The following is a 139,847-nucleotide window of genomic DNA, read 5'->3' as shown; positions in this document are numbered from 1 at the left end:
CCGTGCCTTCCGTTTTCTTCTCTCTTCCATCCGCCGCTTCTGGCTCCTCCTCCTTCCTTGTGGCGTTCCCCTCTGGACCTGAACTCTGGTCATGAGGCGTGCTTCCTTCCCCTCCTCTTCTTCCCCCACCCCCCGCTCCTGCTCCCCCCCCCCCCAGCCGCAGACGCATATGACCTCTGACGGGCCGGGCACCCAACGCCACAGGTGTGCTGACGAGCCACACCCATGGCACTTCTTAGGCTTGTCACAATCTCTCGCCTCGTGATCCTCAGATGCACAAAATCTGCATTTTCGTGTACTGCACGAGGCGAATATGTGATCATAGGCCATACAGCGCCTGCAAAATGGGGGCTGGCGTGCATAAAACAACGTCCCCTTGTCAGCCCCTAGGGAGAACATAGCAGGAGTATGGAGGTAGCCACCATGTCCCTTTGGGTCCTCTCTGAGGAGTGCCTGGAAGCCTCTCCTCCCATTCCAAAACCCAAGGGAGTCTTTGAGGTGCCTTGCTAAGGAGACGTTATCCATGTATCTCCCCAGAAAAGCCCTCACCTCTTCGTCCTTAACGTAAGGGTTGTAAATGTTGAAAGTTACAACCCTAAAGTTATTCTTCGCCAGGCTTGTTATATCGTAGTGGCACATCGGCCTCTCACCTCCCACTGCTCTTGCCCTTCTCAGGATATCATCGTGTTTTTCCTCTGTATATAGTGCCACGTCGTATGCTCCCTCCAGCGAGTTGCCTTGGAAACAAAACACGTCCTTCACCGTCAGCTTTAGAATCCCCATCAATATTATCCTTCCAAAAGATTCCTGTCCTAAAGGCTCCATCTCCTTTTCCTTCCAAGCAAACCGAATCGTGTTGGCCAGCCCAATCCCAGGGACCGACCGTGTAGATGTATTTAGCACCATCTCCGCAAGGAGAATGGCGCTCGTTCTCTTCTTCCAAAACAAGTAAAAAGAAAAACCAAAGTGACCGAGCCTATCTGGTGAAACGACAGAGACAGGAACAATCACCCACGAAACACTCAAGTAATAAGTCTGCCTAAATATGGTTCCCAATCAGAGACAACGATAAACACCTGCCTCTGATTGAGAACCACTTCAGGCAACCATAGACTTCTCTAGAAAACCCCACTATACCACAATCCCAATACATACAAAAAAAACAAGACTAAACACATCACATAATAAACCCATGTCACACCCTGGCCTGACCAAAATAATAAAGAAAACACTAAATACTTAGACCAGGGCGTGACAAATATTCTTAGGATGTCTGGTGTGAACCGCTCTTGAGTTCATGCTACAGCATTTTAAATCGGGTTGAGGTCAGGACTCTGGCTTCTGTTGAAGCCATTCTGTTGTTGATTTACTTCTGTGTGTTGGGTCATTGTCCTGTTGCCTCACCCAACTTCTATTGAGTTTCAATTGGCGGACATTCTCCTGCAAAAATGTCTTGATAATATTGGGAATTCATTTTTCTGTCGATGATAGCAAGCTTTCCAGGCCCTGAGGCAGCAAAGCAGCCCCAAACCATGATGCTCCCTCCACCATACTTTACAGTTGGGATGAGGTTTTAATGTTGGTGTGCTGTGCATTTTTTGTTCCACACATAATGTTGTGTGTTCCTTCCAAACAACTCAACTTTAGTTTAATCTGTCCACGGAATATTTTACCAGAAGAACTGTGGAACATCCAGGTGCTCTTTTGTGAACTTCAGACGTGCGACAATGTTTTTTAATGGACAGCAGTAGCTTCTTCCGTCGTGTCCTCCCATGAACACGTTCTTGTTTAGTGTTTTACTTATCGTAGACTCTTCAACAGAGATGTTAGCATGTTCCAGAGATTTCTGTAAGTCTTTAGCTGACACTCAAGGATTCTTCTTAACCTCATTGAGCGTTCTTCACTGTGCTCTTGTAGTCATCTTTGTAGGACGGCCACTCCTATGGAGAGTAGCAACAGTGCTGAACTTTCTCTATTTGTAGACAATTTATCTTATCGTAAACTGATGAACATCAACGGCTTTTAGAGATACGTTTGAAACCCAGCTTTATGCAAGTCAACAGTTCTTAATCTTAGGTTTTCTGAGATCTATTTTGTTTGAGGCATGGTTCACATCAGGCAATGCTTCTTGTGAATAGCAAACTCAAATTGTGTGTGTTTCTTATAGGGCAGGGCAGCTCTAACCAACATCTCCATCTCGTCTCATTGATTGGACTCCAGGTTAGCGGACTCCTGACTCCAATTAGCTTTTGGAAAAGTCATTAGTGTCATGCAGGTGAAAGAGGACCCAAAAGCGACTTGGCGAAAACAGAGTCTTTAATCCAGTAAAGTAAATACAATCAAAAAACACAACTTTCACTCGAAATGACGAGGACAAACTGGAGACTCGATCTTGAACAGCAGGTGAACAGCAGGTTGCCTCGGGAAGGCACTTGAACCAAACAGACTCAGACACCTGCTCACCACGCAGCATCTGAGGAAAACACGACACGACAGGGCGATACACAAACACAGCACGGTGAATTCTAGACAAGGAACCGACAGGGCAGAAACGAATAACAAGGAGAGAAATAGGGACTCTAATCAGGGAAAAGGATCGGGAACAGGTGTGGGAAGACTAAATGATTGATTAGGGGAATAGGAACAGCTGGGAGCAGGAACGGAACGATAGAGAGAAGAGAGAGCGGGAGAGTGAGAGAGGGAGGGGGAGAGAGAGGGATAGAAAGAGGGAAAGAACCTAATAAGACCAGCAGAGGGAAACGAATAGAAGGAGAAGAACAGGGACAAGGCATGATAATCAATGACAAAACATGACAGTACCCCCCACTCACCGAGCGCCTCCTGGCGCACTCGAGGAGGAATCCTGGCGGCAACGGAGGAAATCATCAATGAGTGAACGGTCCAGCACGTCCCGAGACGGAACCCAACTCCTCTCCTCAGGACCGTAACCCTCCCAATCCACTAAGTATTGGTGACCCCGTCCCCGAGAACGCATGTCCATGATCTTATGTACCTTGTAAATAGGTGCGCTCGACAAGGACGGGAGGGGGGGAGGGAAGACGAACGGGAGTGCGAAGAAAGGGCTTGACACAGGAGACATGGAAGACAGGATGGACGCGACGAAGATGTCGCGGAAGAAGCAGTCGCACAGCGACAGGATTGACGACCTGGGAGACACGGAACGGACCAATGAACCGCGGAGTCAACTTACGAGAAGCTGTCGTAAGAGGAAGGTTGCGAGTGGAAAGCCACACTCTCTGGCCGCAACAATACCTTGGACTCTTAATCCTGCGTTTATTGGCGGCTCTCACAGTCTGTGCCCTGTAACGGCAAAGTGCAGACCTCACCCTCCTCCAGGTGCGCTCACAACGTTGGACAAACGCTTGAGCGGAGGGAACGCTGGACTCGGCAAGCTGGGATGAGAACAGAGGAGGCTGGTAACCCAGACTACTCTGAAACGGAGATAACCCGGTAGCAGACGAAGGAAGCGAATTGTGAGCGTATTCTGCCCAGGGGAGCTGTTCTGCCCAAGACGCAGGGTTTCTGAAAGAAAGGCTGCGTAGTATGCGACCAATCGTCTGATTGGCCCTCTCTGCTTGACCGTTAGACTGGGGATGAAACCCGGAAGAGAGACTGACGGACGCACCAATCAAACGACAGAACTCCCTCCAAAACTGTGACGTGAATTGCGGGCCTCTGTCTGAAACGGCGTCTAACGGGAGGCCATGAATTCTGAATACATTCTCGATAATGATTTGTGCCGTCTCCTTAGCGGAAGGAAGTTTAGCGAGGGGAATGAAATGTGCCGCCTTAGAGAACCTATCGACAACCGTAAGAATCACAGTCTTCCCCGCAGACAAAGGCAGACCGGTAATGAAGTCTAGGGCGATGTGAGACCATGGTCGAGAAGGAATGGGGAGCGGTCTGAGACGACCGGCAGGAGGAGAGTTACCCGACTTAGTCTGCGCGCAGTCCGAACAAGCAGCCACGAAACGGCGCGTGTCACGCTCCTGAGTCGGCCACCAAAAGCGCTGGCGAATAGACGCAAGAGTGCCTCGAACACCGGGATGACCAGCTAACTTGGCAGAGTGAGCCCACTGAAGAACAGCCAGACGAGTGGAAACAGGAACGAAAAGGAGGTTACTAGGACAAGCGCGCGGTGACGCAGTGTGCGTGAGTGCTTGCTTAACCTGTCTTTCAATTCCCCAGACTGTTAACCCGACAACACGCCCATAAGGAAGAATCCCCTCGGGATCAGTAGAAGCCACAGAAGAACTAAACAGACGGGATAAGGCATCAGGCTTGGTGTTCTTGCTACCCGGACGGTAAGAAATCACAAACTCGAAACGAGCGAAAAACAACGCCCAACGAGCTTGACGGGCATTAAGTCGTTTGGCAGAACGGATGTACTCAAGGTTCTTATGGTCTGTCCAAACGACAAAGGAACGGTCGCCCCCTCCAACCACTGTCGCCATTCGCCTAGGGCTAAGCGGATGGCGAGCAGTTCACGGTTACCCACATCATAGTTGCGCTCAGATGGCGACAGGCGATGAGAAAAATAAGCGCAAGGATGAACCTTATCGTCAGACTGGAAGCGCTGGGATAGAATGGCTCCCACGCCTACCTCTGAAGCGTCAACCTCGACAATGAATTGTCTAGTGACGTCAGGAGTAACGAGGATAGGAGCGGACGTAAAACGTTCTTTTAGAAGATCAAAAGCTCCCTGGGCGGAACCGGACCACTTAAAACACGTCTTGACAGAAGTAAGAGCTGTGAGAGGGGCAGCAACTTGACCGAAATTACGAATGAAACGCCGATAGAAATTAGCGAAACCTAAAAAGCGCTGCAACTCGACACGTGACCTTGGAACGGGCCAATCACTGACAGCTTGGACCTTAGCGGAATCCATCTGAATGCCTTCAGCGGAAATAACGGAACCGAGAAAAGTAACGGAGGAGACATGAAAAGAGCACTTCTCAGCCTTTACGTAGAGACAATTCTCTAAAAGGCGCTGTAGAACACGTCGAACGTGCTGAACATGAATCTCGAGTGACGGAGAAAAAATCAGGATATCGTCAAGATAGACAAAAACAAAGATGTTCAGCATGTCTCTCAGAACATCATTAACTAATGCCTGAAAAACAGCTGGCGCATTGGCGAGACCAAACGGCAGAACCCGGTACTCAAAATGCCCTAACGGAGTGTTAAACGCCGTTTTCCACTCGTCCCCCTCTCTGATGCGCACGAGATGGTAAGCGTTACGAAGGTCCAACTTAGTAAAGCACCTGGCTCCCTGCAGAATCTCGAAGGCTGATGACATAAGGGGAAGCGGATAACGATTCTTAACCGTTATGTCATTCAGCCCTCGATAATCCACGCAGGGGCGCAGAGTACCGTCCTTCTTCTTAACAAAAAAGAACCCCGCCCCGGCTGGAGAGGAAGAAGGCACTATGGTACCGGCGTCAAGAGACACAGACAAATAATCCTCGAGAGCCTTACGTTCGGGAGCCGACAGAGAGTATAGTCTACCCCGAGGAGGAGTGGTCCCCGGAAGGAGATCAATACTACAATCATACGACCGGTGAGGAGGAAGGGAGTTGGCTCGGGACCGACTGAAGACCGTGCGCAGATCATGATATTCCTCCGGCACTCCTGTCAAATCGCCAGGTTCCTCCTGAGAAGTAGGGACAGAAGAAACGGGAGGGATGGCAGACATTAAACACTTCACATGACAAGAAACGTTCCAGGATAGGATAGAATTACTAGACCAATTAATAGAAGGATTATGACATACTAGCCAGGGATGACCCAAAACAACAGGTGTAAACGGTGAACGAAAAATCAAAAAAGAAATAGTCTCACTGTGGTTACCAGATACTGTGAGGGTTAAAGGTAGTGTCTCAAATCTGATACTGGGAAGATGACTACCATCTAAGGCGAACATGGGCGTAGGCTTCTCTAACTCTCTGAAAGGAATGTCATGTTTCCGAACCCATGCTTCGTCCATGAAACAACCCTCAGCCCCAGAGTCTATCAAGGCACTACATGTAGCACCCGAACCGGTCCAGCGTAGATGGACCGACAAAGTAGTACAGGATTTTGATGGAGAGACTTGAGTAGTTGCGCTCACCTGTAGCCCTCCGCTTACAGATGAGCTCTGGCTTTTACTGGACATGAATTAACAAAATGTCCAGCAACTCCGCAATAGAGGCACAGGCGGTTGGTGATCCTCCGTTCCCTCTCCTTAGTCGAGATGCGAATCCCTCCCAGCTGCATGGGCTCAGTCTCTGAGCCAGAGGAGGGAGATGGTTGCGATGCGGAGCAGGGAAACACCGTTGATGCGAGCTCTCTTCCACGAGCCCGGTGACGAAGATCTACCCGTCGTTCTATGCGGATGGCGAGAGCAATCAAAGAGTCCACATCTGAAGGAACCTCCCGGGAGAGAATCTCATCCCTAACCACTGCGTGGAGTCCCTCCAGAAAACGAGCGAGCAGCGCCGGCTCGTTCCACTCACTAGAGGCAGCAAGAGTGCGAAACTCAATAGAATAATCCGTTATGGACCGTTCACCTTGGCATAGGGAAGCCAGGGCCCTAGAAGCCTCCCTACCAAAAACTGAACGGTCAAAAACCCGAATCATCTCCTCTTTAAAGTTCTGGTACTTGTTAGAGCAATCAGCCCTTGCCTCCCAGATAGCTGTGCCCCATTCTCGAGCCCGGCCAGTAAGGAGTGAAATGACGTAAGCAACCCGAGCTCTCTCTCTAGAGTATGTGTTGGGTTGGAGAGAGAACACAATCTCACACTGCGTGAGAAAGGAGCGGCACTCAGTGGGCTGCCCGGAGTAGCAAGGTGGGTTATTAACCCTAGGTTCTGGAGGCTCGGCAGGCCCGGAAGTAACAGGTGGCACGAGACGAAGACTCTGGAACTGTCCAGAGAGGTCGGAAACCTGAGCGGCCAGGTTCTCCACGGCATGGCGAGCAGCAGACAATTCCTGCTCGTGTCTGCCGAGCATGGCTCCTTGGATCTCGACGGCAGTGTAACGAGCGTCTGAAGTCGCTGGGTCCATTCCTTGGTCGGTTCCTTCTGTCATGCAGGTGAAAGAGGACCCAAAAGCGACTTGGCGAAAACAGAGTCTTTAATCCAGTAAAGTAAATACAATCAAAAAACACAACTTTCACTCGAAATGACGAGGACAAACTGGAGACTCGATCTTGAACAGCAGGTGAACAGCAGGTTGCCTCGGGAAGGCACTTGAACCAAACAGACTCAGACACCTGCTCACCACGCAGCATCTGAGGAAAACACGACACGACAGGGCGATACACAAACACAGCACGGTGAATTCTAGACAAGGAACCGACAGGGCAGAAACGAATAACAAGGAGAGAAATAGGGACTCTAATCAGGGAAAAGGATCGGGAACAGGTGTGGGAAGACTAAATGATTGATTAGGGGAATAGGAACAGCTGGGAGCAGGAACGGAACGATAGAGAGAAGAGAGAGCGGGAGAGTGAGAGAGGGAGGGGGAGAGAGAGGGATAGAAAGAGGGAAAGAACCTAATAAGACCAGCAGAGGGAAACGAATAGAAGGAGAAGAACAGGGACAAGGCATGATAATCAATGACAAAACATGACAATTAGCCTACGGGTTCACATACTTTTTCCAACCTACACTGTGAATGTTTAAATTATGTATTCAATATAGAAAAGAAAAATACAATCATCTGTGTGTCATTTGTTTAAGCACTTTGTGTTTGTCTATTGTTGTGACTAAGATGAAGATCAGATCAAATGTTATGACTAATTTATGCAGAAATCCAGGTAATTCCAAAGGTTCCCATAGTTTTTCTTGCCACTGTAGCTGTGCTGCAATGCTCCCATCCAACCCAACATAGCTTGAGAGAAACTATAACGTAACAAAATGTGGAAAAGGTCAAGGGGTCTGAATACTTTCCAAATGCACTGTACATTTGTACAGATGGAACACAGGTTGGGGCTAAGGTTCACTCATGTTCCATTGAGGGAAATGTGTGTGTGTGTGTGTGTGTGTGTGTGTGTGTGTGTGTGTGTGTGTGTGTGTGTGTGTGTGTGTGTGTGTGTGTGTGTGTGTGTGTGTGTGTGTGTGTGTGTGTGTGTGTGTGTGTGTGTGTGTGTGTGTGTGTGTGTGTGTGTGTGTGTGTGTGTGTGAGCTCTCCTCTTTAGCCCATTAATTTCATAATTCATAATTTAATAGGCCTGATTGAGAGAGATACTATCGCTGGGGAGATTTCTCTTTCTTTTTAATCTCAGTCTCTTTCTGCCAAGCGGCTGTACTTACAGAGCCATTGTCCCCCTCAGTGAAGCCAGATTAAAATGTAATCAGTTTTACCACCTGCAGCCCTGTGTTTAGAACGGAGAGAGAGAGACATGGGCATGTGTCTTAATTCAGCCGCAAACCTGTCAGCATTACACACACACACAATATATAACGCTCATTCATGTGCCAACATTTATAGAACTTTTTCTCTACTTTAGCTCCTGTTCTCTACAGCAAAGCGCACTGTACATGTGCAGGCAACAATATATGCCATTTTTTATCCAAAGCGACTTACAGTCATGTGTGCATACATTCTACTGTGGTCTCGAACCCACTACCCTGGCGTTACAAGCGCCATGCTCTACCAACTGAGCTACACAGGACCAACAAGAAACCTGTTATTTGTTGTTGTTTGGTCTATTCTGCTGTTCATAACAATGTTACATAAATGCAGATATTTCAAGGCAGAATTGCTGCACTAGAAAACCCTGTCTGGGTGGTGTGTATGTAAATGATCCCCCTGATCAATGATTAACTGGAGTAAACTTTGCCTACTGAAGACCCCTGACACACCTGGTAAGTTATATAACAACATTAGATAATATGTTATTAATTCCACTTTGTTAGGGCATATTTACTCCATTTTAGGTCCCACAGGCTGCCCCAACAGATAATCATGACATGAAAGCATATTGTAATAGTCTAAGAGGTCCTTAGTTGACACTAAAAGGTGTCAACCCATTTAAAGAGAAAACGGTTATTCATTTGTTTGATAATTTACAGATTTTCTCAATCTGGCAACATTTCAATTATCAGGGGACCGCACATGGGGTACCGACCACAGGTCTGGTAACCAACGTCATAGATTATGTGGCATGCCCAACTTTAATGGATATTTTACTGATAGGAAATGTCTGAATGCAAAAGCCCTAAGTACGCCTTGTAAAACGGTTGTTTTGCTCACTAGGCCTACCTTATTTGATATTGTTTATTTCACTATTTGTATTACAATGCTTGTGTAGGTTATGTTGTGGGTAAATCTGTTTTTAGAAAGCTATGAGCCTAGTCCAAACGTCCAGTTGCTGACATAACAGGACATTGCATAAGCACGTGGGCGTGGGAGGTGGCGTTTTGTTTGGAGAGATTTGCGTCATTATGCTGTTTTTCCAACACGCGCACTGGCCTCTGATTAGATCAGAGGTGAGACCACACCCTCCCTCTACCCTTAAACCCGCCCTCTTCCTGGTTATTCATGAAAACTCTACTGTACAGATCAATCCATTGGCAGTTTGAATTAGGGGAATTCTTTGGGGAAGTTGCTTTAAATCTCTCAATATAATGCGGAATATGGTTTGATTACGGGTATCTTTAAACTAATAATTACTAAGGATATATTTGTATTGACAATATATTTTCCAGCCTCTGTATTTAGGATTTTGAAAACCTCCTTCTTCGTTATCCACCCTCGAAACTCTAGTTCAAAGAGCCTGTCAGAAATATGATGAAACATTTGCCGGCTACTTTGTTACTGATACAAACGTGAAAGAATGCCGCAGTGACCAACATTTTGTGTCCGTATAATGATATCTCTATTTTTATGCAAATAGTTATTATTTGACAGGACAATCGAGTGTTGGGACTGAAGTGAGGCTGTTAGGGTAGCTTCTCACCGCTCTCTTGTTCATTTGGCAACACTAGTTGTGACAGAACCGGCGCGAGACATGTATCCGGCTCGTCGGTGTTCGTTCCTTCACCGAGACTTGGCAGCGTTGTGTCTCTCCTCCCTGGGGCCGGCAGCTAAGAAACAGACACCTTCGAAGAAATTATCCCTCCCGGCTCCACGGCACTGTCACACCGGAGGAGAAGGCGGCAAGCAACAGGTGAAATCACGCGGCTCCTCGCCCGCGTCAGCAAGCTCTATACCAGGTAGGCATTTTCAGTGTTCAGGAGGCATCTTATAAAACCTTTCTCGTGTCTGTTTTTTTTTTTATTACAATTATATAATTTTATTGGATTATGTTTAAATAACATTCGGAACGATATAGCCTACGGTTGGGAGGGGTGTATTTCTCTTGTTTGGCCAAAATTATTATTCAAACCGATTAGGCCTATGTGAAGTCTCATGCGCTTCTACATCCTCAGACGTGGTAAATATGTAGTAGAGGCTGAATCATTACCAAATTGTGTGTGTGTGTGTGTGTGTGTGTGTGTGTGTGTGTGTGTGTGTGTGTGTGTGTGTGTGTGAGAACTGGTTTGTTTTTGGATTGTTTTTAGTTTGTTTGCCCCATGTCACTTAAATAAAAAAGTTAGTTCAAGATTTAATTTTTGGCACTTTTTATTTATTTTATTGATGTCCAAAGGTAGAATGGGGGCTAATAAACAGCGATGTTGTCGCGTCACTAAACCTTGGTCCGAATTAAGTCTCCTGTGCTTGAGTCCCTAAGGCTGAAGTCCTAGTGCTCAAGTCTGAGTCGTTGGCTCCACATTAACTCAAAATAAAGTTAGTGTAGTGGCAAGAGGAATTTAGTCAAAACATTTTAGCTATCCCTTTTTCTTTCTTTATGTGGCACCAAATGTTTGCATATAGGCTACTGGTAATGTTACTAGGATCACGACCAGTTGCAAACCATTCTTAATTAAACGTTGCAGATAGAAATCCCATGAGTAGAGCCAAAGTTATTCCTTATTCAACATGTCAGAGAGGCATGTTTGTTCTATGTAGCTTAAACCTGAATGTTACAAAACATTGCATCCTGCTGAATACGCCTCAGGTTGTTAGCTATAGTTATCTAATGAGGTAACATGGCTGAACAAGGTGTAGCCTAAACATGTTTAACGGTCCGGTCCGCAAGTAGCCTAGTTTTAAAATGGTCCGGGATAAATGTCAAATGCGGCACGCCAATTCACAACAGACAGAAAGAACGTAGCGCTAGTATTTTGGGTCGTATCTTTTGAACGGTAAGGAATCAAGGGAGAAAGGCCACAGGAAAGGAGACGCCGAAGAGGGTTGACTTCTTCGGCGTCTCCTTTCCTGTGGCCTTTCTCCAACACTCTTCCGCGTCTCCTTTCCTGTGGCCTTTCTCCCTCACGCTGCTTGTCCTGGACAGCTTGTTCACCGCTAAGGACTGGACCAGTAAAAACAGTCCGAGGGTATTCCATAGAAATAAAATGACATTTTGTATGGGTAGGCTATTTCCTCCTAGCGTACACGTTTGCCTCTGCCTCATTAATTTTGTATCACCTGTCTAGTATGTTTCAAGATACCATTGAGCAATTAGGGTTATGGTGATATGAGAGAAGGCCAAGAATGTGCAAAGCTGTCATCAAGGCAAATGGTGGCTACTTTGAGGAATATAAAATATATTTTGATTTGTTTAACAATTTTTTGGGTTACTACATGATTCCATATGTGTTCATAGTTTTGATCCCTTCACTATTATTCTACAGTGTAGAATCAGTTAATAACAAATCATTTTTTACAATGACGGCCTACCAAAAGGCCTCCTGTGGGGATGTGGACTAGGAATAAAAAATAAATTAAATAAAAATATAGGACAAAACGCACATCACGACAAGAGACAACACTACATAAAGAGAGACCTAAAATGACAACATAGCATGGCAGCAACACTTTACAACACAGCATGGTAGCAACACAACATGATAGCAACACAACATGGCAGCAGCACAAAACAGGGTACAAACATGGCAGCAGCACAAAAGGGCAAGAAGTTAGAGACAACAAAACATCAGGCAAAGCAGTCACAACTGTCAGTAAGAGTGTCCATGATTGAGTCTTTGAATGAAAAGATTGAGATAGTGTTTGTTTGTTGCAGCTCGTTCCAGTCGATAGCAGCAGCAAACTGAACAGATGAGCGACCCAGGGATGTGTATGCTTTGAGGACCTTCAACAGAATGTGACTGGCAGAACGGGTGTTGTATGTGGGAGGATGAGGGCTGCAGTAGATATCTCAGATAAGGGGAGTGAAGCATAAGAGGGTTTTCTAAATGAGCAACAAACAGTGGATCTTGCGATGGGTATACAGAGATGACCAGTTTACAGAAGAGTATAGAGTGCGGTGATGTGATCTAATAAGGAGCATTGGTGGCAAATCTGATGGCCGAAGGGTAAATAACATCTAGCCTGCTCGAGAGCACCCTTACCTGCTGCTCGAGAGTACCCTTACCTCCATAATCTAGGATGGTCATCTGAATTAGGGTTAGTTTATCAGCTGGGGTGATAGAGGAGCGATTACGATAGAGGAAACCAAGTCTAGATTTAACTTTAGCCTGCAGCTTTGATATGTGCTGAGAGAAGGACAGTTTACTGTCTAGCCATACTCTAAACCCTGAGAGGTAGTAGTTACACTTGTGGGGAGATGGAATTCTTCTTACCAAACCACATGACCTTTGTTTTGCAGGTGTTGAGAGCAAGGTTAAGGGCAGAGAAAGCTTTGTTGAAGAGCATTTAACACAAAATCCGGGGAGAGGCCAGTTGAGTATAAGACTGTATCATCTGCATATAAATGGATGAGAGAGAGCCTCCTACAGCCTGAGCTATGTTGTTGATGTAAATTGAGAAGAATGTGGGGCCTAGGATAGAGCCTTAGGGTACACCCTCGTGACAGGCAGTAGCTAAGACAGCAGATATTCGGACTTTGTACACTGCACTCTTTGAGAGAGGGAGTTAGAAAGCCAGGCCAAAGACCCCTCAGAGACACCAATATTCTTCAGCCGGCCCACAAGCATGGAATGGTCTACTGTATCAAGAGCTTTGGCCAAGTCAATAAAAATAGCAGCACAACATTGCTTAGAATCAAGGGAAATGATGACATCATTGAGGACCTTTTTAAGGTTGCAGTGAAACATCCATAACCTGAGTGGAAACCAGATTACATACCAGAGAGAATACTATAGACATCAAGAAAGCCAGTCAGTTGATTATTGACAAGTTTTTCCAAAACCTTTGATAAACAGGGCAAAATAGAAATATGCCTATAACAGTTAGGATCAGCTTGATCTCCCCCTTTAAATAAAGGGCTAACGGTGTCTGCCTTCCAAGCAATGGGAACCTCCCCAGAGAGGAGAGACATCCTTTGTGATTATATGGGCAGCAACCTTAAAGAAGAAAGGGTCTAAATCATCTGATCCCAATGTTTTTTGTAGTAGGGCAGGGGAAAAATAGGGAGGAGCATCAGGGCTTGTCGCATTAGAAGGGGTGGGAGATGAGGAAATGTTGGATGGGCAAGGAGGCATGGCTGAGCCAAATAGGAATCCTGACTTAATGAAGTGGTGATTTTAAAGAGCTCAGCCATGTCCTTCTTGTCAGTAACAACCACATCAACTTTAAGGGACATGGGCAGCTGTGAAGAGGAGTGTTTATTCTCCAGATCTTTAACCATTTTCCAGAACTTCTTGGTGCTAGACCCACAGAGAGAGAACTGCTCCTTAAAGTAACTAACTTTTGCCTTCCGGATAGCCTGAGTGCACATATTTCTCATTTGCCTGGACGAGAGCCAGTCTGCCTGAGTATGCATGTGCCAAGCCTTTCATCAAATGCAATTCTTGAGGTGGAGTAACTCTGCCAGACCACGATCGAACCAGGGGCTGAACCTGTTTTTAATTTAAAATGTATTTATGGGGCGTGTTTGTTAACAATATCACTGAAGATATCAAGCTAATTCTATACCAATTTACAAAGGTCATGAAGGAAGGCTTGCTTATGAAAGTTTCTTTAGCGAGTGTCTATGACAAATCAGGGCAGGACGTTTCACTGAGCAGCCATTACACAAACAGGCTGTAAAACAGTGATCACTAAGGTCATTACAGAAAACACCAGACTAGTTATACTCACAAATAATCATGATAGGTACATCGAGGAGAGTAGCATTTTCTGGGTGTTTGGAGTCACCTTGTGGGATTGGTAATAATCTGAGAAAGATTTAGGGAGTCCCATTGCTTTAGGACATGGTCAGGTAGTTTAATTAAGCATGTCCCAGTTTAGGTCACCTAGCAAGACAAATTCAGACTTAGTGTGTGGGGCCAGGAGAGAGCTTAGGGCAGGTAGGGTACAGGCCGGTGCTGATGAAGGATGATAACACCTCGCAACAGTCAACGAAGAGATAATGCTTAAAACCAGAAAATAAAATTGTTTGTGGACAGACTTGGTGGAGACAACCGAGCACTGATGGTGATCCTTGGTACCTTGATTACCCTACCGTGGGACAGACTTTTTAGCCAACTAGATATTAGCCAGCCTAGCCAACAATCACGGTTATGGTCGGCAAGCCAGGGCCCAATAACTGGAGACCAGCTAGAACACAACTAAAACATAACCACAGAACACAAGCAAAGAGAGTGTAGAGACGTACAGATTGTTGGTTGGGGCCCATCCAATAGTGAAAGAGGGCAGGCTGAGTTGGCTACCAAAGCCAGGGGAGGCAGGTGCTTCACCGGGCCGAGGGAGAGTCGGTGAGGGAAATCCAATAGCTATATAGTGAGAGAGAACCAAAATAGATAGATTCCAGATGTCAGTCAAATAGGGCACTAGCACTAAGCCAAGGTGGGAAAGGTTACATAACTCCCATAGCCTACTTCAAAGAGAACATGCCAAAAAGTTGACAAAACAAAATGGAGAAAAGACAAGGTACTACAAAATTAGCGCAAGAAGGCACAAGAGCCTGCCGTGCTAATGAGTTCCCACTAGATAACACAGCCACGAAGTCTGTGAAGCGCTTGAGCTAGCTACAGAGTTAGCATATGAACTCGGGAACACAGAGTAGATTCTCCATATGGTGTATAGTGCAAATTCATGCTTCCTACCCTTTTTAAGACTGTAAAATCACCAGGAAATCAGATCAGTGATTTTAATTTAGGAAATCTGTTCCCAATGTAAGCATGTTTGAAATCATTGTTTTTGTCATACTATATCTGTTTGGGCTACTTGCAGTCAACTTGCAGTGTACAAATGATTTATGATGTTCCGACCCTCCGCTCAAGACCCCCGGTCTAGCCTCTAACCATTTACTGTAGTATAAAAAATGTACTGTAGTATAAAAAAAGGTATGCTTCCTAGGCCATCTCTATTCAACCACTCCGCTAAATGGCTCCAACAAGACAAAAGGTTAAACCAAAAAATAAATGGCGACCTCATTACAGTTATGCAACACTAATCTCATTAAAACTGGCAGCACACGTTTTCCTACCCATGGTGACTGAGGAGGAGATCAGAAGGGTTGAGTTATTTTAGGTTCTGTCATGTCTGTAAAATCAGGTCATGGTGAGAGAAGCCCTTGTACCTCTCAGCTAATAGTACACTGATATATTAATGTCTAGTGTGGATGAGGGGGTTTCATCTAAATTAACCCACTATTCCTGAGGATTTAACATTAAATTATTTTATTGGTTTGACTCCACCAGTGGGTTAAACTTATCTAATGATGATGGGTATAAAGTATAAACCAAAATAGCTTAATATGGGTTCTCCCTTGGAGTGCTGCCTGTTTTAATGAGATTAGTGGTGCATAACTGTGTTACGTCTCGAGAGGTTTCCTTATTAAAGCTAGAATCCTAAGTTGCTGTATCCATTTTGGACTTTGGTTCTTGAAGATTTTAACTTAAATGTCTCATGAGCTTAGTTCAACTGTCGTACCTTATCAGAACCCAAAATATAAGATTGTTATACGCCAATATTTGTAAACAAAGTAAATGTAAACAAACACTGTTGCCTCCAAAACATGGTCAAAACTATAATTGTGATATCATAGATGGTCAGTTCTTGCATACATAGCTCTGACTTTGAATATTTCTCCAGGTTCATCCCTCAGCTGTTTACCGAAACACAGGCCGGTTGACCACTTTATTTCAATTAAGGAGTCCAGCTTTAAGAATGCACACAGTTAGTTTTCATTGTCTCATATTTCTTGTGTTTTCTTACCTATATTATTAGTTTTATTACGGCATTGATGGTAAAGAGCTTGCAAGTAAGCATTTCACTGTACTGTTTTACACCTGCTGTATCCTGTGCAAGTGACAATCTTTGAAACAAGCACACACTCAGACTCAGACGCACACGCTCAGAAACACTCTGAAAATGAGGGGGCCAGGCTATTTTGCTGTTCCCCTTACATCTCCCTCCTGTCCATGGACAGGAGTTCAAGGGGCATTGGGGGCCAGACCCCCTGCTTCCCAAATGTTTTAATTTTAGTCTACCTGGCTACCTAGCCTCTGTCATGCTCCCATCCTTCAATTGATAATTGCCTGGAGCAGTCATGTGACTGTCTCATTCAACGCTGATGTTTAAATGTAGGCCCGTAGATGGGCCTGGCCTGCTGTGCTGTCAATGCAGTATTTTTATGGAGAAGAACAGATTTTAGGTCTACAGTATAATTATACTGTAGGCCTAGATACCAATTATTGAAACGGTTTCCTTCGTCTCCTTTCTTTTAGCTTTTGTCCTCTAGGGAGATGGTAAGTAAAGTAAGTATAGCCAACTGAAAACACAGAAACAATCATGTTCTTTCTCAGTTGAGTCAGAAACATAATGTCCACTCCACCGGTGTTTCCAGCTATTTTTAATCTTATGTTTGGGAAACACCTAGTCTCTGATGCCACATACCGTATGTACATTCTACATAGTGTACATGTAGAATACTCGTGCTGAATGGGGCCCTGAAGCATTCCAGTGTATGTGCTCTATGAGCAGCATACTGAGTCAGCTTATTGAATCACATTCCACTCAGTTGAGTCTCTCCTCTATCACACAGATTAACTAAGGACAAGCCACACTAATCTCATTTAATTTGGTCATTTGTGGTGTTTGTGTGCCATATCTCTATGCGAGTGGTTGTATGCCATGTGTGTGACCCTCACGGGACAGTTATAATAAGCCATTGAGGCAGCCAAATGAGCAGTGTGGGGATGAAGAGAGGAGACTGGGTTTGACACTGGTCTATTCAGGAATGCTCGGTAGCTCGCAGAATCCCCATCTCTCGAAAACTCTCTCACACACACACACACACACACACAGAACAGTCCAGTCTCTTATACTCTCACACACACCGAGCAATCCAGTCACATCCGCGTGCTCCGGAACATTCTTTCACGTCAATACATCAGTTTCAGAAGAGTCCAATCTCTCTCAGGAGAAAGAACCCCTGGAGAAGGAGAGAGAAACAGAGGAGAGGTGAGCAAGTGCTCCATGGAGACAGCCTGGACACTGGGTCGAGCGTGAGTCAAAAAGCAAGATTTTAAAAAGAGGGCGTGTGTGATTCTTCTCCAACGACTCTACGTTTTCTGTGAGTAACTGTCTATCATCTCTCAACTCAATCGGAAAAACTGAGTGTTCGACTGAGAGTTTTCTGGACCATATTTAAGAGAGCTCTAAGAAATAGTTGTAAGATGTGAAGATATGTGTTCACATCTGAAAGGTGTCTGTAGGTTAAAAAAAATGTGTCAGATGAGAATAAGTAATACAACTGCAGCTAGAGGTCAGCAAATGGTGGCAAATAAATACTGTGCTCTTCCTCCCTGCTTTTCTCTCTCTCTCTCTCTCTCTCTCTCTCTCTCTGGAGAAGTTTATGGTGTGTAAACATGATCCTGCACTAGAACACTGTGTCCTGGGTATTGAGTAACTCTCCAACCCTTGCACCCCTGCACTCCAAACCTCTGTGTTTTCCAAGTATCCGGATACATCAGTCTGTCAGCTCCACCTGACATATGACAAGCCATGGTGATGACCTCATATCCTCCCCTCCCCCTTCCTTTCCTTTCTCTCCCTTGTCCTCCCATCAGTCTCACACAGACTGTGTATAGACAGTTACGCTGTCATTAGCTGGAATGTCCCACTGACACAGAAACAGAGGGAGGGACGGAGACAGAGGGGGAGAGAGATTGAGTACGACAAACTGAAAGCAGCAGACAACTAAAGTGGAAGCACACGGATTGTCCGAAAAACGACTGAGGGGGGAAAAAATGAGAAGAAACTGAAGTACAAGGAGGAGAAAGACAGTGAAGGAGTCATCAAAACAGCGAGAGTAATAGAGCTAGAGAGTAGTGCTGCTGTTCTCCGACACCGAGACAAAACAGTGGTGAGGATTTCACTAAACCACAGTGACTTACGTAGTCTAAGGATGGAGATGATCGGTTAGACCACAGTTCTATCAAGCTTATTTATGTATATCTCTCTTTAGATCCACTCTGTCCAACTATTCTTTTTCTAGCTGCTCTCGCTCACAAAATGGCTTCCAAGGAACGCAGAGGATGAGTCGGAGCCTAACTCACGAGGGAGTGTCTGCCTGTCTGTCGTCCTGTGAATGTGCTAGCCTTAATCTGTGGGCATTGTTTTGGTAAATGGAGCAAAATAATGTATCGCTGTTGACTCGTCCACCTAAGAGCATATTGCATGCCACATATACAAGTGGTGACAGATGATTTATTTAGTCTGATTCAGACATGGTCTTTCATGTGAGAGCCTGAGAGAGACTCTCTGCTGACTGCAGGGTAACATGACAGGACTCATGTTTTAGTGTGTGTGTGTGCGCGTGATTATGTGCGCACACTGTATGTGTGCAGTGTTTTGTATTTCTCTAATATGTTGCCTCCTTGTCCTCAGTGTGTCTGATGGGCAGCAGTAGCAGCAGCAGGCTGTTTGGTACCCTGGCCCAGACCCTGAACAGTGCTCCACTGGCCCAGCAGGACTACGACCCAGAGCACCAGGACTCAGACCAGGACCCGGAGGGCCTGGAGCAGGCCGACCCAGACCAGCTGCTCAGGGAGTGCGAGAAGATCCTCCAGAACCGGCCGGCCCGGCCACACAGGGACCTGGTCTACCCTGTAGACCCTAAACACCAGCACCAATACAGGAACAATGAGCAACAGCAAACACCATCTATACGGGTCATGACATGGAACATCCTAGCTCAAGGTACATAGATCTCTGATAGATGATAGAGTACTATAGAATACAGAAGACCACCAGAGCAGAACATGTACTGTATGAGCACCTTCCTAATATTGAGTTGCACCCCCCCCCCCATTTTGCCCTTAGAACAGCCCCAATTTGTTGGGGCATGGACTCTACAAGGTGTCAAGCGTTCCACAGGGATGCTGGCTCATGTTTGCTCCAATGCCTGCCACAGTTGACACGTTGTTTTGAGTTTGGCTGGATGTCCTTTGGGTGGTGGACAATTCTTGATACACATGGAAAACTGTTGAGTGTGAAAAACCCAGCAGCGTTGCAGTTCTTGACACAAACTGGTGTGCCTGGCACCTACTACCATACCCCGTTCAAAGGCACTTAAATATTTTGTCTTGCCCATTCACCCTCTGAATGACACGCATACACAAACCATGTCTCAATTGTCTCAAGACTTAAAAATCCTTCTTTAACTTGTCTCCTCCCCTTCATCTGCACTGATTTGAAGTGGATTTAACAAGTGGTGTCAATAAGGGCTTTCACCTGTATTCACCTTGTCAGTATGTCATGGAAAGAGCAGGTGTTCTTAATGTTTTGTACACTCTATGAATATCCAAGATTCTAGCTCTCAAGACTTCAGACCATGATACTGCTTAGTGCTCACAATGGCTTTCGATTAGAAATGGGGAGGAGTGTTCAACTCTATACAGTAATGTCTACTGCTAATGTCTGGTAACCGTCCTCTCTCCTCCTCTCAGCTCTAGGGGAGGGTAAGGATGGCTTTGTGCAATGTCCTCTGGATGCTCTGAACTGGGCTGAGAGGAAGTACCTGATCCTGGAAGAGATCCTCACCTACCGCCCTGACATCCTGTGTCTCCAGGAAGTGGACCACTACTACGACACCTTCCAGCCCATCTTGGCCAGCCTGGGCTACCACAGCACATTCCTTCCCAAGCCCTGGTCCCCCTGCCTGGAAGTGGCCAGCAACAACGGCCCTGATGGCTGTGCGCTCTTCTACCGCCGTGCCCGCTTCAGCCTCCTCCACACCTCCCACCTGCGCCTCTCTGCCATGATGCTGCCTACCAATCAGGTGGCCATCGTGCAGACGCTGCGTTGCCGGGAGACGGGCCAGAGGCTGTGCGTGGCTGTGACCCACCTGAAGGCGAGGAGTGGCTGGGAGAGGCTGAGGGGGGCCCAAGGGGCTGACCTGCTGCAGAGCCTAAAGGCTATCACCTCGAGGGCGGCTGGGTCAGACCCAGTCAGTAGGGGACCTGGGGGAGGGAGTGGGACAGAGGGGGTGCCTCTGCTAGTGTGTGGGGACTTTAACGCTGAGCCCTCAGAAGATGTGTACAGGCGTTTTATCTCCTCCCCCCTGGGTCTGGACTCCGCCTATAAGCTGCTGAGTGCAGATGGGCAGACGGAGCCGGCCTACACTACCTGGAAGATCCGTCCATCGGGGGAGAGCTGCAGTACCCTGGACTACATCTGGTACTCTCACGGTGCTTTCACTGTGGACACTCTGCTGGACATACCCACTGAGGAACAGATAGGACCTGACCGCCTGCCCTCATACCACTACCCCTCCGACCACCTCTCACTGCTCTGTGATGTCAGCTTCAGGGAGCCACGGGATCAACCTCATAGGCTGATGTAGGTTGCCTATCCGAGGCTTCGTGCAATAGGGTCCCAGTTCAGGACAGTCCTGGAAGAATCGACTGGATCAAACAACATGTGGGAATGTGATACTGGAGAAGTGAATGCTTATTTTACTTGAACTGGTGCTGAAATTTGATTCTGCAGACTTTACACCAGAGAGTAGTTATTTATTCTTTAAACCAGTACTTGTTTTCTGTCAAGTGAGATGTTATCCCTCATGATCGTTTTTCTTCATATGAGGTGTATAACTGGTTTAAAGTAATTGGAGAATAGGATCCTATAAATACTGTAACTGCTATTACTTTCAGTGCTGTGGCAACAAGAATGCCAATGAGCATGTCAAAATAAAATACTTACATTCTGACATGTTGTTTTTGTTCATGTCATGTTTACTTCTTTATTTTAGTGTTTTAATACTTTGGTTAGTTCTGTATGTTCATATTTAGTGATTGGGGGGGGGGTCGATACAGTTACATATATCAAATTATTTTTGGACGATATTAAATGCAATACTTTGACTTTTTTTTGTTAGCGCTGGTCTGCTTTCCCTGGGCCAAAACTCCGGTATTTTTCATCCTATAGCTTGTTCTCCATCTTAGAGCGTTGGGCTAGTAACCAAAAGATCGCTGATTCAAATACCCGAGCCAACAAGGTGAAAAATCTGATGTGCTCTTGAGCATGGCACTTTGACACTTAAGTCTAATTTGCTCCAGGGGTGCCGCGAGAGGGTTTATTCCGCCCAAGATCTGTCCACATTAGGCAGATCATTGATGGTTAAGTTATTGTATGCGGAGGCAATGTGAATTTAGTCAAAAATAAAAATGAATTTCTTATTTGATCTAATAGAAATGTTGCAATCCTTAGGTTGTTACGACTGTCCTGATAAATGTGATGCACATGACATCCCGGCAACACTTTATATCTAAGATGAAAATGTTTTAATTTGAGAGTCTATGCATATTCAGGAGGGTAGCGTAACTTCTCGCTCTCCATTGATTACAGGTAGTTGACGTCAAACAACCCTCATCAAATATTCAAATAAGATGTATCCACCAATCCAAAGAGAGGACTAGGCAGGCGTTTGACAGCCCACCATTCTGCTCTGTGGACAACGAATCCCGTTGTTAGGGCGGCGACACAAGCATCTGGTCATTATATCCAGTAGCTCTGCTATGGCTGACCCTTTGAAACAGTAAAATGTATGTGACCATTGTTTTTGCTTTGCTTATTTTTTTGTGAGCCAACATGTTTTCAGCACGTACTTCATGACTGATTTAAAACTCGTTTTGTCATGTCTCTCTGCAGCAGAGATATCATGAGCAATATGTTTGGAACATCAAATCGCAGTATAGAATCGCGAGAATATCAATACATATCGTATCGGTACCCAAGGATCGTGATGGTATCGTGAGGTCGCTGGAAATTCCCAGTCCTGTTAATATTGTTTGTGACAATGTCCTTGATGTCAAATTTGCCCAGTGTACTTACTAAATACTTAAGCACAAACTACAAACATTCAGAAAAATCTAACAGCTTGACAGCATACACTGAGTGTACCAAACATTAGGAACACCTTCCTAATATTGAATTGACATGCTAATTGAGTGACTGACGTAAGAAAATGCACATTTCGAAATTGCACCTTGTGTATTGTACTACTAACTCAACTGTAGGTTGAGACCTGACTGAATTCCTAAAAAAAAAAATAAGTATATATATATATATATATATATACATACACTACCGTTCAAAAGTTTGAGGTCACTTAGAAATGTTTTTGAAAGAAAAGCACATTTTCTTTGTCATTTAAAATAACAACTTGATCAGAAATACAGTGTAGACATTGTTAATGTTGTAAATGACTGTTGTAGCTGGAAACGTCAGATTGTTCCATGTTCCAATGGCACGTTGTGTTAGCTAATCCAAGTTTATAATTTAAAAGTCTAATTGATCACTAGAAAACCCTTGGGAGGCCCCGGTGCACAACTGAGCAAGAAGACAAGTACATTAGTGTCTAGTTTGAGAAACGGACGCCTCACAAGTCCTCAACTGGCAGCTTCATTAAATAGTACCCGCAAAACACCAGTCTCAATGTCAACAGTGAAGAGGTGACTCCGAGATGCTGGCCTAGGCAGAGTTGCAAAGAAAAAGCCATATCTCAGACTGGCCAATAAAAATAAAAGATTAAGATGGACAAAAGAACACACACTGGACAGAGGAATTCTGACTATATATACAGTGGGGAAAAAAAATATTTAGTCAGCCCCCAATTGTGCAAGTTCTCCCACTTAAAAAGATGAGAGAGGCCTGTAATTTTCATCATAGGTACACTTCAACTACGACAGAAAAAATGAGGGGAAAAAATCCAGAAAATCATATTGTAGGATTTTTAATGAATTTATTTGCAAATTATGGTGGAAAATAAATATTTGGTCACCTACAAACAAGCAATATTTCTGGCTCTCACAGACCTCTTCTTTAAGAGGCTCCTCTGTCCTCCACTCATTACCTGTATTAATGGCACCTGTTTGAACTTGTTATCAGTATAAAAGACACCTGTCCACAACCTCAAACAGTCACACTCCAAACTCTACTATGGCCAAGACCAAAGAGCTGTCAAAGGACACCAGAAACAAAATTGTAGACCTGCACCAGGCTGGGAAGACTGAATCTGCAATAGGTAAGCAGCTTGGTTTGAAGAAATCAACTATGGGAGCAATTATTAGGAAATGGAAGACATACAAGACCACTGATAATCTCCCTCGATCTGGGGCTCCACGCAAGATCTCACCCCGTGGGGTCAAAATGATCACAAGAACGGTGAGCAAAAATCCCAGAACCACATGGGGGGACCTAGTGAATGACCTGCAGAGAGCTGGGACCAAAGTAACAACGCCGTCAGGGACTCAAATCCTGCAGTGCCAGACGTGTCCCCCTGCTTAAGCCAGTACATGTCCAGCCCCGTCTGAAGTTTGCTAGAGAGCATTTGGATGATCCAGAAGAAGATTGGGAGAATGTCATATGGTCAGATGAAACCAAAATATAACTTTTTGGTAAAAACTCAACTTGTTGTGTTTGGAGGACAAAGAATGCTGAGTTGCATCCAAAGAACACCATACCTACTGTGAAGCATGGGGGTGGAAACATCATGCTTTGGGGCTGTTTTTCTGCAAAGGGACCAGGACGACTGATCCGTGTAAAGGAAACAATGAATGGGGCCATGTATCGTGAGATTTTGAGTGAAAACCTCCTTCCATCAGCAAGGGCATTGAAGATGAAACGTGGCTGGGTCTTTCAGCATGACACTGATCCCAAACACACCGCTCAGGCAACGAAGGAGTGGCTTCGTAAGAAGCATTTCAAGGTCCTGGAGTGACCTAGCCAGTCTCCAGATCTCAACCCCATAGAAAATCTTTGGAGGGGGTTGAAAGTCCGTGTTGCCCAGCAACAGCCCCAAAACATCACTGCTCTAGAGGAGATCTGCATGGAGGACCTTGTGAAGACTTACAGAAAACGTTTGACCTCTGTCATTGCCAACAAAGGGTATATAACAAAGTATTGAGATAAACTTTTATTATTGACCAAATACTTATTTTCCACCATAATTTGCAAATTAATTATTTAAAAATCCTACAATGTGATTTTCTGGATTTTTTTCTCATTTTGTCTGTCATAGTTGAAGTGTACCTATGATGAAAATTACAGGCCTCTCTAGTCTTTTTAAGTGGGAGAACTTGCACAATTGGGGGCTGACTAAATACTTTTTTGCCCCACTGTATATCTATATGTGTGTGTACAAAACATTAGGAACACCTTCCTAATATTGAGTTGTACCCCCCTTTTGCCCTCAAAACAACCTCAATTCATCGGGGCATGGACTCTGCAAGGTGTCAAAAGCGTTCCAACGGGATGCTGGCCCGTGTTGACTCCAATGCTTCCCACAGTTGTATCAAATTGGCTGAATATCCTTTGGGTGGTGGACAATTCTTGATACACACGGGAAACTGTTGAGCGTGAAAAACCCAGCAGCATTGCAGTTCTTGACACAAACCAGTGCACCTGGCACATACTACCAAACCCTGTTAAAAGGTACTTAAATATTTTGTCTTGCCCATTCAGCCTCTAATGGGCACACATACACAATCCATGTCTAAATTGTCTCAATGCTTAAAAATCATTATTTAGCCTGTCTCCCCTTTATCTACACTGATTGAAGTGGATTCAACAAGTGGCGTCAGTAAGTGATCATAGCTTTCACCTGGTCAGTGTAAGTCATGGAAATAGCAGGTGTTCTTAGTTTTGTACACTGTTCACAGGGATATTTGTCACTGTGTGAAACTGGGCACTTTGAGAGGTACTTGAGACCATCACAGCCCTCCAACCAGCACAACAGGGACTGGAGAAAGACCCCCACACCCTGCATAAGTAATCGGGTTTGTGTGGTACCTTTCCCTCTCCAAGTCTCCCCAGGTCAATGTTTCCGTTGGTGTCAGGCTGAGGTTGTGTCTTCGGCTTCCTTCCCCCTGTAAGGAAACCAACCAAATATAAGTTAGTACACTTCATATAATATACAACTTAATGTTTATTACAGACACACAGGGGCAGTGGACAACACAGAGATGGATAATAAAGAAAACATTTAGTTGCATCGGAGGCTGACCATAGGTAAGTGCGCGTGTGTGGAAATGACCCCTCAGCTGGTTAGCCCTTAAGTCTGCTGCCCTTGAGCATGACTCTGGACACAATGGTGAGTCAGAATAGGATGAGTGTGAGAGAATGGGTGGACAGGAAGTTACATGGGGCTTCTAACCCTGATCTCACCTGATCCCTTCCAATCCCATCAGGCCATACTGTGAGAGGACATACCACTGGGAAATAACAGATGACGGAGCCCAGCAGGTTAATTAATACCAAATAGCACAGTCTGCAGTGATCCAAGTCCTTAGCATTTCTCCTCCATCTGCAATGATGGGTATACGACTGCACAGAATGTCTGCACCAATTGGCTCATTCATCCCCCCCTCCTCTCCCTGTAACTATTCCCCAGGTCGTTGCTGTAAATTAGAATATTTTCTTAGTCAATTTACCTGGTCAAATAAAAAATGATCCTCGTAAATAGGCACTTTGACAGTAAATGTGATGTGACTGGATGGGTTATTACCAATATTGTGTGCATTACCATACCATTCATGTGTCAAGTAGTTTCAGATGTTCTTGAGGCCAGGATAGGACATGTACAGTGCATTCGGAAAGTATTCACACCACTTGACTTTTTCCACATGTTGTTACATTACAGCCTTATTCTAAAATGTATTCAATTGTTTATTTTTTCTCTTCAATCTACACACAATAAACCATAATGACAAAGTGAAAAGAGGTTTTTAGACATTTTGGAAAATAAAATCTGAAATATCACATTTACTTAAGCATTCAGACCCTTTACCTAGTACTTTGTTGAAGTACCTTTGGCAGTGATTACAGCCTAGAGTCTTCTTGAGTGTGACGCTACAAGCTTGGCACAACTATATTTGTTGAGTTTCTCCCATTCTTCTTTGCAGATCCTCTCAAGCTCTCAAGTTGGACGGGGAGCGTCCAAGCTATTTTCAGGTCTCTCCAGCGATGTTCGATCGGGTTCAAGTCCGGGCTCTGGCTGGGCCACTCAAGGACATTGAGACTTGTCCCGAAGCGACTCCTACGTTGTCTTTGCTGTGTGCTCAGGGTTGGTGTCCTGTTGGAAGGTGAACCTTCGACCCAGTCTGAGGTCCTGAGCGCTCTGAAGCAGGTTTTCATCAAGGATCTCTCTCTACTTTGCTCTGTTCATCTTTCCTTCAATCCTGACTTGTCTCCCAGTCCCTGCCGCTGAAAAACATCCATACAGCATGCCACCAGGCTTCACCGTAGGGATGGTGCCAGGTTTCCTTCAGATGTGATGCTTGGCATTCGGGCCAAAGCGTTCAATCTTGGTTTCATCAGACCAGAGAATCTCATTGTCAGAGTCCTTTAGTTGCCTTTTGACAAACTCCAAGGGGGCTGTCATGTGCCTTTTACTGAGGAGTGGCTTCCGTCTGGCCACTCTACCATAAAGGCCTGATTGGTGGAGTGCTGCAGAGATGGTTGTCCTTCTGGAAGTTTCTCCCATCTCCACAGAAGAACTCTGGATCTCTGTCAGACTGACCATCAGATTCCTGGTCACCTCCCTGAGAAATGCCCTTCTCCCACGATTGCTCAGTTTGGCCAGGCTGCCAATTCTGGGAAGAATCTTGGTGGTTCCAAACTTCTTCCATTAAAGAATGATGGTGGCCACTGTTTTATTGGAGACCTTCAATGCTGCAGATATTTTTGGTAACCTTACCTAGATCTGTGCCTTGACACAATCCTGTCTCAGAGCTCTCCGGACAATTCCTTCGACCTCATGGCTTGGTTTTGGACAGAATAATAGTGAAGACATCAAAACTATGAAATAACACATATGAAATCAAGTAGTAACAAAAAAGTGTTAAACAAATCAAAACATATTTTATATGTGAGATTCTTCAAAGTAGCCACCCTTTGCCTTGATGACAGCTTTGCACACACTTGGCATTCTCTCAACCAGCTTCACCTGGAATGCTTTTACAACAGTCTTGAAGGAGTTCCAACATATGCTGAGCACTTGGCTGCTTTTCCTTCACTCTGCAGTCCAACTCATCCCAAACCATCTCAATTTGGTTGAGGCCAGGTCATCTGATGCAGCACTCCATCACTCTCCTTCTTGGTAAATAGCCCTTACACAGCCTGGAGGTGTGTTGGGTTATTGTCCTGTTGAAAAACAAATGATAGTCCCACTAAGGGCAAACCAGATGGGATGGTGTATCGCTGCAGAATGCTGTGGTAGCCATGCAGGTTAAGTGTGCATTGAATTCTAAATAAATCACTGACAGTGTCACCAGCAAAGCACCCCCACACCATCACATCTCCTTCATGCTTCACGGTGGGAACCACACATGTGGAGATCATCTGTTCACCTACTGTCTCAGAAAGACATGACGGTTGGAACCAAAAATCTCATTTGGACTCATCAGACCTAAGTACAGATTTCCACCGGTCTAATGTCCATTGCTTGTGTTTCTTGGCCCAAGCAAGTCTCTCCTTATTTTGTGTCCTTTAGTGGTTTCTTTGCAGCAATTCAACCGCGAAGGCCTGATTCACGCAGTCTCCTCTAAACAGTTAATGTTGAGATGTCTTTACCTGAACTCTGGGCTGCAATCTGAGGTGCAGTTAACTCCAATGAACTTATTCCCTACAGCAGAGGTAACTCTGGGTCTTCCTTTCCAGTGGTGGTCCTCATGAGAGCCAGCTTCATCATAGCCCTTGATGATTTATGTGACTGCAAACATTTTTCAGATTGTCTGACCTACATGTCTTAAAGTAATGGCGGACTGTCATTTCTCTGTTTATTTGAGCTGTTCCATAATATGGACTTGTTCTTTTACCAAATAGGGATATCTTGTCAGTATACATTATTTTTGTAAACATTTCTAAAAAAACAGTTTTTGCTTATGGGGCATAGATTGACAAATGTTTTCTTTAATTTTAGAATAAGGATGTAATAACATGTGGAAAAAGGGAAGGCATCTGAATAGTTTAAATGCACTGTATATAGAATACAAGGCCATTGACAGTAAAAGGTATCCAGCTGAGTTTGAAGACCAATACAAACATCAGCTGTGGGTTACCATTCTACAGTGGTGTAAAGTAAAAATAATTGAAAGTACTACTTACGTAGTTTTTTGGGGTATCTGTACTTTACTTTTTATATTTTTGGCAACTTTTACTTCCTAAAGAAAATGTACTTTTTACTCCATACATTTTCCATGACAACCAAAAGTTACATTTTGAATGCTTAGCAAGACAGTCAAATTCAAGCACTTATCAAAAGAACAGGTGGTCATCCCTACTGACTCTGGCCTGGCGGACTCACTAAACATAAATGCATCTTTTGTAAATGTCTTAGCGCTGGAGTGTGCCCCTGGCTATCCATACACTTTAAAAACAAAACAAATGGTGCTGTCTGCTTTGCTTAATAAGGAATTTTAAATATATATGAGCAACTTTAATTACTTTTGATACATAAAACCAAATAATTTTAGACAAGTAGTATTTTACTGGCTGACTTTCACTTGAGTAAATTTCTATTAAAAAAGGTATTTATACTTTTACTCAAGTATGGCAATTGGGTACTTGAACACAGAACACCAGCTATCATTTTCTGATGATTTTACTTGGTGAAACGTCACCATTCATTCACACCCAGGTGATCTACCACACACGGTTTTGGTTTGCCTAATCCTTTGTTTTTCAACTCCGTCTGAAAGAGATTCAGTGCCAACAAGTATTGACCAAGACAAGATGTTTCAATTCATGTTTTTATATAATACATACTTCAGTAAAATCTACATCAATACACTTTGAGAGTACATGAAAATAGCATATGCTTCAAAATGTGGGAATATACCATCTGGATCTGTCTTTTCTTAACACAAACATCCTTTCGCTCCCTTTTCTGAACAGTAAAAAATATATATAATAACACAAAAAAAACATTGAGTGTGGGAGGGACAGTGATGTGGAGGACTAGACTACTTTCCATAGCCAGAAGATGGGAACCAACCAGTCAGAGGAAAACCCAAAGATTTCAACTACGAGACAAAAGAACTACACTTGCATTGAACTTAGAATACATCGTACGCAACCTGTGAAGAGTATCAAAAAGTTTACACAAATCTTTCAGGCTTCCTTTATTATGTTTTTGATTAAAAGAAGCATGTTCAATGTACAATCTAAGGCTTGCCCTAGAGATCCAAAGAGAGATCAAAGAGCTTCTAAAGCATGTACACACTCCCCTACATATTTATCTGGACAGTGAAGCTAAAACTTTATACTCCAGCATTTAAAATTAAATGTTTCATATGAGGGGACCGTTCAGAATGTCACCTGTTTTGAGGGTCTTTTCCTAAATAGCTGTTTTACCGTTAAATGAAAACAGTCCATTTGAAAGGTATCATAAGTATTTAATATACATAAGTTTAGTATTTGGTTCCATATTCCTGGCATGCAATGACTACATCAGCTTGTAACTCTACAAACTTGTTGGATGCATTTGCAGTTTGTTTTGGCTGTGTTTCAGACTATTTACCATTTCTGTTTGGCACAGAAAAAAGTCAAATTGAATATGGTTGTGAACACTTCTACATTAAATGTGGATGCTACCATAATTACTGAATCTTGCATGAACTGTGAATAATGATCAGCTAGAGGCACAAAGATCAGACCCCCAAGAAAGGCTAACCTCTCACCATCACTTTTTGGGGGGGTATGATATTTATGCCTCTAACTCACACTCTCTCACTTATTCACGATTATCCGTAATCTTGGTAGCATCCAGATTAAGGTATGTGTTCAGAAATGTTCTGTAATATTTAAATTAAAAATGACAATGCATTATTTACTATTAATTTCTATTGGACATAACATTCTGAAACACAGCCAAAGCAAAGTGCAAATGCAGAATCACAAGCTTGATGTCACTGCGTGCTAGGAATATGGGACCAAATACTAAACTTTTGACTACTTTAATACACATACTACTGAATTTGACCAAATATGTATAACACCTTCAAGTTGGGGGACTAGACACAAAGTGATTATATCTAAACGGTGAAAAAGATATGCATGAAAATACCGTCAAATAAAAAAGGTGACATTCTATACGGTCACCTCACATGAAATAATTAATCACATCCAAAATGCTGGAGTAGAGCGCCAAATTAAACATTTTAGCTTCACTGTCCAAATCAATACGTAGGAGACTGTAGCTATGTATTATGTATACAAAGTCCCTTTATCCTCATCTCTTTTCCTGGTTTTCTGATGTGGAGGGAGGGATGGCACTGCAGCTCCAGTTTGAAGACTAGCTCTCTGGTAACTAGGAGCTCCATAGCTGAGGTTCAGAGCTCTCCTCCTCTGTATGGTCCTACAGCTCCACTGCCCAGTGATTGGAGGATGGGAAGGGAAGACTCCACTTCAAAACACAGGGTCAATATGGAGTCAGTAGCTGTCGGGCCCCTTGGCCTCGAGTTCAAGATTCAGGGTCCACTGGGTTCTGTGCCGACTCCCGAGTCAGAGGGGTCTCCCGGGCTAGACTGGGGAAGCTCCGTGCTCATTGTAGGGGTGGACTCTGGAAGGGCTGTGTGGGGTGAGATGGCTTCTTTTTCAGGGTGTGTAGAGGGGGTAGCTACAGGGATTGTGATGGTGGTGGAGGGAGGGAGCTGTAGTTTACCTACAGGGGAGGCAGCAGGTGGCTGCTGGGTCACAGTCACAGGCTTTGCCAGTATGAGTGGAGGGGCTGGTTTAGCCTGCACCAGCTGGGTGACTGGTTTAGCCTGCACCAGCTGGGTGACTGGTTTAGCCTGCACCAGCTGGGTGACTGGTTTAGCCTGCACCAGCTGGGTGACTGGTTTAGCCTGCACCAGCTGGGTGACTGGTTTAGCCTGCACCAGCTGGGTGACTGGTTTAGCCTGTATGAGCTGAGCTAGCTGGCCTGAGAGCTGGGCTGAAAGGTTGCCCTGCGTTAGCTGAGCTAGCTGGGCCGCTGGGATGGTGATGATGGTGATCTTCTCTCCACTCTTGGCCCCGGCGGGCATCATGGCAGGCAGGGTCTGGATCACCAGCTTGGGCCCGCCAGCGTGGGCGTTGCCCAGGGTGATGGGAGCCTGGGTGGTGAAGACGGTAGAGGAGTTGAGGGTCATCTGACCCAGTGTCGTCGTCATGACCATGGGCATGGCCAAACGCATGGTCCTGTACATAAGATAGAAACAAAGTTGTAACTACTTCACAGTGCATTTGGATGAAAATGGACACTGACAGAATCACACATACAAGTTCTCTCTTATGTCTGCAGCCCCTAACACCTTTTCAAATAAATACCACAGATTCTCTTGGGGGGAAAAATTGCTACAATAATGTATTCATTATTTCATGACTTCTCCAATCATGCCTCACCTGTTGCCGGACGAGGTGGGTATGACGGTGACGTAGCTCTGCTGTGTCTGGGTGGAGGTGGCAGGGTCAATAATCAGTGTCTGGTGGTGCTCAGAGGGTTCCCCCTCTCCCTCCTCCTCCTCCCTGTCATCGTCAATCACCCTGATGTTCTTGGGCATGTCTTTAAACTGGTAGGCTAGCCTCTGGCCCGCCACCTTGGCTAGGATCCCCCTCTGGTAGTAATACCTGGACAGGAACAACCGTACTCTCAGTTTACCTAACCTAAGTGGCATACCGTTGCATGCATTTTAAGAGGGGAACTTAAAGGGTTAAATGCATGCATTTAAAAAATACAAATCAAAAATTGCATTACTCATTCCTTAGCATAAAAATAGAAAAAAGATATGTTGGGTCAACAGTAAGCCTTACACACTAACTATGGTGAGGAATTGGCTAGCCAATATAGTAGAATGGTATCCCATAGTTACCTGAGTGCCCTGCCCATGGTTTCATAGTTCATGTCAGGTTTGTTCTTGTGTTTGCCCCACAGCTTAGACACGGCCTTGGAGTCGACCAGCTTGAAGATGCCCTTGTCCCGCTGCATCCACTTGATGTACCTGGGACAGGTGTTCTTATCCTGGAGGAGATCCAACAGGAACTCCCATAGGTAGGTGGTGCTCCCTGGAGGACGGAGGGAGAGAGAAGACCAACGTCATTCATACAGAGGATGGCCCACACACCGGCTATCTACTGAAGGGATATGGCCCCATCTTGAGTTGCTTTACGTAGAGGAGAATCCCTTCATGGGCTTGACAAACCCTAGCCCTCGCTGTGTGTGGTACCTTTTCCCTCTCTGGGTCTCTGCCTGATCCCCAGGTCAATGTTGCCGTTGGTGTCAAGCTGAGGCTGTTGTGTCTTCGGCTTCCGTCCCCCTGCAAGGAAACCAACCAAACATAACTTTGTACATTTTATATAATATACAACTTAACTTTTAATACTGGGTTGCACACAGTGACCAACACAGAGACAGATGGCAAGAACGCATGTGGTTGTGTTTGAGACAGACCTTTCTTCTTCTTGGCAGACGGAGGCTCATAGTCGGGGGGTATAGGGAAGCTGTCCTCTTCTATGGGCTCACACTCTGTAGACACCTCCACCACCGTCTCCATCATCACGTCCTCCACTGAGACAGACAGACAATAGTTCATCATTACAGCCACAGAGCAGTGTGAAGATTCAACTCAGACTGCCAAATGGTAACTTTGTGGTAGAACGAATGTTGACACATTTTACCATCATATTTTTCAGCCCGATATCATGGCCCGCCACACACTTATAATGCCTGGCCCCCGGCAAGGCCAATGGAGGAGGGGTTGAGTTGTTACCTGTGTTGTTGCGGTCTCCATGGAAACTGCTGGGGGAGTCCATGTGAAGAAGGGCCTCGGCCGCCTCGAAGGTCTTATCAAAGCACACCATGCCCCCGTGTGACGACACCTCTACTATAACAACACATGAGACGGGGGCCAGGGGCGTAGGTTAAAGGAGTGTCGAAAATACATTTCATTTCAATGTAATGTTCGTTCAATTACTTTGTTTCAATGAGTATTCAACCGTATCTTCCTATGCCTGGGGCCCTACAGCAGTAGATACCACAGACGTTCACACTTGGAAGCAGTTAGCTGGGAAAGATGGATGTTTCCTTTCATTAAATAATGAGAGGTTAGGCTAAGTGAACCTGTACTTTTGGGACACTGATAGTAAACCGTGTAGCTTTTATCCTTGTGGCGTTGGAGAGAAGGAGTGACGTAGCCTGTACCAGCTATCACCCTATGTCTTCTATTTCGCCGCTCTTTATCTCACTCATTCACAACCCTCCCGCATTCGGTTGTGCATAGTAACCACTGCCTACAGAAGATCTATCTTGAGGATGGTCATTGGTCAACATCCTAAAAAGCTGTCCCCTCCCTCAAACCTCATGACTTCTGTCACTCTTCCAGTGGGCTCAGTTCATACACCACTAGATGTCCTTCTTGAGATGGTCCTAGAAGAAAATAATACTTGTGATATATTGGAAAGTCTAAAAGCCAATTTATGCTTGTTCAGGCAATGCGATCCAGAGGCTCTGTGTGACACAATTGCGGAGCTTCCGGAGGCCAACTCGAGCACCGCAACGCTGTGCACCTCCCAAATTTTGTAACAATGCAGAGGGCTCTGTATAGCTCCGCATGGACATGATTGGTTTGACGATAGGTGAGTGCGGGAGGGCCAGTACAGGGCTAGAGCCTTTTACACTCACACTCCTCTAAAGCAATCACTCAATCAAAAAAAAAACCACTATCCAAACCCTCTAACAGCAACAAAAAAATATTGCTGTCCAGTCCTGCACCACCCTCCCTCTCACCTGTCTCCACTACCTCGGTGACCACCTCCTGCTCGTCTCCCACGTCCTGCATCAGATAGGTCCCGTCATCGTAGACCAACACCTGGGCAGCGTAGCACTGCTCCAACTGGGCACTGGGCACCTCTTCCACCACCACAGCAGGATACTCCTCCCCATCCTCCCCTATTACAGTCTCCACTATCTCCTGCACTACCTCCCCCTCCTCACAGAGGTTCTCCTGACTCTGGAGAATGAACAGATACATTGAAGGAAGAGCAAGTTGAAACATACATCATGTGTTGTGTGTATTTGAACATTTGTTGAATCATTTATAATGTTGAGATAACAGAGATGCCAATATCACGAGAAAAACATGTTATTCATTGGTTCACTTCACAATATTATTCATGTCAATAATATATTTCTATCAGCCCTGACCCAGCTTTAAGCTTGGAATGGGATTGTGTGTGGCACTGGTATTGCAATTAAAACACCCTTTAAATGTTGCATAGGGAAGGTTAGGACCGGTTGTCTCTTACCTGCTCAGTCTCTTCCATGACAGTGACGTATTCCACCATATTCCCTCCACCGTCTGCCACCACAACAGAGGTCATCACTCATTCCTATGGAAATAAAACGGGTAATCAGAGCCAGCCTCTTCCCCAACCACAGTCCATCACACAGACTATGAACAGTTCTGTATTGGGCCCTGATTTCTGAAGTATGCATTAGCGTACTCATCACAGCTAACGGAGAAACGAAACTAGCTAGCTTACACTGCAACAGTAACAAGAACACAAACGTCAATTTGGCAAAAAAATTGACCATGTTCAGCAATAAGGCTGAAGAAACTCTACACTCTGTAGAACGCGATAGTTGCTTTTTGCGCATCACGTTCACAAGCACTTCACGTTCACAAGCGTGACCCCAATGTTTACATCATTTGTGCAGTATCTGTTGTAGCTTCATTAGCCAGCTAACTAGTAACGTTAGCGAACTAGCTAACTATAGGTTCTACATTGTAGCTTTAATGTACATTGATTGGTAGATAGGTGTGTTCCAAGTTGTGTTATCAGAGAGATGACACGTTAAGTTAACTTGCCGAACTAACTACTACACAGGAAATGCTTAATAATATTTTAGTTCGTTTGTTAGCGGCTAACATAGCTCGCTTGTTAGCTACATAGTTAGCAGCGCCAACTAGCTACGGTTGGCTGTCATATGGCCATCCTTGCCCGTTGAACTCCACAGATCCAATCATGTTATCAAGTCAAATTTGGCAAAATAACGTTCCTTACCTCTTATGTTGCTTGTCCTGCAGTCGATAACTACAAGATAGGTCTAGCTCTGTAAGCTAGCTGGCTAGCCAAATTGACCAGGCCGACGTCGACGCGCTCCTTAATTTGAATAATCTCAAGTGTTTGCAAGCTTGCTATAGCAAGCACAATATTTCAGCCAAATAGCTTGCTATGTGCTCTTATGTTGATTTTCACCGACAAAACAATACTGAAATTCCGTATATTGCATTTGTTTTAAGTTAGTCCTATTTCACAGGATGTTTCGATCTCACTACTTTCCTGCGCGCCGTCTCTTTGCTGGGGGAAGTCGGGCCAACCTTCTGTAGCCCGCTTGCGATGACACATTGGCCGCCATGACGTCAGAGCATCGCGCTACTGTCCCCTGGCAGTGGACCCATCCAAACTTGGCCCTAGCGTTACAAAAAGTAATGTATCGATAAATAAATGATTTCAGACACACTTCTGTAAATAGAAATTGCTGCATGAATACATCCTTTGTGATTGCTGGATAACTGCCTGAGTATTTCACCATTCTATATATATGGTAGCAATGAGGTTTTGGGGTTTACTACGACAACGATAGTGAATGCTCATATATAGGACATAATTTGTCATGGTGTATTTTCAATAGCAGAGAGGTTTCAAAGTTGACACACATACATACACAAAATAAAGCTGTAGACAAAACTGAAATATTTCTTTATTTCAGAAAAACAGCAATGTTTCAAATAGTCACAGTTTGTAGCCCATGCTAGGCCAGATGCACAGCGTGAAGCCATCCACTCACAGGACAAGCCACTATATAGCCCATTCAAAACCTGCCTGCAAACATTAGGACAGACACACTGAATTATCCCACTCCTTAATTAGGAATGATCCTACATTCACTTCTTATCAACGGTCTCGGAACCGTTTCAAATATGCTTAACATATCAAAAATGAAATATAATATGTGAGGAAAGTGAGAAGAGAACTAGTCCTACAACAAATATGTAGAGTATATCTACAGTGAAAGCCTTGTAGGGCCTGCAGGTTATTTGAACTGGTTCTGACAAATTTACGAACATGTATTTAGGAATCTAAACTAACTAGCAAATCATCTAATTTGAAAAGCTGAATGTATGCCACCACACAAGCCTGACTGCAGAGTAAAAAAAAAAATCTGCTTTCATATGATAACAAGCACAACACCCAACTGTTTATACCAGCCTAGGAAAACATGCTATACACTCAAATCATGGCTTTTCATATTTCAGATTCAGCTTTTCACCACATTAAGCTATAGTGGGTCACTTAAATAAATGGACTATCTAACAGCTGTGTACTCAATAGTCATGGTGCTGAGCAGAGAAAGGCTCTACAACAGAGGGGGAGGGAGAAAGTTAAAAGAGAGATGAAAATGTCTGCCTTATGAAATCTTGAAGAGCGACATCATGGACTACGCAATGGAGTCTAGCTTGAAGAGACATCGCCGACTGTAAAAACCTGACTGATTCGTTGTCATGCTCTTTTCCCAATATGAATCACTTGTCTGGCATGCAACTGCGAAGGTTTGTTCAACTGTAATACTGCATTAATAAAAGGTCTGTGGATCACAAGCTGGAGGAATACTGAGCTGGTAAGGTAGCCTAATTGATCTGGTCTCCCAAAAACAAGTCAGTGACACAAAGAGTTATTTTTTTGATTTGATTTGCAAAAGCAGTCTGATCGCATTCCCTTTGAGTTAAATACTTGTGATGTTCACATTGGAATCAGCCCAAAGAGTTCAAACATGAGGGTAGTTGAAGAATGCTGGTCACATTCCTACCCGGCCATGAGGCAATTGCTGGCTGAGCATCGGATGTGTAGTATTGCCTTGGATGGTGAGAATCAGAAAACACCATTGGAGTGAGTCTAGTGTGAGGTTTCATGGGTGAAGTAAACTATGACATACTATGCTGTGAGAGTATCCTTAGCCTTCACAGCTGCAACCATACTGAATACTAAGAAAATAACTCCCATTGAGAGAAAGACAGTCTACGTTCAAAGGTTGTGCAGATGAACCAGTAGTAAACTCACAGTTGTTTTGTGACTGTGCGCATCTAAAAAGGTGAGAAGAGTAATGCATTGTACTATATGGCTGACTATCTGCCGTGTCACAGGTTCGGTTGTGAAGCCTACATAGATGGACCATTTCTAAACGTCTCCAATGTGATACAAGAGGAAGATGTACCTCTTCTTGGAACTGGTGGAGTACATCAGAATAATATATCAGATGTTTGTTTCCATAAAGCAGGCATTATCTGAACATATACACAGACAATTCCCTGATGTAAGACAGGGAGAAAAGTTTATACTACAGATAGAAATCAAGGGTAGACTGTCAGGGGTTAAGGGTCAAAGTGCATGGAAGGGTTCAAGTGTGGGGGAAGGCACATCCCTTGTCTTCCTCAGAGTAGATATTTCATCCAGGGGCTCCAAGTGCTTACTGTGAAGAATAGAATGAGAAGAAAAGTTAAATAAAAACACATGGTATCAAGACTGGTGCATGACAGACCAGACAGAAAAAGTCAAACAAGTATGCATCTAATCACCAAGGGAAAACACTATCGTTTTAGGTTACACTATGTCCAAAAAGTAAAATGTTCCTTGTGTATTGTAATCTAACCTAAACCTGTGTAGTGTTTTCCCCTGGTGAATAGATGCCTACTTAGAGAAGTGACTACAGAAGTTCAATACCTGTCAGTTGGTTCAACTGCATCTGTATCCTAAGCAGCCGTCGCTTGCCCTGAAGACCAACGTGGTGAGATCACATTAGATCACATTAGATCACAATACTCTGACTAACACTGAAATAGCAGTAGCCTGTTAATCTAGGTTTCAGATACAGGATCTTAAATTTGATACAGGATCACCTGGTTTGTTGCAGGACAAAAATGCAATCGTGTAGTCTATTAATAGGCTTAAAAAAGGAGTCTGAAGTTTGTAATTTATTTTTTAACATTTCAGACTTAATTTGCCCCAACTAAAAATGTATCAACCCCTACCAAAAACATCCATGAATTATAATCCAGATTTCCGTTTGCTGTGGGATTATTTTCCTGCTGTGAGAAACGGGTCAAATTAAGATCCTACCTCTGTACAACTACGTGTACCAGTATGACTGGTCGCATCATCGGTTACTTTTTTTTTACACCTTTATTTAACTAGGTAAATCAGTTAAGAACAAATTCTTATTTTCAATGACGGCATAGGAACAGTGGGTTAACTGCCTTCTTCAGGGGCAGAATGACAGATTTTTACCTTGTCAGCTCGGGGATTCCATCTTCCAACCTTTCAGTTCCTAGTCCAATGCTCTAACCACTAGGCTACCTGCTGCTAGGCTAGGTTACCTGATCAGTTGCATCCTGTTAATTTGTCAAATTACCTGTTACCTCAGCAGCAGGGGCCTCGTCTTCGTCTGGGATAATCCTGCCGGTCATGGGGCCAATCCCCAGGACTTTGGGCCTCTTGTCTGACTTGCCCGCTCCGTCCAGCACCACGACAATGTACTCCTTAGCAGCTGGCGTCTCTTCCACCACAGGTGCCGCGTCTTCCTCCACAGGTGCCGCGTCTTCCTCCACAGGTGCCGCGTCTGCCACCACAGGTGCCGCGTCTGCCACCACAGGTGCCGCGTCTGCCTCCACAGGAGCAGCGTCTGCCTCCACAGGAGCAGCGTCTGCCTCCACAGGAGCAGCGTCTGCCTCCACAGGAGCAGCGTCTGCCTCCACAGGAGCAGCGTCTGCCTCCACAGGAGCAGCGTCTGCCTCCACAGGAGCAGCGTCTTCCTCCACAGGTGCCGCGTCTTCCTCCACAGGTGCCGCGTCTGCCACCACAGGTGCCGCGTCTGCCACCACAGGTGCCGCGTCTGCCACCACAGGTGCCGCGTCTGCCTCCACAGGTGCCGCGTCTGCCTCCACAGGTGCCGCGTCTGCCTCCACAGGTGCCGCGTCTGCCTCCACAGGTGCCGCGTCTGCCTCCACAGGAGCAGCGTCTGCCTCCACAGGAGCAGCGTCTGCCTCCACAGGAGCAGCGTCTGCCTCCACAGGAGCAGCGTCTGCCTCCACAGGAGCAGCGTCTGCCTCCACAGGAGCAGCGTCTGCCTCCACAGGAGCAGCGTCTGCCTCCACAATCTCTGCTGTGGCAGCCTCAATTGGAGCTTCTTCTATGGGTGCGGCCTCGACTGGAGCGGCTTCTTCTGCAGCTGGGACCTCTACAGGGGCAGCCTCCTTGACTTCTAAAACTACTTCAGCGACTGTTGTCACCGCCAAAGCAGAGGCTGCAGCCATAACGACTGGTGCCACTGAAAAATAAAACCAAGCGCCGATACATCACTCACGCTAATGTTACAAAAAGACTCAATATCTCCAACTCAATCAACATACAGTGCATTCGGAAAGTATTCAGACCGCTCAAATTTTTCCACATTGTTACGTTACAGCCGAATTCCAAAATGGATTAAATAAATAAAACACCTCAATCAACACACACAATGACAAAGCGAAGACAGGTTTTTTTTTAAATGAGCAAATATATTAAAAATACAAAACATAACTATTTGAGCTATGAGACTCGAAATTGAGCTCAGGTGCATCCTTTTTTAAATCGATCTTCCTTGAGGTGTTTCTACAACTTGGTGGTCCACCTGTGGTAAATTAAATTGATTGGACATGATTTGGAAAGGTACACACCTGTCTATATAAAAGGTCCCACAGTTGACAGTACATGTCAGAGCAAAAACCAAGCCATGAGGTCAAAGGAATTGTCTGTAGAGCTCCGAGACAGGATTCTGTCGAGGCAGAGATCTGGGGAAGGGTACCAAAACATTTCTGCAGCATTAAAGGTCCCCAAGAACACAGAGGCCTTCATCATTCTTAAATGTAAGAAGTTTGGAACCACCAAGGCTCTCCCTAGAGCTGGCCGCCTGGCCAAACTGAGCATTCGGGGGAGAAGGGCCTTGGTCAGGGAGGGGACCAAGAACCTGATGGTCACTCTGACAGAACTCCAGAGTTCCTCTGTGGCGATGGGAGAACCTTCCAGAAGGACAACCATCTCTGCAGCACTTCACCAATCAGGCCTTTATGGTAGAGTGGCCAGACGGAAGCCACTAATCAAGAAAAGGCACGAGGAATTTGCCACAAACACCTAAAAGACTCTCAGACCATGAGAAACAAGATTCTCTGGTCAAAAGTAACCAAGATTGAACTCTTTGGCCTGAATGTCAAGCGTCACATCTAGAGGAAACCAGGCACCGCTCATCACCTGGCCAATACCATTCCTATAGTGAAGCATGGTGGCAGCATCATGTTGTGGGGATGTTTTTCAGTGGCAGGGACTGGGAGACTAGTCAGGATCGAGGGAAAGATGAACGGTGTAAAGTACAGAGAGATCCTTGATGAAAACCTGCCCCAAAGCGCTCAGACCGGGGCAAAGGAACACCTTCCAACAGGACAACGACCTTAAGCAAAAAGCTAAGACAACACTGGAGTGGCTTCAGGACAAGTCTCTGATTGTCCTCGAGTGGCCCAGCCAGAGTCGGGACTTGAACATCTCTGGAAAGACCTGAAAATAGCTTGCAGCGACACAACCCATCTAACCTGACAGAGCTTTAGAGGATCTTCAGAGAAGAATGGGAGAAACTCCCCAAATACAGTTGTCTTATTCTCTGTAATACAGAGTACATTGTTGTGGTGCTGGAGGGAGCGTGCAAGTCAGACAAGAGGTCCAAAGTCCTGGGGGTTGGCCCCATAACCGGCAGTTGTAGCGTCATACCCAACAAGACAAGGCTATAATCGCTGCCAAAGGTGCTTCAACAAAGTACTGAGTCAAGGGTCTAACTACTTACAGTACCAGTCAAACATTTGGACACACCTAATCATTTCAGGTTCTTTATTTTTACTATTTTCTACATTGTAGAATAATAGTGAAGACATCAAAACTATGAAATAACATATGGCATCATGTAGTTACCAAAAAAGTTCAATCAAAATATATTTTATATTTCAGATTCTTCAAAGTAGCCAACCTTTGCCTTGCACACTCTTGCCAGCTTTACACACTCTTGGCATTATCTCAACCAGCTTCATGAGGAATGCAACAGTCTGGAAGGAGTTCCCACATATGCTGAGCACTTGTTGGCTGCTTTTCCTTCACTCTGTGGTCCAATTCATCACAAACCATTCCAATTGGGTTGAAGTCAGATGATTGTGGAGGCCAGGTCATCTAGTGCAGCACTCCATCACTCTCCATGGTAAAATAGCCCTTACATAGCCTGGAGGTGTATTTTGGGTCATTGTCCTGTTGCAAAACAAATGATAAGTGCAAACCAGATGGGATGGCTTATCGCTGCAGAATGCTGTGGTAGCCATGCTGGTTACTATTGTCACCAGTAAAGCACCCCCACACCGCCTCCTCCATGCTTTACGGTGGGAACTACACATAAGATCATCCGTTCACCTACTCTGCGTCTCACAAAGACACAGCGGTTGGAACCAAAAATCTCAAATTTGGACTCATCAGACCAAAGAACAGATTTCCACTGGTCTAATGCCCATTGCTTGTGTTTCTTGGACCAAGCAAGTCACTTCTTCGTAGTGGTTTCTTTGCAGCAATTTGACCATGAAGGCTTGATTCACACAGTCTCCCTGAACATATGATATTGAGATGTGTCTGTTACTTGAACTGTGTGAAGCATTTATTTGTGCTGCAATATGAGGTGCAGTCAACTCTAATGAACTTATCCTCTGCAGCAGAGGTAACTCTGGATTTCCTTTTCCTGTGGCGGTCCTGGTGAGAGCCAGATTCATCATAGCGCTTGACGGGTATTGTGACTGCTCTTGAAGTCTTGAAAGGTTCCGGATTGACTGAAATTCATGTCTTAAAGTAATTGATGGACTGTCCTTTCTCTTTTCTTATTTGACCATTTAAGAAATTCCACAGATTGACATTTAACTAGGCACACCTGTTAATTGAAATGCATTCCAGGTGACTACCTCATGAAGCTAGTTGAGAGAATTCCAAAAGTGTGCAAAGCTGTCTTCGAGGCAAAGGGTGGCTACTTTGAAGAATCTCAAATCTATTTTGATTGTTTCATACTTGTTGGGTTACTACATGATTTCATAGTTGATGTCTTCACTATTATTCTACAATGTAGGAAAAATAAAGAAAACCCCTGGAATGAGTAAGTGCATCCAAACTTTTGACTGGTACTGTATGTAAATGTGATATTTCAGTTTATTTTTTAATACATTTGCAAACATTTCTAAACCTGTTTTTAATCATGGGGTAGTGTCTAGATTTAACTTTTCATTTTTTTAAATCCATTTCAGAATAAGACTAACATAACAAAATGTGGAATAAGTCACTGTACCACACTCACCCAAAGTGATGTGTAAAAAGGCGACCGAGAAAAACAGAAGCAGTTAGCCAAGCCAACATGGAAGTTGTAGTATTTTGTGTACAAATCCCAAGAGATGGTGACACATTCTTGTTTGAAAAGTGCAGTTTAACCAGAAACGTTACAATCACTTGACTTCATGGGTTAGGGAGAATACGAGCAAGTGCAGACAAACACCCCTTAGCCATCAGCCAGACAGAAGTTGATGACTTACAGGGAAGCCATTCTAGTTGAAAGACTCAGTGAGACTAATCCAAAAAAGGTAGCTTGAGTTGTACAAATAAAGAAAAAAAATCTTTGCAAAGATGAAAGACAAGACAGGCGTTAGCTAGAGCTTCTACAAGGAGAAAAAGGCAATCCGAATGGGTTGAGACTATTTCTTGCATTTACATCAATATTGTCCAGTTGGAGGTGAATATAGACCTTCACCATGCATTGTGGCATTGACCTCTATTGCATTCATCTCGTTTTCCAAAATTCCCACATTTCAACTAAGACATGTACATTTTTGGTGAATAATGCAAAGCAGAAATGCATTTGACCAATGCAGGCTAGCAGACAATGGAAAGAATGTACCCACCAGAGCACTGAGTGACCGCAGGAGAATGGGTGGTATTGAGTGGGTTAGGATGGAGCCTACAGGTGCAGAATTTCAAACCCTACACAGTGGAGGCTGGTGGGAGGAGCTATAGGACAGGCTCATTTTAAGGTCCGAATGGCATGAATGGAATGGTTTCAAACATATGGAAACCACGTTTGACTCCATTCCATTGAGCCAGTCCTGCTATAGCACCTCCAACCAGCAGTGGCATGTGTGCAGATAGCAGGCATAGCAAAGAAAGGCATTGCCGTGTACCACTACATTGTTCCATTGAGCAGATGAGGGTACAGAAAGTGATGAAGTTAGTGTCTGGAATAGCATTTAACTGAGCATAAAAATTCCACATTGTGCATGTACGCAGCACAAAATGCCTTGTAAGAATAGAAGTATGACTGAGTCATTTCTAAATGTGAATACAGACATTAAAATAAGTGTATCAGAATATACATGTAAAGACCATCATTTTGCATGTTGCCAACCACCCTTTATAAAAAGAGGCCACCTCAAATAAAATGCCTTCCTGCCAAATATCACAAAGGCACACACACACACACACACACACGGGATAATGGTTTAATTTGAAATACATTGTTCTTGACAAATTTTCACAACTAGGGAGATTCGGATTTGTGTGCTGCTCTAAAGTAAATCATTTGTCGACTCGTGGGGCAACAGGGCAGAGATGAATTAACTCGTGTCAGTGTGGTGGATTTATCCCCAGGTCCTAAATGGTAAAACTATAGTATATTATATCAAAATATATTAGAACGTTTGGTTAAAGGTGTTTTGATATTTACGCAATTATCACATTTCTAACATTCTGAAGGCAGATTGTCTTGTCATTTGACCTTGTGATGGAAACCATTGTTTTGGAAAGACACATGTTTTCTGCAGCCGAAAGCCCTACAAGCGTAGCGTATTAGCGCAAGCAAACCAAATCCAGACAAATTAAACACGGGAGGGGATCTTTCCAGTCTCAATACTTTTATTGTTTGGCTCGATGAAATCCCATTACACAACTACTCACTGCGTTGAACCAGTTTTTTTTTTTAAAGAGCAAAATCTGAATGACCACATGGTTGAGTTCATCAAGTGAACCTTACAAGGTCATTCCCTCAAAGTTCCAACTTTACAGTGGAGAATAAAACACACGGCAACAGTTTGTTGTGTTACAGTCACAGAGCGTGCACAGGTAGGGTTGTCTGTACTAGCAGAAGCTATCACACGGCTGCACGAGATGTTTAACCTAACCCACTGCACAAAGCTTTCATCATTACGTCGGCATGTACCAATTCCGTGATATCTGGCAGAGAAGCATATTAAAAGAGGCTTAAAAAAGTACAGTAAATGTAATATCTCCCAAATAAACCCTGAGTAGTAGTGATTGGTTAGTCGTGGACTGGGCGTACACATTACAAACAAAATAATCAAATGGCTCATTTGAGGCGTTTTTCCTGTTTGTGGTTGCATGCGGCGGCAGGCCTCTGAGGCAAGGCAGGTGAGAGGTTAAAGATTGTTGATACGCTAGGTCAGTGGAGATCATAAACAGAATTGTGAAAGATGAGTGGGCCATGGTTGAGAGGAAGGGAGAAGGGTGAAAAGGTAGTTTGGGGGGAGAAGTGATTTGCAGCTGTGTTTTTATCCTTACTGTAATGACACAAGGTTGAAACCATTGCATCCTTAACTGTGCAAGAGATAGCATTGATGACATCACTGCCACTTTCTAAAGGGTCTCACTGTGGTGATCTGCTGTTCTGTTTGGATTGGGAATTCAGGAAAACACAGCCTCAGCAATGAAAGCTTTTTAGTGCTTTTACCATCTCCAGGAATCACAACAACTATACTGTACACAGCCAGGAGAGACTGAACTACATAAAGTAATCAAACCCCACAAAGTCTGGAAGCTTCTACTGTGAAGGGGGGGAAATAACAATATTCTACTCAGTCTTCTCACTTTAACTTAATCAGTCATATCATTAAATTACACCTCTGCCATCTATATAAACTCTAATAAATAAAATGTGTTCTTTCCAGAGAAGAACCTTTACATCTCAGGAGTCAAGCTCTAAAGTGGTTTTTGGAAAAGGTGGGATCAGTTTTAGGTGGTACTGTATTATATGGTGTGGGTAAATAGTGCACACCTAACCTTCCTCTAGTTGCTTGTCTATCAGTGTGTATGCGTGTTGGGCTGGTGGTGAAGGACAGTGTACACGCCCGTTACACCGCAGTAACAGAAGCCTCGGGGGCTACCTCCTCCTGTGCGGCCGTACCATTGCTCTCTGGCTCTACCACAGCAACTGCTTCCTCTGGGAAGGCAGGCACGGCAATGGCCTCTGCAGCATCCTCCACGGCCTCAGCCACTATGACCACTTCCTCTGCTGCCGCCTCTACTTCCTTGGCCACCTCAACAACCTCTTCAGCAACCTCGGCGATGACTTCAGCAGCCTCGGCGACAGCCTCTGCGACCTCCTCCACCACAGTCTCTGCTTCTACTACAGCCACTTCCTCTACTGCTGCCTCCACAGCAGGTTCTTCAGAGACTGCCTCGGTCTCTTCAGCAAGTTCTGCTACGTTTTCCGCCTCTACAGCCTCTTCAGCTGCAGGCTCCTCTCCAGCCGCCGCCTCCTCCTCTCCATCAGCTACTGCTTCCTCACCTAAAACAGGAGGGAGGGAAAAATGTATAAATCAGTAAAGATGGCATCGATCTTTGAAGGGCACCAACACCACACTGCCCGAGTAAGCCATGCTCTACAACACAATACTCAAAGAAATAAGTGGATTTACAGAGCATGTGAATTACCCTACATAACACCTACAATAACAGACTATTCACATAAAGTCCTTTTTCTAAGTCATATCTGATCATGTACAGCTCTGATCTAGTTCTGTATCCTGAGCTGCCGTGTGCACAACTACACACTCAATCATACACCACGTCACACATGCCCATGCCACTCCTCTTACCACACCTCCGGCTCATACCACACTCCACCTAGAAGGGGAAAACCCCAGCAAAGCAAGTCACTGCAGAGGAGAATTCACGACAGAACCACATGCAAACCCAAAGACAGAAAGGGAGGGAAAGAAGAATTAAAAAACAACAGAGGGAGGCAGGCAAAATTAAAGTGACATAGTGAAGGTAGACAGGGTCAGGTCAGAGGGTAGAGGGTGAGAGGATAAAGATGGCAAATCTTACCATCCAATCAAAGCTACCAGTACCTGGAAATTCCAACAATAAACACAGAGACAACCAAGGTGGTTTGTGCACATTTAATTTTAAAATGTACCCATTAACATTAATCCATCCTGGAAGAGGCCACACATACAAGAGTTCATCAAATCAAAAATGGGGAAATAAGAGAAGGGAGCATCCAGAGAAACTTTCAGAAACAGACAATAGTTGAATGTATGGGACGGAGCAGGAAAGTAGAAGAGATTTCCCCCTTTTCAGATTCATCCAAACAGTCCAGTAGGCTATAAAGTCCCCTGACGTGTAGGCAATTTACTTTTACACTGAAAAGAGTAAAAATAGGAGCGTTAGCGGAAAGGGAGGAAGAGAACCTTTAACCAAAATAACTTTCAAATCAGAAAAATTTCACCATTATTGAAAATTCAAGTTCAACATCCAAGAATATGATAATCAATTCCCTACGTGATTCTCTTGCTTGTGCAATGCACTGATAATGCTACCAGTGCGTTAGCATTCTAGGTGCATAACCGACTTGAGGGCGCACTAAGATAACATCACCTGTTGTCTCTGTTTGGTAGCGAATAAAGAGCCTCTAATAAAGAGGTACAGGTTTTAAAGAGGTAAGGGGAGACAGAGGATTAAAAGTGAAAGAGAAGGGGGACACATGTTTTGGGATGGATTGTCCAATAGGAAAGGAGTAGTGTCAACGAGGGGGACCCCTGTTCTGATTAACAGGTATTTCAGACAAAAGGATAGGTTAGGGTCAGATAGGAGAAGCTGGGTGGGATCAGATAGGAAAAAAACTACTTTCCTTTCAGAATCCAAAGGACCACCAGTAAAATCATCAACAGCATTAGTCTTAAGTTAACCATCTTGAGAAACCTAAATATTTTGTGCAGGCAAACTCATTCCCGAACAGGTCCTTCCAAATATTACCATCAACAGTAGGTTTTACACCAACCAGATGCTTATGGTCCCCTAACAATCTTTCTGGCATTAACCAGGTTTCCAGTCAACCCTTTTATGCACGTTAAGTACATGTCAGAATTAGTTTGACAGGCCTGAATGAAACAGCAAGTCTAAACTTCCCAAATGTGGACAAAACACGCTAGACAAGGTGGGATCTTTGTGTGTCTGTACAATTAATTAGAGAAATGGTGATGAAAATACTTTTTATGAGCAAATATTGATATAATAACCATCATATTGGAAGTAAACTTGGGAGTCACGCGATGACATGCATTCTACAGTGCCCCGAAACCTGCTCCTTTTACATACTAGACGACCAGTTCTTATAGCCTTTAGCCGTAACCTTATCCTACTCTTCCTGTTCCTCTAGTGTTGTAGAGGTTAATCCAGGCCCTGCAGTGCCTAGCTCCACTCCCCTTCCACGGGCACTCTCATTAGTTGACTTCTGTAACTGTAAAAGCCTTGGTTTCATGCATGTTAACATTGGAAGCCCCCTCCCGAAGTTTGTTATATTCACTGCTTTAGCGCACTCTGCCAACCCGGATGCCCTAGCCGTGTCTGAATCATAACTTAGGAAGACCATCAAAAACCCTGAAATTTCCATCCCTAACTATAACATTTTCTGACAAGATAGAACTGCCAAGGGGGTGGAGTTGCAATCTACTGCAGAGATAGCCTGCAGAGTTCTTTCTTACTATCCAGGTCTGTGCCCAAAAAATTTGAGCTTCTACTTTTAAAAATGTATTTTCCAGAAACAAGTCTCTCACCGTTGCTGCTTGCTATAGACCACCTTCTGCCCCCAGCTGTGCCCTGGACACCATATGTGAATTGATTGCCCCCAATCTATCTTCAGTGCTCGTGCTGTTAGGTGACCTAAACGTAGACATGCTTGACACCCCGGCCATCCTACAATCTAAGCAATCTATACTTCTGTGTATTGATTTTAAGAAAGGCATTGATGTTATGGTTAGGTACACGTTGGAGCAACGACAGTCCTTTTTCGCGAAAGCGCACCGCATCGATTATATGCAACGCAGGACACGCTAGATAAACTAGTAATATCATCAACCATGTGTAGTTATAACTAGTGATTATGATTGATTGATTGTTTTTTATAAGATAAGTTTAATGCTAGCTAGCAAGTTACCTTAGCTTCTTACGGCATTCGCGTAACAGGCAGGCTCCTCGTGAGGCAGGTGGTTAGAGCGTTGGACTAGTTAACCGTAAGGTTGCAAGATTGAATCCCTGAGCTGACAAGGTAAAAATCTGTAATTATATCCCTGAACAAGGCAGTTCCTAAGCTGTCATTGAAAATAAGAATGTGTTCTTAACTGACTTGCCTAGTTAAAAAGATTAAATAAAAGGTGAAAAAAAAAATTAGAGGCAGAATCGGCGTAAAAAACACGCCCTAATTAAATCAGCCATTCCGATGAATCAGTCGACCTCTACTCCAAATACACCTCTGCTGTCTTCAATCAGGATCTCAGCGATCACTGCCTCATTGCCTACGTCCGTAATGGGTCTGCGGTCAAACGACCTCCCCTCATCATTGTCAAACGCTCCCTAAAACACATCAGCGAGCAGGCCTTTCTTATCAATCTGGCCCGGGTATCCTGGAAGGATATTGATTTCATTCTGTCAGTAGAGAATGCCTGATTAGTCTTTAAAAGTGCTTTCCTCACCATCTTAAATAAGCATGCCCCATAGCCCTTGGTTCACTCCAGACCTGACTGCCCTCGACCAACACAAAAACATCCTGTGGCATACTGCATTAGCATTGAATAGCCCCCGCGATATGCAACTTTTCAGGGAAGTTAGGAACCAAAATTCACAGGCAGTTAGGAAAGCAAAGGCTAGCTTTTTCAGACAGAAATTTGCATCCTGTAGCACAAACTCCAAAAAGGTCTGGGACACTAAAGTCCATGGAGAATAGAAGCACCTTCTCCCAGTTGCCCACTGCACTGAGGCTAGGAAACACTGTCACCACCGATAAATCCACGATAATTGAGAATTTCAAGAAGCATTTCTCTACGGCTGGCAAGTGTGTCAAATCGGAGTTCCTGTTGTCCGAACCTCTGGCAGTCTCTATGGGGGTGCCACAGGGTTCAATTCTCGAGCCAACTCTCTTCTATGTATACATCGATGATGTCGCTCTTGCTGCTGGTGATTCTCTGATCCACCTCTATGCAGACAACACCATTCTGTATACTTCTGGCCCCTTCTTTGGACACGGTGTTAACTAACCTCCAGACGAGCTTCAATGACATACAACTCTCCTTCCATGGCCTCCAACTGCTCTTAAATACAAGTAAAACTAAATGCATGCTCTTCAACTGATCGCTGCCCGTACCTGGCCACTTGTCCAGCATCACTACTCTGGACGGTTCTGACTTAGAATATGTGGACAACTACAAATACCTAGGTGTCTGGTTAGACTCAAATCTTCTTCCAGACTCACATTAAACATCTCCAATCCAAAATTAAATCCGGAATCGATTTCCTATTTCCCAACAAAGCATCCTTCAGTCATGCTGCCAAACATCCTCGTAAAACTGACTATCCTACAGATTTTTGATTTCGGCGATGTCATTTACAATATAGCCTCCAACACTCTACTCAGCAAATTGGATGCAGTCTATCAAAGCCCCATATACTATCCACCACTATGACCTGTATGCTCTCATTGGCTGGCCCTCACTACATATTCGTTGCTGCTACATACAAATCCCTGAAGCTGGAGACTCATATCTCCCTCACTAACTTTAAGCACAAGCTGTCAGAGCAGCTCACTGATCACTACACCTGTACATAGCCCATCTGTAAATAGCTCATCCAACTACCTCATCCCCACACTGCCATTTATTTATTTTGCTCCTTTGCACCATAGTATCTCTACTTGCACATTCATCTTCTGCATATCTATCACTCCAGTGTTTAATTACTATACTGTAATTATTTCACCACTATGGCCTATTATTGCCTTAACCCCCTTATCCTACCTCATTTGCACACACTAACAATTCCTCTACAATGCAAAACTTTTTCTATTGTATCATTTACAGTACGTTTGTTTATTCCATGTGTAACTCTCGTGTTGTTGTTGTTGGTGGTGGTGTCGCACTGATTTGCTTTTTCTTGCCCAGTTCGCAGCTGTAAATGAGAACTTGTTCTCAACTAGCCTACCTGGTCAAATAAAGGTGAAGTAAAAATGTTTTAAATGTGTGGTCCTCCCACTACGTCTCGGGAAAGCATGCAGTTTATTAGGCTACAGATTAAATATATTATGAACTTCACAGGGTGGTGAAAGTGCAAGGTGATGACCTTGATGCTCCTTTCCAATAAATATTGAGGGTCTTATTCTGGTGACATGAGGATTGATGCTAGGCTGCAGTTTTACAACTTAAAATAATCTTGCTCTATTGTCCATAATAATCTCATGTAGGCTATACCAGCACTGTATCTGTGAGCGGTTGGCTAGAGCGCACATGCCAATACCAGATTGGGAACATGCGCTATATATATATATATAACACAAACAAATCTGAATATGCGATGGAAACCAAATTAACTTGTTGTCTGTACATGGGAATTTAACCCATGGAAACATCTCTGGTGGGAAAATCCAAATTATATTTTTGCAGACTGTTGCGAACTGGATGGAAACCTAGCTAATGACAGAAAGCCAAGAGCAACTCCAGAAAACTATAAGAGTAGAACCTGTTCTAGACCCGACATCTTGTCTGGGTTTCAATTCAAATAAATGAGTTAATCTCAGACAGTTATCCTATTTACACGATGCATTAACACATTAAAGACTAAAAAGGTTAAAAGCACTTAGAACTCGTTGCTGATCAATTCATTGACTGAAGATTGATCAGATGAGGCAAATGGCTCAGGCAGTTATTAACCAGAACAGGGGGACCTTCTAGCGTGGGTGTAAGAATCGATGTGATTGGTGCTCCGCAGTGAATAACCAATGAGGATTAAGGAACCCTATGATGAGTGGAGACGTCACTAATAACCATAAAGTAGATTATCGTGGCATTTCACAGCATTTTTTTTTTAAATCACTGAAATGCAATACGTGAAGATTCCACCCATTTCTGAATCCACTCCTTTTCGCCAACATTGGTTCTCAGAATGCGTTTTCTGAACGTGTCAAGAGGAAAACCTAGGTTTGTGAGTGTAACTATAGAGAAACAGATACATTTCAAGGCAATCAGTGAGAGAGTGAAAAGAAAATCAAATCCATGCCAAGGTATGCTTAGTCAGTCTAAAAACTACGTTTCACTGGTCATTCAGAAAGAGTTATTTAACAAGCTGTGAGTTCAAATAAATCAAGGACATTAGCTATAAAAGCCACACATAGGAACTCACCCTCCTCTTCCTCATCCCTGCCTGGAAACAGACAGAAATGCATTGTCACAGGTTTACATGTGGATTATATGGAGTGTATGATTATAGTGACCCGGCTGATACGTGTATAAATGGTGTATGTATATGAATGAGGTTGGTTGTCTTAGTAGGCATGTCTGATCTGTACCCAGTTATGATATATGATACAGACATGGTGGGTTTTATCTTTACACACTTGTATGAGCGTGACAGCCGTGCGCTTGTTTGAAAGCTGTGTAGTTGGGAGTTTATGGTTATGCTGTAGCCTGCCAAAGTAAACATCCATTACCAATGGACAACAAAAGGTACTGTAATTATACATCTTATCTCAACTGTTTATACAGCAGAAGTAGTCAATTATGAACCTCTCCCAGTATCAATACCTAACTGCCTGGCCCCTGTTGGATGACATAATAGCTGGTCATATAAATAGAATGGTATTGGACGAGAGTGTGTTTGTGTCTTCAGGAAGTGATTATGGAAAAAGTGAGGAGTGATAGTGGGATGACTTGAGAATGATATACAGGGCTCTGACAGCTGCCTGGACAGCAATGACCAGAGAACTTGGGGGGGGGGGGGGGGTTGGCTGGCCCGCTTGGCTAAGAGTCAATGGTGGTCTGGCCAAAAGTACTGCCTGCTTGTTAATGCAGCACACAGAGTTGACTGGGCTGTCCCGTCTGTGTCAACAGTTATTAATAAACTATGACAACGACAGGGGGAGGACGGAGACGACTATCAGTGTGTGTGTGTGAATTCTAATGAACTCGGCAGGCTGTCTACTGCAGCAGAAAGGCTCTCCGGGGGGGGGGGGGGATAGCCAGGCTATAGTTATAGGTGCGTGGTCACTCAGTGACATTCCTTGGTCGTAAGTAGAGGATTATCCAGGCCTGCTGTCCCACAAACCCTAGCTTGGATTTCTGCCTCACACAGACAGGACGGCCGTTGAGCTGCACTGCCAACCATGACTCATGAATAGAGAGAGCTGAGGCCACTGAACTGAGGGGGGGGGCATACCAAACAGGGTCTAATCCAATAACCTGGGAGGTGAATGACACGAGGGGTTAGTTGAGGTTGTGAGGTAAGACAATGGGTGAGGTGAGACTTACTCTTGGGGGGCCATGGTTTGGGAACCCACTCGGTCTTGGGACGAGCGTTAATATCCGCTACACGGTCGGTGAATCTGGCATGATCTGTGGTCACAGTGCTGTACGTCTGTTAGAAGAAACAAAAGATCAATGCTCAAAATAGTTACATATTTTCCTCTACCAATGAAACACATTATAACAGTCTTCTGAGGGCAACTTTAGACATGTAACAGAATAAAAGAGCACATTATAAAGTTCAAGGTTTATGGGAAAAGGCCAGTCTGGTATTGTTTTTCCCCCTATGAGCTACGTCATCTAAACTCAAACAGATCAAAGTAAAAATGGACAGGTGTAGACTCACATAGGCGACAGCTCCAGCGAAGGCCCCACCACACAGCAGGGCATAGATTATGTTATCACCAGTACCACCGGGGAGCGACGACATCTGTCGCCGTGGCAGTACTACAACAACAAAAAACAAAGGTCACCAGTTAGGTAAAGGTCACCCGGCCTTCAGAGGTAATCAGGAAACAAGGTAGATGTCACAGGATATTCAACATTTGATCTTGACCCCACAAGATTGGTTTAAAAAGATTACAATAGGACAGACCTAATGCAGTGAGAGGGAAGCATGAAGACAGAGGATTTGTTGAAGCATGAGCCCTGGATTTTTATTGGATTAGGTGGAATGGGTTTAGGTGTCCAGGAATATGCCTGTCAGAGCTCATTTGACTCCAACTGAAAAACAGTGCTCGGCTGGTAGAACGCCAACCAGACTAACACTAGGCAAAAGGAATAAAATGAAATAGGCTAGTGTAAAAATAAAAGTTTAGTCGAATTCGAGCTACAGTGCAATAGCAATATTCAACAGCAGGTCAAATGACCCACCACCAATTTTAATCTTTCTCCTGCAGCATATTTTTTATGATCATCAGCACAAGGGGATGCTTTGTCATTTGACATAGTTCTTTCACTTTGACTGTGCTTTCCCCGGAGAGCCATTACGTCGGCAGAAAAAAACAGTGTAGCCAGGCGCTTTGCTTACTTACGCCAAGACCTGGAGCAGAGTCAGCGTTTCCTCCTAACGCTGCTGTTGGTCAGTGCCCTGCCCTCATGGCAGACAGGCACACAAACGCCATAGACGCGGACAATCTTACACACCACTTAGAACACCACAAACACGCACCTCTAGACGATTGTTTTTGTGACCCACACAACACAACCCTTCGAAGACAGACATGCATATACAGCCATCGTGCAGACAGACTTGCACAAAAACAGTGTCACAGCTTTGCCCCGGTGAAAATAAAAATGTGTCAACTTGCTACAGTTGAGGACACAATGTACAGTAGTCACTCCCCGGTTTCACTTGTACAGCAAACAAGCACACCCCAAACTAACAGGAGAGCCTGCAAGCCTTTCACATTGAGTGAGCATATGTGGGGGACCAGTTATTTAGGCTCAAATTAAGTTCAGTCTAGATTTTAGTCTAGACATAACTAGTTCCATTGGAAGAGCACCAGTAGGTTCTCCTTTCAAAAAAGAACACCCCGATGACAAAACAGGGAGTGTCACTGCAGGGGAATTTTAACCCTTAAAGTTCTCATCCCTGTAATCCAATCACTGCGGCCCTACCTCTGTAACAAGGCTCTAGACCAGCTAATCTGTTCAACCCACACTGCAGTCCCAGGGTTATAGTGGCGTGGGATTGTGATAACACAAGTGACCGTGGATCAATGTCATAGGATTAAGCTATGATACCCGCTCTGTGGCTCAGTACTGGTCAAGAGAGGGGAGTGGGCAGGAAGGGTCCCACTGCGATAACAGGAGTCCCTTTTGTGCATGTAGAGTTGTATATGCTGTACAAACGCAAATCAGGGGCGAGTGTTGCGTAATCTCCTAAAATGCCACCAATGGTGTTTGGCAGCAGGACATCGGACAAGCTCATATTTGTGTGTGTCAGTGGGGAGAATGCTGGAGCAAAAGCACAAGGCATGTCATGTTGCTATCTTTGCTTAGCCCTTCGGCCATTTCTAAGAGTAGCTAAACCAGTTTCTGCAGGGGCTACAGCAAAGAATGAGGAATGCCATGGTGCCAATAAACAGTGTGTAGATTCCACTGAAAGGTGAAGGAAAATAGTGCAAGGTAAAGCACACAGGGAAACTAGGGGGGGTTGATCATCACTTGATTAATGCGAAGTATGTTGAAAAAAGGTGTGGTTCCTGAGTTAATTAAGCAATTAACATCCCATCATGCTTAAGGTCACGTATAAAAACGCCCAGTTCTAGCTTGTTTTCGTGGTTTAGGCAGTTACCTGTAGTTGTCAGCACAGCATATAGTTGTCTGATTTCTTGAATCTATGCCTATTGAATGTCTTTTATATTAAGGTTTAAAGCGGCGTCGAAATGCAATAAGTTACCGTTTTCTGTTCAGAAGAATGCAAGTTCATTGGTGCGTGGTCCCGCAGAGGGCGCTGTATGGTGACGCGTGCTTTTGTCCGCAGTCCATACATTGAGACGCCAGTGACACGTTCTCTACCACGTGAGCCAAAGTAGGAACCTTATGTATGCCACCTCCGATTTAGTTAAGGTCAAATATGTTTAATAACAATAAGGTTATGTAACCAGTTGTTACCTTCCAAGCTCGTGGTTTGTAACTACAGTTAAAATGTATGATATGCACACCTAGGCCATCGTCCTCGACAAAAGTGACAAGCTGGTACCGTCAAGGAAACAAAGTAATTCACGATAGGATTAAAGATTTGTTGGCACAGTCCACCACCGAGTCTGCATAGTAACACTTGCACTTCGTTTCGTAACAAAATGACATGGGCCCATCTTGTTTGGTTTGTATAATGAGGGAGTGGATTAGACATGGAGAAAACAAGTTTCTCTTTAAAACGTGTAATGTAACAATTTAACGCTCCAATATCAAAATTAACACAATGAAAAGATTTAGAACATAAGTAATTGGCCAACATTCCAATTGACCTTCACGTCCCTTGTACTGTAAAACAGGTGCCATCTTTCAAATTTGGGATGAGACGGTTTCAGTAAAGCCAAACCACATGAGAACAAAATGTTATATTCTGAAATGTACGAATATTCCTCTACCCATAGGCTACCCTTAGCTTATACATACAGAGGAAAGAAAAGCCAACAGGGATACACAGTTGCCATCTTGTATCACGTAACGTTACAACTTTAACGTGGTAAGACTTCGCTATCATTTGAACCGACTTTGTCATACTCACCATCTCTAGATAACTGGTAGGCTGACTTCCTTGCCAAATGCCCACATCTTTGCCAGACCGTTCTGCAGAGAAACATCGCTATGCGCTATCCAAAAGCTACCAGAGGAATGCAGCGTGCGCCGAAGCGAGGGAGGGCAGAATGAATGGCTGGAGATGACAGGTTGTGCGAGCCTGTGATGAACGAAGCAGAGCCCTATCTCACTTGTGCTTAGCACTGGATGTGTGGTAGTGATGGCTCGTTCGCGAACGAGTCGGCTCTAAGAGCCGGCTCTTGTAGGTGAACGTTGGGAGCCGGATCGCATATCAGAAGTGCCGAATCTATTCATAAAAAAAAATAAAACAATTAAGATATGACTAATCAAAATATTTACATTAATATAATTAACTAATTCATTGACTAAAACGATTGCCACCGATTTCCAGCCATTTTCGATCGTGGAGGACAGTTTTTAGAAATTATAGCAAGAGTCTAAATCCAATGTACACAATTCCAAGCAGGAAAACCCTTTCAAAATCACTTATTCCACAACTGTATGAGAGCACACAAGCTTCAATGCGGGAAAGAGTCCAAAAAGCTACTACAGTTTGCCTTACCACTGACTGCTGGACATCAAGGGTAACTACTTCGTACCTGTCGGTTACATGTCACTTCTGGACTGCTTTGAGTTCAGTGACAGACACACCAGAGAACTTGGCAGAGGAACTGTTGAGAGTGGCCAGAGAATGGCAAGTAGATGGAAAAGTGGTCTGTTGTGTTAGCGACAATGCAGCTAACATAACCAAAGCCATGGACATTTTACAATTTACGCATCATCCATGTCTTGCCCACACAATCCACCTGATTGTAAGAGATGCTCTGAAGGTGAAGACCACTGTGGACAAAGTGAAAGCAGCTGTGGAGTACTTCCACAGGACCACAGTAGGTGCTGAAAAACTCAAGTCTACACAATGCCAGATGGGGATGCCTGAGCTGAGGCCTACACAAGACTGCACTACCAGGTGGAATTCAACATGTTATATGTTGAGGCTATTTCTTGAGTCAAAGGATGCCATGATCTCTACCCTGGCCATTGTCAATACACCTGTTGATGCTCTGACCCAAGAGGAATGGGAGGTGGCAGAGGAGGTGTGCAGAGTCCTGGAACCCTTTGAGCAGGTCACTGTGGAGATCAGTGGAGAGAGGTACAGTAAGCAGTTATTACTACATCATTATTTAATCCTGTATTAAATTATGTAGTATCAGTAGACAAACATAAACCTGAACTAATAAGTTACTGTTCTCTCTTTTCAGCTATGTGACATCCTCAAATGATACTCCTGTGTAAGGGTCTGCAGCGAATCACAGCCAGCCGCCAGAGAGAAGCAAATGTAACCACAGGACATGTGACAGAGTTGATGGACACCTTATGTTCATCAATAGACAGAAAGTTCCACAGAATGGAATATAATCACATGCTATCAGAAACCGCTGCACTTGACCACAGGTTTAAGAAGTTAGCCTTCAGTGATGCCAGAGCGATTGATGAGGCACTTCAAAGAATAACCACCGCTGCAGGGAGGGACAGCCCCAGCAGTCCGCTGGCTCAGGCACCAGGGAAACAGGAAGAAGATCTGCAGATCGGAATGCCCATCACTAGCGCCTAGTATAATTGTAATTGAACACAGAATAATTGGTTTCAAACAGGTATGATTTTATTTAGTGACATGAGAGTCTGCGTTCTTCAAATAAAATACAACTTTAAACCAGTTACTGTAACATTTTGCAATAAAATAAAAACTTTATGAAGGTCTAGTTGTGTCTGAGAGAGTATTGAATGAAAGTGTTACATGTTTTTTCATGTTAATACATAAGATGCGTTTTTTTATTTTATTTTTTATTTCACCTTTATTTAACCAGGTAGGCCAGGTGAGAACAAGTTCTCATTTACAACTGCAAAACTGGCCAGGATAAAACAAAGCAGTGCGACACAAACAACAGAGTTACACATGGCAATAAATAGGCCATAGTGGCAAAATAGTTACAATTTAGCATTAACACTGGTGTGATACATGTGCAAGTAGACATACTGGAGTGCAAAAGAGCAACAACAACAAAAATATATGGGGATATATATGGAGTGTGCTATTTACAGATGGGCTGTGTAGAGGTGCAGTGATCGGTAAGCTGCTCTGACAGCTGATGCTTAAAGTTAGAGAGGGAGATATAAGACTCCAGCTTCAGTGATTTTTGCAATTCGTTCTAGTCATTGGCAGCAGAGAACTGGAAGGAAAGGCGCCCAAAGGAGGTGTTGGCTTTGGGGATGACCAGTGAAATATACCTGTTGGAGCGTGTGCAATGGGTGGGTGTTGCTATGGTTACCAGTGAGCTGAGATAAGGGGGTTTTTACCTAGCAAAGACTTATAGATGACCTGGAGCCAGTGCGTTTGGCGATGAAAATGTAGCGAGGGCCAGCCGACGAGAGCATACAGGTCGCAGTGGTGGGTAGTACATGAGGCTTTGGTAACAAAACAGATGGCACTGTGATAGACTACATCCAATTTGCTGAGTTGAGTGTTGGAGGCTATTTTGTAAATGAAATCAACCAAAGTCAAGGATCGGTAGGATAGTGAGTTTTCGAGGGTGTTCGGCAGCATGAGTGAAGGAGGCTTTTTTGCGAAATTGGATGCCAATTCTAGAATTAATTTTGGATTGGAGATGCTTAATGTGAGTCTGGAAGGAGAATTTACAGTCTAACCAGTCACCTAGGTATTTGTAGTTGTCCACATATTCTATGTCAGAACTGTCCAGAGTAGTGATGCTAGGCGGGCTGGCGGGTGCGGGCAGCAATCGGTTGAAGAGCATGTATTTAGTTTTACTAGCATTTAAGAGCAGTTGGAGGCCACGGAAGGAGAGTTGTATGGCATTGAAGCTCATTTGGAGGTTAGTTAACACAGTGTCCAAAGAAGGGCCAGAAGTATACAGAATGGTGTCGTCTGCGTAGAGGTGGAACAGAGAATCACTAGCAGCAAGAGCGACATCATTGATATATACAGAGAAAAGAGTCGGCCCGAGAATTTAACCCTGTGGCACCCCCATAGAGACTGCCAGGGGTTCGGACAACAGGCCCTCCGATTTGACACACTGAACTCTATCTGAGAAGTAGTTGGTGAACCAGGCGAGGCAGTCATTTTGGGCCTCAGCTAATGGTAAAGCAACTTATTGGATTCAACAAGACTTCCAGTAGCTTCTCAACCCTACACTAGGCGTTAAATTACTACACACCTTTATAGGGTTCTATGTAGTGTTCCCACAAAGCCATATCTCCATGTAACTGCACCAGTGGCAAATTTAGCATGTAAACAAAACATGTGGGACGCATGCCAGCAAAGCCACTACACAACACAACCCTAAACAATACATTCATTGCACTATAATGGTGGCAAACTGTTGCCCACAAACCTTACCACTGCTCCACCTGGCTATCAGATGAGCCTTGTCTGGCAATGAAACAGTTCATTAAGCCTCATTTACTGCCTTTAAAAAATACATAGCTGATGTGGCTGACTTGCTTAAACAAATGTGGTTTCTTCTTACAATTGTGATGTACAAACTATGGCATAAGGGTACGATAAGTGGATAACCGTCAATCCGTAATTTAGTTTAAGACATTAATGAGCGAGCTAGGACGGACGTAGTCAATATAACTATTTGTTCAGCATGTACAGCGGCAGAATTCAGAACATGGACTGTTCTTACAGTGTTCTCCCTGTACACCAATTCAGAACTGTAGGATAAATAAAGGGGGCATATAAGCAGACAATGAAAGCTCTTACAATATTTGATTATTACATTTCTCAAAAACAGGTTATAGGCTACCTGTTCACTACCAAGTCAGAACAATAGGTGAAATTAAGCAGGGTAAATAGACCAAATTATTAGGGTAAGGCACATGGGTTATTAACAGCTTACTACACAACATCCACTTAGAAATACTTTCTTTGCTACAGTATACATATCTCTCTGGCATATTACATAATTTATGCATTAGCATACAATACATTTTTGGACCCACTTGAACAGGAAGGTGGAGCGGAGGTCCTTCGTGGGCAAATGTTGTCATCAAAGTCTGCCATTCTCTGGATTTATGATGCTTTCAAGACAAATGGGAACTTGAAAAAGATTTAACCATGATGACGTCAGTGATCTTCAGGTCGTAACTCTGGAAAGAGGCCCGAGTTCCTGATGAACAATTCCGAGTTAGAATAAAGTTCAAAATGTATTTTCTCAGTCGTAGCTCGTTTTTCCCGAGTTCCCAGTTGTCTTGAACTCACTAAAGTCAGATTTTGCAGTTCTGAGTTAAGTTGTTTTGAGCGCGGCAGAAATCATGCTTCATTGACAGTATGGCCAATGTTGATTGTTTATAATTTTAAACTAGGAAAAGAGACCCTTAATCTTAGACTTGGGACTACACAGCTACTCCACTGAATAGCAGGCTAATGATTGCTTTGCAATGTGTAATGCTTACAGTTAGCAACTGATTCCATCCAAACGACTCATTGCTGAATTTGCCATTTCCAACTTGTTGTGCAATGTTTATGTCCAATGGCCGATGAGAACCGATACATTTTATCTATCATTTCTCTTCATATGACAAGGATTAAAAAGGTAGATTGTAGACTTAATTCATGATGATGACTGCTAGCTAAGATTTGGAAAATATGATGTTGACATGATCAGTCCAATCAACGATACTGTAGATATAACGTGATTTGATGTCATTTTAACTGTGGCGAATGACCTTGAGCCTTCTTGGATGGGGACTTCTAACTCTATGGCAGCAACCAAGAGGCTTTCATTTTTTAGCTCTACCCTACCCTTAAACTTGGCGGTGAAGTATTGTCCCCCTGAGTGACAGAACACTTATCCAATCACGGATTAATGCTCCGTATTTTCTGCTGGCTTGCCCCACCACCACAGAAAGCACTGAGTTGGGCTGAAACACCTGCATTTTGGAGCTCCCTTACTCAAGAAAACAAAAAAGAGACCATGTTTGTATGGGGCTTTATTAACTCAATGATATATATATATATTTTTACACTGTTTGCAAACTGATATGTGACATGTATTAATGCCACAATAACAAGCAAAACAGGCAAGTCCCCCCCACCCCACCTGCACTAAATGACGGGTCGCCACTGAACAGCACTTGTTTACGGAAGACATAAGCAGCCACCTGTGCTAATTAGCTGTCTAGCATGCCGAACACGTGTGCAATTGTAACTGGGGAGGAAATGTAGTTTGTCAACTGGAGGCATACAGCGTATGGATCTGCGCAAAACTGTATCTTTATTTGAAAGATTCTTTCTTGCTGATATGAAAGATAAGGGGAATATCAGCATATCGGAATTGTAGTTCACCAAAAAATTGTAGAATACAAAAAATATGTACTTAAGAAAAAGTACTGTAACATGGCCTAGCGTCGTCCGTGTTAGGGAGGGTTTGGCCGGTAGGGATATCCTTGTCTCATCGCGCACCAGCGACTCCTGTGGCGGGCTGGGCACAGTGCACGCTAACCAAGGTCGCCAGGTGCACAGTGTTTCCTCCAACACATTGGTGCGGCTGGTTTCCGGGTTGAATGCGCACTGTGTTAAGAAGCAGTGCGGCTTGGTTGGGTTGTGTTTTGGAGGACGAATGACTTTCAACCTTCGTCTCTCCCGAGCCCGTACGGGAGTTGTAGCGATGAGACAAGATAGTAACTACTAATATAAGTGGATACTACGAAATTGGGGAGAAAAAAGGGGGTACATTTTAAATTAAAAAGTAACAATGAAAAACATTAACGAGGCTATATACAAAGGGTACTGGTACCGAGTCAATGTGCGAGGGTACAGGTTAGTTGAGGTAATTTGTACATGTAGGTAGGGGTAAAGTGACTATGCATTGATAATAAACAGCGAGCCTCCTGAGGGGGAAAAGGCATTGTTGTGCCCTCTTCACAACATTATTGGTGTGTTTGGAGCATGAAAGTTTGTTGGTAATGTTGACACCAAGGAACTTAACTCTCGACCTGCTCCACTACAGCCCTGTCAATGTGAGTGGGGGTGTGTTCGGCCCTCCTTTTCCTGTAGTCCACGGTCATTTTATTTTTCTTGCTCACGTTGAGGGAGAGGTTGTTGTTCTGGCACCTCACTGCCAGGTCTCTGACCTCCTCCCTATAAGCTGTCTCATCATTGTCAGTGATCAGGCCTAATGTACCACCGTTGTCATCAGCAAACTTAATGATGGTGTTAGAGTTGTGCTTGGCCACGCAGTCGTGGGTGAACAGGAAGTATAGAAGGAGTCAAAGCACACACCCCTGAGGGGCCCCAGTGTTGGGGATCAGCGTGGCAGATGTGTTTACCCAGTCCCAGGGTCCTTAGCTTAGTGGTGAGCTTTGTGGGCACTATGGTGTTGAGCTATGGTTTGGGCATTATGCAAATTGGAGTGGATCTAGGGTTTCCGTGTTGATGGAGTTGATATGAGCCATGACCAGCCTTTCAAAGCACTTCATGGCTACCGACGTGAGTGCTATGGAGCGGTAGTCATTAAGGCAGGTTACCTTCGCTTTCTTGGGCACAGGGACTATGGTGGTCTGCTTGAAACATGTAGGTATTACAGAATCGGTCAGGGAGAGGTTGAAAATGTCAGTGAAGACACTTACCAGTTGGTCCGGGCATGCTCTGAGTACACATCCTGGTAATCCGTCTGGCTCTGTGGCCTTTTAAATGTTGACATGTTTAAAGGTCTTGCTCACATTGGGCCGGCAAAGTAGCCTAGTGGTTAGAGCGTTGGTCTAGTAACCGGAAGGTTGCAAGTTCAAACCCCCGAGCTGACAAGGTACAAATCTGTCGTTCTGCCACTGAACAGGCAGTTAACCCACTGTTCCTAGGCCGTCATTGAAAATAAGAATTTGTTCTTAACTGAATGGCCTAGTTAAATAAAGGTTAAAAAATAAACATCAGCTACAGAGAGTGTGATCACACAGTTGTCTGGAACATCTGGTGCTCTCATGCATGCTTCAGTGTTGCTTGCCTCGAAGCAAGCATAAAAGGCATTTAGTCCATCTGGTAGGCTTGCGTCACTGGTCAGCTCGTGACTGGGTTTCTCTTTGTAGTCCCGTAATAGTTTGCAAGCCAGTCCACATTTGACGAGCGTCAGAGCCGGTGTAGTAGGATTCAATCTTAGTCCTGTATTGACGTTTTGCCTGTTTGGTTTGTCTGAGGGCATAGCGGGATTTCTCATAAGCGCCCGGATTAGTGTCCCGCTCCTTAAAAGTGGCAGCTCTAGCATTTAGCTCAGTGCGGATGTTGCCTGTAATCCATGACTTCTGGTTGGGAAATGTACGTACGGTTACTGTGGGGACAACGTTGTTGATGCACTTATTGATGAAGCCGGCGACTGAGGTGGTATACTACACCACCACCCCTCATCTTGCCGAATGTAGTGGTTCTGTCCTGCCGATGCACAGAAAATCTGTATATTCATGTCATAGTCAGCCCCGACTTGGTGAAACATAAGATATTACAGTTTTTAATGTCTCGCTGGTAGGATAGTCTCGAACGGAGCTCATCCAGTTTATCCTCCAGGCATTGAGGAGTATACTACCTCAGTCACCGGCTTCATCGATAAGTGCATCAACAACGTTGTCCCCACAGTAACCGTACGTACATTTCCCAACCAGAAGTCATGGATTGAACATATTCCATTCTGTGCTAGCAAAACAGTCCTGTAGCGTAGCATCCACGTCACCTGACCATTTCTGTATTAAGCAAGTCACTGGTACTTCCTGCTTTAGTTTTTGCTTGTAAGCAGGAATCAGGAGGATAGAATTATGGTCAGATTTGCCAAATGGAGGGCGAGAGAGAGCTTTGTATGCGTCTCTGTGTGTGGAGTAAAGGTGGTAAACGCTCAAAGGATAAATTATATATCCTAACATGAACATGTTGGATAAAGACTCTGACTCAAAACTCAAACGGACTGACAGTGACTCCTCTGTTTTACCACGCTCATCATCGCACCAAAACGCGGTCGTCACAAACACCAGGAATTTTTAACTTCAATTCCTCCACCTCCACACTTATCACTACCCCAGAAACCACTCCTTTCAATGGTGTCCTGTTCCTAAGAGCAAAGCAAGAAACAGATCTCGACCCAAGTTGCGTCGCATGGAGCAACGGAAAACTTTGAGAGCCAATGGACATGAGTTTTGATGACAAGATATTTTGATTTATTTTAATTGGTCAAGGGGCCGTGAAATGTTCTTACAGATATAAAGGGGAAACAGTTAATCTTATAATACTTGTGGAATATAAAAATACTTGATTGATATATTTTCTAGTTTCTTAAAATACTTTGCAAATGCAACTTATGTCTGAACTTAAATGGTCTATGCATTCCTTTTCCATTTTAGTAGACACTCTTATCCAGAGTAACTCACTCAGTAGTGATTGCATACATTTTCATACTGGTCTGGTCCCCCGTGGGAATCAAACCCACAACCCTAGCATTGCAAGCATCATGTTCTACCAACTGAGCCACTTCATCACAATCCACTTGATGTCTCAATGTACTCAATTACTGTGTTGTGCATTGTTTTTTTCATGGTGATGAAAAGTCTACAGGTGCAAACCTAGATGACCAGCCTATGTACCCTATTTATACAAAAGTATGTGGACACCCCTTCAAATTATACTGAACAAAAATATAAATGCAACATGTTGATCCATGTTTCATGAGTTGAAATAAAAGCCCAGAAATTTTCCATACGCACAACAAGTGTATATTTCTCAAATTTTGTGCACAAATCTGTTTACATCCCTGTTAATGAGCATTTCTCCTTTGCCAATATAATACATCCACCTGACAAGTGTGTCATATCAAGACGCTGATTAAACGGCATGATCATTACACAGGAGCACCTTGTGCTGGGGACAATAAAAGGCCATTCTAAAATATGCCGTTTTGTCACATAACACAATGCCACAGATGTCTCAAGTTTTGTGGGAGCTTGCAATTGGCAAGTTGATTGCAGGAATGTCCACCAGAGCTGTTGTCAGAGAACTGCATGTTAATTTCTCTACCATAAGCTGCCTTTAACGTTGTTTTAGAGAATTTGGCAGTACGTCCAACCGGCCTCACAACTACAGACCACATGTATGGCGTCATGTGGGTGAGCGGTTTGCTGACGTCAATGTTGTGAACAGAGTGGAAGCAGATCCGCTCCATCATAATGAGGGAGAACTTCATCCCCACCATTGTTAACTTTTCTGCCGATGAGATCAGGTGACCATGAGTGTTTTGTTGTATGGTGGCGGTGGGGGTTATAGTATGGGCAGGCATAAGCTACGGACAACGAATACAATTGCATTTTATCGATGGCAATTTGAATGCAGAGATGCCGTGATGAGATCCTGAGGCCCATTATCGTACCATTCCTCTGCTACCGTCACCTCATGTTTCAGCGTGATAATGCACGGCCCCATGTCGCAAGGATCTGTACACAATTCCTGGAAGCTGAAAATGTCTCAGTTCTTCCATGGCCTGTATACACACCAGACATGTCACCCATTGAGCATGTTTGGGATGCTCTGGATTGATGTGTACGACAGTGTGTTCCAGTTCCTGCCAATATCCAGCAACTTCGCACTGCTATTGAAGAGGAGTGGGATAACATTCCACAGAACAACTCTATGCGAAGGAGATGTGTTGTGCTGCATGAGGCATGAGATACTGACTGGTTTTCTGATCCACAATCCTACCATTTTTTAAAAGGTATCTGTGACCAACAGATGCATATCTTCCCAGTCATAGATTAGGACCTAACTCATGTAACTCATGAAAATCTTTGAAATTATTGCATGTTGCGTTTATTTTTGTTCAGTGTAGTGGATTCGGCTATTTCAGCCACACCTGTTGCTGACAGACATATAAAATCGAGCACACAGCCATGCAATCTCCATAGACAAACATTGACAGTAGAATGGCCTTACTGATGAGCTCAGTGACTTTCAATGTGACACCGTCATAGGATGCCACCTTCCCAAGAAGTCAGTCAAGCAAATTTCTGCACCTCTAGAGCTGCCCCGGTGAACTGTAAAAGCTGTTATTGTGAAATGGATAGGTTTAGGAACAACAACGGCTCAGCCTCAAAGTGGTAGGCCACACAAGCTCACAGAATGGGACTGCTGAAGCGCGTAAAAATCGTCTGTCCTCAGTTGCAACACACTCACGAGTTCCAAACTGCCTCTGGAAGCAATGTCCGTTCAAGAACGGTTCATTGGGAGCCTCATAAAATTGGTTGCCATGCGCCTGTGACCTCAAATTTATTTTGTCCCCACCACATAGAAGCTAATCAGAAGCTAGTTCAGAAGCTAGTTAGCTTCTTTACTGGCAAATCGTTAGTATTCAGCTAACCACGGTTTGTGGTCATCAGCTATCCTTTAGCTCGAAAATCTATCGCCAGTTTTGTACGGCGCAGCGCGGCTCGGAACGGAACATACCGGACCAATTTTTCTCTCCATGTCCTTGGATTTCAACTGCTCTCTGGACATTCATTCCCGGATCTCACAGCTAGCTAGCTGCTATCCGTGTGTCTATCTGCTCTCGTCGATTCCGGAACAAACATCAATTACTCCGGAGCTAGCCAGCTCCGTCAATCACTCCTGAGCTCCGTCAATCACTCCTGGGCTGCAGTCACCTATCCGGACCCGTTTTACTGCCTACGCGGAGCCCCACCGGGCCTTCACAACTGGACTGCCGTTATCTACCCGAAGGAGATCCGGCTGGCTCCTCCGTCGCGACGTTACCTGAACGCCCATCTGCGGCCTGCTAACCGTTAGCTGTCTTACCGGCTGCTCTCAGAATAGACAATCGGACAATGTATTTATTTTTATTATTATTATGTTTCTTCTTGGGCCTCTATAACTATATCTATTGTTTTTATTTTATTTTTGTTGTTTTGTGATTTGGACTAATCCCCTCTACCACACGGAACCCCACTAATCTACTGACGGAACGCAAGAGGTGGCTAACAACAGACCTCCATCCTATGCTAGCTTGCTACCGATGTCCTGGCTAGCTGTCTAAATCGCCGTGACCCCCAAACCAACCACTCCACTCACTGGACTCTTTTGATCACTCGACTAAGGATGCCTCTCCTTAATGTCAATATGTCTTGTCCATTGCTGTTCTGGTTAGTGTTTATTGGCTTATTTCACTGTAGAGCCTCTAGTCCTGCTCACTATACCTTATCCAATTTATTAGTTCCACCACCCACACATGCAATGACATCTCCTGGTTTCAATGATGTTTCTAGAGACAATATCTCTCTCTTCATCACTCAATACCTAGGTTTACCTCCACTGTATTCACATCCTACCATACCTTTGTCTGTACATTATACCTTGATGCTATTTTATCGCCCCCAGAAACCTCCTTTTACTCTCTGTTCCAGACGTTCTAGACGACCAATTCTTATTGCTTTTAGCCGTACCCTTATTCTTCTCCTCCTATGTTCCTCTGGCGTTGTAGAGGTCAATCCAGGCCCTGCAGTGCCTAGCTCCACTCCTATTCCCCAGGCGCTCTCTTTTGATGACTTCTGTAACCGTAATAGCCTTGGTTTCATGCATGTTAACATTAGAAGCCTCCTCCCTAAGTTTGTTCTATTCACTGCTTTAGCACACTCTGCCAACCCGGATGTTCTAGCTGTGTCTGAATCCTGGCTTAGGAAGACCACCAAAAATTCTGAAATGTTAATTCCAAATTACAACATTTTCAGACAAGATAGAACTGCCAAAGGGGGCGATGTTGCAATCTACTGCAAAGATAGCCTGCAGAGTTCTGTCCTACTATCCAGGTCTGTACCCAAACAATTTGAACTTCTACTTTTAAAAATCCACCTCTCTAAAAACAAGTCTCTCACCGTTGCCGCCTGCTATAGACCACCCTCTGCCCCCAGCTGTGCTCTGGACGCCATATGTGAACTGATTGCCCCCCATCTATCTTCAGAGCTCGTGCTGCCATCCTACAATCTAAACTTGATGCCCTAAATCTCACTCAAATTATCAATGAACCTACCAGGTACCTCCCCAAAGCCTTAAACACGGGCAACCTCATAGATATCATCCTAACCAACTTCCCCTCTAAATACACCTCTGCTGTCTTCAACCAAGATCTCAGCGATCACTGCCTCATTGCCTGCATCCGTAATGGGTCAGCGGTCAAACGACCTCCACTCATCACTGTAAAACGCAGAACAGCATTGCTGTTTGTGACGCAGAACATGATGCAAGTCCTGCCTCTCCCATCTCCTCATTGGCTTTTAGAAGCATATACCCAAGTGCCATCTCCTCATTAGTTATACCTACATGGGTGTTAAGCATGTTCCAGTTTAGGTTGCCTAGCAGCACGAGCTCTGAAGATAGATGGGGGGCAATCAGTTCACATATAGCGTCCAGAGCACAGCTGGGGGCAGAGCAGGTGTCCATATAATTTTGGTTATGTTGTGTACAATACAGTCATGTAAATTTTATATGAAGTGGTTTGTAAGGATGGTAAATTAATACAAAATGTGGTTGTTTTCCATGTTATTTGGTCAAGAAAAATATAAAATAGCATGTTTTGTGGATGCTTTTTGCTCATAACCTTGCACCTGTTTATGGACAGGGTTTTGTTCTTTCTGGATTCCATTAGAATGATAATCCCAGAGAAGGGGACAGGGCAACAACTCTTACAATTCCAACTATTGAATCCAGAAAGATACTGTTCTTAATTATACAAGTACCCTGTTAGACAAAGCAGAGATGCTGATTTTGTATTTGTTTCCCACAATACATACATCTATATCAGTCTACTAATACTAGTAAAAGCCTAATGCACTACTTTTGTTTAGTATATATCTTTTCTATTTAGATTTTTCGGGGGGTGCTGCTGCACCCTCACCACCCCTACCTCCCGCGGCTATGCTAGCGAAATCGTCAGTTTAATAAAATAAAAACAGCAGGATTTCGATCTTCTAGATTTACCTTTAATAATTGCGGGATGATTATGAGCACAACTATGTATTCCATCCCTGGATTGAGGTACGTTTTCCCAGCCATATATCGCGCTGTGCTCTGGCTGACCACCTTTCCCGGCATAGCACGGTTCCGACTCAGGATAGATAAATTAAGGAGAGTCGGTTTCCTTTGGCTAAGTGCAATATACCTCTCATTGACTGACTATATATGAAGGTACCTTTCCAGAATCCAATGCTGGAGTTAAGAAAAGGGCTGAGAGTGCAATGCAGCCTTATCAGTAAAGAATCCATTTTACATCACGTCTATTGCCGAAGCGATGCACTATACTTTATAACACGTCCCCCCTTCTGTAACTGTCTTTGATTGATTGGTTACATTTGCAACTTTTCATTTCGATCATTTTGCACAGCACGCACGCAGACGCGGAGAACAGCTTGACCCGGGGGAGAAGGTATTCGGCCATTTTGGTCTAAAGGGGGCCTTGGCTGTCACCACGTGAGGAAGAAGAGCCCGAAATAGAGCAAGACAACTCCGGGAACTTTGCCTCAAAAAGACCGAGAGGGGAGAGAGAGGAAACGTCGATTCATGCTTGAAGCTACAGAAGAGTAGCCAGTTTACAGAATGCCCTCAATTACTCTACCGCCGAAGGAGAATGCTCTCTTCAAGAGAATATTGGTAACGTTAAGTGCCTAGCAGTCGCTAGCTAAATCCATTTCAAATAACTATAACGTTAAAGGTCTGATTCGAGTAGCGTTGCTTGTAATAAAACAGCATGCAATCATGTCGTCTTGTTAGCTGACATCTGCTGTTCCTTCCATCGCCTGCTCAACGAACGTTAACTTTAGCTAACTCGTGGACTAACATGTTTCGAGGCACTCGAAATGGCCTGCCGGTTTGTCATTAGCCTGCTAGTTAGCAGTTTGTTTGCAACTGGTAACGTTAGGTAACATGCAACATGGCATATAGCTAGGTAACTTTGGCTTATGTGTGGTCCCAGTTTGTTGTAGGGTGATAGTTTAAAATAAATGTATGACTCAAAAACACGGTTGGCAAATGCTTGCTAGCTACGGCTATATAAGTTAGCTAGCTACGCGAACTAGCTATCTGCAAACTCATTCTACGTCCAAAAGCACAGGTGTTTCGTCATTACTCAGCATTTTAGCAACACGATTATCTGTAACCATGTACGCGTTACATTTCACATGCACAACGTGTTTGCATGATGTCCCCAACTATATTATTGCAAACTTGGGTGTGTTAGCTAATGCAATCATTTGCCACTGATTGTACAACTACTAGAGTTAGCTAGCTAACAAAATCTTGCTAGCTAGCCGGCCAACTAGCTGTCACTCACGCTTTGCTGAACCACAGATCAGATGGGGACTAATTATACAGTTTGCGTCCTATGATGCCAAAGAACTGCACACATTTAGTCGACTTTCTCTGCTGAATATTGAGTACCATTCACACGTTTGTCCTATTTCTGGGCATGGTGTTGAACAATTGTTGTAGTTATTATCCAGTTAGGTGGTGTAATTAGCTCGCCATATCTTAGGGCCTGCAAATTAAAATAACCCACGCCTACAGTGTGAACTACAACCTGTTGGTTACAAACATATTCTTTCATACGACTTCTATATTTATTTCAGCAAAGTACACTACATTACTAAAAATATGTGGACACCTACATGTCGAACATCTCATTCCAAAATCATGGGCATTAATATGGAGTTGGTCCCCCTTTTGCTGTTACAACAGCCTCCACTCTTCTGGGAAGGCTTTTCACTAAATGTTGGAACATTGCTGCGGGTTGCAGCGACTTGCTTCCATTCAAGAGCATTTGTGAGGTCGGGCACTGATGTTGGATTTGGGGGGCTTTGCTTGGCTTATTGTCCTGCAGGCTGACCTCCATGAACAGTGTTTCCGCTGACACATTGGGGCAGCTAGCATCCGGTTTAAGCATGCGGGTGTTAAGAAGCGCTGTTTGGTGGGTCACGTTTCGGAGGACGCATGACTCGACCTTTGCCTCTCCCGAGCCAGTTGGGGAGTTGCCTTGATGAGATGATTGTTATTGGGTCACAATTGGTTATCACCAAATTTAGGGAGGAAAAAGGGGTAAAATAATCTAATTGTATGCTGTAGCATTAAGATTTCCCTTCCCTGGACTAAGGGGCCTAGCCCAAACCATTATTCCTCCTCCACCAAACTTTACAGTTGTCACTATGCATTCGGGCAGGTAGTGTTCTCCTGGCATCCGCCAAACCCAGATTTGTCTGTCAGACTGCCAGACGGGGAAGTGTGATTCTTCACTCTAGAGAATGCGTTTCCACTTCTCCAGAGTCCAATGATGGCGAGCTTTACACCACCCCAGGCACACTTGGCATTGTGCATGGTGATCTTAGACTTCTGCTTGGCCATGGAAACCCATTTCATGAAGATCCCGACGAACTGTTCTTGTGCTGACGTTGCTTCCAGAGGCAGTTTGGAACTTGGTAGTGAGTGTTGCAACCGAGGACAGGCAATTTTTACACACTTAAGCACTCAGCGGTCCCGTTCGCTGCTGAGCTGTTGTTGCTCCTAGATGTTTTCACTTCACAATAACAGCACTTAGTTGACCAGGGCAGAAATTTGACTAACTGACTGGTTGGAAAAGTGGCATCCTATGACGGTGCCATGTTGAAAGTCACTGAGCTTTTCAGTAAGACGTTCTACTGTCATTTTTTTTGTCTGTGGAGATTGCATGGCTGTGTGCTCAATCTTTGGTTGAAATGGAGGGGTGTCCACATACTACTGTGTGTGTATAGACCAACTGACGATATTTCTTCAGGGTTTGCTCTGTACCAAAAAAACAGACCACTCTGCTGCAAAGCAAACTTGTCTTTACCATGTGATCTTTGCTAGATGATTAAACTCAACCCGCGATTTATGATTGAGTTGAGCGGCGACTAGTGTGGGCGGACTCGATCTTGAACTTCACATAAAATCACATTTTTGTCAAAACTGGTTTCAGCACCACAAGAATAGCCCGCAATTACAAACTACATTGGTCTGTTTAATTGCGGGCTATTCTTTGGATGCTGAAATCAGTATTTTTTTTTCTTTATTTTTTAACAAAACGCAATTTTATGTGAACTCTGCGTTTGAGTCCGCCCACATTAGTCGCCGCTCAACTCCATCATAAATCGCAGGTTGAGTTAAATCGTCTAGCAAAGATTATATGGTAAAGAGACGTTTGATTTGCATCAGTGGTCTTTTTTTAACCGAGCACACACTGAATAAATATCTTCAGTAGATCTATATATACACATAAGTATGTGGACACCCCTTCAAATTCGTGGATTTGGCTATTTCAGCCAAAAATCGAGTCGGTGTTAGTCCGCCCACACAAGTCGCCTCTACTCCATTGTAAATAGTTACGTTTAGTCGGCTAGATCCTTGCATAATTTTACTCTGCATATGGGAATAGCCACTGCTGTTTTTGGAAGCGCTTAAGGTGATGGTGGGCGGGACTAGTTTCCCTGTTAAATACTCACCACAAGTGTAATGTTTTGCATAGATGTGAATTCTGTTCCCACTCTTTCTGTTTAACATTATAAAAATGTTTGTTTTAGTTGCTGTGTTGAGCACTCCCAAGCTCTATCGTAGCCACTTCCCTATGCCAGTGGGGATTCCTGGGCATTATCTTTGTGTGGGGAGCTGGCAGGCTGGTTACCGGGTTGGTAGGCCACTGCTGACCCAGGCAGATAGGAATCTCTGACCGATTCTCTAATCACTGCATATTAACACCCATCTGACCATACATTCCCACAAAGAAGGCTAGCTGATTTTTTTCAGACTCAATCAAGAAACGTCTTACTGTATTGGGGTTGATTAGAGCGTCTGCTAAATGACTTAAATGTAAATGTGACGTGCTACTGTGCTTGCCTGCTGGATATTATCACCAGACAATCTACCTGCAAGTGTTCATGCACAACCCTATATAGACAGTCAACTAGGACTGGGCGACATGGCCAAAATATCATACCAAAAAATATATTTTTCAAAATTGACCGTTTTAAAAAAATTAATAAAAGTTCTAAATTTGCTTTATGAGTAGTGCGTGAACCTAGGGTGGCGACACATATTTATACATTATTTCAATGGGTCTTTCTCCATTCTGATTGTTTTATACTGTTGAATTAAACTTCAACTGAAAATAATTTCCTGCATTTCCATAAATGTCTATTTCCTGCACTCATGTAAGATTATTTCCACACTGCCACGATATGGGCCAAAATACTAGGCCTTATTTTGAATCAAATGTTACGATTTCGATCAAAACACTTGTGTGAACTTTTGGAATCATGGCAATAGAATGTTTATAATTCTATAGTTAGTATATAAATAATAGTGGGTACTTTCAATACAGTGTTTGACATGATGACAAACGAAAAATGCCATGGACAAGTTATTGTGACAGGGAAGAAACCAAAGTGATCAGTATTTCCTAGGTGACTGATCTTTGCCTACATTAAATCTTTATTCATATAGGCAACATATTCATGCTTTGTCTATTCCTCTTTGATTTAGAAGATACTGTTGTACAAACATGCTGATTTTAAGCCTCCACCAGTACTGCTATCAGGCTGTATTAGCTAGCTACGTTTGCTCTGACTCGGTACTTTTATTAAGCTTGTTCGCTAGCCAGCTATCTAGTGATTAGCTTTAGTGGCTAACACGATTTTAGCTTAACTTGCTAAGAAAATACAAACTAGCCGTTTGCAGATGTAAGAAACAAACTAATATAGTAATTATAGAATGCTTGTGGATTTATATTAAGATCAGTGGAAACATCGTTGTCATCAACATTGTTGCATGTGCTGCATTGACCATGCAAACTGAACGAAAGTGTCTCGTGGTCAAGCAACAACAAATGCGCTCCTTCAGTGACAGTGGGTGGGACCATGTCTGTGGGGAGAGAGTTGACTGGTAGTGGAGTAAACTGTAAAAATGGACATTACACACGGCGTATCACATTTAGCAAACCAAACATTCAAATGCAGTTATAGACTGGTCTGTGCATAAACATCGGTATAGCGTAAAATATGGTATACTGTCAACCCCTCTAGAATATTTGCGTACATTTTTGTAACCATATATTTGGGGGGTTCCTCAGATCAGAACTCTAAGAACAAGCTTTACAAAAACCTTGATGACAACACCTCTCCCCTGTTGCAGAGATGCTACGAGCACAAGCAGTACAGAAATGGACTCAAGTTCTGCAAACAGATCCTCTCCAACCCAAAGTTCACAGAGCATGGAGGTGAGGCCCGCTTCAACAGCTGCTACTCTCACTTGTCATTCAGGAGTTGGAAAGTGTCTCGTGGTTGTCTATTCCTCTTTGATTTAGAAGATACTGTTGTACAAACAACATGCTGATTTTCAGCCTCCACCAGTGCTGCTATCAGGCTGTATTAGCTAATGACTTAACAACCGTCTGGTCCAGGTTTGATATCCAAACTGGGTGACCATGGACATTTTTCATATCCTTTACTCAGTTTAGAACATGAGTGATGGTAAATCCTCTTCTGGTGTCGTGTTTAGGCTGTGACTAACACTAATCCCTCTCTCAATCATCTGTCCCTCAGAGACACTGGCGATGAAAGGCCTGACCCTGAACTGTTTGGGGAAGAAGGAGGATGCGTATGAGCTGGTGAGACGAGGCCTGCGCAACGACCTCAAGAGCCATGTCTGTATCCTTCTATACTAGGGCTAATGAGGTGATGTTTTGTATGAAGTTCCTACTCAGAGGTGTGAGGACATTCACCAAAGGCTCATAATAAGCCCAAACTTTCTACTCCATCCCGCAAGCCCTTACTGCGCCATGTCTACTCCACGTAATTCAGACAGGGAATGGGAGAGAGCTAGATTGGCTCTGATTGTTACTGTTGAGGCTAATAGTCTAGGCCTGGTTGCATTAATACAGGGTCCACTGTTTTGATTTGTCACCATAAGTATTACGTTCTCTCTGTTCCCATGTCCTTTCAGTTGTCCAAATGTTTTTTTGTTGCAAGGATTTTTTTTTCTCCAAGGGTATGTCTGTTTTGCCTCCTTAACCCATCCTCTCCCAGGCTGGCATGTGTACGGTCTGCTGCAGCGGTCGGATAAGAAGTACGACGAGGCCATCAAGTGCTACCGCAACGCTCTGAAGTGGGACAAAGACAACCTGCAGATCCTCAGGGATCTTTCACTGCTCCAAATCCAGATGAGAGACCTGGAGGGCTACAGGGTGAGGACCGGGAGAGAGTCTGTCTCCTCTGAACTATTCCCTCTTGCTTTGTGTATAATTTTGTCTCTCGCTCTCTCTGCAGGAGACCCGCTATCAGCTCCTGCAGCTGCGTCCAGCGCAGAGGGCCTCGTGGATCGGCTACGCCGTGGCCTACCACCTGCTGGAAGACTTTGAGATGGCCGCCAAGATCGTCGAAGAATTCCGCAAAACACAACAGGTGAGCTGGCCTTGACCTCTCTCTGAACCTCTGTTTTTGAGTCAAAGAAGTATCATTGATTACTCTGTGGTGTACTTCGGCAAGACGGAGCTGCTCTTCCTCCCGGGGAAGGACTGCCCGTTCCATGATCTCGCCATCACGGTTGACAACTCCATTGTGTCCTCCTCCCAGAGCGCTAAGAACCTTGGCGTGATCCTGGACAACACCCTGTCGTTCTCAACTAACATCAAGGCGGTGGCCCGTTCCTGTAGGTTCATGCTCTACAACATCCGCAGAGTACGACCCTGCCTCACACAGGAAGCGGCACAGGTCCTAATCCAGGCACTTGTCATCTCCCGTCTGGATTACTGCAACTCGCTGTTGGCTGGGCTCCCTGCCTGTGCCATTAAACCCCTACAACTCATCCAGAACGCCGCAGCCCGTCTGGTGTTCAACCTTCCCAAGTTCTCTCACGTCACCCCGCTCCTCCGCTCTCTCCACTGGCTTCCAGTTGAAGCTCGCATCCGCTACAAGACCATGGTGCTTGCCTACGGAGCTGTGAGGGGAACGGCACCTCAGTACCTCCAGGCTCTGATCAGGCCCTACACCCAAATAAGGGCACTGCGTTCATCCACCTCTGGCCTGCTCGCCTCCCTACCACTGAGGAAGTACAGTTCCCGCTCAGCCCAGTCAAAACTGTTCGCTGCTCTGGCTCCCCAATGGTGGAACAAACTCCCTCACGACGCCAGGACAGCGAAGTCAATCACCACCTTCCGGAGACACCTGAAACCCCACCTCTTTAAGGAATACCTAGGATAGGATAAAATAATCCTTCTCACCCCCCTTAAAATATGTAGATGCACTATTGTAAAGTGGCTGTTCCACTGGATGTCATAAGGTGAATGCACCAATTTGTAAGTCGCTCTGGATAAGAGCGTCTGCTAAATGACTTAAATGTAATGTAATGTAATGTGTTCCTGTATCACCTGTCTGTCAATTATTCTGATTGGTCACTCTGCCTGTTTCAGTAAATGTGATTGGTGGTGCTGTGTTTCAGACATCGCCGGACAAAGTGGACTACGAGTACAGTGAGCTGCTGCTGTACCAGAACCAGGTGCTCAGGGAGGCGGGGCTGTTCAAGGAAGCACTGGAGCACCTCACCACCTACGAGAAACAGATCTGTGACAAGCTTGCTGTGGAGGAGACCAGAGGTGGGTGTGTGTGAATGGGTGTGTGAAGGAATGCCTGTGTGTTGAGTGTTTGCATCTGGGGGGGAAAGAGATGTGTAGATCTAACAAGATTTTGTATCCATGCAGGAGAGCTGCTGCTGCAGCTAGATCGCTCGGAGGAGGCCACAGAAGTCTACCGACAACTACAGGAGAGGAACCCTGAGAACTGGGCCTACTATCAGGGTCTGGAGAAAGCACTGAAACCAGGTAACTGTTGACCCCCCCCCCCCACCCCATTCCAACTGGACCATCTCACCAGTCCCCTCTTTAGCATGAGTCATCTCACTACATTGACTAATGTGTTTGGTAGATTTTGTGACCGGAATTGAATCGGTGTATGAATGCCATGCTCTGACTGTTGGCTTGTTGTGTGTCCCCAGCTAGCATAGAGGAGAGGCAGAAGCTCTATGAGGAGGCATGGGTGAAGTATCCCAAAGGACTGGTTCCCCGGAGGCTGCCTCTCACTTTCCTCACAGGTACATAAGCCTGCCATTATCATTACAGTGTAATTATCCCTGGAATGAGGACCTTTCAAGACAACGGTGGGTAGACACAAGCATGTTGAAACGTGTGGTTTGTGGAACGCTGGAGTGTCTGAGCTCCATTCACTTTTCTTTTCAGGTGAGAAGTTCCGTGAATGCCTGGACTGCTATCTGAGGACCAACTTCAGTAAAGGCTGTCCGCCTGTCTTCACCACTCTGAAGTCCCTGTATCACGACAAGGAAAAGGTGAGGGAGAACCACTGCCATTCCATTGGCCCCAGCAAGTCACTGAAATAACATGCCTGCCCTGGGCTGAGAAGTCTGGGTAATCTTGTGTATCCATCCTTGTTCCCATCCGTGTAGGTGTCAATCGTTGAAGAATTAGTGGTTGGATACGAGACGTGTTTGAAAAGCTGTCGAATGTTCAATCAAAATGGTGAGTGCAATCAGATTTTCATGTGTTAGGAAATCTAATCGGAGTAGTATTAGAATGTCATTGTGTCTGTGTAGATGGTGGTAAGGAGGAGCCCCCCACCACACTACTGTGGGTCCAGTATTTCCTGGCCCAGCACTTTGACCACGTGGGCCAGCAGACGCTAGCCCTGGACTACATCAACACAGCCATCGAGAGCACACCCACGCTCATAGAACTGTTCCTCATCAAGGCCAAGATATACAAGGTAACACACACTTTCTAGAGCTGCCATCATGGTGAACATTGAGTGTAGCTCAACGTGATTATAGCGTTCTTCTCTGCTAAGGTATCTCTGTTGATTTTGACTTACTCTTCATCTTTGTGTCTCTAGCATGCAGGTAACATAAAGGAAGCGGCCAGGTGGATGGACGAGGCCCAGGCTCTGGACACTGCTGACCGCTTCATCAACTCAAAATGTGCCAAGTACATGTTGAAGGCTGGCCTGGTCAAAGAGGCTGAGGAGATGTGCTCAAAGTTCACACGGGTCAGTCAGTGTGTGTTAAGCTGTCTGTGTAGACTCCACATAATGCTTGTTGCCTTGAAACCCTTTGTGTGTGGCGCTGTCTGTTTCAGGAGGGTGCGTCGGCGGTAGAGAATCTCAATGAGATGCAGTGTATGTGGTACCAGACAGAATGTGCTCTGGCCTACAAGTCCATGAACAAATTTGGAGACGCTCTCAAGAAGTGCCATGAGATCGAGAGGGTATGTTTTCTAACTTGGGTGGGAAGCAGGCACTTATTATTATTTTTTTTATGATGAAGGTGATTAGTAAGTTAGATTTCCTCCCCCTTAAAATGTGCTCAAATTTAAAAACCGCAATGTGGTCCCTGTTTTTGCTCATGATGCTCATGTAGATTCACTGAGGGTTAAACCTGTATTGATGGCTCAGTGGTAGTGCAGGTCTGCTCTGTTTGGATTTCATCATAAACCATCTCTGTTCTGTGTCCCATCAGCATTTTGTGGAGATCACGGACGACCAGTTTGACTTCCACACGTACTGCATGAGGAAGATGACGCTGCGATCCTACGTGGACCTGCTCAAGCTGGAGGACGTGCTGCGCATGCATCCCTTCTACTACAAAGCTGCCCGCACCGCCATCCAGATCTACCTTGGCCTGCACGACAACCCCCTCACCGACGACAACAAGGAACACCAGGCCGACGCCGGTATGTGTGTGTCAACGCCAGTCTGTGCGAGAGAGGGGGAGTCTGTCTGCGATACCCCAAACCGCCACTTGTTTTTGATTATCACTAATTGAATGTTTCCTACAATGTTTTATTTTTGGGGGGTTTGGTGGAGTCATGATCTCTGAGTGAACCCATGTGTCCCACAGAGAACCTGAATGACAAAGAGCTGAAGAAGCTGAGGAACAAGCAGAGACGAGCCCAGAAGAAAGCCCAACTAGAGGAGGAGAAGAAGAACGCAGAGAAGGAGAAACAGCTGAAGAACCAGAAGAAGAAGAAAGAGGACGACGACGAGGAGATCGGAGGACCCAAGGAGGAGCTCATACCAGACAAACTAGCCAAGGTGCGTGTGTGGAGCCTGTAGAAGATGGAAGGAATCACTGAGGCCTATCCCGGCAGACTCCTCCCAGTGAGCCCTAGTCGTTGGAAATGTCTCAAAGAACAAACCTGTGGTTTAACGCTTTACCCTCATGGCTACTACCATTAGCCTTGTGGGATATCACTGCAGAACATGGTGATATTACACCAATTAGGAGACTGAGTGTTTGTTTGTTTTTGGAATAAGACCCATTTGTTTTCTTCCCCCTGCAGGTGGAGAACCCACTCGAGGAGGCAGTGAAGTTTTTAACCCCCCTGAAAAACCTGGTGAAGAACAAGATTGAGACCCACCTCCTGGCCTTTGAGATCTATTTCAGGAAAGGTAAAGGAACAAGACGTGGATTGACATTCTGACACACAAAGAATCCCGGTACCTTTTGTCAGTGAAAACAAAGTGTCTTTCCCTCTCGTAGAGAAGTACCTGCTGATGTTGCAGTCAGTGAAGAGAGCGTTCTCCATGGAGCCCTCCCACCCGTGGCTGCACCAGTGTCTAGTGCGCTTCTTCAAAGGAGGTACGGTAGAGTAGGTCTTCTGTCACACGGCCAGGCTTAGGGGCCTTGTCATTACCCACAACTCTCTCTGTCTCGGAACCCTTTTGTTGAATAGTTGTCTGTGTTCTGCTACAAAGATCTCTACCACGTTCTGATTGTATGCTGTAATGCAGTGGTCACCAACCGGTGGATCGCGAGGCATTCCTAGTGGATCTCAAAACATTTCTGGAGAAAAGCCCATGATAACGGCTTGCGCGCTTTATTTTTTTTACTCCTTCACCAGAGGTACATTAATTTCCAATGGAACGCTGCGTTGGCCTTGCAGCGTTGCTAGAAGAGCTAGTTGCAGTGTGTTCTGGGTGGTGCATACGTTGGATTTATTTCAGGGGGGGGGTGTGAGGTCCAACAGGGAAAAATAGATTTGAACGGTTATACAACTCGGAAACTGGCATCTTTCTAGTCCTCCGACCTGAAGAGTATTGACGTAATGTTTTGACCTTGTTTTTTTTCCCAAGTTCCCTGTTGTCTTGGCAGCACCATGGCCCTCAGATGCAGGTACCATCAGTACAGTACAGTAAAATAAAAATATATAATTTCAATTTATGCTCAGCTGTGCCTCGCAAGTGGTACACCAACTGATCTCCTGAGTGGCTCAGTGCTTGAAGTGTCACTTCAGACACCCTGGTTCGATTCCAGGCTGTATCACAACTGGCCGTGATTGGGAGTCCCATAGGGTGGCGCACAATTTGGCCCGGTGTCGTCCGGGTTTGGCCGGTGTAGGCAGTCATTCTAGATAAGAATTTGTTCTTAACTGACTTGCCTAGTCAAATAAAGGTTAAATTAATCTATTTTCTAATCAAAGCTTGTTTTGAAATCTAATCTGGTCTGAGAACAATAGACCGGGCATATAGCCAATATGCTGTGATAATGTATTATGCCTACTATAACAACGAGGTTTGTACAGAACTGTTTTTATTAGGTTAATGGTTTTTTTTAATTACATTTTAAAGAATATTAAAAAATGTGTCTGAGCGGTAGATCTAAGCTTACTTTTTGAATGCGAAAATGATCTTGACTCCGATTGGTGACCACTGTAATGGGTGTGTTCCTCAGTGTCAGACAGTAAGGACCTACCACAGGCTGTGCGGACTGTTTTGAAGCAGGAGATATCGCGGCTGTTTGGGGAGAGCAACCCACAGAGCTTCAACAAGAACTACCTGAGCCAACACTCCAACTCTATACCACACCGTGTGGCTGGTACGTACACACACTACCTGAGCCAACACTCCCAACCAAGCCCACATGAGACTGTACCATTACCACTCACACGCAGTGTGAACTTGTGACTGATCAGCACCATGTTGTCCTCCTGCAGCGGCTAAGATGATGTTCTATCTGGACCCGTCCTCGGACAAGATGGCCTCTGAGCTGGCTACAGCGCTGGATGAGTCCCTCAATGGGAGAAGCATCACGGTGAGCACTTACTCACTGCGCTTTTATTTTAACAAGTACCTTTTGGCATGATAGTCCCATAGATTCGGTAAAGGTCAATGGAACGTAGACCAGGGGGGATAGGACCACGGATTGGTGCACATTCAACGAATCTGATCTAACATAGTAGATATTCGTCAAATTTGTCATGACTGACAGACCCACAATGTGGTTACTGAAGTCTGATTTGTCTGTTTTCGCTGCATAACATTTATAAGCTGTCACTTTTTAGGTTTGCAAGAAGTGACTGCTAAATGCTAGCTCCCGTTCGTATAAACTGGTTGAATAGCTAGCATACAGAAATCAGTGGCGGTAGTCAGTTGATTGGTTAAGATGACATGAACATGTCTTGTGGTTGACATCTGTAAAAAACATTTTACAGGGGAGCAATGGAGATTTGGGATCTTTACCCCAAACATTTCCATGGCATTTTCCATTGTTTTGGTCGAGTTCCATTGACCTCTTTACCACATCTATGCCTGAAACAGTATTCGGAAAAACAAAGGCAAGGAACAATTGTGAATGTGGTGTGACCCAAGTCTAAGCAGACACCCTATCTTGTCTTTCCTGTCAGATCTGCACAGAGGTGCTGGAGGCGCTGCGTGATGGGAATCTGGGCGACGGGCAGCAGAAGGCAGCGGAGGTGTACCGCGCCGCATGTAACAAGCTGTACCCCCACACCCTGGCCTTCATGCCCCCTGGTTACGAGGACAACGCCTCCACCATCAACGCCAACGGAGACCTGTCAGCCGGCGAGCACGACGACATGGCAAATGACATGTGAGAAGAGAGCGAGAGAGTAGAGGAGCACACACGCTGCCAGACGGCAGTCTGACAAACCCCAGCAAAGGTTGTTTGTTCGTGAATGCCCCCTGCAGTGCACTGACCTGGACTGAGAGCCGCAGAGGGAAGAGGAGGAAAAAACGAATGCCTATTTTACTTTTTTTAAACCCTGTTGACAACTCTATTCTTTAACTGAAACAAAATAAACAGTATGAGAAGAGTGTTAAGTGGTTAGGGTGGCTGCCGTTAAGTCAGGTTTTTACTCCTGTGTTTTCACGCCTGTATTTCTCCTGTATGTGCATCTGCTTCTCACGTTTTTAAAGGTAATTTATATATTAAAAATGACAAAGAATAAAAAAAGTTTGCAAAAGTTGAAAGATATCAATTGTAGTGGTGGTGATGGAGGATTGTGGTTGTACTTGTGGGCTGGCGTGTGCCAATAAAGAAAGGTGGAACTTTTAAAAGGAGACATCACTTATTTGGGTGAGGCGTAGGAGCGATGCACTCAAACGGTCCTCTGCTTGGCCACAAGGGGGCGCAGTGGTAGTTCCTGGCGTGGCCTGCAGGAGGGGACAGGACAGCTGATCTGAATGCAGGGAGACAGAACTCAAAGCTCACCTGGACTGCTGTATGACTGACGTGCAGATTTATCGGGTATTATTTTATTTTCCGCTCAGTATTTTCCTTTCTAGTTGTACCCATGTGAAACTCCCATAAAACCACCATGATAAAACAAATGTTTGTTTTGGGATCTGTTTCTTGATCAAATGTTGAAAAAAAGGCTTAATCCAAGTTGTCTCCCCCTTTTTTTCTTTTTTTTTGGGGGGGGGGGGGCTTCTCAATCATACTGAATTCTGCACATAGACCACACCACTCTAACACCAAGGAGTTCTCAATAAAACTAAAGTTAAATAAAAAAAAATCCTGATTGTTTTTCCTGCAGAAGTTTGTATTTTATTGTAGGATTCAGGATCAGCATTCCAAATGCCAAGAAAGACTAAATAGTTTGATCTTCAAGAGGAACACATGCATAGGCTGTATGAACTATCGGGTGTTTTTTAATTGAACCTTTGTTTAGCTAGGCAAGTCCGTTAAGAACAATTCGTATTTACAATGACTGCCTACAAACCCAGCTGGCGGATGATGGGAGGATGGTGACCTGGGGTCATGGGGGAGATGAGGGGTGTAAATACCATGCTAGGTTGGACGGGGTCTTCGAAGTTTCAGCCTGGGCACGTCCCCTACTGCCCCACCCTCCAGCCTTTTGGCTTGTGAGGAGAGGATGGTGTTGTCGGTGGTGAGGAACTCTGGGAAACCTCTCTTCCCCATGTCTGTAGCCGTCAACAACCACTGTTCCTCCTTGGAGGGGGAAGAGAACGGCAGAATACATTTCTAGGATGGTGGAATGTTAAAGGAATTTGAAGTTATTTTGGAAACCTCAAGCGCTTGTCCTACTCCTACCTGACAGTGTGTGACACCCCTCAGCTTCCCCATGACCTCCTGGGTCAGCTTTGTCACCAGATCCCAGGTCACCACCCTCCCATCATCCTCCAGCCGTGTTTGATGGCAGATCCACTGCCACACCTGGACACAAAATACTACACAGACATCTTTGATGAAATGGACCATGGACTCTGCAATGGCAGAATCCTCCACCTGTCCCCTGTAATATAAGTGACCTCTGCCTAGGGGAGAGCCATGGAACATTTACAATCAACATTACTCAATCACATATCCGTTCCAAATAAGTACGATGGTTCATCAGGATGATGCATACCCTTGAATTCTCACCTGTGAGCCAAGCATCTATGAACAGGTTTCCTACAGCAATATACTTCAAGCCGGTCAGGGTTACTCCACCCTAGAATAACGTTTTGAGCAGTACAGTACATGAGATGCATAGCATTGTGTAGTACAAATACAAAGTAGCACAATGTTATTGAGTAACTATTAGCTGGAATCCAGAGCAGCTCATCAGGGGTAACCAGGAGGTCATCTCTAAGCAGGTGCATCTCGTTGTCACCCTGAGTATGCAGCTGGAAGGGCTGAGGAGGAAGTGGGAGAGAAAGAGTGGGGATACAGATAGTCTGAGACTGACAGGTGAGAAGGACAACAGTTCCTTGAAAGGTATAGCTTGTGCACAACAGCTCAATGAGTCAAACATCAAGGACTTACTTTCTGCATGGGCTCTATCAAGCCTAGGTCATACACCATGAAGCCATCAACACCAGCTTTGATCTCCAGTAACTTCAGTCTGAAATGACTGTAGAACAGGTCCTTGCCTGGTGATGTTTACCAAGGCTGCTCTATAGGGGTCCTTGTCCTCAGGCAGCAGCAGGGCTGCCATTCCCCCAGTAGCCAGGGCTCCTCTACGATGACACGTCTGGAATAACTTCTCCGTGTTGACGTACTTACTGTGGTCACCTAGGAGAGAATCATACGGCTTTTTGAAAACTAGTAGTTTAGTGATAGAGCACGATATACCCAAAGAGATTACCCATGTTAAAACTATTGGTGCATTCCGGTTTGGAACAGAATGGTCACAATCTAAAAAACAACACTTTTGGTTGAAAGATTGAAATCTGAAAGTTGTCTGCTCTAACATTGCCAGAATAGATACATTTTGTAGTCCCATACAAACCCTTAGTTTCCATGGAAAATACACTACATGAACAAAAGTATGTGGACACCTGCTTGTCAATCATCTCATTCCAAAAACATGGGCATTAATATGGAGTTGGTCCCCCCTTTGCTGTTACAACAGCCTCCACTCTTCTCAGAAGGCTTTCCACTAGATGTTGGAACATTGCTGCGTGGACTTGCTTCCATTCAAGAGCATTAGTGAGGTCGGGCACTGATGTTGGGCGATTAGGCCAGGCTCGCAGTTGGTGTTTCAATTCATTCCAAAGGTGTTCGATGGGGTTGAGGTCAGGGCTCTGTGGAGGCCAGTCAAGTTCTTCCACAATGATCTCGAGAAACCAATTCTATGTGGACCTCGCTTCGTGCACGGGGGCATTGTCATACGGAAACAGGAAAGGGTTTTCCCCAAACTGTTGCCACAAAGTTGGAAGCACAGAATGGTCTAGAATGTCATTGTATGCAGTAGAGTTAAGATTTCCCTTCACTGGAACTAAAGGGCCAAGCCTGAACCATGAAAAACAGCCCCAGACCATTATTCATCCTCCACCAAACTTGACAGTTGTCACTATGCATTTGGGCAGGTAGCATTCTCCTGGCATCTGACAAACCCAGATTCGTCCGTCGGACTGCCAGATGGTGAAGCGTGATTCATCACTCCAGAGAACGCTTTTCCACTTGCTCTAGAGTCCAGTGCCAGTGAGCTTTACACCACTTTAGACGACACTTGGCTTTTGCATATGGTGATCTTAGGCTTGTGTTTGGCTGCTCGGCCATGGGAACCCATTTCATGAAGCCCCCGACGAACAGTTCTTGTGCTGACGTTGCCTCCAGAGGCCGTTTGGAACTCAGTAGTGAGTGTTGCAACCGAGGACAGACGGTTTTCCCACTTCACAAGAACATCACTTACAGTTGACCAGGGCAGAAATTTGACAAAGGGACTTATTTAAAAGATAGCATCCTGTGACGGTGCCATGTTGAAAGTCACTGAGCTCTTCAGTGAGGCCATTATACTGTTTGTCTATGGAGATTGCATGACTGTGTGCATGATTGTATGCACCTGTCAGCAACGGCTGTGACTGAAATAGCCGAATCCACTAATTTAAAGTGGTGTCCACATACTTTTGTTTATATAGTGTACACTGAGTGTACAAAACATTAGGAACACCTGCTCTTTCCATGACATAGACTGACCAGTTGCATCCAGGTGAAAGCTATGATCCCTTATTCATGGTACTTGTTAATTCTACTTCAATCAGGGTAGATGAAGGGGAGGAGACAGGTTAAAGAAGGAGTTTTAAGCCTTGTGATGTGTATATGTGCCATTCAGAGAGTGAATGGGCAAGACAAAAGATTTAAGTGCCTTTGAAAGGGGTATGGTAGAAGGTGCCAGGGGCACTGGTTTTAGTGTGTCAAGAACTGCAACACTGTTGAGTTTTTCACGCTCAACAGTTTACTGTGTGTATCAAGAATGGTCGACCAACCAAAGGACATCCAGCCAATTTTACACAACTGTGGGAAGAATTGGAGTCAACATGGGCCAGTATCCCTGTGGAACGCTTTTGACACCTTGTAGAGTCCATGCCCTGAAGAATTGAGGCTGTTCAGAGGGCAAAAGGGGGGTGCAATGCAATATTAGGAAGGTGTTCCTAATGTTTTGTACACTCAGTGTGTTTGATCTGACTGAGTGATCCATGATCTCATACAGTGCCTTCAGAAAGTAATTACACCCCTTGACTTTTTCCACATTTTGTTTTGTTACAGCCTGAATTTAAAATGAATTCAATTTAGATATTTTGTCATTGACCTACACACAAAACCCCATAATGTCAAAGTTGACATATCTTTGAGTCAATAAGTATTCAACCCCTTTGTTATGGCAAGGCTAAATAAGGGTAGGAGTAAACAAGTCACATTATATGTTGCATTGACTCACTCTGTGTGCAATAATAGTGTTTAACATTATTATGAATGACTACCTCATTTCTGTACCCCACACATACAATTATATGTAAGGTCCCTCAGTCTAGCAATGAATTTCTAACACAAATTCAACCACAAAGACCAGGGAGGTTTTCCAATGCCTTGCAAAGAAGGGCACCTATTGGTAGATGACAAACAAAAAAAAGAAGCAGACAATGAATATCCCTTTGAGCATGGTGAAGTTATTAATTACACTTTGGATGGTGTATCAATAGACCCAGTCACTACAAAGCTACAGGGGTCCTTCCTAACTCAGTTGCCGGAGAGGAAGGAAACCGCTTAGGAATTTCACCATGAGGCCAATGGTGACTTTAAAACAGTCACAAAGTTTAATTTCAGTGATAGGAGGAAACTGAGGATAGATAAACAACATTGTAGTTACTCCACAATACTAACCTAATTGACAGAGTGAAAAGAAGGAAGCCTGCACAGAATACAAATATTCCAAAACATGCATCCTGTTTGCAACAAGGCACAAATAGTAATACTGCAAAGAAAATGCGGCAAAGCAATTAACTTTTTTTTTCTTGAATACAAAGTGTTATGTTTGGGGCAAGTCCAATACATCAAACTTAGTCGTGGCTGCATCATGTTATGGGTATGCTTGTAATCGTTAAGGACTGGGGATACTAAATAAACGGAATGGAGCAAAGCAAAGGCAAAATCCTAGAGGAAAGCCTGGTTCAGTCTGCTTTCCACCAGACACTAGGAGATGAATTCACCTTTCAGCGGGACAATAACCTTAAACCCAAGGCCAAATCTTGCGTATACTTATGTTAATGAGATATTTCTGTATTTAACTTTTAATGCATTTGCAAACATTTCTAAAAACATGTTTTCTTGTTGTCATTATGGGGTATTGTGTAGAGAAATTGTTTTATTTATTACATTTTGAATTCAGGTTGTAACACAACAAAATGTGGAATCAGTCAAATATTACTTGGAATATGTTTTAATGCTTTGTATCCTGCCTCTTCATAAAATCTTGAGACCAGTTCCTGTAGTGAGATACTTAGCCTTCAACCTTGGGGGGCTCCAGCACCAGGCTTATTACTTGTGTAATAACACGCCTCAACTCATGGGTCTATGCAAAGAAATCACTCAACTGGGATATGATAGTGTGTATACAAAGCACTGTACTCAAATACATTTTATTTTACCTTTATTTAACTAGGCAAGTCAGTTAAGAACAAATTCGTATTTTCAATAATGGCCTAGGAACAGTGGGTTAACTGCCTATTCAGGGGCAGAACGACAGATTTGTACCTTGTCAGCTCGGGGGTTTGAACTTACTAGTCCAACGCTCTAACCACTAGGCTACCCTGTTGCCCCTTACGTCTAGTTGGTTACTGTCTGTCTGTCGATAATAATGTTACAAACACAAGTTTACATGGTCCAAAAAGTCACTGCAACTCAACATCAATAAAAACAAGGACAGAGTGGAAATTAGTGAACTTTCACCAGTCATGGCAATAAAGATAATGTTGTCATTTATAACATTTCTTCAAACTGTAATAGGAGGGAACGAGTACTCATGGACATGTTGATGCCTTTTTCACTACAGGAGATGACTTTGGTAAGGAGCACTGACCACTGTTTGGCCAGACACACTGTTTGTTTGAAATTGAGGTTAAAAGACACTTTCTGAAACATTAACAGGATTTCACACTTTTATATATTTTCAAACATCTGAATAACTATTATTATTTCATGTTAATTGTATAAATATTTAGTACTGTAGTTAATTTATTTATTCTCACTTGTGTAATGCTTATTTTAGTGTTTGACTGGGCTTGGTAGGGAGGTGGGAGGCGGGCTGGTGTTGTAAGCAACGCCCATTGTGTCGAATCTGATCCAATCTAGAAAGGCTTTCACTTTCTTGGTTCCCTCTCGCGAGAGTCTTGTTTTCTGTCAACATTGTACGATACTTTATATCTAACGTCGGTCAGGGAGGGAGTTAGAAGATTGCGTTAGCTAGCAACGTGAAATTGTCAGTACGAAACTAATGCATGGTCATACATTTATATTTGGAGCTCACAGATTTGTCACGAATGTCCAGTTGCATTTGTATTGGCCGAGATTCATTGTCTAATTTTAACAGCCCATCCAGCTAGCATTTGGAGGGGCAGTTTTGCAAGCCACAACAGCTCTGTTGGTTAGTTAGGCAGTTAGCTAGCTAGCTAGTATACCCTCGATAATTAATAACTAATCAATATGGCAAGTGTGGAGTCGTCAATGGAATTCACCAGTTCGCTGACTGTCTCGTCTCATCTCCCGCCACCACGTACACGGATTTTCAAGATCATAGTGATTGGGGACTCCGGGGTGGGCAAGACCTGCCTCACCTACCGATTCTGTGCTGGCAAGTTTCCGGAGAAAACCGAGGCCACTATCGGGGTGGACTTTCGGGAGAAACTTATCGAGATTGACGGCGAGACAATCAAGGTGAATTGTTAGTTGACACAAAACATGCAACATTTTTGTTTGTATTATTCTAAAACCGCACAATATTTAACACCATGGGCATGCACGCAGGCAGGTTACCTCATACACATGGGGGGTGGTGGTTGTTGTGGCTTTCATACGTCTATATATTTGATCTCAAGGGCAGTGGCAGCAGAGAGAACTAGCTATCTGTCTGATGCACCGACTGCTCTCTGTAGAATCATACACATATTACAGTTGAGTTCATCCTCTAGCACCTTCATGTTGGACATTAGGTTTAGCTACTGTTTCAGTTTTTGAGGACTTTCAATACATCCAAGAAGCTGTTAAGTGTCATATTTTTTACTCTTTCTCCTCTCTCTTTCCCTCTACAGGTCCAGCTATGGGACACGGCGGGCCAGGAGCGCTTTCGTAAGAGCATGGTACAGCACTACTACCGCAATGTGCACGCTGTGGTGTTTGTGTACGACGTGACCAGCGCCGCCAGCTTCCGCAGCCTCCCGACCTGGATCGAGGAGTGTAAGCAGCACGCCCTGGGCCAGGAGGTCCCGAGGATCCTGGTGGGGAACAAGTGTGACCTGCAGAACTCTGTCCAGGTGGGCACGGACTTGGCCCAGCAGTTTGCAGACGCCCACTCTATGCCCCTGTTCGAGACATCCGCCAAGAACCCCAGCAGCGACGGTAGCGGAGACAGTATCCGGGGGAGCAGTGATCACGTGGAGGCCATCTTCATGACGGTGGCCCACAAGCTGAAGTCCCAGAAGCCTCTGATACTTAGCCAGCTGCCCAGGGGGGTGTTAGGGGGGGACACGGTAACTCTGATAAGGGGGAGGGACGAGGGCGAGGAGAAGGTGAGCTGGACCTGCAGCTGCTGAGAGAGGAGGGGTGAGAGAGAGCATCGGAGGAAGCAAGAGAGGGAGGTTAGGGGGAGATAAAGGAAGGACTATTATCATATAACGTAAACATTTCAGTGATATGGGAAAGAAAAAGATCAAAAGGGAACTTGTTTGAAATTAATCTTGTTGACTGGTTCCACTGAACTGTGTTTGAGCTAGAATACTGTGAGTTTGCCTGGTTGATGTACAACATACTCGATTTACATGTAGGAATAATGCACACATACCTCTCATAGTTTACAGAAGGCTATATCAGTGCACATCACTCAGGTGTTTCTGTACCAAAATTCCCATCCATAGGGTTTATAATTGTGCCCCTGCATAAAGCAGACAACTATAAAATGGTTTCCTAAGCAAAGTTACATTATGCTGCATGTCTTACATATGTCACATCTATAAAATAACTATTACAAAATACAACAAATACATTTCTAAGTAACCACACACATATTCAATCCGCTCTACCCTAGTGTGTTGTCATCCCAAATGCCTTTACTATCGTCATTGCTTTGTGTGTATTTGGATCACAGCCGGTCCTGTGGTCCATCGCAAGTGTGTGAGTTTCAGCTTTACGTGAGTGACTGTGAGAAAGATGTGTGGCATAACATCAGAGAAATGTGCAGTAAAGTACTGTGAGTGAAACACAACGTGATGCTGCACTTACCACTCCTCCTGATGAGATCATTGTTGATGTGGGGCAAAACTTGTCATTATTACCTCTTCATAATCTGCTTTGGTTAAAGCTGCAGTCCGGGATCTTAAGCACAACAAATTTGTAACATATCGTACGAATTGGACCCCCCAAAATGTGTAGATATTTTTTTTTGCCGGATGTAACATCACACTAAATGGATGACGGAGTGCACAATTGGATGACTGCTATCAATGCATCTTTATCTTTACAATAAGTCTGTAAAATGTGTCAAGAGTTTAAAGAACAGTACCTGTGTTATTGCCTATTAAGCTTAGCTAACGCACCTGAGGGGTATACGACAAATAAGGATCAATGAATTAGCCAGCTAACTTTAGATTTTTTTTTTGTTGTACAATTTACTTTGTGTTACTTAAAGCTAAACTAAGTTTTAGTTGAGTCAGACCAGGCACTTAACATTATTTCAGGATATCTAGGCAACTTAGCTAGCTAACTCCTTGATCCTGCTTTGTAATACAACCCCTCTGCTTGTTTGGACATGGGACAGTTGCAATGAAAACCCACCAGTGAAATGACCCTCTAATGAAGATTTGTGACTGTGTTTATGTACTGTATGTCAGATTACCAGTAAGTCTTGTCATAAAATGACTGTAGCCAGTAGAACACAGATGCCGCATCACATTAATCAGCTGCTCTAAAGTACTGTGGGCTCAGATAGATGGCCTTTTCTCAGGATACAGTTAGACATGAATTACAAGATTAATATTCACTGACCTGTTGCGCATAGATTGGTCTACAACACTAGATACAGAAAATGGTACGCTTTATAAATTGCCTTGCACTCTTGTTTTACTTTCATATGGTCTTTAGTGTTATTTTGTAATGTGTTGGTGCTCTCTGCAGTTCATACATTTAAGTTAATTTTATTTGGACTTTTTGATAGAGGTATGTGTACTGCGTGATAGCTCTTCTCAAGTGCCCCGATAAGTATGTTTGAGAAAGGCGCCATGTATTGCGTCGAGAGACAGAACACATCAGGTCTGAACTTTTGGGAACACAAAAAGGGAGTGAAGCCTTGCATTACAAATGTTGTGTAGCCTTACAATAAAGCATTCTGTACATTTCAAGGCATTGTTATTTCATGAAAACATGTCTGTGGTACGGGGCGGTTAAAGAAAGATCACCAAAAAAAACATTACAGAAGATTTATTTAGTTGAATATAACATGGCATATAAAAATCACCTATAAAACAGGGCAAGAATCCAAACGTGAGCAGCCTCACAGAAGGACCGTGTACATTTCAACAGTCGCAGGATACCACAAGGCACTTCCAAGCTGAAACTTTGGCAAATTCATAAAAAAAGGCATATTTACACTAACTATGTGTATATTACACAGGGATTTACACATACAAGTAGATGGGTAATAAGTGGTAAAAAAAAGAAACATATTTGAAATGGCAGTTTGAAATGTTTGGTATATTGCATCTGTTATTCTGCCTCCTCTTGGTTCTCTGTTTGGTGAAATGCTAGTGGACAATAATATAACTAGCTACTCACTTAAACATAACAATCCTCTATAGCTGGGTCTGCTGGTTTTCATCCTAACCTTGTGAAGTCCCCTTTCACGAGGTTAGGTTAGGTAACCACTGGCCTAGAGGATTCCTCTCAGGTGAGTCTGCTGTAGGGGGGGAGTTTGGAGAGCGCCTCCTCTTCCTCAGGACATCTGTCGCTGAAGTTCACTGGAGAGTTTAACACACTGTCTTCGCCACCTGCTGGGGGAGAGAGCAACTATCACTACAGTCAATACCAAACAAGTGTCTCAACATACAGTAGCAAACTCTCTGCCTAAGACTAGCCAGAGCTCGACCACCTAGCTTTCCCTCTTCCTCGCTCACCTAGATAACTTACCTTGCCATGTACACACAAGCTCAGTCTGTGGGCTGGGGTCATTCTGAGGGACCAATATCTCCTGAAACACACACATACACAGTCTGAAAACATGGGATGATTAGGCAGACAACTGCACTACTACATGTTTGGCCCTGTCTGGGGGTGTCCTCGGATGGGGCCACAGTGTCTCCTGACCCCTCCTGTCTCAGCCTCCAGTATTTATGCTGCAGTAGTTTATGTGTCGGGGGGCTAGGGTCAGTTTGTTATATCTGGAGTACTTCTCCTGTCCTATTCGGTGTCGTGTGTGAATCTAAGTGTGCGTTCTCGAATTCTCTCCTCTCTTTCTTTCTCTTTCTCGGAGGACCTGAGCCCTAGGACCATGCCCCAGGACTACCTGACATGATGACTCCTTGCTGTCCCCAGTCCACCTGACCGTGCTGCTACTCCAGTTTCAACTGTTCTGCCTTATTATTATACAACCATGCTGGTCATTTATGAACATTTGAACATCTTGGCCATGTTCTGTTATAATCTCCACCCGGCACAGCCAGAAGAGGACTGGCCACCCCACATAGCCTGGTTCCTCTCTAGGTTTTGGCCTTTCTAGGGAGTTTTTCCTAGCCACCGTGCTTCTACACCTGCATTGCTTGCTGTTTGGGGTTTTAGGCTGGGTTTCTGTACAGCACTTTGAGATATCAGCTGATGTACGAAGGGCTATATAAATACATTTGATTTGATTTACCAGGCCAGTGAGACCATCGTAGCAGCCACAGAGGGGCAGACTGCGACAGCCTACAAAGGCGATGAGAGAGGAGAGGACCAGGCTGACGATACAGACCAACAGTATGGTGGCATTGGCCCCTTTCACCATCCGGCTCAGCATAAACCTCTGTAGAGCAGTCAGAAACACACATTATTATTGATGAAACATCCAAGGTGTGTTTGGGGTGTAAGACGGGTATTTAGGTACCTCCTTAGGATTTAGAGAGAGTACTTTCTGCTTTAGTCAAATCCTTTGTAACCTCATCCCCAGGCTATCAGGGAGGAAGTGTCAGATATACCAACCTGGTCTCAGAGCATTTCGTATTATTCTGTATGTAAATCTGACATTCTTGATTTTTTGATGGTTACTTAAGGCAAATATACAATGCGAACGTCTAGCAATCCAACTTCAGGATTTCAGCAACTTTTCAACTACTTACTACTTTGCAACTACCTAGCATGTTAGCTAATCCTTCCTTTAACCTAACTTCTAAATGTAACAGTATTGCTTCCGTCCCTCTCCTCGAACCAGGGACCCTCTGCACACATCGACAGTCACCCTCGAAGCACCGTTACCCATTGTTCCACAAAAGCCGCAGCCCTTGCAGAGTATGGGAAACAAATACTTCAAGGTCTCAGAGCGAGTGACATCACTGACTGAAATGCTATTAGCACGCACCCCGCTAACCAGCTAGCCATTTAACACTGGTTACATAAACTTAACCCTAACTCCTAACCTAGCGAGCTAGCTGACGTTAGCCACCTAGCTGAAATTCGTAACATAATACTTTTGGCAAATTCGTAACATATTGTACCTTTTGCAAATTCATAACATATAATATGAATTGTAATTCGTAACATATCATACGAAATGGGTGATGGACATCCACAAATTAATAAACACCAGCCAAAACGTAACATATCATACTAAATAGAGCAGGGTTACTCAACTACTATTTGAACCATTGTACACGGGCCTTGAATTAAATGTTTTTTAAATAAAATAAAGTGCATGTTTTCTGGAGAACAAAGGATATTAACAAAAATAATCTGCTTTGAACTTTGGTGCAAATGATGTTAGAGAACCTCTGAGACACTGGTGCAAGTGTTCATTGGGGAGACTGGTGCTGTATTTTTTTAAATAATAAACTTAATTGTGGAGAAGGCTGATTTACAGCTGTATGTGGAGCCAAACATGGTCAGGATGTATAGTGCCAGTTTCTTGAGAACAGGGACATCAGCTGCTGGCACCATCTTTTCCCGGAATGTGACAGGGTCACAAATCACCAGCCTGCTCCTTCAAAGCCACATCTTCTTGCAGCTCAATCGACTCCATTTGCAGTGATGCAACATCTCCTTATTTAAAAGATCTGTTTTCCTTCTTCAGACAACTTTGTCACATTTGTGACCAAGAAGGGGTTCTGGATGAGCAGCAGCAGTTCTCTTCCAACAATAAAGTTAGAAAAGCAAGCCTTGAAGTTTTACATCAGCTTCTGGATGTGATCAACATGGTTGGGAACATCTTTGTCTCCCTGCGTTTGCACCAGAAGATTGGGAAAGTGGACACGTTCTCCCTGGAGGTCATTCTTGAAAAGCTCCAATTTCTTCTGGAAAGCCCAGACTGCTGTTATCATAGCACACATTGTGTTGTCCTGTCCCTGCAGTTTAACATTCAGTTAATTAAGGTGTGATGTAATCTCTGTCAAAAATCCAACTGTTTCCATCTTCTCATCTTCCAAAAACTGAGTTGCCATGTCACTCTTTTGCTCTGATAAGAAAACTTTGATTTCCTCCTGAATGGCCCAAAAGCTTTCCAAAACCCTGCCTTTGCTGAGCCATCACGACGTTGTTGTGCAGTAGTAAGTCATCAAAACTGGCATCGTAGCAAGTGGTGTTGTAGGGATGATGTTGCTCTCAAAAAGGTTTATCAGTTTCATCATCATGACCTCAGAATACTCTTCTCCCAGACTGACACACAGGACAGATTGATGAATGATGTGGTGATATTTCAGGTCAGTGTGGTCCTCTTTCAAACGTGCAACCAGTCCCCTCCCTCTTCCTATCATGGCTGGAGCTCCATCTGTGGTGATGGAGACCAGTGACTTGAGATCTCTCCCCCTTCTTGTCAGCAACCCTTTGATGACCTCATGGATATCCTCTCCCTGTGTGTGTGTGTGTGTGCTTCTAGATTTGTTAAGCCCAACAGCTTCTCACAGAATCCATTTGTTTCGTTATAAAATCTGACAAACACCAGAAGCTGGGCATTATCAGTGTTATCTGTTGATTCTTCCACAGATAATGAAATGCATGGTGCCTTCTGAATGGCCTCATCAATTTGTGAAGTTACATCTTCAGCTAATATTCCAGATCTCCTCATCGCTGTGGAATCTGCCAGTGGGATATGGTTGATCTTTTCCCTGAGCTCATCTTTTTTGTTTACCTTCAAGCAAGGTGTCAGCAACTTCACACGTGCATTATTTTACCATCTCAGCATCTGAAAATAGTTTTTTGTGTTTTCCCAAAACCCAAGCTATCCTCAGTGAACACATTGTTGGGCTGTCAGGGAATTGACAAGGACTTTGGTGGACCTCTCATATTGCGATTTGAGTTGGTTAATCTGGTTTGTTCTCACCTCTGTGTTCAGGGGATACATCTGATCGAATTTACTATGCCTGGTGTCATAATGGCGCTTAACATTGTCACTTTTCAAGAGAGCTACAGACTCACTGCATATCAGGCACATTGGTTTTGTGCTAGTTGTGGGGAAAATGAATAAATACCGTTCCATCCACTCGTCTTTGAAAATACGGACTTCAGGGTCAACTTTTCTTTTTTTTGAACAAGCCATATAAACAAATATACTGGTAACTAAGCTCCTATCTGTGATATTTACAGTTTAATCACATTCAAATCTTTGTTTCTTTCTGATGTTGAGTTTGGCTAAAATAGATTGCCTCAAATGTATGTACAGAACTATACCAAATGCTGTGAGACCAGGTTGGATATACCGGACTAAATCATTTGTGACAGAAACTGACTGACACACAGACCAGACTAGGGGCTGTGTGTGAAAGAGTTCGTTGTGTTGATCGTTTGTGGTAGGGTCGGGTATTACCACTTCAAGGTTGTTGTGATGGTGGAACACCTCGTTGTCATTCTCGCCATAGGTCAAAGTTAGGATGGCGTAACCTGACACCACCACCACGGAAACACAGGAGCACACTGAGACAGCGATCATTACATTCACCTGAACAGGGTCAAACCACGCTATTAGAGGATTTAATATTATTTGTCACCTTTGTGGCATTCAGTCAGACAAAATTAACAGTCATGTTTGGTGTGCTTTAATTATAATTCAATAGGAGGAACGAAGCATCAAGCCAAGGCTACCTTTATCACACTTACCAATACTGGGTTTTTCCTTTGGGAAGCAAAGAGCGCCAGCGCACCTGGGCAGGCCATAATCTACAGGAGGAAGTCATTGTGAATGACGACAAACAGGCAGTCCAATGTGTCACCACAGAATCAATATAGTCAAGTGTCATCCTCTATATTTTGATGAATCAGTAAATCTGTTTCGATGAAAGAACACTCATACTCACCAAACCCGCCCACACAGGTGCCCTAGTTTCACTGAGTGTGGTGTTTTTCCGAAAAAACGCATCAATGAATCCGCACACCAAGCACAGCGCTGCACATGCTACCTGCAGAATGCCCAGAACAACGACACTGCGCTGGTTAAAGATGAAATACCGGTAGCGGTCCATCTCACGGCGCACTCTCACGGCGCTTCCAAAGTCCTTTGTCCTATCGAGTTCACAGAAAAACACCCAGTCCGACTTCCACAATAAGTTCTCTCACTGCAACATGTTTATAATGTATTATACTTTTGTTAAATAGGTCAACTGTCCTTTCACCCTGCCCGCTCATTGACTTTCTTCCGGACCGTTGTGTTGGTTTCTGTTGACTCACGCACGACAGGTGAACTTCAGCGCGTTAACCATTAACCCGCCCACGCGCAGGTGCACAGCAAAGAAATACAATGCAAATATTTAACCCCTTCTCGGCCATCATTCTGGTAGGTAGGAGGTAGTTCCTTCTCGCGATGTTGCGTTTCATGAGCTAACACAAATCTGGTTTTGAATACTACTTAACTATTGCCAATAGAGATTAATCAATACATGAATAATTTACACAAACTCTTTGTTAAAACTAGCACGTTAGAATAAAGAAATCTTTGCAAGTCACAGTGGGATGGTTCATGTAGTCTTTATTTGTGTTTAGTCTGGGCTAATTCCCTCACAGTTTACCTTTTTATCCAAAAGAGAAGCAGTCTCCAAAGATGAGCTCACTTATTGGTCTGAATCATGTGCAGAGTTGACAACAACACAAACCAAAAGGTGAGAAAAGTGTTGATAAATGGAACTAAATAACTATAGACATCATTGGTTAGTATTTAATGCATGTCAAAAAAAGGTTAGAAGGCCAACCATGTCAATTTACTCCAAGTGGCACAAGAGGCCATTTAGAATCTAATTTATACTATACTCAGGTGATGTTGGGAAATTATTTGGCAACACCAATGTCTTGAAACCGATTTAGATTGACACAGGAACAGGGTTTAAACAGCCAGTACACATCCTGTCACAGCAGAGTAAAAGGGATAGGGGTCTAACTTCTTCACAATTACCAAACTAATATCAAGGACACGCCACATACCAGTTCATGTCCATTGGTTGTATAAAAGACAGGTTGGGGAGAACAAGACTCACAAAGCAGCAAATACAGCAGTAAACCTTGTACATTACATCTGATTGGTCTCTTGACGTAAACCATATGTTCCTGTGTTTAAGTGCAAGTGTGGCCGGGTTAGTGCCGATCTCCATAGCACCATAACATCCTCACCCACGTACAGACAGCGGTGTCCCATTCCTATATCATACGAAGCGACATATCACACCTGCCAAGCTCTGGAACAATCCTTCAATGTTTGGAAAGAGTCTGTGCCATTTGTCCTCAAGGAGCAGCCGTAGCAAGACTGGGGGTTCAGTCTAGAGGAGGGCGGTTATCAATGAGTAGGTGGAGGTTGAAACAGGGCTTCATTGAGAGCACTGTTAAGATAGAGGGTGTTTGGGTGTAAGGGTAACATTAGTTCAGGTAGGGAAAGTTGCCCCAACTGGGTCGGTATTTTGAAATTATTTATTCATTTTATTTGAGACTTATTGCTCCTGTGCAAAGGGCAGGGAGGTGGGTAGCAGTTTACGACTGGAGTAGTAGATGCTTAATTGTAGTAGTTGTTTGGGTAGATTGAGTGGAGTAGTAGTGCGTTTTTTTTACTGCCCGTTGGTAGCCTGTCTTTGCTGGAAGGCCTGCAGTTCCTGTTTGTACCAGTCTGGTGCTTCCGGACCGCTCTTCCCCGACGGCTCGTGGTCGTAACCATAGGCAACAGTCAGCTCCTCATCCCTCTGCACCGCCTGCAGGGTGCGGACGCACTTGATGGGTCCAAAACGAGGGTGGACGAATCTGAGAAAACAAAATGAACAACAGACAGACGCGTTTTTAATAATACAACATATACTAGTATAGAACAGGACAGAATACATTAGGCTCGGACGATATATATCGTTTATACCAACGGTATGATTTTCAATACTGTAAAAAATACATTGTGGGTTTGGGGCATCCACGCCTCACGGGGGCTGCGTGCTACGCCACTGCTTATAAGTTAAGTATAACTAAGAAATAAATTATATCCAGCACAGGGCTCCAGCTATGAATTGGGTTTGCTACCTTACTTGCGAAGTGGTTAGATGTAAAGATCTAGCTTCATGGTTACAGCAGACATTCAATCTCAAGATCCCTGTTGCAGAAATTGTTTTGTGCGTTTAATTATTATTAATAGCACACCCTGTGTGCACTTTCGGTTACACCATATACCCCGGTGTAGTACAGAAATGGTATGAAAATCTGCAATGTAATGTATTCTCTCTTTACTCTTCAGAACATTGTACCCTCCTGAACATCATGTTGCTCTCAAGTTGGGTCATATTTGTTCCTGCTATGCTTGGATTATTCTCACGGGTCGTATTTGCAGTTTGGGGTGAAGGAGTGGTTGGCCTTGTGTCCCAGCGAGGCACAGTATCTGTCCATCTGGTGGAAGGGCTGTGGAACGTCGATCACCGTGTCCTCATCCAGGGAGATGGTATTCCCGTTCAGGGACCAATCCCTCGTGTCTACCTGGGAAGCACCGTTGGCAACACCACAAACAACAACAATAAAAACAACAAGTATTTAATTTGAAAATTAAGTTGCGTTTAGCACAGACATCTATATACACAGTATTTGGTTTGCCATGTGAATGATTATTGCCAATACCTGGTCTTTGTGAAAATTTTACATAACATCGCCTAGAGCTTAAGCTGGTTTTGCATGAACACACACACACGTAAATAGTTAACCAAATAGCTAGCCAGACTATCTGCATTGACCATATTTGCATGAACTATTTTGACTCATCACGCACTGCTTGCTGTTATGTATTTTCTATTCTGTTGCCTAGTGACTTTACCCATACCAACAGTGGTTCCTCCTTTAAAAGTTGCAGCGTGCTGCGGCGCAGCTTGCATGTTGCCGCAGAATTCTATGGCACGTTATTTAAGTGTGAACCACTGGTACCATTAATGCTAATTGGTGCTAGTTTGACCACCAGAAGGCATCTTTGAGAAGCATTTGATAGCCTTCAATAATGACTGTACTAGAGAATGCGGACACGCGGGAGACAGGCGTTCAATTCCCCGACGGGGAGGAAGGAGTAGGCTGTCCTTATTTACAAGAATTTGTTCTTAACGGATTCCATACGTGTTATTTCATAGTTGTGATGTCTTCCCTATTATTCTACAATGTAGAAAATAGTCAAACTAAAGAAAAACCCTGGAATGAGTAGGTGTATCCAAACGTTTGACTGGTACTTGCTTAATTCATTAGATTATGGTATTTCTATTCCAAGAAAAACCTTCTAGGATGGAACGGAAAATATGGCGCTGTACAATGTGACGGTCAGGAGTACTTTACTGGGCTATTTAGCTAAAGAATCGGTGTCGTGCGGGTAGGGCACGCTTGTGGGAGACCGGGGTTCAATTCTCCTGTCCTTGTAAAGAAGATTTTGTTCTTAACTGACTTGCCTAGTTAAATAAAAGTTTCACTAAGAGCATAACATTTCTACAACCTAATTTTGTAATTCTAGTCTAACCAACACCCAAACGGAGATTCACTGAAAATAATTCTCATTGATTGCTGGTCTCAGAGCAGAGTGAAACGGTAGTAAAAATTGTTGTAGGCTATTGCTTCTAACGTCAATATGCTCTTTAAATAAACAAGACCTAAACCACTTTTAACAGCACATTACTCAACACTGAGACTCATGTCGCCTATGGTAGGTCTACAGTATATTGAAAAATGTGACTACGCCAACAATTACATAGAGGATGAGAATATTTCTGTAATTCAGTGATATTTATTCCCATAGTAAAACGTTATGGATCCATAACTAAATAAAAAAATCTAAATGGCAGAGTATTTTTATCATTATTCTATTAATGAAAGCATAAAGATGCCATTATTTCACTGCTCAAAAAAATAAAAGGGAACACTTAAACAACAATGTAACTCCAAGTGAAATCAAACTGTCCACTTAGGAAGCAACACTGATTGACAATAAATTTCACATGCTGTTGTGCAAATGGAATAGACAACAGGTTGATATAGGCAATTAGCAAGACACCCCCAATAAAAGGAGTGGTTCTGTTCTGCAGGTGGTGACCACAGACCACTTCTCAGTTCCTATGCATCCTGGCTGATGTTTTGGACACTTGAATGCTGGCGGTGCTTTCACTCTAGTGGTAGCATGAGACGGAGTCTACAACCCACACAAGTGGCTCAGGTAGTGCAGCTCATCCAGGATGGCACATCAATGCGAGCTGTGGCAAGAAGGTTTGCTGTGTATTTCAGCATAGTGTCTAGAGCATGGAGGCGCTACCAGGAGACAGGCCAGTACATCAGGAGACGTGGAGGAGGCCGTAGGAGGGCAACAACCCAGCAGCAGGACCGCTACCTCCGCCTTTGTGCAAGGAGGAGCAGGAGGAGCACTGCCAGAGCCCTGCAAAATGACCTGCAGCAGGCCACAAATGTGCATGTGTCTGCTCAAATGGTCAGAAACAGACTCCATGAGGGTGGTATGAGGGCCCGACGTCCACAGGTGGGGGTTGTGCTTACAGCCCAACACCGTGCAGGACGTTTGGCATTTTCCAGAGAACACCAAGATTGGCAAATTCGCCACTGGCGCCCTATGCTCTTCACAGATGAAAGCAGGTTCACACTGAGCACGTGACAGAGTCTGGAGACGCCATGGAGAACATTCTGCTGCCTGCAACATCCAGCATGACCGGTTTGGCGGTGGGTCAGTCATGGTGTGGGGTGGCATTTCTTTGGGGGGCCGCACAGCCCTGACTGCCATTAGGTATCGAGATGAGATCCTCAGACCCCTTGTGAGACCATATGCTGGTGCGGTTGGCCCTGGGTTCCTCCTAATGCAAGACAATGCTAGACCACATGTGGCTGGAGTGCGTCAGCAGTTCCTGCAAGAGAAAGGCATTGATGCTATGGACTGGCCCGCCCGTTCCCCAGACCTGACTCCAATTGAGCTGGATCAGCCTGTAGTGTGGTTTTCCACTTTAATTTTGAGTGAGACTCCAAATCCAGACCTCCATGGGTTGATAAATTTGATTTCCATTGATAATTTGTGTGTGATTTTGTTGTCAGCACATTCAACTATGTAAAGAAAAAAGTATTTAATAAGAATATTTAATTCATTCAGATCTAGGATGTGTTATTTTAGTGTTCCCTTTATTTTTTTGAGCAGTGTAGTTACATTGTTTTAGTTTGAACATGCAGACTGGCACTAAGAACAGAACAGCGGGAACGTTTCCCTAGTCAGCGCCATTATTAGTGCAATGCCCCTTAAATATTTTGGAGATTATTTCATTTTCAAATAACGTAAAATGAGCGAGAAAAAGGCCATTCGTGGACATGGGGTGAGACATTGTTAATAATTTGTAAATAAAGCCAGTTAAACAGAAATAGTTATAAATGATTTTATAGGCAGAGAAACCAAAAATCTAGTCATCTCATTGGTCTCCCAGTCGAGGCCGGCACGGGTATTTGTAGCAACACAGCTTGCATTAGACCGTTGCGCCACTCAAGTGTAATCAGTGCTCTAACTCCCCATTGCGCTGGTCTGGAGCAATGAAGTGGTGATGCAGAGTACCGTACTAAACCACAAATTACCTAAGTCTCACGGTGTACGCTCGCAACTTTTAAAGGAGGAACAACGGTACATATCTATCTCAATTACCTCGTACCCCTGCACATTGACTTGGTACTGGTACCCCATGTATATAGCCAAGTTATCATTACACATGGTCTATTATTTCTCTTCCCCCCCCCCCCCCCTACATTGTTGGGAAGGGACCGTAAGTAAGCATTTCAATGTTGGTCTACACCTGTTGTTTACAAAGCACGTGACAAGTAACATTTGATTTGACACACAAACACAGCTCTGTCTCCCTCTTACCTCTGAGTGTGTGATGCGTACTCCGTTGTAAAAGGCCATTACAACATTGGCCTCAACATCCATCTTGGCAAACAAGCCTTCTCCTGCTCCTGAGATCAGCGAGTCTGCCACAAATACCCTGTGACACAACAGGGAATGAAGCTGCAAAACTGACTTCAGATCTGCTTCTCTTTTATACGATAGCCAAAGGTAAACCCATAGGATAAGTCTATGCAAAAACAAATGTATTAAAAATGGAAAACAGAAATATCATTTACAAAAGTATTCAGACCCTTTACTCAGTACTTTGTTGAAGCACCTTTGGCATTGATTACAGTCTGGAGTCTCCTTGGATATGATGCTACAAGCTTGGCACACCTGTATTTGGAGAGTTTCTCCAATTCTTCTCTGCAGTTCCTCTCAATCTGTCAGGTTGGATAGGGAGCCCAGCTGGGCCCCTCAAGGACATTCAGAGACTTGTCTTGAAGCCACTCCTGCGTTGTCTTGGCTTTTTGCTTAAGATCGTTATCCTGTTGTAAGGTGAACCGTCGGCCCATTCTGAGGTCCTGAGCACTCTGGAGTAGGTTTTCATCAAGGATCTCTGTACTTTCGTCTGTTCATCTCTCCCTTGAGCCGGACTAGTCTCCCAGTCCCTGGCTTTGAAAAATGTCCCCACAGCATGATGCGGTCACCGCAACACACTCTAGGAGCTCAGATGCAAAAATGTAATTACCAACGTTTCGACAGCCAAGCTGTCTTCATCAGGCTACGCTTCACCATAGGGATGGTGCCAGGTTTCCTCCATACGTGGCGCTTGGCATCCAGGCAAAGGTTTTCAATTTTGGTTTCATCAGACCAGAGACTCTTGTTTCTCAAGGCGAGCTGTTACTTTTGGCTTCTGGCTTCTGGCTTCTGTCTTTTGGATTCTGTCTGGCCACTACCATAAAGGCCTGATTGGTAGAGTTTTGCAGATATGGTTCCCATCTCCACAGAGTGGGTCACTCTCTGTCAGAGTGACCTTTGGGTTCTTGGGCACCTCCCTGACCAAGGCTCTTCTCCCCCGATTGTTCAGTTTGGCCAGCTCTAGGAAGAGTCTTCGTGGCGCCAAACTTCTTTCATTTAAGAATTTTTTAAAATTTGACCTTTTACTAGGCAAGTCAGTTAAGAACAAATTCTTATTTTCAATGACGGCCTAGGAGCAGTGGGTTAACTGCCTGTCCAGGGGCAGAACGACAGAATGTCAGCTCTGGGATTTGAACTTGCAACCTTCCGGTTACTAACCCACCGCTCTAACAACTAGGTTGCCCTGCCGGCCCAGAATGATGGAGGCCAATGTGTTCTTGGGGACCTTCAATGCTGCAGACATTTTTTGCTTCCCTTCTCCAGATCTGTGCCTCGACACGATCCGGTCTCGGAGCTTTATGGAAAATTCCTTTGACCGCATGACTTGGTTTTTGCACTGACATGCACTGTCAACTGTGTGCGCCTTTCCAAATCATATCCAATTAATTGAATTTAACACAGGTGGACTCCAATCAAGTTGTAGAAACATCAAGGATGATCAATGGAAACGGGATGCACCTGAGGTCAATTTCAAATGTCATAGCAAAGGGTCTGAATACCTGTAAATAAGTTTTTATTTATTTATTTATTTATTTAAATAGAGAGATTTGCAAAAATGTTTTTTTTTACTGTTTTCACTTTGTCATTGTGGGGTATTGTGTAGATTGATGAGTACTTTTTATTTATTTAATACATTTTAGAATAAGGCTGTGATGCAACAAAATGTGGAAAAAGTCAGGGGGGTTTGAATACTGTCTGAATGCACTGTACCTACATTTTGCTTTCATAGGGGTCTGGAAGAAGAGTGTGGGTAGCGATACAGGTGGAAGTGGATTTATCATAAGAGTACACAGGGCCTAAGAAAGAACAGGAAATTGACATTTTAGAAACCATATAGCATTATATTTGACTACCAGTTTACTTGTGCTGTGTCTCATGTCACTTACTGTCAGATGAAACGTCAAAGTGTGGTCTGGTGGTCTCCATGGAAACCAGGGCGGCGAGTCGAGCCTCGATCAGCTCCCCCTCCACGAAGCTCCCGTAGAGAGCCGTTTGGCCATCAGGGTAAACATACGCCACTGCTTTACCGGTCATCTCGCCATCCTCGTTCACCTGCCCAAATACACTGCCACGGTCCTGGACACACACACAGACAGCAATTAGTTGAGTGTTCAATCAATTCATTCTTCATTATTGAATATGGAAAAGCAACCAACTTTAGTGGTAGGTTCTCCTCCCTATAACATCTCAATGTAACTTGTGTAGTGTAACATAAAGTTACAGGTGAGTATGATGACTCACAGGGTAGTAGATCCAACACTCCCCACAGCGGCTGTTGTCTTTGTACTGGCCTTCAAACATCAGCCGGCCCTCAGAGTCAAACTCCTGTGCAGGGCCGTTGAGGTCCCCATCCATGTAGGTCCCACGGAGGACCCCTCCATCCTCGTAGGAGTATACCCCCTGACCCTGTAACGCATCGTCCACATAGAACCCCTCCAAGGTGCTGTGGAGGGGAGGAAGGGAGAGGGTTAATTAAGGCAAGGCAACGTAGCTTGATAAGAGCCTGACCGAGCGAGTGAGATCAGTCACACTTGAATGGACTGTGTATGCTTTTCTGTCATACCTTCCATCGAAAAAGAAGAACTTGCCCTTCCCATTCTTTTCTCCATGTGTAAAATGTCCTTCAAAGCGATCACTGGAGGAGAAGGTGACTGTACAGAACCCGTGAGGCTGGTCATCCTCATCCAGAGGGCCTGGATACGCACACACATCAGGATTGGACAGAGGCACAAGACAGTTTACACTGGAGTTCAACAGCCTCCATTGCTACAAATCGTCTCGGAAAAAGAAACACACATTTAGGAGTCTGCATTATTGCCAATTCACTGTGTTTGGGCCCAGTTTTTCAAAGGTTATCAGATAGGATTAAATGCATAGAATAAATAGAATGGATGACTCGTCGACTTGAATGGGAACACCTGTTCTATTCCTATGCATTTAATCCTATCCAATTGGCAAAAACGACCAGATAACTTTTGAAAAACTGAGTCCAGATGATACATGCACCCTTCGCTGTGCTTGCTGTCCTGATCCAGATCAAAGTCTGATGATATTCGGGCAACCTGACCACTTGTGTGCCATGGCAGCACCACTTCAGGGTTGGTAATACTATACCTTGCTTCTCTTGGTTCCCAAAGTGACATTTCTTTCATCAACCAAAGGCACAATCCTAGTCATATAATATGACTAGGTTTGTGCCTCTGGCTAGTGAAAAATGTTGATTTGTAAACCAAGAGAAATGGTGGTTTCAATGGCATATGAGTAATAATTCCCTCAACGTTACTATGGTCGGATTTTGGCTAGGCTACCATAAAGCAAGGTAAGACATGCCTTATTAAATTTGGTAAAACGTCCAGGTTTCAAACAATTACAGAGTGTGTGCAGTAAATCATGTGTGGGTTGCGAAATGCACTGGCCTTTCTCTGCTCTTGTGATCATTTTAACTGAATGAGTAGCCTATGCCATCGAACCCTTTTTATGCGAGCGATCAGGACCACGTCAACTGATATGAATTACTATTTGGGCCATGGAGTAGGAGCTTTAAGACTAGTTGGTTCCGAGGGTGTTGCAGACGAACCTAACGGTTGTCTGCTATATTTAATTATTGTAGTTTAACTCAACCCTAAAATATAAGTAACCAGGTGCCAGCAGCTACATATGGAATTGTCAACATGTACAAGAACTCGCACGCACGCGGTCGTCTGACCCTATGCATAACGAATTACCCCTGATATTCCCTAAAAACAATGTTACTGCGTCAGCACATGTTGGCTGTGAATAACAAAAATGTTCTAAAAGTAACAATTGTGTGATGTAAAAGAAAGTAGGCCTACGGTTAGTAGGTGTCACGGATTTAGCGCAGCACCTAAGATGACAAACTTTAGGTCAAGTCTACAATTTTGGCGAACGTATCGACGTAGCCTACGCGTCCAGAGCGCACGCAAATCGTTTACAGTACAATGTAATACTTTTTCTAACTGCATTTTAACTCGAGTGTCAAAGCACATCAGCCCAGTTTTGTGTCGCTACTGCTGCCTCGCTCGCCCGAAGAGTGGGCTTCCATCGGAAATAAAGTCCCGGGCACGACGGGCCCACAACCCCTGTCAAAAACCATAATATCAATTTGTCCATGGTATATTATGCGGAGAGTTTACCGGAAAATATGTAACAAAAAACGACGCATATAAGTTTGTCAGCCTTTTCCGTACCTTCAACGACTTCTTCCATATCATCATCGCTGTCCATAGTGGCCCTTTCCGTGGATGACACACGCAGAGAATTGACGGGTTGCGGTCGATTTTGTAATATTCTGCACTTCATCAACCACTACACTGCTTCCCTCAGCTCTTTTCTTCTTCTTCTTTAAAGTGTTATGGCAGAATACACATATAGGTGTATTGCCGCCACCTACTGTACCGGGTGTTGAAAGAAAACAAAAATAATATATTACATTGCGGGGAGACAGAGCATTCATCAACAAGATTCCTTGTAATGCCTCTGCAGAAAAGTTCCCAAGTCCCAAAAAACGCTCAATTGCACTCACAATCATGACAATTTTCTCCGATTCAATTTCCGTTTGCTCTGTGCAGTTGATAACCAAAGTAAACGCAACAAAGTTCACCTTCTTAATTAACATGGAACATGTCAGGATCCCTCTGTTGACAAAGGAACATCATCTTGTGTCTCTACTCCTACTACTATTACTTCTTCAACTTCATGCCTTTCTTCCACTCTTCTCAATGCCTACGGGTGGGAGACATTCTGGACAGCCCTTATTCTTGCCACCTCCATCTCCTTCTCCCTAACAGGACACTTCAGAAATTTGAGTGGATATTTACCAACACAATTGCAGCATTTTGGCTCAGCTGGTATATAATACTTCTCCTGTCTACATCCAGTGCATTTGTAAAGTACAGTCCTGGCCAAAAGTTTTGAGAATGACACAAATATTAATTGTCACAAAGTTTCTGCTTCAGTGTCTTCAGATATTTTTGTCAGATGTTACTATGGAATACTGAAGTATAATTACAAGCATTTCATAAGTGTCAAAGGCAATTGCATGAAGTTGATGCAAAGAGTCAATATTTGCAGTGTTGACCCTTCTTTTTCAAGACCTCTACAATCCTCCCTGGCATGCTGATAATTAACTTCTGTGCCACATGGGCCACATGGCAGCTGATGGCAGCCCATTCTTGCATAATCAATGCTTGGAATTTGTCAGAAATGGTGGGGTTTTGTTTGTCCATCCGCCACTTGAAGATTGACCACAAGTTCTCAATGGGAAGTTTCCTGGCCATGAACCCAAAATATCAATGTTTTGTTCCCCGAGCCACTTAGTTATTGCCTTATGGCAAGGTGCTCCATCATGCTGGAAAAGGCATTATCACCAAACTGTTCCTGGATGGTTGGGAGTAGTTGCTCTCGGAGGATGTGTTGGTACCATTCTTTATTCATGGCTGTGTTCTTAATCAAAATTGTGAGTGAGCCCACTCCCTGAGAAGCAACCTCACATAGGTCTCAGGATGCTTTACTGTTGGCATGACACAGGACTGATGGTAGCGCTCACCTTGTCTTCTTCGGACAAGCTTTTTTTCCAGATGCCCCCCGCACTGCTTCTTAACACAGTGCTGGAAGCCAGCCGCCCAGAAGCCAGCCGCACCAATGTGTTGGAGGAAACACCGTGCACCTGGCAACCTTGGCTAGTGCGCACTGCACCCGGCCCGCCACAGGAGTCACTGGTGCACAATGAGACAAGGACATCCCTACCGACCAACCTAACCCGGACGACGCTAGGCCAATTGTGCATCGCCCCATGGACCTCCCGGTCGCAGCCGGTTACGACAGAGCCTGGGCGCGAACCCAGAGTCTCTGATGGCACAGCTGGCGCTGCAGTATAGCGCCCTTAACCACTGCGCCACCCAGGAGGCCGAGAAGTGGCTTCTTTGCTGCCCTTCTTGACACCAAGCCATCCTCCAAAAGTCTTTGCCTCACTGTGCGTGCAGATGCACTCCCACCTGCCTGCTGCCATTCCCGAGCAAGCTCTGTACTGGTGGTGCCCCGATTCCGCAGCTGAATCAACATTGGGAGACGGTCCTGGCGCTTGCTGGACTTTCTTGGACGCCCTGAAGCCTTCTTCACAACAATTGTACCGCTCTCCTTGAAGTTCTTGATGATCCGATAAATGGTTGATTTAGGTGCAATCTTACTGGCAGCAATATCCTTGCCTGTGAAGCCCTTTTTGTGCAAAGCAATGATGACAGCACACGTTTCCTTGCAGGTAACCATGGTTGACAGAGGAAGAACAATGATTCCCAGCACCATCCTCCTTTTGAAGCTTCTAGTCTGTTATTCAAACTCAATCAGCATGACAGAGTGATCTCCAGCCTTGTCCTCGTCAACACTCACACCTGTGTTAATGAGAGAATCACTGGCATGATGTCAGCTGGTCCTTTTGTGGCAGGGCTGAAATGTAGTGGAAATGTTTTTAGGGGATTTAGTTCATTTGCATGGCAAAGAGGGACTTTGCAATTAATTGCAATTCATCTGATCACGCTTCATAACATTCTGGAGTACATGCAAATTGCCATCATACAAACTGAGGCAGCAGACTATGAAAAATAATATTTGTGTCATTCTCAAAAGATTTGGCCACGACTGCACTCTGACCCCTTGACTTTTTTCACATTTTGTTACAGCCTTATTCTAAAATAGATTATATCTCCCCCTCAATATACACACACAATACCATATAATTTCAAAGCAAAAACAGGTATAGACATTTTTGCTAATGTATAAAATAAAAAATGGAACTATTACATTTACTTTAGTATTCAGACTCTCAAATCAAACCCAAATCAAATTTTATTTGTCATATACACGTGTTCAGTAGTTATTGCAGGTGTATCGACATGCTTGGGTTTCTAGCTCTAATAGTGCAGTAATATCTAACAGCAATATCTAACAATTTCACAACAATAAACACAAATCTAAAGTAAATGGAATTAAGAATATATAAATATTGGGCGAGCAATGTCAGAGCAGCATAGACTTAGATTCAGTAGAATAGGATAGAAGACAGTGTATACATATGAGAAGAGTAATGCAAAATATGTATACATTATTAAAGTGAGTAGTGCTCCATTATTAAAGTGGTCAGGGATTCCAAGTCTATGTATATAGGGCAGCAGCCTCTAATCTGCTAGTGATGGCTATTTAACAGAATTTAACAGTCTGATGGCCTTGAGATAGAAGCTGATTTTCAGTCTGTCTGTCCCAGCTTTGATGCACCTGTACAGACCTCGCCTTCTGGATGATAACGGGGTGAACAGGCAGTGGCTCGGGTGGTTGTTATCCTTGATGATTTTTGGCCCTCCTGTGACATCGGGTGCTGTAGGTGTCCTGGAGAGCAGGTAGTTTGCCACCGGTGATGCGTTGGGCAGACCACACCACCCTCTGGAGAGCCCTGCGGTTGTGGAGATTCCATACAGCCCGAAAGGATGCTCTCAATTGTGCATCTGTAAGAGTTTGTGAGGGTTTTAGGTGCCAAGCCACATTTATGCGGCCTCCTGAGATTGAAGAGGTACTGTTGCGCCTTCTTCACCACACTATCTGTGTGGGTGGATCATTTCAGTTTGTCAAGGATATGTACGCCGAGGAACTGGGAGCTTTCCATCTTCTCGCTCCAACCCGGTCGCATCCGCATTTCGATCCGCAGGTAGTATAACTTTTCATTACATTTCATTATAGTACAACGGTTTGATTTGTCTAATCTTAGCAATTTCTTCTTAGCTAGCTACATAGCCGTCTTTGTATCAAAGATAATTGCGTAATTATCGTATTTCGTCGTCCTAACGTAGTCTACACTGCTATCTGCCCAACAGCTAGCCAGCTAGCAAACGTCCACCGTCTACCGAATAGCAGCACTGTAGAAACTATTACACTCAACTGAACGACTTGATTAGTGTAGTGTTAGCTAGCTACATAGTTGTCTCTGCTGTCTTCGTATCCAAGATAATTGTGTAGTTTAGAGTGTGTAGTCTTAGAGTGATTATCTTAATTTACCGAGGTTAGCTAGCCAGCTATTTGTCGTCCTTAACGTAGGAGACACTGCTAGCTAGAATGCACCAATTTGTAAGTCGCTCTGGATAAGAGCGTCTGCTAAATGACTTAAATGTAATGTAAATGTTCTCCACTACGGTCCTGTCGATGTGGATAGGGGGGAGCTCCCGCTGCTGTTTCCTGAAGTCCATGATCAACTCCTTTGTTTTGTTGACGTTGAATGAGAGGTTATTTTCCTGGCACCACACTCCCAGGGCCCTCACCTCCTCCCTGTAGGCTGTCTCGTCATTGTTGGTAATCAGGCCTACTACTGTTGTGTCATCTGCAAACTTAATGGTTGAGTTGGAGGCTTTTGAGGCCATGCAGTCATGGCTAAACAGGAAGTACAGAAGAGGGCTGAGCACGCATCCCCGTTGTTGAGTATCAGTGAAGTGGAGGTGTTTTTTCTTACCTTCATCACCTGTGGCCGGCCCATCAGGAAGTCCAGGACCCAGTTGCACAGGGCGGGGTTCAGACCCAGGGCCTCAAGCTTAATGATGAGCTTGGAAGGTACTATGGTGTTTAATGCTGAGCTATAGTCAATGAACAGCTTTCTTACATAGGTATTCCTCTTGTCCAGATGGGATAGGACGGTGTGCAGTGCAATGGCGATTGCATCGTCTGTGGATCTATCGGGGCGGAAAGCAAATTGAAGTTGGTCTAGGGTGTCAGGTAAGGTAGAGGTGATATGATCCTTGACTAGTCTCTCAAAGCACTTCATGATGACAGAAGTGAGTGCTATGGGGCGATAGTCATTTAGTTCAGATACCTTTGCTTTCTTGGGTGCAGGAACAATGGTGGATATCTTGAAGCATGTGGGGACAGTAGACTGGGATAGGAGGAGATAGACTATGTCCGTAAACACTCCAGCCAGCTGGTCAGTGCATGCTCTGAGGACGCGGCTAGGGATGCCGTCTGGGACAGCAGACTGGGATAGGGAGAGATTGACTATGTCCGTAAACACTCCAGCCAGCTGGTCTGTGCATGCTCTGAGGACGCGGCTAGGGATGCCGTCTGGGACAGCAGACTGGGATAGGGAGAGATTGACTATGTCCGTAAACACTCCAGCCAGCTGGTCTGTGCATGCTCTGAGGACGCGGCTAGGGATGCCGTCTGGGACAGCAGACTGGGATAGGGAGAGATAGACTATGTCCGTAAACACTCCAGCCAGCTGGTCAGTGCATGCTCTGAGGATGCGGCTAGGGATGCCGTCTGGGCCTGCAGCCTTGCGAGGGTTAACACGTTTAAATGTTTTACTCACATTGGCTGCAGTGAAGGAGAGCCCGCAGATTTTGGTAGCGGGATATGTCAGTGGCACTGTATTGTCCTCAAAGTGAGAAAATAAGCTGTTTAGTTTGTCTGGGAGAAAGATGCCGGTGTCCGCGATGGGGCTGGTTTTCTTTTTGTAATCCGTGATTGACTGTAGACCCTGCCACATACGTCTCGTGTCTACGGTCAGTTGAATAGCGACTCTACTTTGTCTCTATACTGACGCTTAGCTTGTTTGATGGCCTTGCGGAGGGAATAGCTACACTGTTTCTATTTGGTCATATTTCCGGTCACCTTGCCATGATTAAACGCAATGGTTTTAATAGTCACTGTGGGTACAACATCACGATGCACTTGCTAATAAACTCGCTCACCGAATCAGAGTATACATCAATGCTGTTGTCTGAGGCTATCCAGAACATATCCCAGTCCAAGTGATCGAAGCAATCTTGAAGCGTGGAATCCGATTGGTCGTACCAACATTGAACAGACCTGAGCAAGGGCATTTCCTGTTTTAGTTTCTGTTTGTAGGCTGGGGGCAACAAAATGGAGTCCTGGTCAGATTTGCCGAAAGGAGGGTGAGGGAGGCCTTTGTATGCATCACTGAAGTTAGAGTAGCAATGATTGATCCAGAATTCAGAGACTGGACATTAGCGAGTAGTATACTCGGGAGCAGTGAGCGATGTGCCCATCTACGGAGCTTGACCAGAAGACCGCTCCATCTGCCCATTCTGTGGCGCCGTTGTTTAGGTGGCCTACGGTGATCCGAACCATTGTCCTGGGTGGTGGTCCAAACAGAGGATCCGCTTCGGGAAAGTCATATTCCTGGTCGTAATGTTGGTAAGTTGCCGTTGCTCTTATATCCAATAGTTCTTCCCGGCTGTATGTAATAAGAATTAAGATTTCCTGGGGTAACAGTGTAAGAAATAATAAATAAATAAAAAACGAAATACTGCATAGTTTCCTAAGAATGCGAAGCGAGGCGACCATCTCTGTCGGTGCCATTCTGCTAGCGCCACCCCAGAGATAACACCCTTTATAGACACCCTGCTTCGAAGATCCACACACTACACATTCCAATCTGACATCTTGAGCCGCAAAACACGCTTGTTCTGTTCCATAGAAACACACACCAAAAAATAGAGACTTCAAACGGATCTCCAAAGTAACACAATCGATCCAAACCGTTATTCCAACCAATAAAAACTCATAACTAGATTTGGATTTTCTACCACTTTTACTTCTCTTATTTCTTTTTGCATTCGCCCCTGTAATCAAATTATTCTCACTCTCATCTCCACTCCACACGTCATCCGATTCAAACAGAACATCCACTTTACGCCACTTCCCTACCCAAAAAACAGCTCTCTTTTCATCAGCTAAGAGCTAATTTATGCTTTATCCGAAAATGTGGTTAGCGGTGCCGTAAGGATGGTGTTATGCAATTGTGGAGGATCTGGAGGCACGTACAGGCCAAATTGAGGTTTGTACCGCACCGCCGTGCGCCTCTCAAATTTTGTAACAATGCGGATGTCTGCTTTATAGTGCGGCATTGACATGATTGGTTGATGGTAGGTGGGGGCGGGAGGTCCTGTATAAACACAAACTCACTTCCTTGACAACTTCCATCACACAGCTCTGCACTGCTTTTCAAAGCGCAAGAAGTATGAATGCCCTGACTTCTGTAGGGCTGTATCACTGCAAATTCTGAATGGTAATGCAGACGTTGGATTTAAGATGCTCTGACATCACCGATATTGAGCTGCATAGTGCCTGTCGATCGCTATACAACCAAACCATGCGGTGGGGTCAATGGGCAAAGATCTAAAGAACATCAAATCACAGTGAGGTCATCATGTCACCTCCAACATTATCCAAGTTCTTCTGACAATATAGCCTACTACACTGAATGACTATAGCATTGCATACTGTATATAATACTGAATATTATGCATAATGTACAGAACCAGCGAGAGTGTGCAAAGTGGTCATCAAGGCAAAGGGTGGCTACTTTGAAGAATCTCAAATATAACATATATTTTGATTTGTTTAACACTTTTTTGGTTACTACATGATTTCACATGTTATTTTATAGTTTTGATGTCTTCACTATTATTATGCAATGTAGAAAAAAGTAAAAATAAAGAAGAATCCTTGAATGAGTAGGTGTGTCCAAACATTTGACTGGTACTGTATATAGGTCTACTATATTTTATTTTTTCTATCAGAAGTGGACTTCCAACTGTTTTCACCAAGCTTCCTGAAACAACTTCTCCTCGATATTATGGGCGGGCTATAGAAATTTTGCTCTGGGGCATTCATAATACAAGAACATACTTGTTGACAATGGGTGTGACTTGACTTTCCCTAAGGAAGTTACTCAAACCAACCCTGAGTTATAACAGTGGGCAACCCGTATCTCTCTTAGGCTAAAACTATACTCAAATCATGACTACAGAAACACCCGTTCTGCTGGCTGCCGTGTCTCTGTTTTCTGCCCTTCAAATGGGTAAGCAAACTAAACTTTCAGGCCTTACCCTGTAATATGGTTGACTATACGGATATCTATGACCCTGCTTATTGGAACAGACCCATGAAGGCCTACATTGTGTAAATATATCATTTTGAGTTTGTAAGATTGAAGTGTTGTTGGGGCATCTTCTTCAGGGTACCTGGCGAGACAGGTAGGGCTGGCGAGACTGACACACAAGGTCATGCCACCCACTGTCACTGGACCACCGGAGTTTGAGAGAACATTCCGGGCACAGTAAGATTTCTAAACGTCATTTTAGATTAAATGTTGTGTCTGCATAACTCAATTCTGATGTGTGTGTGTCCTATTGCATCCCTAGTCAGAACAATGTTGAGTTGTACCCAGTCTTCTTAGTGGTGCTGTGGACTTCTGGACTGCTCTTCAGTGAAGGTAATTCTGCATGTCTGAGAATGTTTTAGAGCTTTCCTTACATTTTGCACCATAAAATACCCTTACATACTGTACATTTGTGTCTTCCTAGTGCTTGCTGTTCTTGGAGGTGTTGTGTATATGGTGGCTCGGCACATGTATTTCAGTGGATACGTCATGTCCACTAAAAAAAGGTAGGATTGCTTGAAAAAGTGAACATGGCTTAATCTGTACCATACCTTCCCCTGTTAATGAATATGTGAACTGGACTCTAATGCAGCTTTCTTTGTATTTCTAGGTTGCCTGGGTTTTACCTGACGTTGGGTGCCTTATTCTTCTTGTCTATGCTGAGCACCATTGGTATTCTTCATGGCATTCTCCTTGAATACTTTTACAAAATAGTTTCTATGATGGTAACACATTAGCAATAAATATTAACAAATGGATAGGGAAAATGCCATGGTAGTGACGTTTCTGTTTTGTGCCATACAATTGTGAAACTCCTAAATAAAAATAATGTTTGACCATGCTTTTTCCAGTGTGTCAAACTGTCAAGTCAAAGCAGAGCAATAGCAAATATTGTAACACTTCGAAAACACTGACAAGAGTCTTTGCATTTTGGGACACAAGAATTACAGTAATTTCCAATGAAACGCTGCGTTTGCCTTTCAGCATTGCTTTGCAGGGGCAGTTTTAGTGCATTCGGTGTTGGATTTATCGAAGTATGCTCGAACTGTCATGCAGGTGAAAGAGGACCCAAAAGCGACTTAACAGAAACAGAGTTTATTTAAGTCCAAACAGGGAATAACAGAAATCCTCTAGTCTGTAGAGGGGAATAACTGGAGAAGCGGCCACAGACTGCAGGTCGCTTCGGGTAGGCGCAGGCCGTAGTAGACAGAGACACCTGCTCACACGCAGCATCTGATGAAGGCAAAAAACACGACAGGACAGGGCGATACACAATCACAGCAAAAACACGACAGGACAGGGCGAAACGCAATCACAGCATGGTGAATACTAAACAAGGAACCGACGGGACAGGAACGGAACACAAAGGAATAAATAGGGACTCTAATCAGGGGAAAGGATCGGGAACAGGTGTGGGAAGACTAAATGATGATTAGGGGAATCGGAACAGCTGGGAGCAGGAACGGAACGATAGAGAGAAGAGAGAGCGAGAGAGGGGGAGAGAGAGGGATAGAAAGAGGGAAAGAACCCAATAAGACCAGCAGAGGGAAACGAACAGAATGGGGAGCACAGGGACAAGACATGATAATAAATGACAAACATGACAGTACCCCCCACTCACCGAGCGCCTCCTGGCGCACTCGAGGAGGAATCCTGGCGGCAACGGAGGAAATCATCGATGAGTGAACGGTCCAGCACGTCCCGAGACGGAACCCAACTCCTCTCCTCAGGACCGTAACCCTCCCAATCCACTAAGTATTGGTGACCCCGTCCCCGAGAACGCATGTCCATGATCTTATGTACCTTGTAAATAGGTGCGCTCTCGACAAGGACGGGGGGGGAGGGAAGACGAACGGGGGTGCGAAGAAAGGGCTTAACACAGGAGAGACATGGAAGACAGGATGGACGCGACGAAGATGTCGCGGAAGAAGCAGTCGCACAGCGACAGGATTGACGACCTGGGAGACACGGAACGGACCAATGAACCGCGGAGTCAACTTACGAGAAGCTGTCGTAAGAGGAAGGTTGCGAGTGGAAAGCCACACTCTCTGGCCGCAACAATACCTTGGACTCTTAATCCTGCGTTTATTGGCGGCTCTCACCGTCTGTGCCCTGTAACGGCAAAGTGCAGACCTCACCCTCCTCCAGGTGCGCTCACAACGTTGGACAAACGCTTGAGCGGAGGGAACGCAGGACTCGGCAAGCTGGGATGAGAACAGAGGAGGCTGGTAACCCAGACTACTCTGAAACGGAGATAACCCGGTAGCAGACGAAGGAAGCGAATTGTGAGCGTATTCTGCCCAGGGGAGCTGTTCTGCCCAAGACGCAGGGTTTCTGAAAGAAAGGCTGCGTAGTATGCGACCAATCGTCTGATTGGCCCTCTCTGCTTGACCGTTAGACTGGGGATGAAACCCGGAAGAGAGACTGACGGACGCACCAATCAAACGACAGAACTCCCTCCAAAACTGTGACGTGAATTGCGGGCCTCTGTCTGAAACGGCGTCTAACGGGAGGCCATGAATTCTGAATACATTCTCAATAATGATTTGTGCCGTCTCCTTAGCGGAAGGAAGTTTAGCGAGGGGAATGAAATGTGCCGCCTTAGAGAACCTATCGACAACCGTCAGAATCACAGTCTTCCCCGCAGACAAAGGCAGACCGGTAATGAAGTCTAAGGCAATGTGAGACCATGGTCGAGAAGGAATGGGGAGCGGTCTGAGACGACCGGCAGGAGGAGAGTTACCCGACTTAGTCTGCGCGCAGTCCGAACAAGCAGCCACGAAACGGCGCGTGTCACGCTCCTGAGTCGGCCACCAAAAGCGCTGGCGAATAGACGCAAGAGTGCCTCGAACACCGGGATGACCAGCTAACTTGGCAGAGTGAGCCCACTGAAGAACAGCCAGACGAGTGGAAACAGGAACGAAAAGGAGGTTACTAGGACAAGCGCGCGGCGACGCAGTGTGCGTGAGTGCTTGCTTAACCTGTCTTTCAATTCCCCAGACTGTTAACCCGACAACACGCCCATAAGGAAGAATCCCTCGGGATCAGTAGAAGCCACAGAAGAACTAAACAGACGGGATAAGGCATCAGGCTTGGTGTTCTTGCTACCCGGACGGTAAGAAATCACAAACTCGAAACGAGCGAAAAACAACGCCCAACGAGCTTGACGGGCATTAAGTCGTTTGGCAGAACGGATGTACTCAAGGTTCTTATGGTCTGTCCAAACGACAAAAGGAACGGTCGCCCCCTCCAACCACTGTCGCCATTCGCCTAGGGCTAAGCGGATGGCGAGCAGTTCACGGTTACCCACATCATAGTTGCGCTCAGATGGCGACAGGCGATGAGAAAAATAAGCGCAAGGATGAACCTTATCGTCAGACTGGAAGCGCTGGGATAGAATGGCTCCCACGCCTACCTCTGAAGCGTCAACCTCGACAATGAATTGTCTAGTGACGTCAGGAGTAACGAGGATAGGAGCGGACGTAAAACGTTCTTTTAGAAGATCAAAAGCTCCCTGGGCGGAACCGGACCACTTAAAACACGTCTTGACAGAAGTAAGAGCTGTGAGAGGGGCAGCAACTTGACCGAAATTACGAATGAAACGCCGATAGAAATTAGCGAAACCTAAAAAGCGCTGCAACTCGACACGTGACCTTGGAACGGGCCAATCACTGACAGCTTGGACCTTAGCGGAATCCATCTGAATGCCTTCAGCGGAAATAACGGAACCGAGAAAAGTAACGGAGGAGACATGAAAAGAGCACTTCTCAGCCTTTACGTAGAGACAATTCTCTAAAAGGCGCTGTAGAACACGTCGAACGTGCTGAACATGAATCTCGAGTGACGGAGAAAAAATCAGGATATCGTCAAGATAGACAAAAACAAAAATGTTCAGCATGTCTCTCAGAACATCATTAACTAATGCCTGAAAAACAGCTGGCGCATTGGCGAGACCGAACGGCAGAACCCGGTACTCAAAATGCCCTAACGGAGTGTTAAACGCCGTTTTCCACTCGTCCCCCTCTCTGATGCGCACGAGATGGTAAGCGTTACGAAGGTCCAACTTAGTAAAGCACCTGGCTCCCTGCAGAATCTCGAAGGCTGATGACATAAGGGGAAGCGGATAACGATTCTTAACCGTTATGTCATTCAGCCCTCGATAATCCACGCAGGGGCGCAGAGTACCGTCCTTCTTCTTAACAAAAAAGAACCCCGCCCCGGCCGGAGAAGAAGAAGGCACTATGGTACCGGCGTCAAGAGACACAGACAAATAATCCTCGAGAGCCTTACGTTCGGGAGCCGACAGAGAGTATAGTCTACCTCGAGGAGGAGTGGTCCCCGGAAGGAGATCAATACTACAATCATACGACCGGTGAGGAGGAAGGGAGTTGGCTCGGGACCGACTGAAGACCGTGCGCAGATCATGATATTCCTCCGGCACTCCTGTCAAATCGCCAGGTTCCTCCTGAGAAGTAGGGACAGAAGAAACGGGAGGGATGGCAGACATTAAACACTTCACATGACAAGAAACGTTCCAGGATAGGATAGAATTACTAGACCAATTAATAGAAGGATTATGACATACTAGCCAGGGATGACCCAAAACAACAGGTGTAAACGGTGAACGGAAAATCAAAAAAGAAATAGTCTCACTGTGGTTACCAGATACTGTGAGGGTTAAAGGTAGTGTCTCAAATCTGATACTGGGAAGATGACTACCATCTAAGGCGAACATGGGCGTAGGCTTCTCTAACTCTCTGAAAGGAATGTCATGTTTCCGAACCCATGCTTCGTCCATGAAACAACCCTCAGCCCCAGAGTCTATCAAGGCACTACATGTAGCACCCGAACCGGTCCAGCGTAGGTGGACCGACAAAGTAGTACAGGACTTAGATGGAGAGACTTGAGTAGTTGCGCTCACCTGTAGCCCTCCGCTTACAGATGAGCTCTGGCTTTTACTGGACATGAATTAACAAAATGTCCAGCAACTCCGCAATAGAGGCACAGGCGGTTGGTGATCCTCCGTTCCCTCTCCTTATTCGAGATGCGAATCCCTCCCAGCTGCATGGGCTCAGTCTCAAAGCCAGAGGAGGGAGATGGTTGCGATGCGGAGCAGGGAAACACCGTTGATGCGAGCTCTCTTCCACGAGCCCGGTGACGAAGATCTACCCGTCGTTCTATGCGGATGGCGAGAGCAATCAAAGAGTCCACATCTGAAGGAACCTCCCGGGAGAGAATCTCATCCTTAACCACTGCGTGGAGTCCCTCCAGAAAACGAGCGAGCAGCGCCGGCTCATTCCACTCACTAGAGGCAGCAAGAGTGCGAAACTCAATAGAATAATCCGTTATGGACCGTTCACCTTGGCATAAGGAAGCCAGGGCCCTAGAAGCCTCCCCACCAAAAACTGAACGGTCAAAAACCCGAATCATCTCCTCTTTAAAGTTCTGGAATTTGTTAGAGCAATCAGCCCTTGCCTCCCAGATAGCTGTGCCCCATTCTCGAGCCCGGCCAGTAAGGAGTGAAATGACGTAAGCAACCCGAGCTCTCTCTAGAGTATGTGTTGGGTTGGAGAGAGAACACAATCTCACACTGCGTGAGAAAGGAGCGGCACTCAGTGGGCTGCCCGGAGTAGCAAGGTGGGTTATTAACCCTAGGTTCTGGAGGCTCGGCAGGCCAGGAAGTAACAGGTGGCACGAGACGTAGACTCTGGAACTGTCCAGAGAGGTCGGAAACCTGAGCGGCCAGGTTCTCCACGGCATGGCGAGCAGCAGACAATTCCTGCTCGTGTCTGCCGAGCATGGCTCCTTGGATCTCGACGGCAGTGTAACGAGCGTCTGAAGTCGCTGGGTCCATTCCTTGGTCGGTTCCTTCTGTCATGCAGGTGAAAGAGGACCCAAAAGCGACTTAACAGAAACAGAGTTTATTTAAGTCCAAACAGGGAATAACAGAAATCCTCTAGTCTGTAGAGGGGAATAACTGGAGAAGCGGCCACAGACTGCAGGTCGCTTCGGGTAGGCGCAGGCCGTAGTAGACAGAGACACCTGCTCACACGCAGCATCTGATGAAGGCAAAAAAACACGACAGGACAGGGCGATACACAATCACAGCAAAAACACGACAGGACAGGGCGAAACGCAATCACAGCATGGTGAATACTAAACAAGGAACCGACGGGACAGGAACGGAACACAAAGGAATAAATAGGGACTCTAATCAGGGGAAAGGATCGGGAACAGGTGTGGGAAGACTAAATGATGATTAGGGGAATCGGAACAGCTGGGAGCAGGAACGGAACGATAGAGAGAAGAGAGAGCGAGAGAGTGAGAGGGGGGAGGGGGAGAGAGAGGGATAGAAAGAGGGAAAGAACCCAATAAGACCAGCAGAGGGAAACGAACAGAATGGGGAGCACAGGGACAAGACATGATAATAAATGACAAACATGACACGAACTGTATGCGTTGACCGCTTGACAGAATGGTAGCAGAAGGTGAATGTTGAACTTTTGTTGCATACATATCCAGATGATGCTGCATACTATTGTGCGCAAAACACTGTCGGTGTGTCCGAAGCGTATGCAAATGCGTTAGTAGCTACTGTAGCTCAATTATGCTCAGGTTTTAATAATCAGTCTTACGTCATCCCCCAGCGGACACACGTGGCACGTCATCACACGAATGAGGCGCTAGACACATTGAACAGGATTGTTCTATTTTTCTTGTCATTTTCCATTTCAGCACAACATTCAATAATTTTCTTGGTCTTTGTGGGTAAGTAAGTAAGTTACATATTTTCTGTCAATGTCGACTTGTGCTGTTTTAATGGTTTTGTAGAAAGTATTGTTCTGGGTAGCAAATAAGAGGTCTGTCAGGGTTTGTTATTGTTTCGCCAGCTGGCCTCTGTCGGCGTAGCTAGCAAGATTAGCTAACCGGCCAGCTAGCCTGCTAACGTGGCTAACTTTGATGCTTAGCCTGGACGCCGGTAGAGGAACACGATTTATAACCTTACCGGTAGCATAACACCTTTGGGTGGACAAGTGTTTCTAAATTTGCTTTTTGTGATTACGGGCAGACGAAAACCATTCTTTAGCTAACGCTAGCTAGCTACTATACTTGCTAAGGTAACGTTACCTAGCTACCGTTATCTCGTTATCTGTTCAAAGCTAGGGTTAGGGTAATAATAGGGTAACGTTAATAGTATTGAAGGCATGGCTCTTGCATCACCAGGGTTGAGGGTTCGATTCTCATAAGGGACCAGTACGAAACAAGTATCAATGTATGTACTCACTCTGGATAAGAGCATCTGCTAAATTACTCAAATGTAAATTTAATGCAAGGACTGACTGTCCAATAACTAAAGGGTATAGCTATGTCATTACATTTTTAAAATCCAAAAATGTATGTAGCAATCCCAAGATTTCCCCTTTAAAGCAGCTGAAAGGAAATCTTGAAATGTTGCCTACAACAACAGAAGTGGAAGTGTACCACTTGGCTGGCAGATTGAACGGAGCAGTGGGGGAACAGTGCCATCATATTTAGGCCTACGAGTAGAGACTGTTGCATTGATTTGATTGAATAATTTACAGCAAGTCAATCAATCCCAAAACTGTTATTAATCAATCCACACATGCAGGCACCATGTTGTCACAAACCTCTACTTTTCTGAACTACATAATATAGTCGAAGAGGTCAGTCATGGGGTCATTGAACCTTGCCTTACATCACATTTTTTGTTGTCCACTTCCAGTGTCCTTGTAAGTCGCAGCCCTGCATTCCAAAAAGGAAGACGAGTACTTCGCCATGAGCTCCGATGGGGACGGTAAGAGACAAACACTTCTGGGAAATGTGCAATGCCAGCAGCATTTGATTCCTGAGGACGTGTTTGCAAATAAATTCACTGTGTTTGCGTGTGTGTGTGTGTGTTTGTGCTTGTAGGTGACATGGAGAATCAGGCTGAGCTGGAAGAAAAGACTAGGCTTATAAACCAGGTGTTGGAGCTTCAGCACACTCTAGAAGGTGAGACATCTGGATGTGTGCAGACAGACAGGCGAAAGCAGCAGTAAATTGTTAGTTATTGCAGTTCCTTGAAAATCATTGTTGTCATTGTCAGACCTGTCGTCGCGTGTGGACGCAGTGAAGGAGGAGAACCTGAAGTTGAAGTCTGAGAACCAGGTTCTGGGTCAGTATATCGAGAACCTCATGTCTGCCTCCAACGTGTTCCAGACCACTGACACCAAGAGCAAACGAAAGTAAGCGACCAGCCAGGACCCCCCCCCCCCCCCCTAACCAACCCAACTTCCCTGGACCCCTCTACTTTCAACCAAATCCCTCATAACCCATATACCACCCCATAACCGCCCCCTAACTACAGCTGGTAGAGTTTATGCCTTTGTCATCATGACAACCCTAGACCCTTCCCTCACTTTGCTCCCTGTAAGATTTTTTCAGTGAAGCTCAATTTTCCATTTTTACGTTGGGTTACTTTTTCCCTTTTGTATTTGTTACATTATTGCTGTCATTGTTGCACAGTTGTTGTTTGCAAAATGATGTTATTTTGTGGTGTATACGTTTATTATCTGTTACTACACAACCTCACCTGGAGGAAGAGACAAGGGAACTGTGTCATTTCAGATTGCCTTGTAGTTTAGGTTGCAAAATTCTGTTAACTCTCCCCAAATTCTCAGATTTTCCATTAATTCCGGTTGGAGTATCCCCAGATTTCCTGCTTAATCTTTTTCTGGAAAACCAGGGAATTTGGAGAAAATTACTGGAATTTTGCAACCCAAAGGCTAAATCATTTAATTTAGATTGTCATGTTTTAATATTGTTAGTCATCAATATTATTAGACTATGGTTTTAGTTCTAGGCTCAATTGCAATGATGATTACTTCTCTCCACTGCCAAAGTTTTCCTCACACAATTTGTTAAAGCAGAGCTCAGCCCTTGTATTGTCTCACATATATTGTCATTGAATTAATCATTTGGGGCTTGCTAATATGTGTCACTGGTGGATAAAGTTAATTCATTGCATTTGTGATCCAGAGGAAGTCACCCTAAACCTGCCGTGTATGTATTGCGTTGCCGGTGTGTACATTTGACCATTATGTTGCTCTTTTCAAATACATTTGTTTTAATAAAACTGTTTTATTTGCCTTTTTGATTGAGTGCCTGTAGTGGTATTCCTCTCCCCTGGTGTAGTCTCTTCATAGTCCTCTCTCACTAAACTATATCTCCATCTTCCACCCTTCCACAGGGGCTCTAAGGGTGCCCGGAAGGACAAATGAGGCACAGCCACCTTTTGAGTTTTGACATTCTGCATCTCATTGTCAGGTCATGCTGTAAATGTATCTGTTGAAATGTAAAGGTATTGTATGTCAGCAGCTAACAAGGCTCAGTATCTCACAACAATCTGGAACATGTTCTTATAGTTAACATTATATTTCAAATTCTGGCACACTCTGCTGGGGCCTGTTGTAGCCTGATATTCAGTTGACATACAAATCCCTAGATTGAAGGTCATTCCCTTTTTAAGGTCAATCCATTGAATTGGATAAGAGGAATTTCTCTGGGAGATTCTCAATTTGGAAAAAGTCTGTCCTCTCCTCAAATCCTCAGTCCTCCATGAGCTGGAAACTGATTAGTGGAGGAGTTTGCCCTTCTCCTTGATTGCCTCCTCCAGCTGATGATACCCGGATGTATTCTCCCACCGGCTAACGAGGAAGTGTTTTCAAATCCGGAGGAGAGGAAAACTAATTAAGAATCTCCCCATATATGCTCCATAGAAGTGATTGTTGAGTTGACCCAGCTGCTATACTCGTGCAGTAGTAGTGCCCCTGCTGGGGAACATTAGCTGTGACCTGACTGAGCAAATGCTACTCATCAACTTGGTCACATCTGTGAATATAAGTACGTCAGTAATGTCAGACAATGTTCTTGTTTGTAGAGAGTGGAGGTAACCTGTGTTTTTTGTCTGCTGTAAGGGTTGGGAAAAAATGAGAATTTGCCAAGCAGTTAAATTCTTATACACATTCAAGAACGCTTTCATGTTTGTTCTTTATTAACAGCACATAGTAACACATGTACTGTATATACATTTAGAGTGGCTGCTCTCCAGTGATGTCCATTGAAACTAGCAGTTCAGTACCAGAAACACAACAGAAGATTTACATAGAAATCCACCTTTGGCAAAAAAGCTACTTGAGGAATGAACATGATCTACAGCATTTTGGCCAGAGACATGAACTCACACACACTATTACTATTATTATTATTGACACAAACAGTGTCAATAATACACTAATACAAATAATTGCACCAGTCCATAATTTTTCTCACACACAACACAGTACATTGCATCCATTACTCACCGAGGATATCAATCCATTCACCTCTCACTGAACCTATCTTTCTTACACGATCATAGCCGTGTACATGTTAATCATGTTTTCCCTCTAGAGAACTGAGACTAAAGCCACAGCTGAAAGCTGGTGCCCAGTACACAGTCTTCCACAAATGTAGAAGTGCTCAAGTTGATTGACAAACTCATTTAGGAACAGAAAAACACACTTTCTCCTCCAGATTCACAGTATAGTCAAAGGTTGAACAATTCTCCGTTGTGCGTAAAGAGAACATCCAGAGTGTGTGTGTATGTGCTTCCATACAGTAGAAGGTAAGGCGCTTGGAGGAACTGCATTGACTGTATGTCCAATCGAGGTCACTGTTGTTCCAGGTGTGGAGTTACATGCGAGCAGCGCATGCCCTCCAAGGTGTCTCCTATCTCTTCCCCTTAAAGTTGAATAAATATCTGACAGACAGAGAAGAATGAGTGTTAACCAAACCTTAGCTGATGTAATCCTGCAGTGTGTTCAATTCAAACTGTCACCAGTCATTACATAAGTACACAGACACACTCTTGTATCCCTAACCCCCCCCTCTCCCCCCTCTCCCCCCAAGTTATTACTAATTAACATAATGAATGCTTAACATATTTATGTTTTCCCATTCTCTACTTGTGACACTCACTTGTGTATGGGTGGTCACTTGACTAGTTACTGAATGTTATGGTTTGTTCTCATATCTGTTTATAGCGGTTTACGTCAGAGCTACTGAAGGTACCAAGGACACACTATTATTGTGAATAAGTTCACAGAGATCCCTCTAAGTTTAGAGACGGAACTAGGTAGGAATGTGACATGTTTTTCTAGTGAAACAAGTCCTCTTCCTCTTTTCGGTGGAGCACCTAGAAGCAGTTTCAAAACACCTTTAAATCTATTCAATCATTGAGACTGACTAATAAAACAACTATTTCCTGTCACTTTCTCACTCACACACACACATACACACACACACACCTCACCTCGCTGAGCAGAACCCACATGTCAGAGTCACTTTGTACCAGTAGACGTAATGCAGAGATGGGCTGCATCTGTGCGTCTATCTGTCCCTCAGCCACTCCATCCACAAAGCAACCTACAAACATGACTCAAACATTTAAAACATATCAGTTACCTGAATGTAGCATTATTCTGAACACCTGGCAGAATATACAGTATATTATAACAGTACAACCAGTCATGTACAAAACAGCCCACAGTGAGACATAGCCCGTTGGCAAGCTGGGCATAGAAATAGCATTCATGGCATGGGTACACTCATTATGGCTGCTGATCCATACATCATGGTACCTTGACTTGAAGGGGAGTGATAATTTCTAGTCATTGCATTTCTATGATTCAGAATCCTCCTGATACACAGAACAACAATTTTATGGAGCTGTGTCTGCCTCTGACAAGTGTTTGGGTAATAATATGAGATGGGAGTATTTCCCCTTACGCTAGGCCCTAAATAGATTTCCTGGTCACGTCATATGTTCAGTAAAAACTCCTGTCCTAGTAATAATATAGAATATTGAAACTCATGTACCAATCACTATGAAGCCTCCATAAGATCCTTTGTATTGAGGAGACTGGCCACCCACCAGTCTGTCTCTCACTGAGCTCTGGAGAGGAAAAACACACGTTACACCATGTTATAATAAATGTTCTCTCTAAACTGTGCACGCTTGCAGTATCCCAGAGTTTGCTGCACAGTCCCCCGGGACAATCAGCCCACAGAGAGAAGCATGAGATTGAACTTCACTCAACTTTCAAGAGCAGTGGTCACCAACCGGTCGATGACCAAACAATTCTGTAAAAAAACAACAACGATAAAGCCTTATGTTCTTATTTTGTTTTTATTCGTCTCGGGCTGTTGGTGATAGGTGCACCCGATTCAGCTGCACTGCGCACCAGGTAGGCAAACTGTTTCCATTTTGAACTATTTCATGTGTCTGAACTCTGCCTTCCCGGTGGGCCCATAGAGCAAATCAAGTGCACTATTGAGTTAGAGTGGCATGCGAAAGTATTCACCCCCTTGGCATTTTTCCTATTTTGTTGCCTTACAACCTGGAATTCAAATATTTTTGGGGGATGGTTTGTATCATTTGATTTACACAACAATGCCTACCACTTTGAAGATTAAACATATTTTTTATTGTGAAACAAACAAGAAATAAGACAAAAAAACAGAAAACTTGAGTGTGCATAACTATTCACCCCCCCAAGTCAATACTTTGTAGAGACACCTTTTGCAGCATTTACAGCTGCAAGTCTCTTGGGGTATGTCTCTATAAGTTTGGCACATCTAGCCACTGGGATTTTTGCCCATTCTTCAAGGCAAAACTGCTCCAGCTCCTTCAAGTTGGATGGGTTCTGCTGGTGTACAGCAATCAAAAAGTCATACCACAGATTCTCAATTGGATTGAGGTTTGGGCTTTGACTAGGCCATTCCAAGACATTTAAATGTTTCCCCTTAAACCACTCGAGTGTTGCTTTAGCAGTATGCTTACGGTCTTTGTTCTTATGGAAGGTGAACCTCAGTCCCAGTCTCACATCTTTGGATGACTGAAGCAGGTTTTCCTCAAGAATTTCCCTGTATTTAGCGCCATCCATCATTCCTTCAATTCTGACCAGTTTCCCAGTCCCTGCTGCTGAAAAACATCCCTACAGGGATAAGGTTCTCGGGGTGTTGAGAGGTGTTGGGTTTGCTCCAGACATAGCATTTTCCTTGATGGCCAAAGAGCTCCATTTTAGTCACATCTGACCAGCATACCATCTTCCATATATTTGGGGAGTCTCCCACATGCCTTTTGGCGAACACCAAATGTGTTTGCTTATTTCTTTCTTTAAGCAATGGCTTTTCTCTGGCCACTCTTCCATAAAGCCCAGCTCTGTGGAGTGTACAGCTTAACGTGGTCCTATGGACAGATACTCCAATCGCCACTGTGGAGCTTTGCAGCTCCTTTAGGGTTATCTTTGGTCTCTTTGTTGCCTCTCTGATTAATGCCCTCCTTGCCCGGTTTTGGTGGGCGGCCCTCTTTTGTCAGGTTTGTTGTGGTGCCATATTCTTTCCATTTTTTAATAATAGATTTAATGGTGCTCTGTGGGATGTTCAAAGTTTTTGATATTTTTTTATAACCAAACCCTGATCTGTACTTCTCCACAACTTTGTCCCTGACTTGGAGAGCTCCTTGGTCTTCATGGTGCCACTTGCTTGGTGGTGCCCCTTACTTAGTGGTGTTGCAGACTCTGGGGCTTTCAGAACAGGTGTATATGAACTGAGATCATGTGACAGATCATGTGACACATAGATTGCACAGAGGTGGACTTTATTTAACTAATTATGTGACTTCTAAAGGTAATTGGTTGCACCAGATCTTATTTAGGGGCTTCATAGCAAAGGGGTGAATACACATGCACACACCACTTTTCTGTTTTTTGAAACATTTTAAAAATTTAATATTTAATTTTTGAAACAACTTATTTTTTCATTTCACTTCACCAATTTGGACTATTTTGTGTATGTCCATTATATGAAATTCAAATAAAAATCTATGTAAATTACAGGTTGAATGCAACAAAATAGGAAAAAGGGGGATGAATAATTTTGCAAGGCACTGTACCTCTGTCTGGCCAATCGGATGGCTCAGATGACTATGTCTGTCTGCAGTAACGAAGCAGGCATAAAAGAAAGCTACATCAAAGATGATACTGTGAGTTTTCAAAACGTTTAAAACCAAGACCAGAGAGAGACTGTCAACGAATACAGCAAAGAGATGCTGTTTTTATGAGTGAGTTCATGTTTAAGTCCTTCTCAGCACTGTCAACACTTTGTATTTCACACTTTTATAAGCCATAAAATGTGTGTTCTTCCTATTTCCACTCAGCGCTACAACAAGCACTGCAGCAGGAATAGCAGTAATAAATTAGTAGCAAAGTGTATCTATAGGCTTGCATTGTTGTTATTATTATTATTAAATGTATGCTCACTCAGCTGTGCTTCACAAGTAATACAACAACGAATCTATTACCAGTGTGATCATATGCTGTAGCCTACCTCAAGTTTTGAAATAGATTTTTTTTAAATGTCCCGAACAACAATGCATTGGCAGGACAATTCAAGCAAAGCCAATATGCGGTGATAGTGTATTGTGCCTAAAGCTTACTGCACAAACCTCATTGCTACTGTACGGATAATGTTGCATAGGCTTATATTTTTTAAAGAAATGTTAAAAAAAGAGCGGTAGATCTCGGCTTGCATTTTGATTCAAAGTGATCTTGACTCAGAAAAGGTTGGTGACCACTGTTCTAGAGTTTTCCCTGTTAATACTATCAATGTTTCCTTTTACTGTGGCAATTGTGATCGAATCAATGCAATATTAGCCACTTTCAATGCAAAATACCGAAACAAAACTAACTATTCAAAAGATTTTGTTGTCGGCAGAACACATCGGAGAAGGATTCTATTGCACTGACACGCACTACTCAGCCTTTACTCTACACAGACCGGTGTGGAATGAACAAATCAGAGTTGCAGTAGCCCTATATGCAATTAAACCAATGCCATAAATGGATCTGTGCCAGTTACTTTGAACTGGACTGGGTTTACAGCATGAGCAGTCGTGAGTAGATGCGCTTGTTTTGGGATCAAAGCTAAAGCTGCACATAGCTACATGTGCACATTTTATTCATATCCTTTGCTAGTTAGTGAGTTATTAGCCCAGTTATAGATCATTTGTAGTCAGCAATAGGGGAGTGACTGCTTTCTACTAGTGCCCAAAACGTGTACATTTCTAGACATCTTTGAAAAGCGAGTCAGATAAAGAACGTTTTTTTGGTCTTAAAGGGGCACTGTTGTATTTTCAGACAGGCTTGAATAAGCCAATAGGCAGAGGGAAGCATAATTTGTCTGATTCTCTGGAATAATGCTATGGGAATAATAATGCATTTTATTTTGTAAAGTGGTTTCTTGTATCAAACAACACAACAACATGTTCAGTCACCTCCTTGTCCGAACGATGTCAAGACCTGTATGATTTTCTTTTTTAAGTCTCATGGAATGTAGACCTACATTGAACACCACACTTTAGCTGCTACTGTAGGCTGAATGATAGAACAGCTATTTCCATGTTAAAATTGTTGAACAAATTGTTTTTGATGGTAAGGCCACTCTGGTAGACCTACATTATGATCAAATAGCCACAGTAGCCTACTTGACCACGGTTGAAACTAACTTAAAGCGGGTACAGACTCCGTGTTCATAGTAAACACGCGCTGGATGTTGCACAGAATTTTCCCAATTTTCACATTTGCGCTGAGCAGACCTGAAATTTGCTTGGTGCTGAAAAAGATTAGATTACAATGTATTTTCTTCACTATCCCATGAATCACTGAAATATGGACCAGATCTGCAACAATTGCATAGTTCTATGGAAAACAACCATTAAGAAAGACTAAGTTCTAGGGAGTACAGTCATTGAATTAGTATACTTTCAATGTAAATAGCCACACAACCACAATATGAACAGAGGTCTATGGAACACATTCAACATAACCCTAAGCACTTTGTGACACAACCTGTATCTACTAGCATTAGTGCATAACTCCGTCGTCTTCCAAAGGCATACGGCGATCGCATAGGTTTACATTGAGATTACTCATGGGAATATTTAAGAAGAATAAAGTTCACATTCAGTTAAGAGTAATTAGCACAGTGCTTAGCATATTTATACACGATGTCCCGTGCTCTATTTGTGTGCGGGTTGACGGTCACTAGCCTCGTTACTGAACGTTATGGTTGGTTCTCATATCTGTTGATAGTGATTGACATCAGAGCTAACGAAGGTACCAAGGACACACTTGATTATTATTCTGTTGATGACACTATGAACACTGTGTGATTCTGTAGCAGCCTCCCGGGCTGATGTTTACAGAACATTTTGGTACAGTCTGATTAGGATATAAAAGAGCCTGTCTCCAAGAGGATGTTAGACATGTTCTATGCTTTTGTTCTGGGAGTGTTCGTACTGAATTTAATCAATGGCAGTTAACCCACTGTTCCTAGGCCGTTATTGAAAATAAGAATTTGTTCTTAACTGACGTGCCTGGTTAAATAAAGGTACATTTTTTTGTATTTTTTTTTTTAATGACTGTTCTCCTTTTTGTTCACCTGGAAATTCCCATTACATACATCATTACATACATCATTACATACACAGGCCATCAGCGTGTTAGCAGATAGCATGTAGTGGTTGGCATTTCCTGTTACCTTGTTACTTCGTCTCCAGGACCTAACATCTGAGAGCCAGAGTCTCTTAGACCAGCTCCATGACACACACTCGCGCACACACAAACACTGTGACCTCCATGGCACTTACATCACTAGGGAGCACCTCCACGGTGGTGTTGTAAAAATGGTCTCTGTTGTTCTCAATGTTTCCACTGCGAAACAGGTACCTGGAGAGACAAAATCACCTATTTATTACCAGTTGGTTTGGCCAACAAAGAATATCCCTCTGTCATATATCCCTCTCATGCTTTAAATCATCCCACTGAAATGTAGAGCTTTACACTAAATTGCCCCTTTTAAATGTCAAGTCATTACCTTAATCTCTAATGACTGTGACAAGTGGGAAACACAGTGACAACCCACAAAGTCTGTTCCACAACCTTTATGCAAGCAGGTACACAGGTGGAACTGGGGTCAGCGTCAAGTAGGCAATATTTCAAATGTGACCTGTGGTTGGTGTTTTAATTCCTGTGTGTGTGTCCGACATAGGAGGCTGCGGAGGGGAGGACAGCTCATAATAATGGCTGGAACGGACTGGTATGGAAAACATGTTTGTTTTGTTCGATACCATTCCAGCCATTACTATGAGCCCGTCCTCCCCAATTGAGGTGTCACCGGCCACCTGTGGTGTCCACTGACCTGGTGACAGTGCGTGGCTGTGGGAAGCTGAGCAGTATGAAGTCCTTGGCGGTAGGGGTCAGGCTCCAGAAGAAGTCCTGGCCATTGTAAGCCCTCTCCAGGGTGTGCTGCTGGTAGTGCTTCAGACTACTGCTCAGCTCTGCAGGAGGGTTGGTGTGGGCTGTGAATAGTGGCACCTTCCCAAAGTCCTTATCCTGGACAAACAGACACTTTAATTATAACTTCTGCTATATGTCTTTATCCTGCACAAACACACACCAGAGAGGGGGTAGTACAAGAGGGATGGAGAGAGAAAGGGGGGATAGAGAGACAGAGAGAGAGAGAGAGAGACAGAGAGAAAGAGAGGGGTTAAGAGAGAAAGAGAGGGGTTAAAAGAGAGCGAGAGAGAGAGAGAGTGAGGGGCTAAGAGAGAGAGAGGGGTTAAGAGAGAGAGGTTAGAGAGAGAGAGAGGTTAAGAGAGAGAGAGAGGTTAAGAGAGAGGGGGGTTAAGAGAGAGAGAGGGGTTAAGAGAGAGAGAGAGAGAGAGAGAGAGAGAGAGAGAGAGAGAGAGAGGGTGGGGTTAAGAGAGAGGGGTTAAGAGAGAGAGAGAGAGAGGTTAAGAGAGAGAGAGAGAGGGGTTAAGAGAGAGAGGGGTTAAGAGAGAGAAAGAGGGAGGGGGTTAAGAGAGAGAGGGGTTAAGAGAGAGAGAGAGAGAGAGAGAGAGAGAGAGAGAGAGAGAGAGAGAGAGAGAGAGAGAGGTTAAGAGAGAGAGAGAGGGTGGGGGGTTAAGAGAGAGAGAGAGGGAGAAAGTGCTTACTTTCAGTTTCTGTAGTTTCCCAGGCAGAGAGGAGTGAAGGCCTACATGTTGAAACAGAGAGGGTTTATATCTCAGCTTGAGCAGGCCCTTCTGCAGGTTGCAGTCTTTCTGGACGGGACAAAATATGAAAAACCCATCAACTCTCAATTGAATAAAGGAATAGTTCACTCACAAACTCAAGTTTGATAAGTTTGGACATTATATAATAATTTTCATTTTATTCTCTTGAGCAAAATACTTTTGTTGTGCACAACTCACAGCATCTTTTTCTGGGTTACAAGCCTTCACCCACAGGATGTGGTCCAACAGCCAATCAATGGGCTTGTCTTTGTAGAACATCAGAAAGAATTCTGCTATCATTGGTAGATCACTGGCTCGGAACATCTTGCCTGACAAAGATATAAAACACACACACATGATAAATAAAGTAAAATTACTTAAGACATTGTGGGGAGAATAACCAAAGTGAAGAAGAGTCTATAAAAGTGTATTGGTCACATACACAGATTTAAAGATGCTATCGCAGGTGCAGCAATATCTAGCAATACAATAACAATCCACACATAATCCCAAAAGTTAAAAAACAAACAAGAAATTAAGAAATATCAGAACGAGCAATGTCAAAGTCGGGAATATAATGAGCCATGACTATAACAGTATATACATATGAATTAGGTAAAACAGTATGTAAACATTATTAAAGTGACCAGTGTTCAATGACTATCTATGTACATAGGGCAGCAGTCTCTAAGGTGCAGGGTAGAGTACCGGCTGGTAGCCGGCTAGAACAGTGGCTAAGGTTCAGGGCAGGGTACCGGGCGGAGGCCGGCTAGTGGTGACTGTTTAGCAGGCTGATGACCTGGAGATAGAAGCTGTTTCTCAGTCTCTCTGTCCCAGCTTTGATGCACCTGTAATCTCTCCACATTAGATGGTAGTGGGGTGAACAGGCTGTGGCTCGGGTGGCTGAGGTCGTTAATGATCTTCTTGGCCTTCCTGTCACACCGGGTGCTGTAGATGTCCTGGTAGGGCAGGCAGTGTGCCCCCGGTGATGTGTTGGGCTGTACCAGGCAGTGATACAGCCTGACAGAATGCTCTCGATGGTGCATCTGTAGAAGTTTGTGAGGGTCTCAGGGGCCAAGCCAAATTTCTTCAGTATCCTGAGGTTGAAGAGACACTGTTGCGCCTTCTTCACCACGCTGTCGGTGTGAAGGGACCATTTCAGGTCCTCAGTGATGTGCACGCTGAGGAACATAAAGATTTTGGATGCGTGCTCTCTCTGCTGTCTCCTGTAGTCCACGATAAGCCCCTTCGTTTTGTTGACGTTGAGGTAATTTTCCTGGCACCACTCTGCCAGGGCTCTCACCTCCTCACTATAGGCTGTCTCTTTGTTGTTGGTAATCAGGCCAACCACGGTGTCATCAGCCAACCTGATCACTGAGTTGGAGACGTGCATAGCCACGCAGTCATTGGTGAACAGGGAGCTGGGAGCTGAGCACACAACATGGTGGGGCCTTAGTGTTGCGGATCAGCGTGGCAGAGGTGTTGTTTCCTACCTTCACCACTTGCTGGGGCTCACTTCGGTGGCTCTGTTGTTTTCCGCGAAGCGGGCAAAGAAGCTTGTCTGTCCCTTTATGATCCACGTGTGTCTTGTGTCTGAACCGTTACGACTCTACTTTACCCCTGTACTGTCGCTTTGCCTCTTGATTGTCTTATTGAGGTCATAGCCGGTCTGTTTGTACACGTCCATGTTCCCAGTCACCTTGCAGAGGTTAAAAACGGTGATTCACGTTTTTCAATTTTGCGTGAATGCTGCCATCTATTCACTGTTTCTGTTCTAATCGTCACAGTAGGAAGATGCTGCCATCTATCCAAGTTATAATTGTCACAGTAGGAAGACGCTGCCATCTATCCAAGTTATAATTGTCACAGTAGGAAGACGCTGCCATCTATCCAAGTTATAATTGTCACAGTAGGAAGATGCTGCCATCTATCCAAGTTATAATTGTCACAGTAGGAAGATGCTGCCATCTATCCAAGTTATAATTGTCACAGTAGGAAGACGCTGCCATCTATCCAAGTTATAATTGTCACAGTAGGAACAACATCCTCTATGCACTTCCTGATTGACCTGGTCACCAAGTCAGTGTATACGTCAATACTATTCCCAGAGGTGCCCCGGTACATTTCCCAGTCTGCGTGATCAAAACGGTCTTGATGCATAGATTCCGATTGATCAGACCAACGTTGAACAGTCCTTACCATGGGTGCTTCCTGATTAAGTTTCTGCCTATAAGTGGGGAGGAGCAGGTGGTGTGTGTGACCCGATTTGCCGAAGGGAGTGCCTTGTATCTGTCCAGGAAGGGAGAGTCATGAGTCTATTGTATCCACATACACGTGTACATACTCTCATCTGTGAGAGGTAATAAATAAAGTGTGTGTTCATCTGCTTTAGTTCCCACAGTTGTCTTACGACTAACTACGCCCTCCTTTTCCAGAAGCCCTGAGAACAGATACTTTCGCAGAAGAGCATAGACTCACCGATGAAGCCGAGCTGAGAGAACTCCAGGAACATCCAGTCATCGGTGGCCAGCTTTCTGACGTATGTTTTCATGGTCTGAGAGTAACCAGGATTAGCCACGATGTCATCCTCCAACTGACAACACACATTTCTCATGAGGATGTGTTAATACATGAATATGATTTCAGACTGACTGACCAATCAGAGAGGTGGAACTCTGACCCCACCTGTACATAATAGGTTCCCTTCTCCTGGGCGTAGAGCATCAGGAAGCTATAATCCAAGTTCTGCTTTGTGCGCCATCTGAAAACAACCACAACCACAACACAAACCACTTACTGCAGGTGCACCTGATGTGACGTGTTAGACTTCGATTTCATTTTTTTTCTTTCTTTTTTCCCCCATGATTGTAAGACCACGCATCTGTATGTGTTGGACTGTGTTGGGTTGTGCATGAGTCCGTTTCTCACTTGACTCTCTCCTTGGAGTCTCCGAAGGTTTCCCGGAGTCTGCTGAAGTTGGGGTAGAAGTACTGAGAAGGGGACACTACCTCCAACAGGCCTGAGTGCACATCCTTAGGAAAACTACAGCCACACACAACCACAGGTGAACTACAGAACACAGTGAAGACACAGACCAACTACAAAACACAGACAAACTACAAAAAACACAGCAAAACATTTTTAAACTACAAAACACAGCCAACAACAGTCAAATGACAAAATATAGCCAACAACAGTCAAATTACAATCACAAATGACCAAAACTTCTCACTTCTTCTCTAGGAGTTCTGCTACACTGTTGACGTATTCTGCATCCTCAGGGGCGTGAACGAGGGCTGCCGTTAAGAATGGCGAAGCTTGTTCAGGACTGCTCTGTGAAATAAAGATACATAAAGATACAGAGAGAATGGGAAATAAATGAGAAGAGGAAATCCAGTGAAAGCCAACCTGAAACATGAGGTAATGTTACTAGAGGGGTGTGTGTGCAGTAGAATCAATGTAGATGAAACATGAGGTAATGTTACTAGAGGGGTGTGTGTGCAGTAGAATCAATGTAGATGAAACATGAGGTAATGTTACTAGAGGGGTGTGTGTGCAGTAGAATCAATGTAGATGAAACATGAGGTAATGTTACTAGAGGGGTGTGTGTGCAGTAGAATCAATGTAGATGAAACATGAGGTAATGTTACTAGAGGGGTGTGTGTGCAGTAGAATCAATGTAGATGAAACATGAGGTAATGTTACTAGCGGGGTGTGTGTGCAGTAGAATCAATGTAGATGAAACATGAGGTAATGTTACTAGAGGGGTGTGTGTGCAGTAGAATCAATGTAGATGAAACATGAGGTAATGTTACTAGAGGGGTGTGTGTGCAGTAGAATCAATGTAGATGAAACATGAGGTAATGTTACTAGAGGGGTGTGTGTGCAGTAGAATCAATGTAGATGAAACATGAGGTAATGTTACTAGAGGGGGGTGTGTGCAGTAGAATCAATGTAGATGAAACATGAGGTAATGTTACTAGAGGGGTGTGTGTGTGCAGTAGAATCAATGTAGATGAAACATGAGGTAATGTTACTAGAGGGCTGTGTGTGTGTAGTAGAATCAATGTAGATGAAACATGAGGTAATGTTACTAGAGGGGTGTGTGTGCAGTAGAATCAATATAGATGAAACATGAGGTAATGTTACTAGAGGGGTGTGTGTGCAGTAGAATCAATGTAGATGAAACATGAGGTAATGTTACTAGAGGGGTGTGTGTGCAGTAGAATCAATGTAGATGAAACATGAGGTAATGTTACTAGAGGGGTGTGTGTGCAGTAGAATCAATGTAGATGAAACATGAGGTAATGTTACTAGAGGGGTGTGTGTGCAGTAGAATCAATGTAGATGAAACATGAGGTAATGTTACTAGAGGGGTGTGTGTGCAGTAGAATCAATGTAGATGAAACATGAGGTAATGTTACTAGAGGGGTGTGTGTGCAGTAGAATCAATGTAGATGAAACATGAGGTAATGTTACTAGAGGGGTGTGTGTGCAGTAGAATCAATATAGATGAAACATGAGGTAATGTTACTAGAGGGGTGTGTGTGCAGTAGAATCAATGTAGATGAAACATGAGGTAATGTTACTAGAGGGGTGTGTGTGCAGTAGAATAAATGTAGATGAAACATGAGGTAATGTTACTAGAGGGGTGTGTGTGCAGTAGAATCAATGTAGATGAAACATGAGGTAATGTTACTAGAGGGGTGTGTGTGCAGTAGAATCAATGTAGATGAAACATGAGGTAATGTTACTAGAGGGGTGTGTGTGTAGTAGAATCAATGTAGATGAAACATGAGGTAATGTTACTAGAGGGGTGTGTGTGTGCAGTAGAATCAATGTAGATGAAACATGAGGTAATGTTACTAGTTACTAGGGGGTGTGTGTGCAGTAGAATCAATGTAGATGAAACATGAGGTAATGTTACTAGAGGGGTGTGTGTGTAGTAGAATCAATGTAGATGAAACATGAGGTAATGTTACTAGAGGGGTGTGTGTGCAGTAGAATCAATGTAGATGAAACATGAGGTAATGTTACTAGAGGGGTGTGTGTGCAGTAGAATCAATGTAGATGAAACATGAGGTAATGTTACTAGAGGGGTGTGTGTGCAGTAGAATCAATGGTTTGCAGTTTTACTTTAGTGCCTTATTGCAAACAGGATGCATTCATTTAGGTTAGGTTAGTATCGTGGTGTAACTACAATGTTGTTTATCCATCCTCAGTTTCCTCCTATCACAGTCTATCACAGTCACCGTTGGCCTTATGGTGAAATCAATGAGCGGTTTTCTTCCTCACTGGCAACTGAGTTAGGAAGGACGCCTGTATCTTTGTAGTGACTGGGTGTATCGATACATCATCCAAAGTGTAATTAATAACTTCACCATGCTCAAAGGGAAACTCAATGTCTGCTTTAAAAAAATTGTAATCACCTATCTACCAATGAGTGCTCTTCTTTGCAAGGCATTGGAAAACCTCCCTGGTCTTTGTGGTTGAATCCATGTTTGAAATACACTGCACGACTGAGGGACCCTAAAGATAATTGTATGTTTGCGGTACAGAGATGAGGTAGTCATTTAAAAATGAATGTTAAGCACTATTAATCCACAGAGTGAGGCCATGCAAATTATTATGTGACTTGTTAATCAATTTGTACTCCTGACCGTATTTAGACCATAACAAAAGAGTTGAATACTTATTGACTCAAGACATTTCAGCTTTTCATTTTGAATTCAATTGTGTCTATGCCAGTGACACAGAATCTGAAATTAATTCCTTTTAAATTCAGGATGTAACACAACAAAAATGTTGAGAAATTCAAGGGGTGTGAAAATACCTTCTAAAGGCACAGTCAATTGATTGCATTAAAACAGATTCATATCTTTGGTTTGGTACTGTTGATTTTATCATACACGCCTGTCCATCGCAGGACTTGCTCTCTTTATGAAAGCTGCTAGCCACAAACAAATACATGGATTGGACAGTCAAGCTATCACTCAAATGAGAGGCAATCCATGTCACTATTTAGAACTTCCTGTGGAGAGATGATTTGTTAAAAATTATCCAGTCAAAAGTGTGTCCTTTTTCGTATTAGCCATATCTACTGTAAGCACTGTCCCACAAGGACATGAGTTGACAAATGGCTACTACAGGTTTATGTATCGAGAGTTATACTGTTTATGTAGTATACACTAGTTCGTTGTGGTTAGTCTTTCGGAGGAGGGCTATGGGCACATGTAACGGCAGCAAATTGTCCT

The 139,847-nt window shown here is 44.2% G+C and overlaps 11 protein-coding genes and 1 non-coding gene across 27 annotated transcripts; 7 read left to right on the top strand and 5 right to left on the bottom strand.

Annotated features, from left to right (window-relative positions):
• Nucleotides 1-9,576: 9,576 nt before the first annotated feature.
• On the top strand, nt 9,577-21,229 carry nocta (nocturnin a). 5 transcript variants are annotated; one of them, XM_046295508.1, is made up of 4 exons: nt 13,353-17,590; nt 17,870-18,024; nt 18,907-19,218; nt 19,968-21,229. In XM_046295508.1, the coding sequence occupies exons 2-4, from the start codon at nt 18,012-18,014 to the stop codon at nt 20,861-20,863; spliced, it is 1,221 nt and encodes a 406-aa protein (XP_046151464.1). In that variant the 5' UTR covers nt 13,353-17,590; nt 17,870-18,011; the 3' UTR covers nt 20,864-21,229. The 5 variants fall into 5 exon arrangements, with proteins under 5 accessions (XP_046151463.1, XP_046151464.1, XP_046151467.1 ...); XM_046295507.1 differs by lacking the exons at nt 13,353-17,590; nt 17,870-18,024 and adding an exon at nt 9,577-10,220; XM_046295511.1 differs by lacking the exon at nt 17,870-18,024 and having other exon boundaries at nt 13,354-17,590.
• An 8,027-nt stretch (nt 21,230-29,256) lies between these two features.
• Nucleotides 29,257-35,883, bottom strand: elf2a (E74-like factor 2a (ets domain transcription factor)). Of its 4 annotated transcripts, none has more exons than XM_046295505.1 (10): nt 35,563-35,883; nt 34,804-34,887; nt 34,286-34,508; nt 33,270-33,383; nt 32,951-33,067; nt 32,727-32,816; nt 32,373-32,565; nt 31,906-32,130; nt 31,314-31,701; nt 29,257-31,259 (listed from the first exon to the last, which is right to left on the bottom strand). In XM_046295505.1, the coding sequence occupies exons 2-10, from the start codon at nt 34,876-34,878 to the stop codon at nt 30,990-30,992; spliced, it is 1,695 nt and encodes a 564-aa protein (XP_046151461.1). In that variant the 5' UTR covers nt 34,879-34,887; nt 35,563-35,883; the 3' UTR covers nt 29,257-30,989. The 4 variants fall into 4 exon arrangements, with proteins under 4 accessions (XP_046151461.1, XP_046151462.1, XP_046151459.1 ...); XM_046295506.1 differs by having other exon boundaries at nt 31,341-31,701; XM_046295503.1 differs by having other exon boundaries at nt 29,257-31,701.
• A 355-nt stretch (nt 35,884-36,238) lies between these two features.
• LOC123993397 (calphotin-like) lies at nt 36,239-56,919 on the bottom strand. Of its 3 annotated transcripts, XM_046295499.1 has the most exons (8): nt 56,470-56,919; nt 53,578-53,678; nt 53,238-53,343; nt 52,114-52,134; nt 45,848-46,231; nt 38,969-39,883; nt 38,281-38,329; nt 36,239-38,029 (listed from the first exon to the last, which is right to left on the bottom strand). In XM_046295499.1, exons 1-7 carry the CDS (start codon nt 56,543-56,545, stop codon nt 38,310-38,312), a joined length of 1,623 nt encoding a protein of 540 aa, XP_046151455.1. In that variant the 5' UTR covers nt 56,546-56,919; the 3' UTR covers nt 36,239-38,029; nt 38,281-38,309. The 3 variants fall into 3 exon arrangements, with proteins under 3 accessions (XP_046151455.1, XP_046151456.1, XP_046151457.1); XM_046295500.1 differs by lacking the exon at nt 52,114-52,134 and having other exon boundaries at nt 56,470-56,831; XM_046295501.1 differs by lacking the exons at nt 36,239-38,029; nt 38,281-38,329; nt 38,969-39,883; nt 45,848-46,231 and adding an exon at nt 46,833-47,090 and having other exon boundaries at nt 56,470-56,731.
• Nucleotides 55,564-58,251, top strand: LOC123993399 (E3 SUMO-protein ligase ZBED1-like). The gene is made up of 2 exons (XM_046295502.1): nt 55,564-57,651; nt 57,761-58,251. Exons 1-2 carry the CDS (start codon nt 56,948-56,950, stop codon nt 57,792-57,794), a joined length of 738 nt encoding a protein of 245 aa, XP_046151458.1. The 5' UTR covers nt 55,564-56,947; the 3' UTR covers nt 57,795-58,251.
• Nucleotides 58,252-69,668: 11,417 nt separating this feature from the next.
• Nucleotides 69,669-83,219, top strand: naa15a (N-alpha-acetyltransferase 15, NatA auxiliary subunit a). The gene is made up of 20 exons (XM_046295498.1): nt 69,669-70,179; nt 74,722-74,806; nt 75,132-75,236; nt 75,615-75,772; nt 75,855-75,989; nt 77,026-77,179; nt 77,285-77,404; nt 77,578-77,673; nt 77,819-77,925; nt 78,043-78,115; nt 78,190-78,359; nt 78,486-78,638; nt 78,728-78,856; nt 79,108-79,321; nt 79,489-79,682; nt 79,931-80,039; nt 80,131-80,229; nt 81,322-81,465; nt 81,584-81,681; nt 82,274-83,219. Exons 1-20 carry the CDS (start codon nt 70,126-70,128, stop codon nt 82,481-82,483), a joined length of 2,607 nt encoding a protein of 868 aa, XP_046151454.1. The 5' UTR covers nt 69,669-70,125; the 3' UTR covers nt 82,484-83,219.
• LOC123994285 lies at nt 79,719-79,854 on the top strand. Its single transcript, XR_006831629.1, has one exon. It is a non-coding gene; the product is annotated as a small nucleolar RNA SNORA18 (small nucleolar RNA).
• Nucleotides 83,220-89,025: 5,806 nt separating the features above from the next.
• LOC123993394 (ras-related protein Rab-33B-like) lies at nt 89,026-92,065 on the top strand. Its single transcript, XM_046295495.1, has 2 exons — nt 89,026-89,547; nt 89,922-92,065. The coding sequence occupies exons 1-2, from the start codon at nt 89,317-89,319 to the stop codon at nt 90,420-90,422; spliced, it is 732 nt and encodes a 243-aa protein (XP_046151451.1). The 5' UTR covers nt 89,026-89,316; the 3' UTR covers nt 90,423-92,065.
• A 221-nt stretch (nt 92,066-92,286) lies between these two features.
• Nucleotides 92,287-97,749, bottom strand: zgc:113425 (uncharacterized protein LOC541425 homolog). Of its 2 annotated transcripts, none has more exons than XM_046295497.1 (6): nt 97,353-97,749; nt 97,156-97,215; nt 96,866-96,997; nt 93,731-93,877; nt 93,007-93,067; nt 92,287-92,867 (listed from the first exon to the last, which is right to left on the bottom strand). In XM_046295497.1, the coding sequence occupies exons 1-6, from the start codon at nt 97,515-97,517 to the stop codon at nt 92,764-92,766; spliced, it is 669 nt and encodes a 222-aa protein (XP_046151453.1). In that variant the 5' UTR covers nt 97,518-97,749; the 3' UTR covers nt 92,287-92,763. The 2 variants fall into 2 exon arrangements, with proteins under 2 accessions (XP_046151453.1, XP_046151452.1); XM_046295496.1 differs by having other exon boundaries at nt 92,287-92,870; nt 97,353-97,747.
• Nucleotides 97,750-98,003: 254 nt separating this feature from the next.
• setd7 (SET domain containing 7, histone lysine methyltransferase) lies at nt 98,004-107,846 on the bottom strand. Of its 2 annotated transcripts, XM_046295492.1 has the most exons (8): nt 107,689-107,846; nt 106,044-106,173; nt 105,722-105,923; nt 105,367-105,556; nt 105,195-105,276; nt 103,379-103,496; nt 99,830-99,987; nt 98,004-99,273 (listed from the first exon to the last, which is right to left on the bottom strand). In XM_046295492.1, the coding sequence occupies exons 1-8, from the start codon at nt 107,798-107,800 to the stop codon at nt 99,084-99,086; spliced, it is 1,182 nt and encodes a 393-aa protein (XP_046151448.1). In that variant the 5' UTR covers nt 107,801-107,846; the 3' UTR covers nt 98,004-99,083. The 2 variants fall into 2 exon arrangements, with proteins under 2 accessions (XP_046151448.1, XP_046151450.1); XM_046295494.1 differs by lacking the exon at nt 98,004-99,273 and having other exon boundaries at nt 99,887-100,016.
• Nucleotides 107,847-114,954: 7,108 nt separating this feature from the next.
• On the top strand, nt 114,955-116,277 carry mgst2 (microsomal glutathione S-transferase 2). Its single transcript, XM_046295486.1, has 5 exons — nt 114,955-115,355; nt 115,514-115,613; nt 115,699-115,769; nt 115,861-115,942; nt 116,047-116,277. Exons 1-5 carry the CDS (start codon nt 115,295-115,297, stop codon nt 116,171-116,173), a joined length of 441 nt encoding a protein of 146 aa, XP_046151442.1. The 5' UTR covers nt 114,955-115,294; the 3' UTR covers nt 116,174-116,277.
• Nucleotides 116,278-121,895: 5,618 nt separating this feature from the next.
• Nucleotides 121,896-125,979, top strand: LOC123993390 (short coiled-coil protein B-like). Of its 5 annotated transcripts, none has more exons than XM_046295489.1 (5): nt 121,896-122,208; nt 123,181-123,252; nt 123,369-123,449; nt 123,544-123,682; nt 124,687-125,979. In XM_046295489.1, exons 2-5 carry the CDS (start codon nt 123,234-123,236, stop codon nt 124,715-124,717), a joined length of 270 nt encoding a protein of 89 aa, XP_046151445.1. In that variant the 5' UTR covers nt 121,896-122,208; nt 123,181-123,233; the 3' UTR covers nt 124,718-125,979. The 5 variants fall into 5 exon arrangements, with proteins under 5 accessions (XP_046151445.1, XP_046151444.1, XP_046151443.1 ...); XM_046295488.1 differs by having other exon boundaries at nt 121,896-122,212; XM_046295487.1 differs by having other exon boundaries at nt 121,898-122,204; nt 124,687-125,511.
• Nucleotides 125,468-137,010, bottom strand: LOC123992353 (alpha-1,3-mannosyl-glycoprotein 4-beta-N-acetylglucosaminyltransferase B-like). Its single transcript, XM_046293504.1, has 12 exons — nt 137,002-137,010; nt 136,826-136,926; nt 136,522-136,635; nt 136,279-136,354; nt 136,072-136,186; nt 133,792-133,922; nt 133,534-133,641; nt 132,738-132,931; nt 132,187-132,265; nt 127,356-127,431; nt 126,790-126,902; nt 125,468-126,237 (listed from the first exon to the last, which is right to left on the bottom strand). Exons 1-12 carry the CDS (start codon nt 137,008-137,010, stop codon nt 126,220-126,222), a joined length of 1,134 nt encoding a protein of 377 aa, XP_046149460.1. The 3' UTR covers nt 125,468-126,219.
• Between the last annotated feature and the right edge of the window lie 2,837 nt (nt 137,011-139,847).

The sequence above is a fragment of the Oncorhynchus gorbuscha genome, linkage group LG13 (genome assembly GCF_021184085.1).
Source record: "Oncorhynchus gorbuscha isolate QuinsamMale2020 ecotype Even-year linkage group LG13, OgorEven_v1.0, whole genome shotgun sequence".
Taxonomy (NCBI): Eukaryota; Metazoa; Chordata; class Actinopteri; order Salmoniformes; family Salmonidae; genus Oncorhynchus; species Oncorhynchus gorbuscha.
Note: the sequence above shows the minus strand (reverse complement) of the source record. Positions and strands in the feature narration are given on the sequence as shown.

Bases quoted from the DNA above. Each gene is read 5' to 3' on its own strand.
- LOC123992353 (XM_046293504.1), bottom strand. The intron at 136,355-136,521 runs GTGAGAAACGGA...GGTTGTTTTCAG, and splicing joins GACTCCAAGGAGAGAGTCAA to ATGGCGCACAAAGCAGAACT. The intron at 133,923-136,071 runs GTGAGTCTATGC...TATCTTTGTCAG, and splicing joins CTCTCAGCTCGGCTTCATCG to GCAAGATGTTCCGAGCCAGT.
- zgc:113425 (XM_046295496.1), bottom strand. From the start codon at position 97,517: ATGGACCGCTACCGGTATTTCATCTTTAACCAGCGCAGTGTCGTTGTT. The intron at 93,878-96,865 runs GTAATACCCGAC...ACTGCTCTACAG, and splicing joins ATCACAACAACCTTGAAGTG to AGGTTTATGCTGAGCCGGAT. The intron at 92,871-93,006 runs GTAAGTTATCTA...TCTCTCCCCCAG, and splicing joins GCTTGTGTGTACATGGCAAG to CAGGTGGCGAAGACAGTGTG.
- LOC123993394 (XM_046295495.1), top strand. From the start codon at position 89,317: ATGGCAAGTGTGGAGTCGTCAATGGAATTCACCAGTTCGCTGACTGTC. The intron at 89,548-89,921 runs GTGAATTGTTAG...TTCCCTCTACAG, and splicing joins TTGACGGCGAGACAATCAAG to GTCCAGCTATGGGACACGGC.
- setd7 (XM_046295492.1), bottom strand. From the start codon at position 107,800: ATGAAGTGCAGAATATTACAAAATCGACCGCAACCCGTCAATTCTCTG. The intron at 105,277-105,366 runs GTAAGTGACATG...GTTCTTTCTTAG, and splicing joins CTTTGACGTTTCATCTGACA to GCCCTGTGTACTCTTATGAT. The intron at 99,274-99,829 runs GTGAGAATAATC...TTGTTTTCTCAG, and splicing joins CCAAACTGCAAATACGACCC to ATTCGTCCACCCTCGTTTTG.
- mgst2 (XM_046295486.1), top strand. From the start codon at position 115,295: ATGACTACAGAAACACCCGTTCTGCTGGCTGCCGTGTCTCTGTTTTCT. The intron at 115,770-115,860 runs GTAATTCTGCAT...GTGTCTTCCTAG, and splicing joins TGGACTGCTCTTCAGTGAAG to TGCTTGCTGTTCTTGGAGGT. The intron at 115,943-116,046 runs GTAGGATTGCTT...TTGTATTTCTAG, and splicing joins GTCATGTCCACTAAAAAAAG to GTTGCCTGGGTTTTACCTGA.
- LOC123993399 (XM_046295502.1), top strand. From the start codon at position 56,948: ATGTACACAATTCCAAGCAGGAAAACCCTTTCAAAATCACTTATTCCA. The intron at 57,652-57,760 runs GTACAGTAAGCA...CTCTCTTTTCAG, and splicing joins GTGGAGATCAGTGGAGAGAG to CTATGTGACATCCTCAAATG.
- LOC123993390 (XM_046295489.1), top strand. The intron at 123,450-123,543 runs GTGAGACATCTG...TGTCATTGTCAG, and splicing joins GCTTCAGCACACTCTAGAAG to ACCTGTCGTCGCGTGTGGAC. The intron at 123,683-124,686 runs GTAAGCGACCAG...ACCCTTCCACAG, and splicing joins GACACCAAGAGCAAACGAAA to GGGCTCTAAGGGTGCCCGGA.
- naa15a (XM_046295498.1), top strand. From the start codon at position 70,126: ATGCCCTCAATTACTCTACCGCCGAAGGAGAATGCTCTCTTCAAGAGA. The intron at 74,807-75,131 runs GTGAGGCCCGCT...TCTGTCCCTCAG, and splicing joins AAAGTTCACAGAGCATGGAG to AGACACTGGCGATGAAAGGC. The intron at 78,857-79,107 runs GTATGTTTTCTA...GTGTCCCATCAG, and splicing joins AGTGCCATGAGATCGAGAGG to CATTTTGTGGAGATCACGGA.
- nocta (XM_046295507.1), top strand. From the start codon at position 10,016: ATGTATCCGGCTCGTCGGTGTTCGTTCCTTCACCGAGACTTGGCAGCG. The intron at 10,221-18,906 runs GTAGGCATTTTC...CCTTGTCCTCAG, and splicing joins GTCAGCAAGCTCTATACCAG to TGTGTCTGATGGGCAGCAGT. The intron at 19,219-19,967 runs GTACATAGATCT...TCCTCCTCTCAG, and splicing joins ATGGAACATCCTAGCTCAAG to CTCTAGGGGAGGGTAAGGAT.
- LOC123993397 (XM_046295499.1), bottom strand. From the start codon at position 56,545: ATGTTTCTCTGCAGAACGGTCTGGCAAAGATGTGGGCATTTGGCAAGG. The intron at 53,679-56,469 runs GTGAGTATGACA...TTGTTGTTGTAG, and splicing joins CTACCAGTTATCTAGAGATG to TACTGCCACGGCGACAGATG. The intron at 39,884-45,847 runs GTACGGCCGCAC...TTTATTTTTCAG, and splicing joins GGTAGAGCCAGAGAGCAATG to TGGCACCAGTCGTTATGGCT.
- elf2a (XM_046295503.1), bottom strand. From the start codon at position 34,878: ATGACCTCTGTTGTGGTGGCAGACGGTGGAGGGAATATGGTGGAATAC. The intron at 34,509-34,803 runs GTAAGAGACAAC...TTCATTCTCCAG, and splicing joins TCATGGAAGAGACTGAGCAG to AGTCAGGAGAACCTCTGTGA. The intron at 33,384-34,285 runs GTGAGAGGGAGG...GTGTTGTTATAG, and splicing joins CACCGAGGTAGTGGAGACAG to TAGAGGTGTCGTCACACGGG.